Source organism: Mustela putorius, unplaced genomic scaffold (genome assembly GCF_011764305.1).
Source record: "Mustela putorius furo isolate JIRA1106 unplaced genomic scaffold, ASM1176430v1.1 tig00003974_pilon_pilon_pilon, whole genome shotgun sequence".
NCBI lineage: Eukaryota > Metazoa > Chordata > Mammalia > Carnivora > Mustelidae > Mustela > Mustela putorius.
In genome coordinates, this window is record NW_025422117.1 from 9,740,312 (window position 1) to 9,884,490 (window position 144,179).

At 34.1% G+C, this 144,179-nt stretch overlaps 1 long non-coding RNA gene across 1 annotated transcript; it reads left to right on the forward strand.

The window, feature by feature from the left end:
• Positions 1–21,092: 21,092 nt before the first annotated feature.
• Positions 21,093–112,131, forward strand: LOC101675510. The gene is made up of 3 exons (XR_199587.3): positions 21,093–21,420; positions 105,302–105,465; positions 112,027–112,131. It is a non-coding gene; the product is annotated as an uncharacterized LOC101675510 (long non-coding RNA).
• The last annotated feature ends 32,048 nt before the right edge of the window (positions 112,132–144,179 follow it).

Sequence of the window (144,179 nt, forward strand, 5' to 3'; positions counted from 1 at the left end):
AGGGAGATTGCTTCAGAGGCTAAGCTGAGGTGAAGCCCATGTGGGGACAACATGGTCTCAGGTCCTGCAGGGTCACAGAAGGATCAGGGGTGTCTGATTGTCGAAGAGCTCACAGGTATTAGAGAAGGGAAGCCAGCTACAGAGACGGAGCCAAGGAGTGAGCTTGCAACTCAGGGTTACCTTAAATTGTGATCCATGGCGCATGCCACTGCTCTATGTGCAGGGACTCCACAAGATCCAAGGAGAACCCCTGGAGAGCTCAGGGGTCTGCAGGGTTTAAAGACTCCAGGTGGGGCTGTGTGCCAGAGACAGAGATGCTTGCTCACAGGCTGGGTGAGCTTGAAGGTCAGCCAGAGGCCAGGGAGACTGGAGTGATTGAGTGCTTTCCTCCAAGGGCGCACTGAGGAGTGGGGCCGGAGTGGGGCCCTGAGCTCTTGGCTCCTCCGGGCTAGAGATTAGGAGGCCACCATTTTCATTCCCGCCTTCCAGAACTCTATGAAAAGCGTTCAGGGAACAAAAGCTCCCGAAAGTGAACCCGAGCAGATTACTTACCTTGCCCCTGTAAGGGCGGTACAATTCCACCTCAGGCAAAGACACTTGAGAATCATTACAACAGGCCTCTCCCAGAAGATTAGTAAGAAATCCAGCCAATATTTTCATTGAAAATAGAAGGAGAGATAAGCTTCCAGGACAAACAAAAACTAAAAACACCAAACCAGCTCTATAGGAAATATTGAAAGGAGTCCTCTAAGCAAAGAGAGAGCCTAAAAGTAGTGAATCAGAAAGGAACAGAGACAATATACAATAATAGTCACCTTACAGGCAATACAATTAAACTAAATTCATATCTCTTACTAGTTACCCTGAATTTAAATGTGCTAAATGCCCCAATCAAAAGATACAGTTATCAGAGTGGATTAAAAAATAAATAAATAAATAACCCATCAATATGCTGCATACAAGAAACTCATTTTAGACCCAAAGACACCTCCAGATTTAAAGTGAGGGGGTGGAAAACAATTTACCATGCTATTGGACATCAAAAGAAAGCTGGGGTGGCAATCCTTATATCAGATCAATTATATTTTAAGCCAAAGACTATAATAAGAGATGAGGAAGGACGTTATATCATACTCAAAGGGTCTGTCCAACAAGAAGATCTAACAATTTTAAGTATCTATGCCCCTAACATGGGGGCAGCCAACTATATAAACCATATAATAACAAAATAACTATATAAACTATATAAACCAATTAATAACTATATAAACCAATTAATAACAAAATCAAAGAAAAACATCACAATAATGCAATAATAGTAGGGGACTTTAACTATCCCCTCACTGAAATGGACAAATAATCTAAGCAAAAGAGCAATAAGGAAATAAAGACCTTAAATGACACACAGTACCAGATAGACATCACAGATATATTCAGAACATTTCATCCTAAAGCAACAGAATACACATTCTTCTCTAGTGTAAATGGAACATTCTCCAGGATAGATCATACCCTGTGTCATAAATCAGGTCTCAACCAGTATCAAAAGATTGGGATCATTCCCTGCATATTTTCAGAACACAATGCTCTGGAGCTAGAACTAAATTACAAGAGGAAATTTGGAAAGAACCCAAATACATGGAGACTAAACTATCCTTCTAAAGAATGAATGGGTCAACCAGGAAATTAAAGAAGAATTGAAAAATTTCATGGAAACAAATGATAATGAAAACACAACAGGTCAAAATCTGTGGGACACAGCAAAGGCAGTCCTGAGAGGAAAATACATAGTGATACAAGCCTTTCTCAAGAATTAAGAAAGGTCTCAAATACACAACCTTACCCTACACCTAAAAGAGCTAGAGAAAGAACAACAAAGAAAGCCTGAACCCAGCAGGAGAAGAGAAATCATAAAGATCAAAGCAGAAATCAATGAAAAAGAAACAAACAAACAAAAACACAATAGAACAAATCAATGAAACTAGAAGCTGGCTCTTTGAAAGAATTAATAAGATTGATAAATCCCTGGTCAGACTTATCAAAAGAAAAGAGAAAGGATCCAAGTAAATAAAATCATGAAAGAAAGAGGAGAGATCACAACCAACACCAAAGAAATACAAACAATTATAAGAACATATTATGAGCAACATATTATGAGAACATATTATGAGCAATATATGCCAGCAAATTTGACAATGTGAAAGAAACGGGTACATTCCTAAAGACCAAAACTGAACCAGGAAGAAATAGAAAACCTGAACAGACCCATAACCAGTAAGGAGATTGAAGCAGTCATCAAAAATCTCCAAACAAAACAGAGCCCAGGGTCAGACAGATTCCCAGGGGAATTCTAACAAACATTTAAAGAAGAACTAATTCCTATTCTCTTGAAATTGTTCCAAAAAATAGAAATGGAAGGAAAACTTCCAAACCCATTTTATGAGGCCAGCATTACCCTGATCCCAAAACCAGACAAGGATCCCATCAAAAAAGAGAATTACAGACCAATATCCTTGATGAACACAGATGTGAAAATTCTCACCAAAATACTGGCCAATAGGATCCAACAACATTAAAAGGATTATTCACCACAACCAAGTGGGATGTATTCCAGGGCTGCAAGGTTAGCTCAACATCCGCAAATCAATCAATGTGATACAATACATTAATAAAAGAAAGAACAAGAACCATATGATACTCTCAATAGATGCTGAAAAAGCATTTGACACAGCATCCTTTCCTGATCAAAACTCTGTGAAGTGTAGGGATAGAGGGTACATACCTCAATATCATCAAAGCCATCTATGAAAAACCCACCACGAATATCATTCTCAGTGGAGAAAAACTAAGAGCTTTTCCACTAAGGTCAGGAACATGGCAGGGATGTCCATTATCACCACTGCTATTCAACAAAGTACTAGCCTCAGCAATCAGACAACAAAAAGAAATTTAAGGCATCCAAATCAGCAAAGAAGAAGTCAAACTATCACTCTTTGCAGATGATTAGATACTATATGTGGAAAACTCAAAAGACTACACTCCAAATCTGCTAGAACTTACACAGGAATTCAGTAAACCGTCAGGATATAAAATCAATGCACAGAAATCAGTTGCATTTCTTTACACCTACAACAAGACAAAAGAAAGAGAAATTAAGGAGTTAATCCCATTTAAAATTGCACCCAAACCCGTAAGATACCTAAGAATAAACCTACCAAAAAGGCAAAGAATCTATACTCAGAAAATTATAAAGTACTCATGAAAGAAATTGAGGAAGACACAAAGAAATGGAAAAATGTTCCCTGCTCATGGATTGGAAAAACAAATATTGTGAAAATGCCTATGCTACCTAAAGCAATCTACACATTTAATGCAATCCCGATCAAAATTGATCCATTTTTTTTTCAAAAAAGTGGAAAAAATAACCTTAAAATGTATATGGAACCAAAAAAGACCTTGAATAGCCAGAGGAATATTGAAAAAAAAAAGCCAAAGTTGGTCGCATCACAATTCCAGACTTCAAGCTCTATTACAAAGCTGTCATCATCAAGACAGTACGGTACTGGCACAAAAACAGACACATAGATCAATGGAACAGAATAGAGAGCCCAGAAATGGACCCTCAACTCTATGGTCAACTAATGTTCAACAAAGCAAGAAAGAATGTCCAATGGGAAAAAGACAGTCTCTTCAACAAATGGTGTTGGGAAATTGTACAGCCACATGCAGAAAAATGAAACTGGACCATTTCCTTACACCACACACAAAAATAGACTCAAAATGGATGAAGGACCTCAATGTGAGAAAGGAATCCATCAGGGCGCCTGGGTGGCTCAGTGGGTTAAAGCCTCTGCCTTCAGCTCAGGTCATGATCTCAGGGTACTGGGATTGAGCCCTGCATCGGGCTCTCTGCTCAGAAGGGAGCCTGCTTCTTTCTCTCTCTCTGCCTGCCTCACTGCCTACTTGTGATCTCTGACTGTCAAATAAATAAATAAAATCTTAAAAAAAAATAAAAAAGGAATCCATCAAAATCCTTGAGGAGAACACAGGCAATAACCTCTTCGACCTCAGCCACAGCAACTTCTTCCTAGGACCATCGCCAAAGGCAATTGGGAAGCAAAAGCAAAAATCAACTATTAGGACTTTATCAAGATCAAAAGCTTTTGCACAGCAAAGGAAACAGTTAACAAAACCAAAAGACAAGTGACAGAATGGGAGAAGATATTTGCAAATGACATATCAGATAAAGGGATAGTATCCAAAATCTTTAAAGAGCTTAACAAACTCAACACCCAAAGAACAAATAATCCAATCAAGAAATGGGCAGAGGACATGAACAGACATTTCTGCAAAGAAGACATCCAGATGACCAACAGACAAATGAAAAAGTGCTCTACATCATTCAGCATCACCGAAATACAAATCAAAACCACAATGAGATACCACCTCACACCAGACAGAATGGCTAAAATTAACAAGTCAGGAAATGACATGCTGGCGAGGATGTGGAGAAAGGGGAACCCTTCTACACTGTTGATGGAAATGCAAGCTGGTGTAACCACTCTGAAAAACAGCATGAAGGTTCCTCAAAAAGTTAAAAATAGAAGCTACCCTATGACCCAGCAATTGCACTACTGGGTATTTACCCTAAAGATACAAATGTAGTGATCTGAAAGGGCACATGTACCCAAATGTTTATAGCAGCAATGTCCACAATAGCCAAATTATGGGAAGAACCTAGATGTCCATTAACAGATGAATGGATAAAGAAGATGTCATGATATATATATACAATGGAATACTATGCAGCCATCAAAAGAAATGAAATCTTGCCATCTGTGCTGATGTGGATGGAACTAGAGGGTATGATGCTTACAGAAATAAGTTAATCAGAGAAAGACAACTACCATATGATCTCCCTGATATCAGGAAGTGTAAATACAATGTGGGGGGTTTGGAGGGTAGGAAAAAAATAAATGAAACGATGGGATTGGGAGGGAGACAAACCATAATAGACTCTTAATCTCACAAAACAAACTGAGGATTGCCGGGGGAAAGTGGGTAGAGAGAGAGTGGTGGGGTTATGGACATTGGGGAAGGTATGTGCTATGGTGAGTGCTGTGAAATGTATAAACCTGGTGATTCACAGACCTGTACCCCTGGGGCTAATAATACATTATATGTTAATAAAAAATTTTTAAATTTAAAAAAAAGAAAAAGATAGAAGGAAATGTAACTATTGAGAATTAATTCTGCCAATTATTATGTATTCACAAATGTGAAAATAAATAACAATTTAATGAAGCAATGGGGAAAGAGAAGTGTGTATATGTATCCAGGTGTATGTGTATCTGTTTGTTTGCAATGCTAAAAAGTGTTAAAAGGACAGCAAAGGAAACAGTCAAAAAAACAAAGAGGCAACCCACGGAATGGGAGAAGATATTTGCAAATGACAGCACAGACAAAAGATTGATATCCAGGATCTATAATGAACTCCTCAAACTCAACACACACAAAACAGGCAATCATATTAAAAAAAATGGGCAGAAGATATGAACAGAGACTTCTCCAATGAAGACATACAAATGGCTATCAGACACATGAAAAAATGTTCATTATCACTAGCCCTCAGGGAGATTCAAATTAAAACCACATTGAGATATCACCTTACACCAGTTAGAATGGCCAAAATTAACAAGACAGGAAACAACATGTGTTGGAGGGGATGTGGAGAAAGGGGAACCCTCTTACACTGTTGGCAGGAATGCAGGTTGGTGCAGCCTCTTTGGAGAACAGTGTGGGGATTCCTCAAAAAATTAAAAATAGAACTTCCCTATGACCCTGCAATTGCACTCCTGGGTATTTACCCCAAAGATACAGATGGAGTGAAAAGAAGGGCCATCTGTACCCCAATGTTTATAGCAGCAATGGCCACGGTCACCAAACTGTGGAAAGAACCAAGATGCCCTTCAAGGGACGAATGGATAAGGAAGATGTGGTCCATACACTATGGAGTATTATGCCTCCATCAGAAAGGATGAATATCCAACTTTTGTAGCAACATGGACGGGACTGGAAGAGATTATGCTGAGTGAAATAAGTCAAGCAGAGAGTCAATTATCATATGGTTTCACTTATTTGTGGAGCATAACAAATAGCATGGAGGACATGGGGAGTTAGAGAGGAGAAGGGAGTTGGGGGAAATTGGAAGGGGAGGTAATCATGAGAGACTATGGACTCTGAAAAACAATCTGAGGGGTTTGAAGTGGCGGGAGGGTGGGAGGTTGGGGTACCAGGTGGTGGTAATTAGAGAGGGCACGGATTGCATGGAGCACTGGGTGTGGTGCCAAAATAATGAATACTGTTATGCTGAAAATAAATAAAAAATAAATTTTAAAAAAAGGATGAACTTATTTTCTATGGTATTAAAAAAATAATACATAATTTTTAAATTTAAAGAATGGAAAAAGTTTATTTACAATTATACAGTTAAATATCAAGACCTAAATGAGTGTAGTTGCTTCTGGTGTATTGTTCTCAGGAGTAGCAAGATTTGAGAAAGAGAAATGCTTTTTCTTTCTTCTCCTAATAGCCTTTTGGTGCCTTCTGATACTTAAAATATGTTTAAGTGTTAATTTGATAAAATTACACATTAACTTAAGTCTTTAATTACATCTTTCTTTTAGTCTCATACAGAAATTAGATAGTATAGTCACAAACTGACAATGCACTCAGCTTACAATTTCAATTATGTCTTCGTAGTACTATATTCTGTTGTACTTTTTTATTTCACAGCTTTTATATTTTAGAGCACTTTTAAGTTTACAGAAAAATTGAATGGAAAGTACAGTGAGTTCCCATAAACCCCTTTTTCTCCCACACAGAATTTTCCCTATTATCATATCCTCCCTTAATGTAGTACATTTGTTGATTAATAAAATAATTTTGATATGTCATTTTTTAAAATTTTAACACCTTTTAAGATAGTATTTATTCATTTGAGTGAGACAGTGAGTGCACAATCCAGGGAGAAGCAGAGGGAGAGGGAGAAGCAAACCCTCTGCTGAGCAGGGACCCCAATGGAGGGCTCCCTACATCCCAGCACCCTGAGTTCAGCACCCTGAGTAGTTCAGATACTTACCCATCTGAGCTACCCAGGTGCACCAATTTTAGCAATTTTAAAAAAATATTTTATTTATTTATTTGACAGAGAGAGATTACAAGTAGGCAGAGAGGCAGGCAGAGAGAGAGGAAGAAGCAGGCTCCCCGCTGAGCAGAGAGCCCGATGCAGGACTCGATCCCTGGACCCTGAGATCATGACCTGAGCCGAAGGCAGCAGCCCAACCCACTGAGCCACCCAGGCGCCCAGCAATTTTTAAATTGAGGTATAATTGACCTATAATGTTATATCAGTTTCAGGTATGCAACATAATGATTTGGTCTTTGTATACACAGCAAACCAATCACCAATGTAAGTATAGCTAACATCCATCACCTTAACAGAGCAACAACAGCAAAAAATTATTGTGATGAGAACTTCTAGGATCTACTCTCTTAGCGTTATTAACTATAGTCACTATGCTATACATTACATCCCTATGGCTTATTTTTTTATAAATGGAAGCTTGGGGGCGCCTGGGTGGCTCAGTGGGTTAAGCCGCTGCCTTCGGCTCAGGTCATGATCTCAGGGTCCTGGGATCGAGTCCCGCATCGGGCTCTCTGCTCAGCAGGGAGCCTGCTTCCTCCTCTCTCTCTCTCTGCCTGCTTGTGATCTCTCTCTTTCAAATAAATAAATAGAATCTTAAAAAAAAAAATAAATAAATGGAAGCTTGTACTTTTTTATCCCCTTCACCCGTTTCTCTTACCCAGTCATCCATCTCCCACCTCTGACAACTAACAAACTGCTCTCTGTGTCTATGAACTTGTGTTTTCATTTTGTTTTGTTTTCAGATTCCACATATAAGTGCCTTTCTCCATCTGACTTACTTCACTTAGCATAATGCCCTCAAAGTCCATCCTTATCTCAAATAACAAGATTTCTTTCCTTTTTTATGGCTGAATTGATACATTGGTGATTGATACATGTTATTAAATTTATTTACTCTTATTTTGTACATTTTCTGGGTTAACAAATGTCTAATAACATATATCCCCCATTAGGTATTATACACACACAAAAAAAAATCACTGTCCTAAAATTCCCCTTTGCTCTACCTATTCACACCTCCCTGATATACCCCCTTAACCACTGATCTTCTTACTGTCTCCATCGTGTTGCCTTTTCCAGAATCCCAAAGGGTTAGAATCTAACAATATATATACTTTTCAGACTTGCTCCTTATACTAAAAGATATGCACTTAAGGTTCCTACATGTGTTTTTGTGCTTTTGGACCCAATTTCTTTTATTCACTGAAGAATATTCCATTGTATAGATATACCATAGTTTATCCATTTACTTATTGAAGGACAACTTGGCTGGTTCCAAATTTTGGCAATTATTAATAAAAATTATATGAATATTTATGTGCACATTTTTTAGTACATACATTTTCAACTCATTTTGGTAAACACCATTGGGCACAATTGATGGATTGTATGTTAAGAATATATTTAGTTTTGTAAGAAACTGCCATTGTCTTCCAAAGTGTCTATATCATTTTGCATTCCACCAGCAATGGATGAGAGTTCCTGTTGCTTCACATCCTCACCAGCATTCAATGTTAGTATATACCAGTGACAAAATATTAGAAGCCTTTAATTATATAACAGCTTCCTTGCAATATGGCAAACCATTTAGTTATGAGGCAGCAAAAGGACCTGTTTCATATCATTTTTTACCTACCAGATTTAAAAAATAGAATGCTATATAATGATTTTGCAATCTAATAGTTATGAAATACCCATGAGTGGAATACAGATTATTTTACACTTACATTTTTATTCCAATGATTAGTTATTTGTTGATTAATTAAGCATATCTGTGGCAAGTTTTCCTTGAATTGGAATTGTTATTTCTTTTTCTTACTAATTCTGTTTCATTTTTTCTTCTCAGGTTTTGAGATTTAACACTACATTATTTCTAATTTTGTTTGGAATTTTACTTAGAAACTAATAATATGTGTGCATAACACACACACATTCCCAGGGTTTTATTATTTAGAGCTCAAATAGATTCACTAAACTTTTAATAATAACATGAAGTCTAACATCTAAACTTAGGTTTAATGCATTATGTTAGACTCAATGACAAAATGGTCAAGAAATGCAAATATGCAATGGAAGAATTAAATAATTAGGCTCTCACTCCTTTCATTATTCCTGTAACTTAAGACAAGTCACTTAGCTTCTTTTTAATTACCATGCATGGAATGAAATGAGGAATGTACCATACAAACATTAGGTAGTTTTCTGAAGGAACAGAATAACATAATATGATTTGTTTTGAAAATAAGCATCATTTCTAGCATATGCTTATATTTGTTTATGTTATATTTATGCTTTTTAAAAACAACTCTCTGGACACATCATCAATTAGTATACTTGATAATATTGAATCCTTTCATGTTAAATAGCTTGAAAGTAAATTTCACATGATACATTTTTAAGATGTGGATATGATTTTTAAAGATACATTTCTCATAAACTCTAATTCTTTCTGAAAACTGATATCAAACACAGCAAAATATAAATATAAATGATAATACAGAGATCCTTCTCTGCTGAGGAAAAATAAATACTCCGGTCATAGCCAAAATAATCTTTATATAATATGCAATATCAGTAAATGTGTTAGATCTATGGAACAGTGGCTTTACAAAAGTGATAATAGAAACCTCTTTATTCTTCCCATTATAAAGGAGATAAATACAGAAAGATATAAAAATGCCTTTAGATAAAAACTGCTTGAGTCTAAAGTGGTCCAGGATATCTGAATTGTGTAAAAATACTTATTCTCATGTTATCCTGAGCCCATTTTCACATACTTGCAAATCTGATAAAGTAGTGGAAACTCTCTCTAAGATTTTTGGGTGAAAATATTTTCAAATTCTATTACATAAGCAAATGTTAGATTCTCATTAGAAATCAGGATATAGGGCGCCTGGGTGGCACAGTGGTTTAAGCCGCTGCCTTTGGTTCAGGTCATGATCTCAGGGTCCTGGGATCGAGTCCCGCATCGGGCTCTCTGCTCAGCAGGGTGCCTGCTTCCCTCTCTCTCTCTCTGCCTGCCTCTATGTCTACTTGTAATCTCTCTCTGTCAAATAAATAAATAAAATATTTTAAAAAAAAATCAGGATACATTATTACATTTGATTTGGCCTCACAATTTGCATTAACCAAGTAACAGACTCAGTCCAGAATTCAAGTGAAATTCTTTAGTTGTAAAATGAACTTATTAAAGAGGTAAAGTATATTGATAAGTGAAATAATAACTATCAGTAATGAATGTGATATTAGTCCAGCTATAATAAAATGCTTTCAGCCTTAATCTTTTGGGAAAACTCTTGGAAAGAGAACAAATGCACATTCCCATTTTATGTACTCTCCTCTTGGGGTAAGAATCACTTGTTGAGTGCTTCTCCCTTGGCATGTCCAGACTGCTGCCAACATTGTGTAGGAAGTTAGCCTACCTAAAATCTAAGATAACAGGACCTTCAACATCAGGGATGTGGACACTACCTCTTGGAAACCACCTGGAGCACATAAAAGGTTGAAGGAGAGTGGGTTATGTGTTGCCACTGTATGCTACACTCAGGTGTTCTCTTGGGTTTAAATTACTTTCTTTCTCTTTTCTACTGAAACAGACAATATAGGTTGGATCACTGAATCCATAAACACAGGACACTGATGCTGTCATTTAAAGAGCTGTACCTGCAGTTACAGGAACTGAATACAGCTGTTGTGGCACCACTATAATCTTTGATTTATCACACCATTAGATAATAATTTCAGTCTGTGGTGGGTATGCTTAACCAGTGAAACCTAAATTACATACCTCACTACATATTGAAAGGAGGCTAAAATAGCAAATATCAGGAGTTTTCACATTTTCTATATGATAGAGAAAATCAAATAAGAGGTGTAAATACAAGAAAAGACATTACAACTGATACCACAGAAATACAAGGGCTCATAGGAGACTACTATGGAAAAATATATGCAAACAAATTAGTAACCCAGAAACAATGGACAAATTCCTAGAAATATACAACCTATTAGGACTGAATCATGAAGAAACAGAAAACCTGTTCAGACCAATAATGAATAAAGAGATTAAATCAGGCCTTAAGAACCACTATTCACTCACCTCCCTGTTTCTCTTGTATTCTCCTTTCTCTCTGCCACAAATCATTCTTCTCACAAAATTGGAGATTCTAAAGTACAAATGTGACCAAAGATTTCCTCATGCATCAGGGATTCCGTGACTATAAAATTCAAATACAGCCCAGAATCTCCTCAGTATGCCAATAATGCTGCGTGGGAGAATAGAGAGCCCCTAGACAGTACCACAGTCTCCAAACAGTCTACTTTCTTGTTCTTTCTTTTTTTCTTCCTTGATCTTATCAAAATACCTCAAAATAAATGTCATTTCTGGGGGAAAATTTCTGTGGCCATCTCTTATTTTATATTCCCATAATATCCTGAATTTTTCCAACACTATCAAACCATAATTTTAATGTTATATTTATTTTTTACTTACTTTCCCTGAAACATTTAAACTCCACATTTGGGGATAATTTCTCTTTTACCCAATACTTAATCTCAAGCACCAACAGGTTTCTCTTCATTTGTTTTGTTAAATATACCCCCAGAACAAGGAGAAATATTTAAATGGATATTAAAAAGAAATGGTATATTGCAATTTGTGTCTTAGAGATTTCTCTCACACTGTTACATAACAGTCAAATCTTGAGGCTGGTAGGTATTTTATGAGGCTGGTTAGGTTATCTAGGTGATATGGTGGCTCAGACCAGGGAAGTAACAGGGGAATTGAGAGGACCAGACAGACCCCATAAATATTTAAGTGGTAAAATGGTAAGACAGATCAAAAGTTGATACACAGAATAAGGTAAAAGGAGATGGCCAGTTTGAAAAAAATTGACATTATTGAATTGATAAAATTGTTGGACAGTGATAATATTAAGTTAGTAAACAGAGAAGAGCCCGTTTGGATAATGGGGAATTTTCTTTTTCTTTGGCCTATGCTACACAGAATTGGGCATTTTGGAAAGTGGTTTAATATCATGCTTTATTCTTTAAATTCTTTAGAGCTACCTTATGACCCTGCAATTGCACTACTGGGTATTTAGCCCAAAGATACAGATGACAGATGGAGTGAAAAGAAGTGCCATCCATTCCCCAATATTCATAGCAGCAATGGCCACAGTCACCAAACTGTGGAAAAAGCCAAGATGCCCTTTGACAGACAAATGGATAAAGAAGATACGGTCCATATATACAATGGAGTATATGCCTCCAGAAAGGACGAATACCCAACTTTTTTATCAACATGGACGGAACAGGAGATTATGCTGAGTGAAATAAGTCAAGCAGAGAGAGTCAATTATCATATGGTTTCACTTACTTGTGGAGCATAAGGAATAACACAGAGGACACTGGGAGATGGAGAGAAGTGAGTTGGGGGAAATCAGAGGGGGAGACAAACCATGAGAGACTGTGGACTCTGAGAAACAAACGGAGGGTTTTGGAGGAGAGGGGGATGGGGGGAGGGGATTGAGGGGAGGGAGATGGTGGTGGGTATTAAGGAGAGTATGTATTGCATGGAGTACTGGGTCTGCTTTATAAACAATGAATCTTGGAACACTGAAAAATTAAATAAAGTTTAAAAAAATTCTTCAAATGTCTACTTGTTAAAATTATATTCAATAAATATTTCTCATTAATTAAGGCAAACATAGAGCATATTTTACTTAACTTTTACGTTTTTAGGCAGTGATAATATTCTCTCAAAGAAAACTACTATCTATTGAAAACAATTCTAGGAAAAGTTATAATTTGGAGAGTAACTAACCACAATTTCGAATTTTACCTTTCCTATACTTAAATATAATTTATAGTCAGTAATAAATATGACGTCTTGTTATAATATTCTTTATGAAGAAAAATGTTTTGCACACCCTGCCCAAAAAAGTTTCTGCAATATTCTCTGTTCTTGTGGTTTTACCCTTCAGTTTTGCCCAGTTAAGTGTAAACGGAGATTCAAATAGTGACACTATGCTGCCACCTAGTGGAAGATGTGCAAAATTATTTTTGTATGTATTTATGTATTTTAAAGATAAATTGATTTGAGGGAGAGACCCTGCACTGGTTGGGAGGAGGGGCAGAGGCAGAGATTTTTCAAGCAGGCTCCCCGCTGAGAATGGAGTCATATTTGGGGCTCAATTTTAGGACCCATGAGATCATGACCTGTGCTGAAACAAAGATTTGGACACTTACCTTACTGAGCTAACTAGAAACCCCTGAAATTATCGGTTTTAAATAATGGTATGACAGTGATGTATACCACATCAGATGAGAATCACTCAGTGACAATCTTTATATTTTTCTATTCAAAAAGTATCAACAACGTACAAAGGTATGTGTCAATATATGTTAAAATTTTCTTTTGTTGTAATTAAAATTGTTTTATGTTTTCTTATTCTCCCCATGGTCCACCTGTAGTTGTATTTTACAGAAGCATATACAATCAGGAAATTAAAATCTGATGTTAGCTAAAAATCAACACATAAAGTTAATAAATATTTACATTCAGTAAAACAAAAAACAATCTTTAACCACACCCAGAGATATAAGTAGAGGCAAAAAGGAGTGAGTGTGCAGGAGGAAGTAAAAAAATAAAGTGATTGAACAGGGAAAATGAGGTTGGAGTTTACATCTAATATATTTATTCAGGATATTGGTATAGGATTTAGATTTGATTACAATTCTGAGGCTTAGCTAAGGTGAATTTTGAAATGTCAGTTCAGCACTTTATCTCAGATGCTTTGTATTTAAAATGGGAATAATTTTATGCCACAGGTTTTTTCAAAGATTAAATTAGCTAATATCTAAAAAGTACTTGCATACATTATCACAGAAAGCATCAAAAATATTATCTAGCATAAGAATATTGAATTATAAAAACATTCTTTTAAGTTTTATAATGCTTTCGTAATATAAACACCACAATCAAATGAAGGTTTCCTTGGTTGATACATATTTATATTTGAAGTCAAATAAGCTTTTAATATCCTGATTAGAATACATCACTAAGAAAATCACTTAAAATGAAGTTTAAGAGACACATTAAAACCTAGCTGTAATTAGGAAAATTAGCCAATAAGAGAAAGACAACTATCATATGATCTCCCTTATATGAGGAAGTGGAGATGCAATGTGGGAGGATTGGGGGGTAGGAAAAGAAAAAATGAGAGAAGATGGGATTGGGAGGGAGACAAACCATAAAAGACTCAATCTCAAAAAACAGATTGAGGGTTGCTGGGGGGAGGGGGAACAGGAGAGGGTGATGGGGATATGGACATTGGGGAGGGTGTGTGCTATGATGAGTGCTGTGAAATGTGTAAACCTGGCGATTCACAGACCTGTACCCCTGGGGATAAAAACACATTATATGTTTATTGAAAAAAAAAACCCTAGCTGTAAGTAAGGCTTAATTTTGCTTATACTGCAGTGATAATGATGGTAAATATAAGTATGCTGTTTTTATCACCCTTAGCGGATGAACTCAAGAGTTGTTTTTTTTTTTTAATTTTAATAACTGTCCAACATCTATTTCATTAGACCATTCTAAAATGACCATTTCTAATGCTTGTGATTACTGTTAAAATTTACAACCTTCCTCAGTGTTTCACAAAGTTTGGTCTATAGGTACTGGTGGTTCATGTTTATACTATTTACTCCTATTATATTAGTTCTCTATTGCTAGTGTAAAAAAATCACCACAAACTTTGTTGCTGAATACAACACACATTTATTATCTTGTAGCTTTGTAGGCCAGAAGTCTGAAGCAAGTCTCCTTCAGTTAAAATCAAGCTGTTTATAAGACTACTTTTATACCAGAAGGCTTTAGAATAAAACCCTTTTTTTTTCTTTGTTTCTTTCTTTTTTTTTTTTTTTTTGCCATTTCCAGCTTCCGTGGGCTCCTTGATTCCTCACTCATAGCCTTTCTATTTTCAAACTCAATAACATTGTATCTCTGATCATTCTTTTATAGTCACATTTCCCTGTCTCTCTCATCTTCTTGCCTCTTCCACTTTTACGAACCCTAGTGATTTCATAAGGCACATCCACGTAATATCCTTAAGTTGATCACATCTGCAAAGTCTCTTATACCATGTAAGGCAAGTTTTGGGGATTAGGACATGGACTTATTTGGGGATATTACTCTATCATATCTGTTAATAGTGTTAAGTGGTTTGGCAGTTTTGTTTTTTAAACAATGTTTTGTTTTGACATATTTCACAAATTTGCAATGTTGAGTCATTATCATTTTTATAGAAATCACATAGTCTCTCAATTATCACTTCCAAAATTAATTTTTAGTGAAAAATATGAATACAAATTTATTTATATTTCTTGATCCAAGATCAAGCTGCAAATACACCAAACAAAAGCACCATTTTGAATGACAACTTATACGAATTACTATTTAAGAATGAAACATATGTGTGTAATATCAAAGATGGAATGAAACAAAATCTGTGCTCTGTGAGGAGGGTATGTCAGTCAATAAAGTTTACATATGAAGAAAAATACATACGTCAAATCAGGTATGCCTTTTATCTTGAAAATTGTACTGTACTACTATAGCCTTTTATTTTATTTTATCATGCTATGTTAGTCACCATACAGTACATTATTAGCTTTTGATGTATTAAGGAAGGCACATATTGAATGGAGCATTGGGTGCTATACGCAAACAATGAATCATGGAATACCATAGCCTCTCGAAGATCAGATTACATTGGAAACTTCTCTATTCTTCTATAAAATTTAATGTTATTTTCAAGAACTATAAAAACAGTAAACTTCATGACAAATATGAAGACAAAAATTAAATTCAACTGGAGTTTGATGTTATGCCACAAAGCATATATCAAACATTTGACAATGTAAAGTATAGATTAAGAGACAGCTTTTACTTGGGACAGTAATAAAAAGAAAGTATGTATAGATCTACATAAACACTAGTGTTACATGGCCCTTTATCACAGTGTTCACTAAGTGTATTCAAAATCACTATAGCAGAATCACCTGAAATTACTGAGTAGGAGCTGAGTCAGAATCTATGCAGACCACAAAGTTCTTAAAAATCTGCAGTTTGAGAAACGTTATCTTATGTCACATATCCAAATATGTCATATTGTAAACATCACATATAACACATAGGATAGTAGGAGAATGTTAGGGATGAAGTGTGAGTTGTCATTAAAATCAAGATGGTTGCTAAAACTTGGGAGAATACTTTCTGCGGTGGAAAACTCTTAGAAATCAGAGTTGTTTTTTCTAATTTTTTCTTTATCATTTACCTAACTTTCTTTACATCATAGAATGAAATGTTCAGCATTACTGAATGAGTAAACAGATCATTAATATACCTTTAGAAATATAGAAAATAAGATAAAATTTTAAAAAATAGAAATCTTCATTGAATTATCTGAAGATAAATAACTCCTGTGCATCATATTAAAAGTAGCTTATTTTCACATAATGCACTGATTATGGATTTTTCTAATAGCAGAGTAACAGAAACATATTCAATGACATTACAATTCAGTTCATAGAAATTAAAGAGAACCCCTATAGACCCTAAGATGTTAAAATAATTATAAAGAAATACTATAAACAGCTTTATATTAATAAATAAGACAAATTTGATGAAATCAACTAATTCCTAGAAAGAGAGAAATTAGCAAAATTGAATTAAGAATTGGTCAACTTTGTAAATAGATCATGTAATAAAATTGAATTAATGAAAAATCTGCCCACAAAAGAAACTGGGGTAATCCTATCACACGCTTAAGCTAGAAAAGAAATACTAATCCTATGCTAACTTTCCAACTATTTTTATTATCTTAATATGGCTGTAAGACAAAAATATTAAAAAAAGTCAAAACCACAGAATAATATCCATCATGAATATATAAACAAAAATTAATTAAAATATTAACAAACTGAATCTGGCAACATATACAAATAAATCTTTATACACCATGACCAAGTAGGGCTTATGCAAGGACAGTTTGGTAGTTAAAATCCAGAACTCAGTGAACATAAATAATATTACCTACTACTACATATAATAGCATAGGAAAGACAAAACAAGTGAAAAAAACAAAAAACTTACACATGGTTATCTCAATAAATGGAGGGAAAGCATGCATCAAAATGTATCATCTGTTCCTGTTAAAAGCTTTCAGAAAATTCCAATACAAAAGAATTTCCTCGCAATTGTAATAGACAGTTACAAAACACCTACAGCTAACATCATAGTTAATGACAAGTGAGTGTTTCCCCATTCCACGTTGGGAATAAGACAACGATGACTCCTCTTAAAATTTCTATTCAATGTATCGGTGGAGGGGTCTAGCCAGTCAAATAAAATAAGAAAAACAAAATGCATAAAGATAGAAAAGAATGAATAAAACTGTCCTCACTTGTAAAAACAAACAAACAAAAAAACCAAAGAGATCTAGCAATATAAAACAAAACAAATAATAGACAATAACAAATTCTGAGCAGCTGAAATAGTTTTTCATGATTCCATTTTCTATTCTCTCAGCAAATCAATCATACTTCTCTTTTTTTTTTGTTAGTGGTTGCATGAGAGTTGGCATTATAATTTACAACTAATGCAAATCTACCTTCAAATAACACTGTATCACTTCATGTGTAATGCACGGTATCTTAGAAGATTCCCAAATTCTTCCACCTGTCTCTTAAAACTTTACTGTCATTTACTTTATTTATCTACATGCTATAATCACCTAATGTATTGTGACTATTATTCTGAACTAAGTCTTAGCTGTTAGATGAATTACAAAGGGAAAAATAAGATATTTTATTTTACTTGTAATTATTCCCTTTATAGTATTCCTCTGTTTTCTTTACATTTACCCATATTATGGAACTATGTATCATTTTCCTTTTCTATGAAGAACTTTGATTAACATTTCCTACAAGACAGGTCTACTGGCAAAAAGTTTCCTCAATTTTTATGTCTCTTAATATTTGGGTTTTTTTTTTTTAAGGACAATTTCACTAGACACAGAATTTTAGGTTAGCCTTTTTTTTTTCTTTTAACAACTAAAATATTTCATTATACTTTTATCATCTTTCAAGAGTGAGTGATTATTAAACCCTGTTACTTATTATAAGGTTGAGTTGCTAGCAAAGTAGAACAATAAATATTTTCTGTAGGGGTTTTAATCTCAAAGATTACTGAAGATGTGCTTATCTAAAATTAATCAGAAATTTGGAATTCATTTTTTAAATAAAAACTTAATGTTGAATAATTCATGCTAAACAACAGCAGTTTTAGGGAAGAGAACAAAACATTCGATGTTTAAAATAAATGAAAATTTTTTCTATTCAAAATTAAATAAAAACATTACAAGCCCTCTGGAGAGACACTTAGATTTGATTTTTCAAAGTGATCTACTTATAACTAGTTATAATTATTTCAATCATCTTTCTATTCAATTTATGAAATAAAGGCTTTGCTTTTTAATGGGTAATCTGCATTCTATTAAAGGCTGAAAGCAATGTTCATGGCTTAGTTATTCTTTGCTGAAATACACTCTTTTTTGAGACTCAATGCTTATCATATAGTTAAAACGCACATTTCAGAAAATTAGTTTCAGGCTTGAAAGACAAGAGGCACACATATATCCACTAAGGTTACAACCTAAAAAAATAATGCAACTTTGATTTCTAAAGTACTAAATGTCATGTTCTGTAACTCTTTGAGATAATGTAAGTTAGAGCCTAACTTTCAATAAAGTCTATATGGAAACAGTAAGTACAAAATAACAAATCCAGTATGCGTGTTTGATGTAATTAGGATGCTAATAGGAAATGCTTCAGTGAACAAAAGTCAAGAGTCCACATCAAATTTAAACTCAAGAACAATGCAGGTTTTTGAAATGCTTTATAAGAAAAAAGAACTATATTCTTACTCAAATTTCTTTACATCTGAAGTAGTTAAGTCACATACTTATGTCATACTTAAGTGAAGTTGATTTGACAGCATGTCATTTTTTTTTTTTTTTTCTTATCAGGTCTGCTGTGTGAAAAGGTGATGGTCTGTGAAGAGCTTATGTTCTCTTTTAGAGTTCAGTCCAATGTTCCTTGAGTTCTGTTTTGGTGATATTTTGAGTTTATAAAAAGCACGATATTAAGCTTGAACTCTCAGAGCCATAGTGTTCTCCTCTGCAAAATGAACATGATACTTAGCCAGGTATCGATACACAGGTAATTGTTTTGAACATGAATGATACATGTTATAATCCAATCCATTTACATACTAAATGGATGATGTTAAGTTCCAAAACTTGCAGTTAAATGAAATACTAGTGAACAACTTCACACACACAACCAAATTCTTAACATATGCTTTTCTTTAGTAGGCTTTAAAAATTAATAGGATTGGTCAAATAGCATTATTTATCTCAGTAAAGATTTCTTCAACAGCAGAGTTTTACAAAAGAATTATCCTAAAGGATGAAGATTGCTTCAATATTGAAATGTAAAAGAACAACAAAATTTAATATGAACTAAAACGATAATTAATTTGTTTTACTCAATTCACTACTTTGAATTGAGTACTCAATTCACTACTTTACTCCATTCACTACTAAAAAATAAAGTTTCAAAAAAATGAAGAGGAGTATATAGTTACTTAATACTGAAGTAGATATTCAGGTTTTCTTAATCCATATGCGTATATTTTGTTTTGATTTCCAGTACACAACCGTAGCCCTCACTATTTCTCCCAAGAACAAACTGAATACATAGCTCCATAGGGAGCAATTTCCTCAGAGAAATCCAGGAAATAGATCAATGACTCCTTACCATAAATCCCACCAAGACACTGTGTCATAAAATGGGTAGGGAAGTCCCAATTCCCAGCTGCCACCTGGGGAACAAGGGTTTGAACTGCACATCTAGTGCCCCAGCTCTCAGGACTCTCATGTGAAGGATGGACCCCCCAAAACACCACACTTTGAAAGCCAGTACAGCTGGCATTTCCTCACAGCACCCGCTGGACAGAGCAAAGAAACAGTCCTGGTTTTTTAGAACCTACTTATTTTCTATCAATCTTATTTCGATCTTCTGTTTAAAAATATGTGGATGAGAGTGCCAGGGGGTACTCAGTTGGTGAAGAGTTCGACTCTCGATTCTGGCTCAGGTCCTCATCTCAGGGTCCGAGGATTGAGCACCCCGGCCCTGCACCCACTGAGTGAGGGAATCTGCTGGAGATCCTCGCTCTCGCTCTGCCCTTCCCCCATTCACACATGCGCAGTCTCTAAATCAATCAATTCTATCATTAAAAGAAAATCTGTGGGACCTGTACCCCTGGGGATAAAAATATATGTTTATAAAAAATTTAAAAAATTAAAAAATATATATAAATAAAAAATAAATAAATAAATAAATAAAATCTGTGGAAGAAATAGCTTAACCACACTCAGTGGTGGTTCTTACCCATTCCCTGGCCAGAGCAGCGGGAGCTGCAGATCGGTCTTTCCGCAGTGGGAGGCTTGCTCCAGTCCCCGCAGGGAACCATGAAGAGGCACAGAGGGTACCTGTGCACCTTCAGAGCCGTCTGTGACTTAGGTTTCAGTCGCAGTAAAGTCAGGCATTGGGAAATTCCACTGATCCTGAAACTCCTCCTTCGACCCAGCCATTTTAGAAGAGGCGCAGCTTTTCCCTTTCAATCTCCTCAGGATTTCTGTGGAAAGAAATATGAGGCGTGACCTCCCCTGGGTGCTCATGGGAGACAGTGATGCGCATGTGCACAACTTTCCACGCGGCATCCACGTAAAGGACCCGCTGAGGGAGCTCCCTTGTTGCTCTGGGGGCGTCCTTTCAAATAGTGCAGAGGAGTGTCAGGGTTATACAGAGCTGTGATACGCAGGTTAATATCAAGTGCTCTTTGCGGAGACAGTGGTTAGCCCTTAAGTAACCACCAGAAGTCGCAGTCTGGATCCAGTTAGTGAAATTTCCACAAGTGAAGCAGCCAGTGGTAGTAGTAGCTCCAGTGGTAGCAACAGAGGCCAGCTCACCTCGCTGCCACGTAGCCCTGGGGCATACAACGCTGACGTCAGCAGGGTTTCCGACGCCAACGACGGCAGGAGTTACCGGCGGGAGCTTCTCTCAGGGTCTCTTCAGATTTTATGGTATGGATGCCGTTACTTTTACTTTGGTAGATTATTGTTCTGTTTGGAAGTCAAGGTTGGTGCTGCTGAAGTGGGTGTCCGCTGCAAGGAATTTGAGGACATCCTCCTCCATTTGCAGGATATGAAGGATTCCCGACATTGTGAAAGCTTCTGTTTCGGTTAGGGTGGGAAGCCGGGACAACTCCATAGAGACCCTGTGCGTATCTGTTACAGGTTTTTGCTTTATGCTTACCACGAGGCTTACATACACCTTAAAAGCTTAAAGTCCTGGCATTTCATAAAGCCTTTTAGAGGAATTCTGGCAATTCAGGAGGCGGTAAAACCCTATTTTTGGAACTTCTATTGCCTTTCATAATTATTAAAATATTCTCTTCTATTTTTTTAAAAAGATTTTATTTATTTATTTGACAGACAAGTAGGCAAAGAGGCAGGCAGAGACAGAGAGAGGAGGAAGCAGGCCCCCCACTGAGCAGAGAGCCTGATGCAGGGATCGATCCCAGGATTCTGGTATCATGACCTGAGCCGAAGGCAGAGTCTTCAACCCACTGAGCCACCAAGGCACCCCTTCACTTCTATTTTTATACTGTAGGTGATTCCCAAACTCTTTACGTCATCACAGTATGCATGTGATGAGGACATTGTTATTATCTGTGCTATAGAAAAGGTTATTCAGAGGGTAATGATCCGCTGAAGGTAATAGAATTAAACTTGCAAGAGCAAGAAACAGGACCCAAGTCTCCCAAGTTATAATTTGGTATGTTTTGTACTAATAAAACCTACCTAATAATAAATAAATACAATACAATAGTAATATGTGCTCCGCAATATAAAAACCTACCCAAGAAGTTTGTGTGTGTGTGCGCATATGTGTTTGTTAATGGTTTCTTGAGTTCCTGGAACTCCTCAGGACATGGATTTTTAAAACTATGAGGCCAGCCATTCAAATGATTTTTTGTTGTTGTTGTTCAAATGAGTTTTTAAAACAACTAGATTACTCCTATGTTTTACCACACTAATCCACGCAGTAACCAAACATTTTATTTTTCAGTTTCTGGAATGATTTTTTATTCTAATAAAGCAATATCATCATGCATAATTCTTATAAAGCAGTATTTTAAAAAGTTAAAAAGTTGCTGTTTGGAAATAAACTTATCTTCTTGACCAGTAAATTTCCTATATTCAAAATAGCTGAAGTGAAACTTCTAAGTTAGATTAAGAAAAAATGAGTATGCTTTGGTTCTTGTAGCCCAATATTGCAATGCTTATGAAAAGATATATAATCAAAAATATTTTGAGTGAGGAAAACATGGTTCTAGTCATTATTCTGACAATATATTATTTCACACTCACTTGACCCTTGTTGCACTGTCTTTTGCCGGCCATGTCAAAATCCTCCTGTTTTATAGTAAGTTATTTACAAAATTAGCAAATGCTTTGATGCTAATGTAATAAAGGATGTTTTTAAGGCTATTTCACTTATATTGGAACTTCATTTAGAATTACATCCTCAAAGTTCTATTTTGTATTATATTTCATATTCTACAAAATTTTCACGGTTCCCTACTCTTATATCCAAAAGGAACTGGGAATGGAAAAGCTATAGTATTTGAAAATAAATGAAACTGTCACATCCCTAGCATAGCCAAAGTAGTAACTGTTTTTATTCTACCAAGAACAGTTTGTTGTAGTATTTCCAACTCAATTATTTTTACAACAAGGCATTTGAGGACTTTCAGATAAAATGTAAATTTGGTCAAACTTCTACTGCTTTTCCATTTCCTATCCTTCTACATATATTTCTTTTACTAAATATTGAAACTTTTCAACCACCTTTTTAAAAGGTCTGAATTTTTACTTGATAAACAAAATACTTCTTTGATTTATTTACACTAAAGTAATAATAATCATAATAATTTTAGATCTCTGCAAAGAAATAAAATGAACATATTCTTGCTTTAAAAATTGTCCAGGTGATTGATGAAAGTAAAAAGTAAAACTTAGTGCCAAAAAAATACTAGACAAGAAAGATATTTGATAAGCTCAACTCTTCACTTATGAATGTTCAGTAATTATAAAATTTTTATTTTGGATTTTTAGTTATTTCATTCCCCTGAAAGAGGACACATCCATAACATCAGGATATCCCTGAAATAATATATCAGTGAATATTCAAGGTTATTATAATATTTAAAAATATTAATAAACATAACATGCTGGTCAACATCATGTCATATATAATATTAGCATAAGAAAGATTTGTCATTAAGCTTTGCTCTGTTAAATAATTGGTGGGGTAGCAGGAGTTGTCCCTGCTTTCATTTAGGTTCTAGCATTAGCTATAAGGCTCTTTATTTTTTGCCTTCCTTCACATAGTAAGATAGCACAGAGCTCCTAATGTTCCTGCAGAGACTTTTAACATGCATTACTTCCACTTAAATGTTCTTCTTAAGAGTCATTCCCATACAGGAGACTATAAAAAAGAATATTACCCACAAGAACATGACCACCATGACTAACTCCAATTTAACAAGAGAGTTGGACTCATCATGTCCTACATTCTAGGTTATCTAAGCTTCCACAAACAATTCAACCTTCCCAAATTCCTTAACATCTAGACACGGTGACCAGCACTTTGGTCTCTATGCCTTCTCATAATATAACTTGGTTGCTGTCTGTTTGCAGCCATCTACTCCCTTCTGTATTTCTCTTCATTCAGTGAAGATTAAGTACGTTTAGTTGTATTTTTTTAAGATTTTATTTATCTATTTGACAGAGATCACAAGTAGGCAGGCAGGCAGAAAGAGAGGGGAAAGCAGGCTTCCCACTGAGCAGAGAGCCCCATGTGGGGCTTGATCCTAGGACCCGGAGATCATGACCTGAGCCGAAGGCAGAGACTTAACCCACTGAGCCACCCAGGTGCCCCAATTTATTGTATTTCACCAATTGTATATTTCATCATTTATGATCATTCAATATAAATATATAATCTATTCTCCATACTTTCTTGACCTTCGTCCTTCTAACGAACTTTTCTTCCACCTTACCTCAGGCATTCTAATTGCTACAACTGAATTTTTTTTTAATTTATTTATTTTCAGCATAACAGTATCATTATTTTTTCACCACACCCAGTGCTCCATGCAATCCGTGCCCTCTATAATACTCACCACCTGGTACCCCAACCTCCCTCCCCGCCGCCACTTCAAACCCCTCAGATTGTTTTTCAGAGTCCATAGTCTCTCATGATTCACCTCCCCTTCCAATTTACCCCAACTCCCTTCTCTCTAACTCTCCATGTCCTCCATGCTTTTTGTTATGCTCCACAAATAAGTGAAACTGATAATTGACTCTCTCTGCTTGACTTATTTCACTCAGCATAATCTCTTCCAGTCCCATCCATGTTGCTACAAAAGTTGGGTATTCGTCCTTTCTGATGGAGGCATAATACTCCAAAGTGTATATGGACCACATCTTCCTTATCCATTCATCCGTTGAAGGGCATCTTGGTTCTTTCCACAGTTTGGCGACTAGCCATCAGGGAGATTCACATTAAAACTACATTGAGATATCACCTTACACCAGTTAGAATGGCCAAAATTAGCAAGACAGGAAACAACATGTGTTGGAGAGGATGTGGAGAAAGAGGAACCCTCTTCCACTGTTGGTGGGAATGCAAGTTGGTGCAGCCTCTTTGGAGAACAGTGTGGAGATTCCTCTAGAAATTAAAAATAGAACTTCCCTACGACCCTGCCATTGCACTCCTGGGTATTTACCCCAAAGATACAGATGTAGTGAAAAGAAGGGCCATCTGTACCCCAATGTTTATAACAACTGAATTTTTAAATAGCAATAATAGAGCCACCTCCTGAATCTCAATTTGTTATCCCCCTAACTAGCACCTTCTATCTTTATAGTTTAATCATTCAAATATCTTGATTCTAAAATTTTATTAGACTCTTCCATAACCTACAATCTACTGACCTTTTCATTTTTCATCAACCTCTCTGCTTGTAGGTCTTAGAACAAATTGCCAACATCTGTAATTATCCCCTTGCACATACAAGTTTGCTCTCCCTCCCTCAATTAAACTCTTGAAACCGGGGTTGTGGACTATAGCCACACTTGAATTAAACATCCTGTCTTGCAATGCAGCATGTATATATAGCTGGGGATACACGTGCACGTGCACACACACACACACACACACACACACACGCGCTGTGCATACACACACCTTTCATTAATCAACCTCTCAAGTGGGAGCTCCTATACTTAATCTATCAATTGCTTTTTCCTCCTTTTCTGTGAAACTAATTCCTTAAGTCTTCTCAGTCCTGAATCCGTTGACAATTCTGTTTCTTACACAAGTGAGCTAATTCAGGCAATCAAGAAATTTCCCACATCTACCCCTACCAAATTTGTCATACTTCCTTATTCTATCTTTTCCTCTGTTATACTGGATGACTTATAAATGTTTCCATCCAAGGCCAGAGTCTTCATGTGTGCATTTTAATCCTACTTGTGCACCTATATAAGAAATTACTATTTGCAAGTTTCTCTTTTTTCCTGAATAGCAATTCACATCAACATTAGGAAACACCGTAATATTTCACACAAAGCTAATGAACAAACAACACTCTCAACCCAACATCTCCCTCCAGTTGCCACTATACACTTTTCTGTGCTTTCGTGTTGTAGTAAATCATCAAAAAAGAGTATTCTACTCAAATTTTCTTCCTTTTTCTCCTATTGAAATCTCTTAAGTCCGGGCCAGTCAGATTCTTGACCCTACCAAATAGTAGAAAGAAGTCCAGTCATCTCCACTATGCCAGTCTAATGACCATTTTCACTCTACAGCTCATTCATTATATTAGCTGCATTTGATATAGTTTTGTTTTCTGTGATACCACTTTCTTTTTGATGTCATGTTACTACAGTGATCATTATAAATATTTATATGTATTCTTTTGTCTCCCCAAAAATCTGAATTCTATGATAACCCAAGATGATTTAGCATATTCTTTGTATATTTTCTCTTCCTAATTGTTTTAATAGAATTTATTTTTTAGAGTAGTTTTAGGTTCATAGCAAAATTAAGAGGAAGTTATATAGATTTCCTATATATCCACTGCCCTCACATGCATAGTATTCTTTGTTATCAACATTCCCTACCAGAGTGCTAAGTTTGTTATAACTGACAAGTCTATGTTAACACATCTTAATCACTTCAAATCAACTCTTAATTTTATACAGGCTATGGATATGGAGATGGAGATTTTTTTTCATGCATTCTTCATTAAAGATCATGCAGAGTATTTCATTGCCATAAAATTTTTCTGCACCCTAGCAATTCACCTCTTATCCCCACCCAATCCCTGGCAATCACTGATCTTGTTATTGTCTCTATAATGTCACATAGTTGGAATCATACAATATATAGCCTTTTCACATTGGCTTCTCTCACTTAGTGATGTGCATTTACGTTTTCTCCATATCATTTCATGGCTTGATAGCTCATTTCCTTTCAGTTCTGGGTAACATTCCGTTGTCTGGATGTACCACAGTTTATCTGCTCACCTACTGAAGGACATCTTGATGTTTTTGTGTGAGCGTAAGTTTTAACTCCTTTGGGTAAATATCAAGATATCCATAGATGGATCTTATAGTAAGAGTCTTTTTAGTCTTGTAAGAAACCTCCAAATTGTTTTCCAAAGTGGCTGTACCATTATGTATTCCTGCTAGCAATGAACAAGAGTTCTTGTTGCTCTACATCCTTGCCAGCGTATGATATGTCACTGTTTTGGATTCCGGCCATTCTAATAGGCATGTAGTAGTATTTCGTGGCTATTTTAATTTATATTTTTCTAACAGTATATCATGTGGAATATCTTTTCATATATTTATTTGTCATCTGTATATCTTCTTTGGTGAATGTCTGTTAAGGTCTTTGGCTTATTTTTTAAATCAGGTTGTTTTCTTTTTGTTGTGTTTTATGAGTTCACAGTATATTTTGAATAATAGTCCTTTAACATATTTGTCTCCTACAAATATTTTTCCCCTGTCTGTAGTTTTTCTTCTAATTCTCTTGACTTTTTTTTTTGCAGACCAGAGGTTTTAATTTTAATAGGGACATGGATCATGTCTTATCAAAGACGTGGATCATGTCTTTAATGTTGTATACCCAATGTCATCTAGGTTTTCTCCTTGTTATCTTTTAGGACTTTTATAGTTTTATGTTTTTCATTTAGGTCTGTGACACATTTCGAGTTAAATTTTGTGAAGGGTGTAAAGAGTGGGTCTAGTATCTATCTTTTTGTTTTTCTTTCTTTCATATAGATGTCTAATTGTTTCTGTGACATTTGGTGAAAAGGCTATCTTTACTTCACTGTATGTTCTTTTGTCAAAGATCAGTTGACCCTATTTATGTGGATCTATTTCTGGTCTCTCTGTTATTTTCTGTTGATCTATTTGTCTGTTTTCTTGCCAGTACCACACAGTCTTGATCACTGTGTCTTTATAGTATGTCCTGAGGTTGGGGATTGCCCAATCCTCCAGCTTTGTTCTTCAATCTTGTGCTGGATAGTCTGGGTCTTTTGCCTCTCCATGTAAACTTTAGAATCTTTTTTTTTTTTTTTAATATCCTCAAAAAAACTTGCTGAGTTTTGTTTTTTGTTTTTTGTTTTTTAAGATTTTATTTACTTACTGGACAAACGGAGATCACAAGTAGGCAGAGAAGCAGGCAAAGAGAAAAGAGGAAACAGGCTCTGCTGAGCAGATAGCCCAACATTGGGCTTGATCCCAGGACCCTTGGATCACGACCTGAGCCAAAGGCAGAGGCTTTAACCCACTAAGTCACCCAGGCACCCCACTTGCTGAGATTTTGATTGGAATTGTATTGAATTTATAGATCAAGTTGGTAAGGACTGACATATTGACAATATTAAATCCTTCCATACATGAATGTGGAATATCTCTCCATTTATATAGTTCTTTGATTTCTTTTATTGAAGTTCTATGGTTTTACTTATATTGATTCTGGCCAAATTTTGTTAAATTTATACCTACGTACTTTGGTTTTTTGGACTGCTAATGTAAATAGTATTGGGTTTTTAATTTCAAACTCCACCTGTTTACTGCTGATATGTAGGAAAGCAGTTAACTTTTTATATTAACCTTGTGTCCTGCAACCTTGTTATGATCAATTAGTTACTGGAGATTTTTTTTTTAATATATATATCCTTTTGGATTTTCCACCTAAAGTATCCTGCTATCTAGAAAAAAATGTCATTGTATTTCTTCCTTCCCAATTCTTTTTTTCATTTCTTAATACATTAGCTTGGACTTCTGGCATGATGAAAAACAGTGGTAAAAGAAGACATGCCTTGCTTTGTTCCTGCTTTTAGTGGGAAGGCTTCAAAGTTCTTACCATTACATTTGATGTTAACAGAAGGTTTTTTGCAGATACTATTTATCAAGTTGAGGAGAGAGTTTAGTGAGAGTTTTTGTCATGAATACATGTTGGATTTTGTCAAATACTTTTTTTTTTACACTATTGATTAGCACTGAGATTTCTAATACATAATAGATTCTATTCAGTCATAAAATTAATTCAAGAGATGTTTCTTTCAACAAAAAACTGTGATGGTCAACACTCAATCTTCAAACCACTAGCTATACCAAAAGACTTCCTTAGCTTCAGATGAATGACTGTATATATAAATTTGGGGTTAGTTGAGTTGGCAAATAGTTGTTACCTTCCTGAAATATTTTCTCTCTCAGAGATATTCAGCAATTGCCAGAGCTCTGAAGCATGTAACCACTGTCTCTTCAGCCTTAAAGGAAATGACAGACATCTGGAGAATTTCATCTGTAAGAGGATGAATGAGAAAACCCAAAGAGCATTAACCCAGAAGCCTCTGGCCTGTTTGACTGGAAGGACTTTAATAAAATTTTATAATATCGAATGAAGCTGCTCACTTTAAGGTGGGGTAGGGGGAAGAAAAGCTCACTTAAGTCGCTTATTTTCTAGGAGTAGATCTTAAGGTGGGGACTCTAGTTCAAATATTATTTGGGGAATGCTTTTCAGGAGAAGGAGAATTGAGAAAGCAGGGAAGGATAGAAGAAAGCTGAGCAAGAATGTATTCTCAGATATAGAAACCTACAGACAGGGGCATTCCTGTGGCTCAGTCATTACATGTCTGCCATTGGTTCAAGTCATGATCCCAGGTCCTGGATAGAGCCTGAGGCAGGCTCCCTGCTCAGCAGGAGGACGTCTCTCTCTACCACTCCCTCTCTTGCTGTCTCTCTCTCTCTCTCTCTGTCAAATAAACAAATGAAATCTTTTTTTTTTTTTAATAATTTTTTTAAATAATTTTTTATTTTTTATAAACATATATTTTTATCCCCAGGGGTACAGGTCTGTGAATTGCCAGGTTTACAACTTCACAGCACTCACCAAAGCACATACCCTCCCCAATGACCATAACCCCACCCCCCTTCTCCGAACCCCCCTGCCCCCAGCAACTCTCAGTTTGTTTTGTGAGATTAAGAGTCACTTATGGTTTGTCTCCCTCCCAATCCCATCTTATTTCATTTATTCTTCTCCTACCCACTTAAGCCCCCATGTTGCATCACCACTTCCTCATACAGGGAGACCATATGATAGTTGTCTTTCTCCGCTTGACTTATTTCGCTAAGCATGATATGCTCTAGTTCCATCCACGTTGTCGCAAATGGCAAGATTTCATTTCTTTTGATGGCTGCATGGTATTCCATTGTGTATATATACCACATCTTCTTGATCCATTCATCTGTTGATGGACATCTAGCTTCTTTCCATAGTTTGGCTATTGTGGACATTGCTGCCATAAACATTCAGGTGCATGTGCCCCTTTGGATCACTACGTTTGTATCTTTAGGGTAAATACCAGTAGTGCAATTTCAACATTTGAGGAACCTCCATGCTGTTTTCCAGAGTGGTTGCACCAGCTTGCATTCCCACCAACAAGGTAGGAGAGTTCCCCATTCTCCGCATCCTCTCCAGCATCTGTCATTTCCCGACTTGTTGATTTTAGCCATTCTGACTGGTGTGAGGAGATATCTCATTGTGGTTTTGATTTGTATTTCCCTGATGCTGAGTGATAGGGAGCACTTTTTCATGTGTCTGTTGGCCATCCAGATATCTTCTTTGCAGAAATGTCTGTTCATGTCCTCTGCCCATTTCTTGATTGGATTATTTGTTCTTTGGGTGTTGAGTTTGCTAAGTTCTTTATAGATTCTGGACACTAGCCCTTTATCTGATATGTCCTTTGCAAATATCTTCTCCCATTCTGTCAGTTGTCTTTTGGTTTTGTTAACTGTTTCCTTTGCTGTGCAAAAGCTTTTGATCTTGATAAAATCCCAATAGTTCATTTTTGCCCTTGCTTCCCTTGCCTTTGGCGATGTTCCTAGGAAGATGTTGCTGCAGCTGAGGTCGAAGAGGTTGCTGCCTGTGTTCTCCTCAAGAATTTTGATGGATTCCTTTCTCACATTAAGGTCCTTCATCGATTTTGAGTCTATTTTAGTGTGTGGTGTAAGGAAATGGTCCAATTTCATTTTTCTGCATATGGCTGTCCAATTTTCCCAGCACCATTTATTGAAGAGGCTGTCTTTTTTTCCATTGGACATTCTTTCCTGCTTTGTTGAAGATTAGTTGACCATAGAGTTGAAGGTCTATTTCTGGGCTCTCTATTCTGTTCCACTGATCTATGTGTCTGTTTTTGTGCCAGTACCATACTGTCTTGATGATGACAGCTTTGTAATAGAGCTTGAAGTCTGGAATTGTGATGCCACCAACTTTGGCTTTCTTTTTTAGTATCCCTTTGGCTATTCGAGGTCTTTTCTGGTTCCATATAAATTTCAGAATTATTTGTTCCATTTCTTTGAAAAAGATGGATGGTACTTTGATAGGAATTGCATTAAATGTGTAGATTGCTTTAGGTAGCATAGACATTTTCACAATATTTATTCTTCCAATCCAGGAGCATGGAACATTTTTCCATTTCTTTGTGTCTTGCTCAATTTCTTTCATGAGTACTTTATAGTTTTCTGAGTATAGATTCTGTGCCTCTCTGGTTAGGTTTATTCCTAGGTATCTTATGGTTTAGTGTGCAATTATAAATGGGATTGACTCCTTAATATCTCTTTCTTCTGTCTTGTTGTTGGTGTAGAGAAATGCAACTGATTTCTGTGCATTGATTTTATATCCTAGCACTTTACTGAGTTCCTGTACAAGTTCTAGCAGTTTTGGAGTGGAGTCTTTTGGGTTTTCCACATATAGTATCATGATATTTGTGGTGGGTTTTTCATAAATGGCTTTGATAATATTGAGGTATGTGCCCTCTATCGCTACGCTTTGAAGAGTTTTGATCAGGAAGGGATGCTGTACTTTGTCAAATGCTTTTTCAGCATCTATTGAGAGTATCATATGGTTCTTGTTCTTTCTTTTATTAATGTGTTGAATCACATTGATTGATTTGTGGATGTTGAACCAACCTTGCAGCCCTGGAATAAATCCCACTTGGTCGTGGTGAATAATCATTTTAATGTACTGTTGAACCCTATTGGCTAGTATTTTGGTGAGAATTTTCGCATCTGTGTTCATCAAGGATATTGGTCTATAGCTCTCTTTTTTGATGGGATCCTTGTATGGTTTTGGGATCAAGGTGATGCTGGCCTCATAAAATGAGTTTGGAAGTTTTCCTTCCATTTCTATTTTTTGGAACCGTTTCAAGAGAATAGGAATTAGTTCTTCTTTAAATGTTTGGTAGAATTCCCCCGGGAACAAACGAAATCTTAAAAAAGAATAAGAGGGACCCCTGGGTGGCTCAGTGGGTTAAGCCTCTGCCTTCAAGCTCTATTACAAAGCTGTCATCATCAAGACCCTTAACTCTATGGTCAACTAATCTTCGACAAAGCAGGAAAGAATGTCCAATGGAAAAAGGACAGCCTCTTCAATAAATGGTGCTGGGAAAATTGGACAGCCACATGCAGAAAAATGAAATTGGACCATTTCCTTACACCACACACAAAAATAGACTCAAAATGGATGAAGGACCTTAATGTGCAAAAGGAATCCATCAAAATCTTTGAGGAGAACACAGGCAGCAACCTCTTCGACCTCTGCCGCAGCAACATCTTCCTAGGAACAACGCAAAAAGGAAGGGAAGCAAGGGAAAAAATGAACTATTGGGATTTCATCAAGATCAAAAGCTTTTGCACAGCAAAGGAAACAGTTAACAAAACCAAAAGACAACTGACAGAATGGGAGAAGATATTTGCAAAGGACATATCAGATAAAGGGCTAGTGTCCAGAATCTATAAAGAACTTAGCAAACTCAACACCCAAAGAACAAATAATCCAATCAAGAAATGGGCAGAGGACATGAACAGACATTTCTGCAAAGAAGACATCCCGATGGCCAACAGACACATGAAAAAGTGCTCCATATCACTCGGCATCAGGGAAATACAAATCAAAACCACAATGAGATATCTCCTCACACCAGTCAGAATGGCTAAAATCAACAAGTCAGGAAATGACAGATGCTGGAGAGGATGCGGAGAAAGGGGAACCCTCCTACACTGTTGGTGGGAATGCAAGCTGGTGCAGCCACTCTGGAAAACAGCATGGAGGTTCCTCAAAATGTTGAAAATAGAACTGCCCTATGACCCAGCAATTGCACTATTGGGTATTTACCCTAAAGATACAAACGTAGTGATCCAAAGGGGCACGTGCACCCGAATGTTTATGGCAGCAATGTCCACAATAGCCAAACTATGGAAAGAAGCTAGATGTCCATCAACAGATGAATGGATCAAGAAGATGTGGTATATATACACAATGGAATACTATGCAGCCATCAAAAGAAATGAAATCTTGCCATTTGCGACAACATGGATGGAACTAGAGCGTATCATGCTTAGCGAAATAAGTCAAGCGGAGAAAGACAACTATCATATGATCTCCCTGATATGAGGAAGTGGTGATGCAACATGGGGGCTTAAGTGGGTAGGAGAAGAATCAATGAAACAAGATGGGATTGGGAGGGAGACAAACCATAAGTGACTCTTAATCTCACAAAACAAACTGAGGGTTGCTGGGGAGAGGGGGTTTGGGAGAAGGGGGTTGGGTTATGGTCATTGGGGAGGGTATGTGCTTTGGTGAGTGCTGTGAAGTGTGTAAACCTGGTGATTCACAGACCTGTACCCTTGGGGATAAAAATATATGTTTATAAAAAATAAAAAATTAATTTAAAAAAAAAAAAGCCTCTGCCTTCAGCTCAGATCATGACCTCAGGGTCCTGGGATTGAGACCCACATCAGGCTCTCTGCTCAGCAGGGAGCCTGCATCCCACCCCTCCGCCCCTCCCACCTGCCTCTCTGTCTACTTGTGATCTCTCTCTCTGTGTCAAATAAATAAATAATAATCTTAAGAAAAAAAAGAAAGAAAGAAAAAAAAAAAAAAGAAAAAAGAAGCCTACAGACAAATTCTGGAGCACAAATTGTAACATTTTCCCACCTTGAAGCAAGGGACTGCCCTTTGGTATCTCCTTGTCAATCAGGCATTAGAGGAGGTCTGTGTAAGGTGGCTTCCATTTGGCCATGCTGCATTCTTTTTTTTTTTTTTCTTCCTTCCTTTTTTAAAGATTTCATGTATTTATTTGAAAAGCGAGAGAGTGAAGAGCTGGGGGTATAGAGGGGAGGGCAGAGGGAGAGGGAGGATCATACTCCCCATTCCAAGACCCTGAAATCATGACCTGAGCCAAAGGCAGATGCTTAACCTATGGTGCCACTCAGGAAACCTCAGCCATGATGCATTCTTAAGCAGGAAACCTGAGTTATCAGGCAACATTAACAGAACTAGAGGAGGGAAACCACACTAGCCTCTCCTCTTAGAGCTGACACTTACATAGCCCATATGTGTCAGTTTCCCTACAAAGAGATGCTTTTCTCCCAGCTTTTTCATTTGGGATGTGACCCATACACACACAGAATATTTTTCCTTAGCAGTATAGCTCAGTAAGAGTGAGCTCAGTCAAGTTAAATCCAACAGGTCTAGACACCTCCATTACAAGATAAACACTTGAGTGTCCCTCAATGCATATAAAATAGAGATTGCATTTTAGAAAGATGAGGGACTTAATGAGTTTCATTTCTGCTGTCAATGCCTAGGACACAGAATTAGAACCTCTGAACTTTGCAAAGAAGTGTAACCAAGATGTATAACAGTCACCAAAAAAACATTAAGTTGTTTTCCCCTGGTGGATTATGTGTGATTGAATTATTTAAAATAATACTAAATAAAAATTTGTAAAGCTATTTTTGTCATAGGTCATCCATATAGAAGAAAATCGTTTTTTAAATTGTTTCCTTCAAGTATGAAATATTATTCTATCTTATGCCATAATTAAAATGTTAGACATAATTAAACATAATAAACATAGTTAAACATAATTAAAATGTTAAAATAAAAAATAAAAACATGAAAATGTCATTACTGTGTTTAGATTTTGCCGAGATTGTCTGCGTGTATGGCAGGAAAGGAAACAAGCTCTCAATGTTTTTCATAAGAACACAAACCTAATGAGGTGTCACTTCATTAAACTATTGTTATTCACTCTTGTTCTCATTGTACTTTTTGCATAAAACAATTAGCCTTTTATGCTATATGGTATATAAATTTTGTATTTATTATTTTTCCCTAAAAACAAAAGCACTATATCATTCTTTTTTATATACTCACCTTTAAAAATAGTAAAACATTTTCCCCAATCCTATTCAATCAACCCACATTTCTTTCTTTTGGGTTAATTCCTACCACAATAAATTTGATTAATATCCTCCCAGATACTCGGGTTGAATGAATGAATAAATAGTATTACAATTTTTCCTCTTTTTTTTTCTTTCTTTTTACAAATTGATTTTCACAAATATCTACTTTTCCAACTTCATAGAATTTTCATTCCCACTTTCATTATACTTGTTTAGGATTTTTTCAAAAGTTTTCTTTACCTATGTGTTTGCTTCCCCTTACAATCTGTCCATAAAATTGCTACAGTGTCTACCATAATATTGTATTTTGGTAACACAACCTGAATGTCAGTATTCTCTTTTTTAAGAGCTTTTCCTACCTCTCCATTGCCTGGTTAAAATGGTATAACTTCCTGGCAATAACGTGTAAGACATTGTAATATGGCTGTCATGTTGCTTTTGATACTGAATGTACATATATTCCCTAAGTCTGCCCTATAATCCCATTCTTCAACCTCAGGATAACCTTTCATATATCTGAAATATGATTCTTTTCATACCTATTCTACTCCTCATTTTCTTTCCACTTGGCTAACATGATCCTTTATTCATATACCTCTTAACTGTTACTTCTGAAGGAAGCATTTATTACTTAGTAGTTATATATGCTATCTTTCCTTGTTCCTTATGCACACTTTTTGCTAGCTTTTAAATTTGATTCTGCCAGTGCTAAATTTTCTATTTTGGTATTAATGTTGTTATATAGCAGTTCCTCTTAATTAGAGTTGATTTTTATCTAGAAGTGTGAAATAGCAGTGATTTTCTTCCAGGAATTTAAAAAGATTTTTCATCGTATTTTAGTTTCTTATCTTTCTTATTCAAGAAAGTTGTCAGCCATGCTGTCATTCTTTGAAAATAATATGTGTTATTATTATTATTTTATTTTTATTTGAATATCTTTTCAAACTTTCATTCCTTTTGTGCTTCTGTAATTTAATCACGATAATATCTGGGTAATGGTTTATTTTTATCATGGTTAAAACTTACTGTGCTTCCTGAATCTGAAAATACATGTTTTCATTTTATCTAGAATATCCTTAACATTTCAGTTTAAGGACTGTTTTGTTCATTCTCTTGATGGAACTTTTTTGATCCTACGTGTGTCATAACCTTTCTTTATACATTTCTTAATGTTTCTGTGATGTTTCTGCATTGTTTGACCAATTCTTTATTGGATTATACCTGATTTACTGTTTAGTCCACCATTGCATATTTAATTTCAACTTGGTTGTTTTTTTCAAATCTACATTATCTATTTTTTTTTTACAGAGGTCTTTTTTTGTTTATATTCTATTTTTTAAATTAATTTAAATATTTTAAAAATACATGTTTTATTTCTTGGATGCCTAAATCCTTTCATTTTATTTAATTTTACATGTGTGTGTATTTATTTTTTCCAAGTTTTTATTTAAATTCCCATTAGTTAACATACAGTGTGATACTAGTTTCAGGTGTAGAATATAGTGATTCATTGCTTAAATACAACAGCTGGTGCTCATCACAAGTGCCCCCTTTAATATCCATCACCTATGTATGTATTTATCATGCTAACAGATGGATTCTTATATCATGAGATGCTTAACATTTTACTTAAGAGGATTTGTGACAGCTTCTGCCAGATACATCAACTGTATCACTACCTTACAGTGTCTTTGTATGTTAATTTCTCAGTTACAGGATTCTGAATGGACATGTCGGCTCAAAGACATGATTTCTTGTTTTCTGCCATGGAATCAAGGCAGGCAGTCAAGTTTCCTTTCCGTAGACCATTCTTTAATTGAGGGGTATATTCCTTAAAATTATTTACTGTAATTCCCATCCTTGTTACAAAAATCCTTATCATAGACTGTCCCAAAGCTTTATCTTCTGTCTTGCATCCCCACCCCCACTCACATACACATCTAGGTATTCAACACAGCATTTTTGTTAATAAGACAGGCCCACTCCCCTAGGTGCCACGTCATAAAATTATGCATTCAAAGTTTGCACTTATTTTCTTCCAAACTAACCTATATACTTAAGACTATACTTAATTATTTTATCCTTAGATTTTTGTTGTTCTAGCAAGAGGAATTTCAGATTAGCTATTTTGTTATGTTTTTAGAAACAGAGCCCTTCCTACCCACAATAACACTGAATGCATTCATCATGATATATTTCTGTTACTTGTTAACTGTATTATGTACTCTTTTGTCCTGAACTGTAGTAAAAGTAAGAAAGAAAATCTATTGCAATTTGTTACATGAATTAATGAGTTGAACTAAATGGTCAACTTAATCTACCCAATATATTTTGTGCTTGTGTTTGGGTCATTAACACTTTTTACAATAGTGATTTGTATGGAACCCAAATCTTTAGTTTTGTCATTATTTTATTTTTACATAGAAAACTAAAGAATATTTGTTCTGTATCACAGGCTAAAGGTTAGTTTTATAAATTTGCTAGGATTAAATAAAGCAACTCCAAAATTGCAATAATGTAACATAACTAAGGCCATAATTTTATCCATCCTACTGTCATGCAGATTGGCAAGGCCCTCTGTTTATAGTAGTCTGTCCAAGATCTAGGCTGAAGACATTCCATTTTAATATGTGCTTCCAATGATACTGCAGTTAGAAGGATGCTCAAGAGTTCCTCTAAGACCTTCTGTGCAGACATGACACATATCACAAGTACTCACATTTCTTTGACTAAAAAAAGTCAAGAACAGACCTCTCTTAATTAAGAGCCTTAAAAAAATGTACATTCCTATCATGTATGCAAAAAATAGAGGACAAAACTATTGGCATAACTTGAATGACTAGCATAGCCTTCCCTTCTAGACTGCAGAATTTAGTTTAATCTGCTTTCTAGGTAAACTACTTACCCACAAAGTTCTCAAGTAAGACAATTTCCTATTCAGTTATGAGACTGAACTCAGAGTCCAGAATCTTTGATTGGTGTTCTTTGTCATGAGGGAAGAGGGATACTTGAGACCTTAGTTTTGCTTTCTGGAAGAATTTTATGTGTCAGTTATTCTCCAGAATCACTGTAATATCCCCCAATTACATTAGTTTTTGGCCTTAATATCTTGAGAGAGAACAAACATATTTATCTTATTTTCAGCCAGTAGATTATGAGGGGCCTTAGGTAGCTTCAAATCTCAAAATTATTAGCCTATTAATACAGACTAGTCAATATAACTCTCCTTAAAACTTAATTGGCTTTGTGTTTCTTTTTTATTATAGATAGCACTCCAAGATACTCCACACTCAAGATAATTTTCATAATCTATTTCTTATATTTATATACATTTTTACTTCCCCTATACCTTCCTTTTGGTTTAGCCTCAGGTAGCTTGAGCCGACAGTGCTAAAAAGATAAATGAATAATCTCTTTTCCCCGAAGTATTTTTGTCCAATTGAAAGAAAGTGTTTACTATATACCACACTATTAGCCACTTGATGTGAAACCTCTTAATCTGTACAGAAGTTTGAACAAGTGTGATGTGCATATAGTTGATTTCATAATTGGTGTAATAATGAGTTTTAAATGTTTTTGTTTAAAACAGAGCTTTCTTCATTTTATATTTTAGAATATAAACAGAGTCCTTCCTACTCACATGAAATTATCAAAGTGCATGAAATTATCAAAGTTTTGTACCTTCTATTCCTTTTCATTCCTTTTAGCAAACCTGAAATTAATATGTCTTCTTTTTTGTAGTCAATAGCAAATGACACACACTACTATTTATATTCCAAGAGAATTCCCATTTTCATCTTGACTATGTTTCCAGGATCACCAAGGCAGGAGGAGGGAACAACATAAGTAGAGTTGGCTTTTGATGCTTTCTGCCCAGAGTTATCTCCCATCACTTAAACTACTATACTATTGCCAAAACAAGTCACAAAAGCCATTCCTAAATTTAGGGGGAAAGAGAAACACATATGCTTCAATGAAGCATTGACCCAGAAATTTTGGGTCAGGCAGCATTAATGTCTAACCCATTGTCTGTGTACAAATAGCACAAAGGAAAGAATGAAGATCTGTATGTAAAAAATGAAGTCTAGATGGGGTGCCTGGGTGGCTCAGTGGGTTAAGCCTCTGCCTTTGGCTCAGGTCATGATCTCAGGGTCCTGGGATGGAGCCCCTCATCAGGCTCTCTGCTCGGCAGGGAGCCTGCTTCCTCCTCTCTCTTTCTGCCTGCCTCTCTGCCTACTTGTGATCTCTCTCTGTCGGATAAATAAATTAAATCTTTAAAAAGAAAAAAATGAAGTCTAGAACTTCATTTCAGCATCATTTTTTGAGAATACATATTCTCTTTCACAGCAAATGCTCTTAATAAAGATCTTCCAACATTTTAATTTTATAATACTGAGTAGTCATAAATTGAAGATACAAGATTTGCAAATTTATAGGAGTTTTATTTTGTTCACAGATCATAAAGTTTAAGACACATATCCTCGGAAATTTTAAAAACATGAATAATTAAATATTTTGATTTGGGATGTAGAGTTAAACCTGGTTAATTGCCTTTACAAAAAAAATGAACAGTATAGTATTTAACTGGAATATAGTAATCAAGTTTCCTTTGGAATACCTGATATATTTTCATTTGCATGGTTCTTGTATTTTGAAATCCATTTCACCTATATACTTTTTAACACTTAACTTTTTTAAAAGTCTGTAAGGTAAATTATTTGAATAAAGGAGAAGTAAAGATTTCTTTTATACTTTCAAAAATTTTTCAAGTCAGCATCACCACAGAGAACCCTGCAGGTAGATTTGATATGCCAGTTTTTCTTTGATGCTGCTGAATGAATCAATTTAGATTCTTATTTACAGACCCAAAACGCTATTGAATATGCCAAGGGGTTTTTTTTCCACACAGTGATTCTGCTTGTGTTTTGGTTTTTGTTGTCCTCCCCTGCCCCACCATCCTACCCCCTCTTCGGTATTAATTCAGATGCAGTGAGTGCCTGGCTTCCAGGCATTTGCATGGCAATAACACCAAGTGGCAAGCTAGTAGGCACTGGCCTGGAGCCAAAGAAGCTGAGCTGCCCTGGGCTTCCTTGTGCTTTCACTACTTCTTCAATGGATCTTTGGTATTAGCTTAAAAAGGTACAATAAATCAGGCTGTTTCTTCAGTTGAAATGCTATGATTGGATTAAAGAGCATTTTAATATTTTACAGGAATCTCAGAACATCTGTTAAAATCTAGCTGAATATGCTGTGGTCTAATGGACTGGAAAAGCATTTTGTGACTGTCCACTCTAGTAATTTTCTCAGCTGCCTTTCTTATCGTTAATGTTTCAGCAATTGCATTCTGTGTCACTGAGTGGTCAGAGCAATTTCCGCTCACAAGTCAAAGCTAGGCAGTTATCCTCTTTTTCTTTTCTGTTTTTTTTTTTTAAATTCTTTACCTTCCCTTCCCTCCTCCCCTCACCCCCTCCTCCTGTGATGGTTTTGACTTATGGTAAATATCTTCACCTAAAACCCCTAAAGTCTCAAAGGTGTTTGACTGTAACTAAAGAAAGTATGAATTCTAAACAAAAATTATTATCCTACTACTTTAATAATCCATTTCAGAATTTACGTAACACCTATTTAAAGAGTAGACTCGCTTTTTTCCAAGGAATGTAGTCTAGAGAAACTAAATAAAAAAGAGCTTAGATGTTTTCTCTTTTGCACATACACACAAGTAAAAATGAACAACTTTTCATTGTTTCATGATTTCAAAATGAAATGTGAGCCTATTTTTTTGAAATGTGAGCCTATTTTAAAACCTTAGTCTTGCATATCACTAATGTAAATTTGTTCCTCTATTTGCTATCAATTTAATAACTGCCTTTCATTGTTTGCTACATTTCAGAAATGATGCTAGATTCTGTGCCTAATCTCTATGACACTGTGTGTTTTATTGTCTGCATAGTATTTATTGACGTTTAGCAAACAGTGTTTTTATATGATTGCTGTATGCTTCCCTGTATACACATTTGAATGTAAGATCGACAAAGGCAAAGTATTTCTTCAATTTTTTAATTAATTTTAATTACTAATCTTGTTTAATAATTACAGGCACCATGCCCCACCTTTCCATTGTGCAGACATTAACAGCAGCCGTTCAGGGCCTGGAGCACATGCCACTCTTCAGTGTTTCGACTTATTTATTTTCTTCCCTTTTATGTCTAGAACAGTACTTGGAATGTAGACAGTACTGTGTAAATTAGCAATTACCACTGGGGAAAAGTATGTGATTAGGTAGGAGTGCGAGGTTTCTCCAAAATATTGAAGATACATATATATATATGTGTGTGTGTATATGTGTGTGCCTATACATATACATATATATGTAAACATACATATACAAACACACATAATCACCTAGGTATATATATAAACATTTTATATGTGTTATTTCTATATTACATGTTACTATTATTAAATATACAAAATACATTTCTTGTGTAAAAAATACTGTACATGCATGCATAAAATATGATTTACTCACACACATACACTTGTTCTTGTATGCTTGAATTTTCATTTTATTACTCTTTAAATTGTTCGCTTACATTATACATATTTTTATATATGGTGTAGTTCACTAAAAGCATTAAAAGAGTAAGTATAGTGAGAAAATAATTTAAGGAGCTTAGATGAGAAAGAATTAATATTCAGCCACATAGAATGTTGCAGTTTAAGATTTCAGAGATTGTATATTTCTGATTACAGTAATGTATTGGCATGGCAGTGGAATATGAAGTTAAAGTGTAATGCAATGAAAATTGCTTTAGTGAATTAGTTCAAGGATTTGTGAGGCCAGATTTAATAAGCTTCCTATAGCTCTTGACATCATGAAGGATGATGGCAGGTTAGTCAATTGGAATAAAAGTGTCACTCAGGAGCCCAAACTAATTTGGAAAAATAACCATGAGTGGTAGAGTTATCAGATTACTATAACTATAAAGATACTGAAATTCTGCAATGTATTTTTAGTAACAGTCTTAAAATCAACGCATGTTGTCAGATTCCTGTTATTTCCCTTACCTCTATTTTTCAAAGAAGTGAATTCACAGAAGTACCTACTGCAGTCTCTGTCCCCTCTAGATTCTTAACACAATGTAGGCATGAAGCAGAGTATTAATGAAATTCTAGTTCTCCTTTCTTCCTCCACCATTCAGGCATGAAGAATTCACAGATTCCTAAGACAATCCATAGTTTTCTGACTGCTTCCATGGAAGAAAATAAAACAAAATCACTTATATTGATCTTATGTCTATTTTCCTATGATATGATCCACATGTCATGATTTGTGATGATACAAATTGATCTAACTCTTTCAAATTTTGGCTTGCTGAAAACAATGCCATATGATTGACCATGAGATTCATACCTATTTTGTTTGTTATTCTCCCTACTCAGAAGTAGTACAACAGACCCATTAACCATTCCATGAGTAAGGTTTCTGTGCCTGATTTCTAAACATGTCATTTCTTGCTATCCTATTTTATATGATTGAACTTCTGATTGTTTACTTTTTTTCCAGGATCCTAATTTCCAAATTCATTGTTAATACATTGTGGCTAATTAGTTTCTCTGAGGAAATAAAAGTTATTGTTAACAAATAATGTTTAATGTATTTGGAAACAAGCATTATGTTTACATAGCTTTTTCCTTCCCTGTGCTAAATCTCTTTTCCTTGAGTTTTCTGCTTTTGGATAGATCTTTAGATCTTCACTATCTTTCACACTTTATCCTTGACAGACAACACTTCACAGAAAGAACCAAACTAAAATTGTACCTTAATCCTCCTTATTCTACACTTTGAGTGAAGAGTGAAAATTCCATACATTTTTGAAAATTGCAACACACTGATGGACATTCTGCCAACTAGAAGACCTTTTTTTTTACATGTTAATGTTAAGCCACATAGTAGCCATTGTAAATTTTAGTTGTTTCACTCACTGAAGTAGAAACATAATTTTTCATTATTCTAGTCAATTTATATTCAAAAAAAACTTTCTAGATGCTCATGTTCCTTTAGGACTATGACTCAAATATATAACTTATGTTCCATTGTCATTGCTCAATGAAATCCATGAACTTGGTCAATTCCCCATATATAACTTTAACCTAATAAACTAAATGAAAAAAAAATACTGAAAGGAATATAAATTTATTTAAAAATAATCAATCCTGGGCACCTGGGTGGCTCAGTCAGTTAAGCCACTGCCTTCAGCTCAGGTCATGATCCCATGGTCTTGGGATCAAGTCCCACATCAGGCTTTCTGCTCAGCAGGAAGCCTGCTTCTGTCCACCACCCCCTCTCCCTGCCTGCCTCTCTGCCTACTTGTAATCTCTGTCTATCAAATAAATAAATAAAATCTTTAAAAAAAAATAAGCAATTCTTAGAAGCCAAAGGGAACTCAAAATTAGACTAAAAATAAGACACAATGTTGAAGAAAATTAGACTTCTTACCCAAGTAAACTATATAATACATATGCGGCATTTTTTTTTTAAAGATATTATTTATTTATTTGACAGACAGAGATCCCAAGCAGGCAGAGAGAGAGAGGAAGAAGCAGGCTCTGCTCTCCCCGTTGAGCAAAGAGCCTGAGGTGGGGCTTCATCCCAGGACCCTGAGATCATGACCTGAGCCAAAAGCAGAGGCTTTAACCCACTAAGCCACCAGGTGGGTTAGGTGCCCCAGATATGGGGCATTTTTTTTTTTTTAACTTCTATAAAGTAAAGAAAGTAAATTTATTCCATAGAAATCATTCTAGTTGACTTGAAGTAAAAACATCATGCTGAGTAAAATATAATTATCAAGAAGGGGAAATAAAAGAGAACATAAAAATGAATACAAAAAGTTCAGACTTACACATTTAATCAAGAGTAAAGAAAAATGTGAGAAATTTATCACTGAGAAAATTTAAGCATGACCCAACAGTCTGTTATAACTCCAAGTTCTGAGTGGCAGAAAATAAAATTTATGACAAATGTGATGGTCCATAAGTCATAATTGATTTAGATTTTTAAGACTGTGATTTAGTTCTTAGCATTGACTGGTAAAGGTAGAAGTTTTGAGTTATTTTTAGGTTAAATCAATTGAAATGTTTACTGGAATAAGAGGAAAAACAAATAAGAACTAGCTGGTAGCTCTAATTGCTAAGCAAAACCTTAGGAATAAGAAAAAAAAAGAAAAAAGTATTTGAAGTTTAATGAAATTCAGATCCAAATAATGGGAAACAGAATAACGATTATTGGAAGAAACGGAAACTTATGACTGGAGAGGACTAGTTTTCTCTCTGGGGGAGAAAACTCCGGATTTTTCCCCTTCTGTCTTTAATGTTGTGATTCTGATAGCCTGGAACTAAAGGTATGACAAAGTCATTCATTATGAGGTCAAAGCTGAAAATCTATCCCAGATTGTACTCACAAACAGTTCATGCTTTCCAGTCATTGGGGATATTCATGCTAACCCAAACCCTCTAAAATAGTATAATGTATAAATAAAAATGACTTCATTATTATGCACCACTGGCCCAAATCCTGTAATCCTAGAATTTTGCCAGATTTGTTTATGTCAAAAAGGCAGCAAGCCAATAGAGCCAATAGTAGGGTAATAATAAGGAATGCTGGACTGTTCCTAGGTTGAAAGAACTAAGAGCTTGAGAGTGGCTATACCACAGGCATCCAAACTCTTACCCTAACCCTTTGACATAGGGAATTATTAAAAGGATAGCTGCACTTAAAAATAAGAACAAAGGAGCAGCTGGATGGTTCAGTCAGTTAAGTAACCAATTCTTGATTTTATCTCAGGTCATGATCTCAGGGTCTCCAGGTTGGGCTGGGCACTGTGCTTGGCACGGAGCCTGTTTAATATTGTCTGTCTCTCCCTCTCCCTCTGCCCCATCCCCACCCACCCCCACTCACAGGTTCATGTTCTCTCTCTCTCTAAAACAGACAAAACAAAAAACAAAAAAAAAAAAAAATAAGAACAAGATTTATGATGCAGTGATTCAAAGTAATCCAAGGCAGGATTCACATGGAACGGTGGGACTCATACTGAAATCCTAAATTGACATCCCACCTCCACTCATGTGAAAATTACATTTTAGGGTCTCACTAAGATTTTCATCTCAACCTATAGCTACAGGATGGTTATCACTAGCCTACATATGGAGAATATCAAGCAAATTAAGATGTGTTCACATGGAAAAACTCAAGAGACAATTAAGAAGGAAAGGAAAATGAAAGTGGTAAAATGAATAAAACAACATATACAAATGAAACAAAAATGGAGGAAACCGATTGAACAGAAATGCTTACTAATATTTTAAAATCCAGAAAGATGGTATAAAAATTTGAAACAAGAAGTAATAATAATAGTCAATAGGATTCAAGAAATACTAAAAAATTATTGACCATAGAAATGAAAATTGAGTGAATAAACTCAATAGAAATCCAAATGGACAAGTCAAGAAATACAATAGTATGCTCAACTCACAGAAGGTGAACTCTGAAATGCTGCAACAACTTAAAGAGATGGCCCAAATCCTTGTAATACAGGAGGCAAATTAAATCAGTGATGGCATATATAACACTTTCAATCAAAATATAGATAATTGTAAACATAGATCATCAAAGTGTTGCTTTGGATATGGACAGTTTGGAAATGTAAAATTTTTGGAAAGATAGCAAACTCTTAGGATGTTAGTCAATTTGTACAGTCCTTCTGGAAAACAATTTTGAAATATTTAAATTAATTACCTTTTTTAAAAGACTTCATTTATTCGAGAGAGAGAGAACCGTAGCAGAGGGGAGGGACAGATGGAGATGCAGACACCCCACTGAGCAGGGAGCCTAATGTGGGATTCAATCCCAGTACCTTGGGTATCATGATCTGTGTTGAAGGCAGAAGCTTAACCAGTGGAGCCACCCAGGTGTCCATGATTGTGCCCTTTAACCTGATGAGTCAGTCCTAATCCAAACAGGTATAAGTATGCAGTGTCCATGTTATTTGTGGGAGCAAGATAGTAGCATCATGACCTCAATAAGAAATGATCAGCATCTAACTAAACATTATATTATATACAGGAACACAGAAATATCTTAAAATTTTATAGCACAATTCCAAATGTACAAAAGTCAAACTATGAAACAAAAACACCATTATGTATTTTACACATCAAATGCATACTTAAGGAACTTTGTAGATGTTAGAATAAGTGTGTATGGCAGTCCTGGACGTGTAGAGGGAAAATAAAAGGAAATCAGAATTAAATAGGAAAAAATTAAAATAATAAAGCATTTTACATGAATCTGTGAATATAATATATTGTGAACTTAATAAGACATGTTAAACTCTGTTTCTGTAACCTAAAAATTTAAATTAAAAATATATTTTCATAGAAAAACAAAAAAATGAACTCTTTTGGGGAAAAGTATTACATTAGCATACAACATTGAGAATAGGGAATTATGCACTGTTTGTATTAATTCTGTCTTTGTTCTCAAGAAAATTATTGAAACAAGAAATACTATGAAATAAGTTACCTGCAAATGCAATAACAAGATTAAAAACAATGCATAAAGCCAAAAAAAAAAAAAAAAAAAAAAACAATGCATAACTACTACATATGAATGGAATTATTTCATTGTGGAAAATATCCTACTAGATAACGAATGGAATTATAAATAAAATTAGCACACTATTCTATTAATGTTTATTCATTTGCTGAAAATAATAGAGGCACAAAGAATAGTAAGCAACTGCAATTCCAATTTTTAAAAGAGAAAGTCATGTGTTTCTCAAAGTCGGAATTAGTAAACATAATGCTTATCATTCAGGAAAATTTAATAAAAGTTTAAAATAGTCTTATTTAAATCCTTTCCAGAGAACATAGTGATTTCTAGAAACCAGATGAGGTTCACTAATACTATCATAACACAAAATATCACATTTTATAATTCGATAGAATTTGAGACTCACAAAAATTATAAATAACTGTGTTTGAATTATTGAACTATGCAATTAGAAAATAGATTGCTAGTATTATTTTGACTTCTCCTTCTAACCATAATGGAATAAATGAGATAAGATTTAAATTCTTACCTTAACCTTTCACACACAAGACAATACACAACACATGGCAATAATCTACGAGAGAGAAAAAAACAAGTGGAGTGATTTATTTTATTACTTAGACTTAGCATCTAGATGCAGATTCCATGCAACAGTGCAGGGTAATAGCTGTCAGTGCCACTGAATAAAACAGGACAAAGATTAGCATCAGGGAGGCCAAAGTGGATGCGTGTATCTAGGCATGTGTAAGAGGAAACTACTTAAAGCAAGGAATATAACCAAAGGAAAGTAACAGGCCAAATAATTCCCAGAGATTCACAGGTCTTGTAAGAGATTGTGCTTTCACAATTCAAACAGAGAGAATTAGTAATACATAGGGTGTTAGGTATATACCCTCGAATGTGTCTAATCTAAGTAGTGGGACTAAAATAACTTTCAGCTAAAACTAAACAAGACTTCCAAGACTTCATTGTAATGAAGACTAAAAGCCAATTGTAAAAATTCCAAACGTTCAAATAACTTTGTATCTTATGTCTGGTATTATTTAAAAGAATGCAACAAAATTCAGCATCTGACAATATAAAATTGGCAATTCCTGACATCCAGTATAGAACTATTAGACACACAAAGCAACAGGATAATATGACCCATGATCAAGAAAAAACTCAATCATTATAAACATAAAAATGAAGTAATGATATAAATAGAAGACAAGGATATTAAAACAGATATTATAAATATTCTTTATATTTATATTTATATTATTATAAACTTTCTTTAAGTTAGAAAAATTGGCTTTGATAAAGAGAAATATGTAAAAAATTGAAACTGAAATTCTGGAGATGAAAAGTAAGGTAACTACAAAAAAAAACCACAATAAATGAGGACATCTGGGTGGCTTAGTTTGTTGTGTCTGACTCTTAATTTTGGCTCAGGTCATAATCTCAGGGTAACAAGATCAAACCCAGCGATGGAATCTGCACTGGACGTGATTAATATTCTCTCTCTCCCTCTCCTTCTGCCCCTTCCCACCTCTAACCCCACTCAATCTTGCTCTTTCTCTCTCTCAAAAAAAAAAAAATTCAATAGATGAAATCAATAAGAGATTAGATACTGCAGAATGAAAATAATCAATGAACTTGAAAATAGAACACAAGGAGAGCTTCAGTGACTTGTGTGACAGTATATCATACAGGTTCTCATCTGTATAAACAGGTATCAAAAAATTAAAAGAAATAATGGCTAAATGTTTTCAAAAAGTAATGAAAAATTCATAGATATAATAATTTCAGTGAACGAATTCAAGTTATGAAAAATGAGAGAAGTGAGACAAAAAGATTATGTATTATAGAATTTACATAATATAAGAACATCGTTAGAGTAAGCAGATCAACGGAAGCCCCAGGTTGGTGGATGGCAAAAGGAAATTGACTGTCAAGGTTTATGAGAGAACATTCTAGGATTATAGAAATCTTATGTAGTATGATTTTATGGTGGATATTACTGTGTATATTTGTCAAACATATAGGAGTTGGTTAATTTTAATAAATTTAAATGATACCCTAATAAAGATAATTTGAAAGAAATGATTTGGATTTATGAAGTGTAGGAAAACATAATTTAGGAGATTTCCAAGGGTATGTGTTCTGTCAGCACTGGTCATATCTTATAAAATGTTGACATGAACGGAGTATTCCAATTTTACCTAATGTAAAATTAAAATGATCTGACTATATTATTTCCCAATTTGAATATTTCTAAATTTTCTAGACTATCCTCAGTTTACCACTTAAGTAGATGTTCATATGCTTATATGAAAAGAAACAGGTAATTTCCATGCTTCACAAAAATTAGGTGTCCAGTGCTACATGGACTATAAATTGAGCTGTCATAGCTGGATTATATCTTTCTATCCCTAATTGATTTCCAAAGGATATACAAATGATAGAGTTGAAAGAGGGACAGTTTTTAAATTTTTAAATTTTATTTTTTATTTTACTTTATTTTATTTTTAAAATTTTATTTATTTGACACAGAAAGACACAGAGAAAAGGGAACACAAGCAGGGATAGTGGGAGAGATAAGCAGGCTCCCTGCTGAGTAGGGAGCCTCATGCGGGGCTCAATCCCAGGACCCTGGAATCCTGACCTGAGCAGAAGGCAGATGCTTAATGACTGAGCAACACAGGCACCCCAAAGAGGGACAATTTTTTTAACTCAAACTTGTTGCCATTTAACTTTAGACTCATCTCTTTGACCTAAGATGTACAGGGTTGTCACAATTTAGCTCAATACCTGGGCCCCCCAAAAAGATTCAAGTGAATTAGATTTTAATTTATTAATTTATTGCATAGTACAGTATCTAGCATGTGGATATTTGTTCATTCTTTTATCTTAATTTAATTTAACTATTCATCATCCTCCTAATCATAATTATATTGTATATGAATTATCGTTCTATACTAAACATACAATTACTAAAAATATAAATTCTGAAAGTTACATCAGTTTAAATGTCTATATAACTTGTCCTTAAATATCTGTGCCTGTGACTTAACCTACAATTATAAAATATTTTGTCATAATTTTATCTATTTCATTTCTAGTAGACAAATAGGTGAGCATTTTTTGGAACATAAAAATATATATGCTTAAAATTTTCTTCTAAGGTAAATTTCTTGAACAATAAATGCAAGCTACTTTTAAAAATGTGAAAGTAAGGAGTTTGGAAGGAAGATGGCAGCAGAGTAGGAAGACCCTAGGCTCACATTTTAATGCAAATACAACTGGATAACTATCAAATTATCCTAACCATCCCAGAAATTCACCTGAAAAATGGCAGAACAAATTCCAGAACTAAAGGCAGAGAAGAGGACATATTGAAGAAGGTAAGAAGGACAACAACACAGTTTGGAACAGAATAGATCATGGCCATTTTAGGGAGAGAGCTGCAGTTGGGGAGAAGGACAGAAGACAGACTAACACAGAAGAAAGCACACATAAGGAAGAGGAATCCCCACAGCAATAGGCATGAATTTCAAACACCCTGTCTCCTGACCCAAGAGTTTTGCAAGGCCTTTTTTCAAATAGTGGTGGCAACAGGTCTCATTTCACAAGCAGACCAGAACACACCTAGTTAAAATGCTCCACATACAGGCCAGATACCAAACACTGCCCACAACAGACAAAGACAGCTTCTGTAAACAAGTGGCCTGAAGGATAAAACAGCCAGGACACAACAGCAGAGCACACACAGAACACATTAGAAACACTCTTGGAAGATCTAGGTTCTGGGGAATAGGATATTACACTGCAGGGCACTACAAGACCTCTTCTTCATAAAGCCTTTACCCTCAAGAACAGGAGATGCATCTGACTTTCCTAACATAGAGAAACGGGGACAGAGATTTAGACAAAATAGAGGACAGAGGGATTTGTCCCAAATGAAAGAAGAGGACAAGGCTATGGACAGAGATCTAAGCAAAGCCTAAATAACATGCCTGGTAGAGAATATAAAGCAATAATTGTAGGGATACCTGGACTTCAGAAAAGAGTGGAGAATATCAGTGAGATCATTAACAGAAATAAGGAATAATAAGGAAGAAATAAATGACTCAATAAATGAAGTGAGAAACATACTTGATGGAATGATCAGCAGGCTAGAAAAACACAGGAATTAATTAATGACCCAAAAGACAGAGTATGGAAAGTAATCAAACTGAACAAAAGAAAAAAAAATATGCAAAACGAGAATAGACTTAGGGAACACAGTCACTCCATCAAATGTGAAAACATTTTATTACAAGAGTCCAAGAAGAAGAAAAGAAAGAAAAAGAGAAAAAAGGGAAGTGAATTTATTTGAAGAAATAATAGCTGAAAACTTCCCTAATATGGGGAAGGAAATAGAAATCCAGATCCAGAAGGCACAGAGAATCCTCCAACAAAATACACAAAAGAATATCCACACGAAAACATATTGTAATTAAAATGTCAAATTGTCATAATAAAAAAAAAAATATCAAAAAGCAACAAGACCAAAAAAAAAAAAAAAAAAAAAAAAAAAGTTGTGCATACAAGGGAAAACCCATAAGGCTATCAACAGAGAAATTAAGAAAACAATCCCTGGGGGTGCCTGGGTGGCTCAGTTGTTAAGCATCTGCCTTTGGTTCAGGTCATGATCCTAGAATCATGGGATCAAGCCCCACATCAGTCTCCCTCCTTGGTGGGAAGTCTGCTTCTCCCTTGCCTACTCCCTCTCCTTGTGTTAGCTCTCTCGCTTTGTCTCTCTCTGTCAAATAAGTATATAAAATCTTAAAAAAAAAAAAAAGAAAAAAAAAATAAAACAATCCCATTTAAAATTTATATCCAAAATAATAAGATACCTAGGAAGAGAAAAAAAAAGCCTAACCCAAGAGGTGAAATACCTGTAGTCTGGAAACCATAAAAAAAAACAAAACAAAAAAAAAAAAAACCTGAAGAAATTGAAGATGACACAAAGAAATGGAAAGATATTCCATGTTCATAGATTGGAGGAGCAAATATTGTTAAGACATCTATACTACCAAAAGCAACCTACACATTTAATGCAATCCCTATCCAGATACCAACATCATTTTTCATAGAGCTAGAACAAACAATACTAAAATTTGTATAGAAACACAGAAGACTCTGGATAGCCAAAGAAGTCTTGGGTTGAGGAAGGAGAAGCAAAGCTGGAGGCATCACAATTCCAGACTTCAAGTTATATTACGGTAGTGATTTTGGACTAGCACAAAAGTAGTCACATAGATCAACAGGACAGAATAGAAAATCCAGAAATAAACCCATAGTTGTATGGTCAATTTAATGTTTGACAAATCAGGAAAGAATATAATGAGAAGAAGACAGTCTCTTTAACAAATGGTGTTAGAAAACCCAGGCAGTGACATAAAAAAGAATGAAAAAAAATAAACTGCTTTCTTACACCATACACAAAATAAGCCCAAATGTTTAAAGACCAAAATCAAGACCTACAACCATAAAAAACCTAGCGGAAAGCACGGGCAATAATTTATCTGACATTGACTACAACATCTTTTTTCTAGATAGGTCCCATGAGGCAAGGGAAACAAAAGCATAAATAAACTATTTGGAACTAAATAAAAATGAAAAGTTCTGCACAACAAAGGAGAAAATCAGCAAACATAAAAAGAACTCAACCACAAAAGGAAGTTTGGAAAGAACCAAAATACATGGAGACTAAACAGTATCCTTCTAAAGAATGAATGGGTCAACCGGGAAATTAAAGAAGAATTGAAAAACATCATGGAAACAAATGATAATGAAAATACAACGGTTCAAAATCTGTGGGACACAACAAAGGCAGTCCTGAGAGGAAAATATATAGCGGTACAAGCGTTTCTCAAGAAACAAGAAAGGTCTCAGGTACACAATCTAACCCTACACCTAAAGGAGCTGGAGAAAGAACAAGAAAGAAACCCTAAGCCTAGCAGGAGAAGAGAAATCATAAAGATCAGAGCAGAAATCAATGAAATAGAAACCAAAAAAACAATAGAACAAATCAACGAAAGTAGGAGCTGGTTCTTTGAAAGAATTAATGAAATTGATAAACCCCTGGCCAGACTTATCAAAAAGAAAAGAGAAAGGACCCAAATAAATAAAATCATGAATGAAAGAGGAGAGATCACAACTAACACCAAAGAAATACAAACTATTATAAGAACATACTATGAGCAACTCTACGGCAATAAATTTGACAATCTGGAAGAAATGGATGCATTTCCTAGAAACATAAAACTACCACAACTGAACCAGGAAGAAATAGAAAGCCTGAAACAGACCCATAACCAGTAAGGAGATTGAAACAGTCATTTAAAAATCTCCAAACAAACAAAAGCCCAGGGCCAGACGGCTTCCCGGGGGAATTCTACCAAACATTTAAAGAAGAACTAATTCCTATTCTCTTGAAACTGTTCCAAAAAATAGAAATGGAAGGAAAACTTCCAAACTCATTTTATGAGGCCAGCATCACCTTGATCCCAAAACCATACAAGGATCCCATCAAAAAAGAGAGCTATAGACCAATATCCCTTGATGAACACAGATGCGAAAATACTCAACAAAATACTAGCCAATAGGATTCAACAGTACATTAAAAAGATTATTCACCACGACCAAGTGGGATTTATTCCAGGGCTGCAAGGTTGGTTCAACATCTGCAAATCAGTCAATGTGATAAAACACATCAATAAAAGTAAGAACAAGAACCATATGATACTCTCAATAGATGCTGAAAAAGCATTTGACAAAGTACAGCATCCCTTCCTGATCAAAACTCTTCAAAGTGTAGGGATAGAGGGCACATACCTCAATATCATCAAAGCCATCTATGAAAAACCCACCGCAAATATCATTCTCAATGGAGAAAAAAACTGAAAGCTTTTCCACTAAGGTCAGGAACACGGCAGGGATGTCCATTATCACCACTGCTATTCAACATAGTACTAGAGGTCCTAGCCTCAGCAATCAGACAACAAAAGGAAAATTAAAGGCATCCAAATCGGGCAAAGAAGAAGTCAAATTATCACTCTCGCAGATGATATGATACTATATGTGGAAAACCCAAAAGTCTCCACTCCAAAACTGCTAGAACTTACACAGGAATTCAGTAAAGTGTCAGGATATAAAATCAATGCACAGAAATCAGTTGCATTTCTCTACACCAACAGCAAGACAGAAGAAAGGGAAATTAAGGAGTCAATCCCATTTACAATTGCACCCAAAACCATAAGATACCTAGGAATAAACCTAACCAAAGAGACACAGAATCTATACTCAGAAAACTATAAAGTACTCATGAAAGAAATTGAGCAAGACACAAAGAAATGGAAAAATGTTCCATGCTCCTGGATTGGAAGAATAAATATTGTGAAAATGTCTATGCTACCTAAAGCAATCTACACATTTAATGCAATTCCTATCAAAGTACCATCCATCTTTTTCAAAGAAATGGAACAAATAATTCTAAAATTTATATGGAACCAGAAAAGACCTCGAATAGCTAAAGGGATATTGAAAAAGAAAGCCAACGTTGGTGGCATCACAATCCCGGACTTCAAGCTCTATTACAAAGCTGTCATCATTAAGACAGCATGGTACTGGCACAAAAACAGACCCATAGATCAATGGAACAGAATAGAGAGCCCAGAAATAGACTCTCAACTCTATGGTCCACTAATCTTCGACAAAGCAGGAAAGAATGTCCAATGGAAAAAAGACAGCCTCTTCAATAAATGGTGCTGGGAAAATTGGGCAGCCACATGCAGAAAAATGAAATTGGACCATTTCCTTACACACACACACTAAAATAGACTCAAAATCGATGAAGGACCTTAATGTGAGAAAGGAATCCATCAAAATTCTTGAGGAGAACACAGGCAGCAACCTCTTCGACCTCAGCTGCAGCAACATCCTTCCTAGGAACATCGCCAAAGGCAAGGGAAGCAAGGGCAAAAATGAACTATTGGGATTTTTATCAGATCAAAAGCTTTTGCACAGCAAAGGAAACAGTTAACAAAACCAAAAGACAACTGACAGAATGGGAGAAGATATTTGCAAAGGACATATCAGATAAAGGGCTAGTGGTCCAGAATCTATAAAGAACTTAGCAAACTCAACACCCAAAGAACAAATAATCCAATCAAGAAATGGGCAGAGGACATGAACAGACATTTCTGCAAAGAAGATATCTGGATGGCCAACAGACACATGAAAAAGTGCTCCCTATCACTCAGCATCAGGGAAATACAAATCAAAACCACAATGAGATATCTCCTCACACCAGTCAGAATGGCTAAAATCAACAAGTCGGGGAAATGACAGATGCTGGAGAGGATGCGGAGAATGGGGAACTCTCCTACCTTGTTGGTGGGAAATGCAAGCTGGTGGCAACCACTCTGGAAAAACAGCATGGAGGTTCCTCAAATGTTTGAAATTGCACTACTGGTATTTACCCTAAAGATACAAAACGTAGTGATCCAAAGGGGCACATGCACCTGAATGTTTATGGCAGCAATGTCCACAATAGCCAAACTATGGAAAGAAGCTAGATGTCCATCAACAGATGAATGGATCAAGAAGATGTGGTATATATACACAATGGAATACCATGCAGCCATCAAAAGAAATGAAATCTTGCCATTTGCGACAACGTGGATGGAACTAGAGCATATCATGCTTAGCGAAATAAGTCAAGCGGAGAAAGACAACTATCATATGGTCTCCCTGTATGAGGAAGTGGTGATGCAACATGGGGGCTTAAGTGGGTAGGAGAAGAATAAATGAAATAAGATGGGATTGGGAGGGAGACAAACCATAAGTGACTCTTAATCTCACAAAACAAACTGAGGGTTGTTGGGGGGAGGCGGTTTGGGAGAAGGGGGTGGTATTATGGACATTGGGGAGGGTATGTGTTTTGGTGAGTGCTGTGAAGTATGTAAACCTGATGATTCACAGACCTGTACCCCGGGGATAAAAATATATGTTTATAAAAAATAAAAAATTATATTAAAAAAAAAAGCAACCTACGGAATTGGAGCAGATATTTGCAAATGACATATTTGATAAAGAGTTAGTATGCAAAATACATAAAGGACTTATAAACTCTATGCCCAAAGAACAAACAATCCAACTAAAATTAGGGAGAAGATGGAAACAGAAATTTCACCAAAGAAGACATTCAGAAGGCCAATAGACACATGAAAAGATACTTGACATTACTTATCATCAAGGAAGTGCAAATCAAAATCTATGATGGAATATCACCTCACACCTGTCAGAATGGCTAAAATAAAAAACACAAGAAACAATACGTGTTGGCGAGGATGTAGAGAAAAAGGAATCCTCTTGCAGTGTTGGTGGGAATGCAAACTGGTACAGCCATTGTGGAAAAAGGTATGGAGTTTCCTCAAAAAAAAAAAAATAGAATTACCCTATGATCCAGAAATTGCACCACTAAGTACACAAAAAATACAAAAACACTAATTCAAAGAGATCTATACACCCCTATATTCATTGCAGCATTATCTATAGTAACCAAACTATGGAAGCATCCCAAGTGTCCATTGACAGATGAATAGATAAAGATTTGTTACATTTATATGTATGTGTGTGTACATATTGTGTGTGTATACACACATATACACAATGAATATTATTCAACCATAAAAAGAATGGAATCTTGCTATTTGCAACAACATGGATGAATCTAAAGTATAATATTAAAATAAGACAAAGACAGAAAATGCTATATACCATATGATTTCACTCATATGTGGAATTAAAAGAAAACAAATGAGCAAAAGGAAAATAGAAAAAGAGAGAGAAAAAAACAAGAAACATGTTATTGACTACAGAGAAAAAAACTGATGGTTACCAGAAGACAGAGGAGTAGGTAGATGGGTGAAATAGGTGATGGGAATAAGGACTGTATGTGTCATGATGAGCACTGTGTGGTGAAAAATAAAAGCTTAAAAAAACAAGCCAAACAAATGTGAAATATAAGCAGTTAAAAAAATCAAGTAGTATAATGTAATACAAAATTATCATAGCGTACTGAATATTTTTTACAGAGGCATTTCCAAAATTTTTATTAAAGTCCTCTTTAAACAATATTGACAATTGGGGTGCCTGGGTGGCTCAGTGGGTAAAAGCCTCTGCCTTCAGCTCAGGTCATGATCCCAGGGTCCTGGGATCAAGCCCCGCATCTGGCTCTCTGTCCCTTTCCCCTGAGCAGGGAACCTGCTTCCCTCTCTCTCTCTGCCTGCCTCTCTGCCTACTTGTGATCTCTGTCTGTCAAATAAATAAACTCTTAAAAAATTTACAAAAATTTATACAATATTGACGATTTTAATGGAATAGAAGAGAAAAGATTGTCTGGTTCCACATTGCCAATTGCCATTCAACAGTCTTTTTCTTCACTATGTCTTCTGCAGTATTATACTTATAGAACATTAAAATATCACAATATCTCTTGTCAACTGGTAAGGTGACAGTTCTGATGATAGTTGTACAGCCACTGAGAAACTAATTAGCATTATTACAGAGGATTGTATATGATAATTAACAATTAAACTTTCAGAATAGAAGCTGGGTCCTCCCTAGAGAAGGCTCTGCTTATATTATTGCTAAAGGAAATACTTAATAAAATTTTCTTTATACACCAGTTACATAATTATGAGCCTTTGCCACAGCCATTACTATTTAAATGTGCTCTGGGCACCTGTAACTTTGAATATAAGTTTCTATGTAATTCAGTACTAAATAATGTCGTGCATTTTATCAGCAGTATATTGTGACTATTTTTCAAATTTCCAAACTAGGTACTATTATAATATTTAGCCACACATTTTTAAATATGTTTGATAAACAAGGGAACATAGTATAAAAATATGAACAGTTTTTTCATCAACATATCCTCATGGATTTTGGATTTTTGAAACACCTGTAACAAAAACACCTGTCTTATGTTATGAAAAAATCATAACCTCTATTATGTTTAAAACTATGATATAAGTCATCATTTCCAAAGAATAATCTAAGCTTTACATAATAAATGTTCTTGGGTATTTAGCATTGCATATGTTATTGTTCTATTTTATTTGCATAGGAATATATGGTAATTTCAGGGAAATAATATCTGTTTACTCTGTAATCAGCAACATAAAATCTAGATGGGGTTAACAATGATATAGAGTGGGGATTCTATTTTGCATGTTACAATTTTGTATGCAGGTTCATAATTAATATTTATTTATGTGTTTATTTATTTGTCAGTGAGAGAGAAAGCACAAGCAGGGGGAGAGCAGCAGGCAGAGGGGGAGGGAGGCACCCTATTGAGCAAGGATCCTGATGTGGAACTTAATCCCAGGACCCTGGGACCATGACTAGAGCCAAAAACAGACACTTAACTACCCAGGCATCCCCATGATTAATAATTTTAACAAATACAACTTTGTTCTTGTTTCCTAGAAGTGATATAATTCAGAGTGTAAACATGTACACATTCAATGACATGTTTTGAAATGTGGAATTTATGCATCATTATTATTGTTAGTGAATTTCCTAAGTGTAAATTAAGAAACCTGGATGACTCTGTTGTCAGTCTAATGTTATTATGTGTAATAATTATTTTTTGTCACCAGAAGTATGATTTCACAAACTGCTTCCTACTGATGTATACTAGTTATTTTTGAAATTTAATTTTTAAAGGTAAAGACATTATTATAGTTAAGCTTTGAAACATATTTTAAGATAAATATAGAATTACTTGGTATTTTAGTGAAATTACCATGTTTTTCATTTAACTGGTATCCACATGTGGCCTGAATGGTCCTGGACTAATAATATTCATGCAATTATGCGGTCTTTTGCATAGTATAAAGCTGTCCCCATATAATGACCTCATTGCTGAAGAAGTAATGATAACTGACCTCTTAGACTACATCATAAAAGGCATTATCATTTTCAGCTTGGTCTTTTGGATCTCTTGTTCTGGAGAAAGTTAAACACAATCCAGTTAAACAAACTAACAAAGAAACAAACAAAATTAATACCCTGAGAAATGCAAATAGAGAGGAACTGAGACCACTAATTTGCCAGCTATGTGAGTGAATCCTCCTGTCTTTGTTTGAGTCTTCAAATAACTCTGATCCAGTCTTTATTTGAGTCTTCAAATAACTCTGATTCCACTGTCATCTATTTGCAAATACATGAGACCACAAGCAAGAATTACACAGCTGAGTCCTTCTCAAACTACCTACCCCAAAGAAATAGAGATATAATAAGTTATTATTTTGTACAAATTGTTAAATTTGGTATAATTTTTAATGCAGTTATATTAATTAGAATAAAGAGTAATCAGCTTCTTGAAAATATAGAACCTAATTTGGATATTATGGTTATGTAGAAATGTTTAGACAGCAGATTTTTATACCATTTATTTTTTTACTAAACTTTTTATTTTGAGATCATTGTAGATGCACATGTAGCTGTACGAAATAATACAGAAAGATCTTGGGAACTTGATCCATTTTCACCCTGTAGTCATATCTTAAAGATATATATTATAATATTATAATCAGGATATGGGCATTGATACAATCAAAGTAAAGAACATTCTAAACACCACAAGGATTCCTCATATGATGCTTGGAATAAGCCCATTTGAAAAACCAAATGTGAGTTTTGAAATTAAAATTTTAATAACTAAAATTAAAATCTCAATAATGGACTCACCAGCAGAATAGCAAAGGGCAGAAGAAAGAATTTGTGTACTTGAAGACAGAAAAATAGAAACAATAAAATGTGAACATAGAGAAAATATACTGAAAAAATATGAGCAGAGCCCTGGTACCTGGTTGGACTATGATCAAAGATCTATATCTGGGGCACCTGGGTGGTTTAGTTGGTTAAGCATCTGCCTTCAGCTCAGATCTATTATCTCTGGTCCTGGGATCAAGCCCCTCATCAGGCTCCGTACTTGGCAGAGAGTTTGCTTCTCCTTTCCCCTCTGCTCCTCCTCTCTCCTTGTGCTTTCTTTCTCTCTCTCAGATAAATAAATAAAATCTTTAAAAAAATTTAAAAAAGATATACATCTGTGTTAATTGGAATTCTGGAGACAGAGGAGAAAGAGGATGCCTCTGAAAAAGTATTGGAAGTAATAATGGCTGAAGCGTCTAGCTAATCTTAGTGAAAGCTGTAAATCTACAGATACAAATAGCTGAGCAACTCCATGTAGGAAAAACCTAAAGGAATTCACACCCAAACACATCCATAATCAAACTGCTGAAAAGTAAAGATAAACAAAAAACCTTGAAAATATAGAGAAATCAAAGTTTAGCTATGTGGAGAGAACAATTTTAAAAACAGTGGATTTCTAATCAGATACAATGGAGGCTGAAAGGAAGTGCCACATTTTTTCACTGACAGAAAAAAAAAGGGGGAGGGGGAGAGTGGCCCTCAACCAAGAATTGTATACACTTTATACCTTTCAATAATGAAAATATCCTTAGAGTGCCTGCGTGGCTCAGTAGGTTGGGCATTCAACTCTTGGTCTCAGATCAGGTCATAATCTCATGGCCCTGCAACAGTTTCCATGCTTGGTGCGGAGTTAGCTTGAGGTTCTCTGCCTCTCTCTCCCTCTGCCCTCTCTCACCCCACTCTAGATAGTTAGATAGATAGATGATAGATAGATAGATAGATAGATAGATAATAAATTCTTTTTAAAATGAATGAAAATATCCTTCTGGAATGAAGGGAAATGCAATACATTAATAGATGAAGGAAAACTAAGAATTTGTCAATGGAACTATTCAAATATAATGGCCAAATACTTCTATGAAACTAAAGCAAATGATAAAAGAAGCAGCTTAGAACATCAGGAAAGAAGAACCAATAAGGTAACAATTAAAAATGTGGCTAAATACAATCCATTTTCTTTCTCCTATTGGGTTTTCCCAATTATATTTGATGGTTGAATAAAAATTATAACATTGTCTGGTATGGGTTTGAAAATATGAAGGGTTATCTTTTTTAAGATAATCATACTACAGATGTGGGAAATTAAAGGGACATAAAATGAGTTAAGGTTTTTGCACTTACCTCAAACTGATAAAATGGGAAATATAGTAGACTGTGATAAGTTATGTATGTACAACAGGATACCTAGAATAACCACAAATAGCTATAAAGCAATACATACATAATCCCTTTAGGTTTACTGAAATGGAATTTTTAAAAATATTCAAGTAACTCTCATTAATGTAGAGTAAAGAAAACAAAGAAATGAAAACCAAAACGATAAAATGGCAGATTTAGACATAACCTATCAATAATTATCCTAAACACATATGGCTTAAACACAATATTGAAAAACAGAGATTGGTAGATAAAAAAAAAAGTGATTCAACTATACACTATCTGTAAGAAATTCACTTTAAATATAGGCATAATGTAGATTGAAAGTACCTTATGGGAAAAGATATGTCATGCAAATAATTAAAAAGACCACTATTATGTAAATGTATACATATCTGTCAGCTTAAAATAATGTAATTCTACTTTCTCAGGGACTTCAGTGAAATCACAGAAGTATGTTCATATAGAAATGCTGTCCAGAACTATAAGGCAGTTAATCAGTTAATCAGTGGATGGGAGAAAATATAGAACAAAAAGTTTGGATTAATGCATTAGCTGTCTTCTTTTAGGTGCACAGTTTGGAGTGGCAGAAGACTGGTACAAATGAGCTGCCATTAATGTAAAAGCAATTTCAATAACAACTTTTAAATTGGATTTTTCTTTACCTACTTTCTTCTTCCTGCATCCTCAGTCCTGCTTCCTAGGATTATGATCATTATATTATCATATAATGATCATGATCGTATCATATAAAGTACCTGCAGCCAATTCTGGCATCCTTCTCTTTTTTCAGGGAACCATAAACTATAAAAGGGTACTTTCTTCTTAGCTAACTATACTGTCTAACTAATCATAGTAACTCATTTATTATTTTACTTATTTAGCTCTTAGAAAGTTCTTAATATTTTAATCATAAAACTAATAATTATCTTGGTAAAGTAATTAGTATAGTAATTATTAATTAATCATTATAATTTTTCTTTCCAAAAATAGATATACATTTATATGTCAATTGAGTGATAACATTTCAAAACATTAAATATAAAGGACGTTTCTCTTTCATATTTCAGCAAAGCTGAATCAAAAGTAGAATTTGACCACTGTGATATAGGCCAGCTTCAATCGATTATTAGTTTTAGGGAATACTACAGTGATGTTCTGACTTAAAATTTAACAACATGATCAGAAAACATTAATTTAAAGTTACTATACAGACTAAATTTTCAAAATTTTATTTTATTTAAATTCAGTTGCTTAACATACATGTATTACTAGTTTCAGAGGCAGAGTTCAGTGATTCACCAGTTGCATGTAACATCCAGTGCTCATTACATCACGTGCCCTCCTTAATGCCAATCACCCAGTTACCCCAACCCCCTATTCCCCTCCTCTCCAGCAACCCTTGTTTCCTATAGTTAAGAGTCTCTTACGGTTTATCTCACTCTCTGATTCCATTAAATCTTATGCAACTATTATCTTCATGTATTATACCAACAAGATTAGTTGTTTTGAATTAGAGTGTATTTCCTCTTTAGATTGAAGAAAAAAAATAATTCATGCTTTATGTTTAGATTACAATAACTACCAATTGGGACACCTGGGTGACTCAGTCAGTTAAGCTGCTGCCTTCGGCTCAGGTCATGATCCCAGGGTCCTGGGATGGAGTCCCACATCGGGCTCCTTGTCCTTCAGGGAGCCTGCTTCTCTCTCTGCCTCTGCCTGCCACTCTGCCTGCTTGTGCTCTCTCTGACAAATAGATTACAATAAATAACAATCAACATGACTATATCATATATCTTTTGATTTGGTCTCACAACGGAAATTCTGAAAAACAATACTCAAACGATGAATAAGAGAGTTAAAATCCCATTTTTGTCTTCTTGCTGATTTGAAATATATCAATGGAAAATACAGAACCAACAACTTAGGCTGAAGAGTCTTGTGGTTTCAATTTATCTCCCCTTTACATCCCTATGGTTGTAAGATAAAGGATGAATTGGTTCGGGGTATATGTGCTTTTTATTGCTATTGCAGGATAGTAAGCATTTTTGTTTCAATGATTTCATGTCATTATGTGAGAGTGATGGAGTCTGTGACTCATAAAACAGTGTAGATAAAAGGTTTTCTTGATACATTAAGTACCTTAGCAAACCCGATATTCAATTTCTTCACGTGAGGAGAATAGGGTTTAGTGGTACCCACAGAACACAGATCATCAAATGTGATCTGATTTCATGAAGAATGTAATTTCATGAATAATGTAACACAGAAGTTATCTTTCTCTTGGCCAAACAGGTTTGTTTCAGTTCTAAAAAAATTAAATATATATATATTATATATAATAAAGAATGATTTATTTTTACACAGTAAAAACATTCTAGAAAAATAAAATCCAATTTACTTAATCCTTTTCAAAAGTGTAGTTTCACAATTTGGGTAACAGTTTCCCAGTGAGAACCATCATTAAGCTACTTCTAAGATTCTTCATTTTTTTTTTAAGAAAATGAAATATTTTAAGTTTGATTTCCAAATTGCCATGGTAACATCAATTTATTTTTTCTCAATGAACAATATTGGACTATACAAAATACTAAAGATATACCCTCCTTTTTAAAATCATCACTCTAGAACTTAGGTAATAAATTCTTAATTTAGCTAATTGCTTTTTTTTTTTAGATTTTATTTATTTATTTGACAGAGAGAGGCACAGCGAGAGAGGGAACACAAGCAGGGGGAGTGGGAGACGGAGAAGCAGGCTTCCACTGAGCAGGGAGCCCAATGTGGGGCTCATTCCCAGGACTCTGAGATCATGACCTGAGCCGAAGGCAGACATTTAATGACTGAGCCATCCAGGTGCCCCTTAATTTAACTAATTTTTAATTTAACTAATCTAATTAGTTATATGTTGTTAGAGATACTATATAGTGTACCATATATTTTTAGTAATCACCATATTGACATTATTGTTGATAAACATTATATCTGTTTCTAATTACCAGTTAAAAATATTTTGCAAGGGATATGCTTATGCTTGAGTGTACAGGTATTTTAACCCTAAGAGATTCATGAATATAATATGTATAAACTTTGTGCATATTAAAAACATGATAGATTAATTTTATTTTTTTAAATTTTAAATAATCTCACACCAAAATATCTTAATAAATGTGCTTATTATCCACATCTTTACCTGAATCAAATATCAAGAATATAAGCAGACATCTGAATTAATAGCTAATATATTACAATGAATTATATAATAATTTCATTTTTAAACATCTAAGACTTATACTCCGCATTTAAAAACTGCCAAATTTAGAAAATCCATGTAAGAATTTAACTTGTTGGTAATAAATACTGAGTTCCCTTAATCATAAGATTTCTGTTAAAAGTTCAAGTAATTGACCACTTCAGAAAACATTAAATTACACTTATAATATCTTTGTGTTATGAATATGATATATCCTTCAATATATTTCAATATATGCTACACCATATTCCATATGCTTTAATGATCAGTTATGTAACCAGAAACCCACAGACTTGAGGTGATTAGAAATCCCGCATTCCAGAGGTGATTTTTATTATGTTTCAATGAACTTAAAATTGACTAAACACCAGAGACTTTGATAATTAGCATGACATAAAGAAAGGAGTTTTTTTTTTTAAAGATTTTATTTATTAATTTGACAGAGAGAAATCACAAGTAGACAGAGAGGCAGCCAGAGAGAGAGAGAGGGAAGCAGGCTCTCTGCCGAGCAGAGAGCCCGATGCGGGACTCGATCCCAGGACTCTGAGATCATGACCTGAGCCGAAAGCAGCGGCTTAACCCACTGAGCCACCCAGGCGCCCCAAGAAAGGAGTTTTTAATAATAAATGTAACACCTTTATAATTATTATAAGTGTTATTAGAAATGGTATTTCAATTGTGAAACTGGTTTTATTTATGAGTATGGTTTATTTTGACAATGTATTTTGAGGTAGAACTTATCTAGTATATGCCAGGTAAATATAACCCTTAACTGTTTTTATCACAGATCATTAAAGTAACTATTCTTCTTTGTACCCAATTTTCAAATATTTGTATGTCAAAAAATAAGTATTTTATGTTTTTCAAATCATTGTTGCACTAAAATGGCTTGTCAAATTTTATTCTTGAATCAAGTCAGGAAAAACCAAAGCATGTGGTCTAATATGTCAAACAGAAAAAATTTAATACAGAGAATCTACTATCCATACAAAACGTTATGTGCATTGAAAGAGCACAGAAAAGGAAGGTGAGGTAGCTCAGGGATCTATGACTATAAGAAGTAGCTAGTAGATCTTTCTGGGAAAACAAGAGAGGAATTTGTGTTAATAGAGTTTAGGAACATTCCTGTGAATACCTCATGGGTTCTGTTACTGCCAAGAAGAGGTAGATCAGACTTGGCCAGCATCTCAAATAAAGGAGCAGTGATAGAAGCACCTAGAAAGTCATGCTGAAAGCACAGAGTAGCCTCATTGTTGGTGCTTGTTCACACCAGCTGCATTGTGGAGCCGGGATAAGGTTTTCTGGTTCTGAGCCCAAAAAAGGCTGCACAGTGCAAGTTCTGAAGTTTCTCTGGAGGCTGTAGGCTGTATCTATCCTATGCTGTTGGATGGGTAATTCCAACAAAGACAGAAACAGGAGTTGCCTGACTTCTCCCTTTCTCTGGTATTGAATCTCCTAGGCCTTCCCATTAACAGAATCTTACCAGAGTCCAGCTGGCAATAAAATCTGGATATTATTTTCAAGGTCACAACTCCCCTCCATCACATACAGTGCACAATGAAGGGATGGGTTGAAACGTGAATGATCTTAAACTTTTACAAAAGATTGGATTCTTGGGGCGCCTGGGCGGCTCAGTGGGTTAAAGCCTCTGCCTTCGGCTCAGGTCATGATCCCAGGGTCCTGGGATCGAGCCCCGCATCGGGCTCTCTGCTCCGCAGAGAGCCTGCTTCCTCCCCTCTCTCTCTGCCTGCCTCCCTGCCTGCTTGTGATCTCTGTCTGTCAAATAAATAAATAAAATCTTTAAAAAAAAAAAATATTGGATTCTTATAATATTCTTAAGTTTGGAAAAGTTTGAGTGTAAAAGAAGAAAAAAAAATCAAGAGAAGCATAAAATTCCTATAGGGAAGCAATGGAAAATATGGGGTAACCTCTTGAAAACAATTTTGTGAACAGAAATTTAAATCACAAAGTCAACATGAAAACCCCAGAAAGATAAGTGAGATTATCAGCAGACTCATTCCACTTAGGAAATTGAAAAAAGGGAGGGGGGCAAAATATATATATAAATAATGTGTTATATATATGTGTGTGTATAGCACATATCTATCTATGTATTAATCTATAGCTCACTCTTTCAATGTATAAATAAATTTGCCAGCACAAACTTAACTTGTTGAACAAACTTGTTCATTATCTATAATTATTATACTGTATTTTGAATTTGTCACAGATTATTGAGAATTGTGGTGAGTAATAACAAAACGAAATCAATTGGCCAACTTATTAGAGGAAACTATAAGAAATTGGGAATGGTATTTTTGCTCAGTAATATCATGGGAAAAGATTATCCTTGTAAAATATCACATAGCTCCACAATATGTTCTAAATTACAATAGTTAAGATGAATAACCGTTTCATTGTTTTGTTGTTGTTGTTAATTTATTTGATACAGAGAGTGAGAGCACAAGTAGGCAGAAGGGGCAGAGGGAGAAGCAGACTCCCTGCTGAGGAGGGAGCCTAATGTGGGGCTTGATCCCAGGACCTTGGAATCATGACCTAAGCCAAAGGCAGATCCTTAACAGACTGAGCCACTCAGTTGCCCCATAATTTAACCATTTTAATATACCTACTGGTTAAACTAGGCTTGATTGATTTGAGCTAATATTTATAACCTGACAGCATAAAACTTAGTTATTCCTTTATTGTTATTATTTGCATAGATAACAAAAAATAATATCCTTTAGTGATGTATATTTAGTTTGAAGTTCCAAATACTTTGAAATTTTTATTGTGTACTTATCTACAGAAAGTGTATTTGTTTACAATTATTGCATTAAGTAGAAAGAACTGTAAGCTGAATTTAATAGACAGCACACCCTTTTTATTTTGGACTCTCAGAATTGAGAGATATGTGACTGGTGCTCCAATTATGACACCACCAGGAAGCAGTAAGATTGATAGTATATATACTTTTTAATATGGATTTCTAAGTTCTACTTCAATGTACTCCATTTTTGTTCATTATTCTAAACATTACATTTTTTAGTTTATTAGAATTTAAATTTATATTGACTATTTGATATCTTTTTCTTTCCCTTGTTGGATTGGAATCCATTTATTCAATTTCAGATAAAATATAGCCATATCTAGTCTGAAAATAACACAACTTTCAGTAATAATGCCTTGGATGGATAGTTACACATATTGATATTTTTATATACAGCTCTGAAATATGATTCACCCATCAAAAGTGTACAAATTTAGCATAGTTACATTGCACAACTATTACCACAATAAATTTTAGAACATCATTGTTACCCTTCAAACAAAAACATATACCCAATAGCAGTCATTTCCCATTTCCTGATAGACCTTCTACCATGTGGTAAAATAATCAAATTTGTATCTATTTATTTTCCTACCATTTGCCTAATTTGAACATTTCGTATCTAGTGGAATCCTATAATTGCAACAATTTGAATCTTTTTTGCTTTTTTTTTTTTCTTGGTCTGGATAGCTAAACTTTTTTTTTCTTTTTTCACAGAATAAATTTTGGTTTCACTATTTTTTATTGTTTTATTTCTGTACAGATCAACATTATTTTGTTCCTTTGCTTACCTTGAGTTTATTTTGCTCTACTGTTTCTAGTTTCTTATGATGGCAGGCTGGTTATGAGTTTGAAATTTTGTCCCTTTTCCCAGCTTTATTGAAGTATAGTTGACAAGTAAAAATTTATATAATTAAAGTGTACAAAATTATGATATAATAAATATATACATAGTAAAATTACCACAAGCAGTTTAATTAAGACATACAACAACTCACGTAGTTGTCTTTTTTTTTTTTTTTTTAAATATGTGGTTGTTGTGAAAATGCATGAGATCTACTGTCTTAGCAACAAACTGGTGATTTGCAAAGGAAAGGATGACAGGAACGTGGGCAAAATGTTGAAAGGGAGTGGAGATACAAGCTTCCAGATAGAGAATAAAGAAGTCATGAGAATAATAGGCACCATAGGAGATATAGTTAATGATATTGTAATAGCATTGTATGGTGATGGATGGTAGCTACACCTGTGATGAGCATAGCATAACATAGAGATGCTTAATGACTATGTTGTACACCTGAATCTAATATGACATTGTCAGCCACACTAAAATTAAAAAGAAAAAAAAATCACTCTTAGCAAATTTCAAGTACACAATACAGTATTATTAACTATAGTCACTCTTTCTCTTTTTAATATGGGCATTTAAAAAATTTATATTGAATTTCTAAATTTCTTCCTGGACACTGATTTAGTTGTATCCCTTAAGTTTTGTTATGTTGTCTTTTCATTTTTGTTCACTTCAAAGTATTTTTGGTTTGTTTGTGATTTCTTTTTTGACCCATTGTTTTCAGCAGTTTGTGTTAATTTCTACTTATTTGTGAATTATCCAAATTTCCTTCTGTTGTGAAGGAAATAAAATTCTAATTTTATTTCATTATGATTAGAGAGAATTCCTGAAAAATTTAAATGCTTTTAAATTCACTGAAGCTTATTTTATGGTCTAGCATGTGATCTATTCTGGAGAAGAATAAATGTATACTGGAGAATTTTTATTCTATATTTGTTGTGGGATGTACTACAGATGTCTGTAAGGTCTCAGTTTTTTAAATGTTGTTCTGATCTTCAATTTCCTTTCTGATCTTTTCTCAATTTGTTTACTCATATCTTAATGTGAGATGTTGAAGTTTAAACTTTTACTTTTGAATTGCCAATTTCTCCCTTCAATTCCTTCATTTTTTGTTTCCTGTATTTGTGGAAACTCTTCCTAGGTTCATATATGTACATACTTGTTATATCTTTCTTATGGATTTACTCTTTTTCATCATTTATGTTTATCTCCAGTAATATTATTGTTTTAAAATCTGGGGGGGGGGGGTTGAGGTTTTTTTGTTTGTTTGTATTGTTTTGTTGTTTTTGTTTTTTTATTAGACAGACAGAGATCTCAAGTAGGCAAAGAAGCAGGCAGAGAGAGGGAGGAAGACAGGCTCTCTGCTCAGCAGGGAGCAGAGATGTGGGGCTGGTTCCCAGGACCCTGAGATCATGACCTGAGCCTGATGCAGAGGCTTTAACCCACTGAGCCACCCAGGTACCCCTAAAATCTGTTTTGTCTAATATTAAAATAGTTACTGCAGCCTTATGTTTACTGTTTGTATGACATATATTTTCCATCCTTTTACTTCTAAATTTGGTTTAAAGCATGTCTCCAGTAAAGAGCACGTAGCACTTAAAAACAAAACAAAATTCTGACTGACAATTCCTCTCCTTTATTTGTTTGAATTTTTTAATCCATTCACTTTGAATATTATCATTGGAATAATTTGATTTACGTGTGTCAATTCACTGTTTATTTTCTATATGTTTCATGTCTTTGGTTCTCTAGCCTGTTCTACTGGTTTCTTTTACATTGAGTGAGTATTTTCTAGTTTAACATTTTAATTCCCTTAAGAACTATCACTGTATTCCTGATTTATTTTCCTAAATGGTTGTTCTAGGTCTTACCATATGCTTAATTTCACCAGACTACTTCAGAGGAATAGTAACTGTATCCCAGTTTTTAAATATTGCTTATGTTATATTTTCCTTTTCCCTTTTTTAGCATGCTAAAAATAATGTCGGATCTAATTATATTAAAACCCACCAACACATTGTTTTAATTATTACTTTATATAATTTCATGTGTTTCAGCTAAAATGAGGAAACTAGATCATTTAATGTTTTATAGAATTCATTATAATAACATTCTTGTTTACTATTTCTACCACATTTGTTCCTGTGGATTTGAGTTACTATCTGTATTTTTTTTTTACTCCACATCAACTTTGTTCTTATTTCCCTGCTTGATGCCCCATTTGTTATTATCAAAATGCTACATTTTTATGTTACAGGACCCAAATCCAATTATATTAGTATTGTTATAAAATAGTGAGTTTTTTGTTTATTTTTTTAAGATTTTATTTACTTATTTGTCAGAGAGAGAGAGAGCACAAGCAGTCAGAGTGGCAGGCAGAGGGAGAGGCAGGCTCCCCGGTGAGCAAGGAGCCCAATGTGGGACTTGATCCTAGGACCCTGGGATCATGATCAGAGCTGAAGGCAGCGGCTTAACTAACTGAGCTACCCAGGCATCACTATAAAATGGTTTTTTAACTTGATTAATAAAAGAGCAGATATATGCATTTTATTGTCCTTTACAATTACAGATTTTTCTATATTGTTGCTGTTTGCATGTGTTCAGATTAGCATCTTGGGTCACTTATTTTCAGTTGGAAGAATTTATTTTCATATTTCTTGTAAAGTGGATTTGTCTGCTAGTAATAAATAATCTTTGTTTTTGATTATTTGTGAATGTCTTTATCTTTTCATCTTCTTTGTGAAAACTGCACTGCTAGATATAAGATTCTTGGTTGACGGGGGGTGGGGGGGGTTGTAAGTTTTTTTCTTCCTTCTGCTGTCACTTTAAATATATCATCCCACTGCCTCTGGGCCTTAGCTGTTTCTCACAAGTCAGCACTTTATCCTACCAGGGCTCCACTGTATGTGATGAGTCACTTTTTTTGTTGTTGTTGCTTCAGAATTTTCTATTTTGTCAATGCACTTAATAATTTTTAATATAATGTATCTGGGTGTTGGTCTGTTTGCACTTACCTGATTTTTAGATCACTGAGCTTCTTGGAAATTTAATGCTATTCATCCAATTTGAGAAGTTCTCAGTAACTCTTCAAATATTTTTCAATACCTTTCTCTCTCTCCTCTCCTCCTGGTACTACTCACTTTATTCATATGTTTGAGTGGTTAACAATGTCCTTCATTTTTTAAAAGTCTGTTCATTTTTTGCATTATTTTTTCTCTTTGTCATATACTTTACATAATTACTATCATCAAGTTCAAGGATTCTTCTGCTCCTTCAAGTCTACTGTTGATAGATTTCCAGTATTGTATTTTTTATTTGTTTTTCTACTATTAAACTCAAGAACTTTCATTTTTAAAAATAATTTCTCTTTATTGATATTCAGTATTTGGTGGTATGTTATCATCACACCTTCCTTTACTTCTTTATGCATGATTTCCTTTAGTTCTTTAAATATGCTTGCTTTCAAGTCATTGTCTCCTGAGTCCCACATACCGACTATCTCTGATATAGTTTTCTTTTTTTAATATTTCCTTTTCTTTTCTTTTTTCTTTTCTTTCTCTTTGTTTCTTTCATTCTTTCTTTCTTTACTTTATCTGTATTTTCTCTGATTTTTCCTGAATATTGTCATTTTCCTCTCTATGTATCCTAAAATCTTATTGTTGATGTTGAAAACTAGACTAGTTAGATAATTATCAAACTAGACATTGATCTTCCCCTTCATTAGGGCTTGTTGTTTTTTGTTTATTTGTAGCCTCTCATATTTATGGCTTGTCTTTTGGCATGGTACCTCCACCCAATGAGTGAAAAATGGAAATTGGAGTGAGCTCCAGTATTTTTTGGCCTGTTAAACATTAAATAAACCTCAGCCCTACAAGTGAGGACTAAGTAGAAGGGAACCCTGAGCCCTTTGACAGCACTTAGCCTCTGTAACACAGAATTGGGGGTTAAAAGAAATCATAGTGGTAATTCCGCTACCCCTTAGGTACCTTGAAAAGAAGCCGAGACAAGGAGAAGCCATGTTGTCCTAGCCCCATCTAGCCAGAGTGAAGTTTCAGTCATGATGACTCAGGAGTATGGGGTGGGCTGTGGACTAAAAGCCATAGACTTTCACTGTTCTTATGACTTTTATTATTTTATTATTGTTTTGAGTAAATATTTATTTGTTTGCTGTATGCTGTTAAGACAATTTGAAAAACCTTTAAAATGTACTTTAAAAAAATAATTTTCACTAGTCATGGCTGATTTTCTTGAGAGAGGGTCTGTGAAAGTTCTCACACTTCCATTCAGAAAGTAATCCCCTACTGCCTATTTTTAATCTGCTTTTTTGCTGAAATAATTCAGAAATGATTATGGAATTAAATGAGTTAAAACTACCAAATACTAAATTGTTAAGAGTTCTGTGCTGTTAAAAGATAATTTTCAATCATTTAAATTAAATGTATATAATGATGTTAAGTCTCTCACTTTATATTTCATTTTATAATACAACAAACAAATGTCCTACATTACTTAAAATTAACACACTGACAGGAATTCTTAATATATATACTCCATATAGGACAGAGAGTTTAAAATTTTTTTTTAACCAAGGTAATTAAATATGCATTATTAAAGATACGCTCTGTGACTTTCATTGTTACCAATTTGCAGACCCTCCCTTTAATGTGTTACTGCAGACAATCAATGCAGCTGCTTGAATTCACTGTTATTTTCATTAAGCACAATTGCTTTGAAGTTAAATCTCTGACCATTGCAAATAATTCGATGCTAATGCAGAATGTGACACCAGTTAGTTGGAAAAGGGAAAAAAAAAATGTGTCCTTTGCTGTAATTTATTTTGAATGTGACTTATACAGTCTTCAGGCAAACATATATCTGAGAGGCAAAAAAAAATGTAATTATAATGTACAAATGGCTAAAACTCTCCTTCAAATCTATTGTGAAGGAAGAAAAAATGTTCTGCTGTTCTATTTAGCAGGTGATTTATTCTTTTGCTATGTTAGAGCTCCCCTATGTGGCTATTTAGTTGAGACACACTACAGCCTTAATAATAAATTCCAACAATTAAAACATAAATTACCTTTAGATATTTTCTAATAAAATATATTGAGATAATTATCTATAAATAATTTTCAGATTAACAGGAAGTATAATTTTTCTCTTTGAATAACACTGACAAAAAATTTTAATAAAATGAGAATCAAAGAAAGAAAGAAAATTCCACAGTTATATGGTAGTGTTGAATGTAAGCGAATTTATACCTAGGTCGACACGAACCAATTCCTCATATTTGACAAGCCACTTAGGTTTGAAATAGTTCATTTCCAAATAATTATGAGTAAAGTTTATTTTCTGTTCATTTAATTAATCAAATTCATATATGTAATTTTAAAGATATGAGAACATGTAAAAAATAACGTTGCCCTCAATATCCTGAAAATTTATCTGCGAATACAATTCATGTAAGCAAATGCCAACTGTCCTAATGTTAAATGATACTGACATAATGCAATAGTCTTCACAATGCTTCAAATGGGTCAATTATTCTAATGCGGCAGCCAAAATGATTTAGTGAAGGTTTAACTCAAAGACAAACAAAACAAAATTAAATCTCCCTTCCTAAAACCTTCAGTGATTATAAAAAGTCAGTGTGTATAAATGAGAATTTTATCTTTTAAAACTAGGTATGCTTACTGTGAAAATTTAAGACGTTAGTGTAAAAACGGTTGTGTAGGTGAATAAAATTTGCAAAACTCTTTCAGTAGATAGTTGAGCAAATATTGTAGACCACTGTTACAGATTGATATTATTACAGTTAGATATAAACATATATACAGTTAGATATAAACATTTTTAACATTATTAGAGAATATAATTTTTTTGAGTTATTGTACTAATTTATACACCTGCAAGCTTGGTATGTTTTCTTTTTTGAAGAACTGACAAAGTGGTTTCCACAGTGGCTACATTTTAATTCCTACCAACAATGGATTAGGGTTCCAATTTTCCACATTCTTGCCAAAACTTATTATTTTTTGTAGTTTTGTTTATATTTCCAACTATTATCCACTACCTCAAGCAGCTACAATGTTAAATAATCATCTTTAATTTTGGTCAATGTCCCCAGGGGAATGATTCTTCACACTGAATGAGTTTACAGTCAGATCAAATAAAGACAGTCTTCCTAGATGAAAGTGGATTCTTTCAGAGAACCAACAACTGGTCAAATAATTACACTTCTCTGATAATGAGTAAAGATGGAGTCACAACCTAATTTTGCCATATCCAGTGTTTGCCAAAATGTTGATTTTTTGTTGTGGTTGTAGTCATTAGATTTAAGGCAACCATGAATTCTAGGGAAGGGGAGTATTACCAGTTCAAAAGAAATTTAGTGTACTTTAAAGCATTTTTGAATTAATTATATAGCTAATTAATTTTTATTTATTTATAAAGAGACTTTATTTGTCAGAGAGAGAAAGAGGTGAGAGAGGGAGCACCAACAGGAGGGGCAGCAGGCAGAGGGAAAAGCCAGCACCCTGCTGAGCAAGAAGCCCGATGTGGGACTCCATCCCAGAACCCTGGGACCATAACCACTTAACCAACAGACTCACCCAGGTATCCCTAAAGTATTTGAATTTTAATATCTAGAACACCCAGTACACTCCAGACTGGGTTTCTGGCAGGCTCCTGTACCTGGCAGGACTTGAACTGCACTGTGAGGAATTTGTAATTCACCAGGAAACCAGCCTCTATCTCCAGTTTGCTTTCTTCTCCTTCTCCTTTCCCTTCTCCCTCTCCTCTTCACCCTCTTCTCCCATTTCCCCTCCTTCTGTTTCTCTCCCTCCCTCTCCCCCTTCCTCTTTGACAGTAACTCCTCCTCTGCCATCTCCCCCTCTTCTTCTTACTCTGAGAACATGCTAAGGAATCTCCCGCTAGTGTCTGCACTTTCAGATGATTGCATATCATACTGCCTACAAGATAATTAGTTTCCTGAGAAAGATATATATGTGAAGACATACAGTTTCCCTAGTTTTACCTGTTTTATATATATATATATATATATATTTAACCTGTTTTATATATATATGTATATATATATATGTATATTGAAATGTTGAAAATAAATAAATATATATATATATATATATATATATAACAGGTTAAAAAAATATATATATATTAGCTTTAAGATATAAGTAAAGATCTATTTTCAACATTTTGAGGAACCTCCATGCTGTTTTCCAGAGTGGCTGCACCAGCTTGCATTCCCACCAACAGTGTAGGAGGGTTCCCCATTCTCCGCATCCTCTCCAGCATCTTTCATTTCCTGACTTGTTGATTTTAGCCATTCTGACTGGTGTGAGGTGATATCGCATTGTGGTTTTGATTTGTATTTCCCTGATGCCGAGTGATATGGAGCACTTTTTCATGTGTCTGTTGGCCATCTGAATGTCTTCTTTGCAGAAATGTCCTCTGCCCATTTCTTGATTGGATTATTTGTTCTTTGGGTGTTGAGTTTGCTAAGGTCTTTATAGATTTTGGACACTAGTCCTTTATCTGATATGTCGTTTGCAAATATCTTCTCCCATTCTGTCAGTTGTCTTTTGATTTTGTTAACTGTTTCCTTTGCTGTGCAAAAGCTTTTGATCTTGATAAAATCCCAATAGTTCATTTTTAGCCTTGCTTCCCTTGCCTTTGGCGACGTTCCTAGGAAGATGTTGCTGTGGCTGAGGTCTAAGAGGTTGCTGCTTGTGTTCTCCTCAAGGATTTTGATGGATTCCTTTCGCAAATAGAACTGCCCTATGACCTAGCAATTGCACTACTGGGTATTTACCCTAAAGATACAAACGTAGTGGTCCAAAGGGGCACGTGCACCCAAATGTTTATAGCAGCAATGTCCACAATAGCCAAACTATGGAAAGAACCTAGGTGTCCATCAACAGATGACTGGATCAAGAAGATGTGGTATATATACACAATGGAATACTATGCAGCCATCAAAAGAAATGAAATCTTGCGATTTGCCACAACATGGATGGAACTAGAGCGTATCATGCTTAGCGAAATAAGTCAAGCGGAGAAAGACAACTATCATATGATCTCCCTGATATGAGGAAGTGGTGATGCAACATGGGGGCTTACGTGGGCAGAAGAAGAATCAATGAAACAAGATGGAATTGGGAGGGAGACAAACCATAAGTGACTCTTAATCTCACAAAACAAACTGAGGGTTGCTGGGGAGGGAGGTTGGGAGAAGGGGGTGGGATTATGGACATTGGGGAGGCTATGGGCTTTGGTGAGTGCTGTGAAGTGTGTAAACCTGGTGATTCACAGACCTGTACCCCTGGGGATAAAAATATATGTTTATAAAAAATAAAAAATTAAGAAAAAAAAACAAGAATCAGGTAGGGTGTTTAATGGGAAAATAGACCAGGTATAAATATGTTGAAATGAGTATCATTAATAATTAGTACAGCACAACAGTTATCACTATGCCCTGGAAAAATAAAAATATTGGTCACTTTACCAATAAACATAATAAAGATGTTCAAGCTTTGCACATAATTAGAACTAGGTTAATTGAAGATACATATGTAAGAGTCTTACTTTATTTTTGGATTATTTTTAAATACACAATTTTTTAAAAGATTTTATTTATTTATTTGTCAGAGAGAAAAAGAGAGTGACAGGCAGAGGGATAAGCAGGCTTCCCACTGACCACCACACCCCCCAGCCATGGGGGACTCTATCACAGGACCCTGGGATCATGACCTGAGCCAAAAACAGACACTTAACCAACTTAGCCACCTAGGCACCCCCAAAATACACAATTTTTGAGTTAAATATATTTTGTACAACACTTCTGAGAGTCAAACTGGCTATATTGATTTGAGGTAAAGATGTGCGTTTCTAAACAACAATGCTATTCTTAGGAGGTATCCTAGAAAAATAAAAGTGTGCTTATATATGACATACAGAGTACTGACTGCAGTATCATCTGAAATAACAACAGAAGTAACAAAAATATTAATTTCTATATAGGGGGTTCATTTCTTAAACTGTTTTGAATTTATGTATGAAATAAATGATAGACTACAAAGGTGAGACTTTATTTGCAGTGAAAAAATCAAGTTGAAAACTAGTATATACTCGATCTTACCGAACAGGGAATTTGTGTGTGTAACACTGACTTGCGTTAACCTATTTCAACCTTCTACTATTCTTTCTCTATTGTCCTGGCTGAAAAGCAAAAACTATTTTCTCAAACTTCCTTGCAGTGAGGCTTCTGGGGATAATTTAGATTCTTTGAATCAAATGCGCTCTGACATGAATTTGGTTCAGGACTGGATTGTGGTGATGTGAGGAGCTGAAATGGTCCAAGGTGACCATTTTGCTGGCTCTGATTATGGAAGAGGCAGCACAATTCTGCAGCTATCTATCTGCTTACGATGTGGTTTGAGGATCAGGCTTCTTTTTTCCTGATCAGGTTATGTGCTGCTTGTCCTGGAATCAGCGGCTGTGGAAGCAAATTCCTGAGACAGCAGCTTCCAGAAGGCTATACTCAGAGAGGCAAAATTAGTGACCATGATCTGTACTGTGGATTTAGAAGTCCCTTTTACACATTCCGTTTTCATTTCTTAAGCTTTTTTTTTTAATTTTTTTTTCTTTATCCTGTTAAAATTGTTTCTCTTTTCTTCAGTTTCCAGCAACCTGGATAAGATTCATGATTTATTATAAACATGACTCTCTGGGATGAAATCCAATGAATAACTGCTTCATGTGGTTTCTTTTTTTATCTTACACTTGTATATTCTTCTGTTACAATTTATGTGTGGTACTTTTAGATTTAAGCTGTCTTATATTTATAGTTTAGAAAAAAATTAGAAAATGTTAAAAGTGTTTACTTGTCAGTTTTCACTTATCTTCAATAATTTTTTAAATAAGTTTGTATTTTTCAAGAAAATAATACAAGTATATGGTTGGGAGGCATAAATCTCAACTCAACTAAACTAACTCAAAATAAAAGATTAAGAACTTAAAATTTCAATTCCCTGCACTACAATCAACAATTTCTGACATTTTTCCTTTCATTTACCCTTTTATCTTACAATGTTTATATTCATCTCTTGTTTCACAATTCCAAATAGGACTCAAGATTTTCTAATAAATGTGATGAATATTTACCTGGCAGAGAGAATAGTCCTTACGCCACACATAAACTCTTTAGGCTTTCTTTCACCAAATGAAGCAAGAGTACTTTTTGTGTTAAATCATGTATTTTGTGTTAAATATATCAGCACACAATTAATGTAAATATTAATCACCAATGAACCTATAAACCAAATTATATTTTTCTTATTTATCCTTTTATTTTCTTTAAAAAAACAATAAATAATTTGTTTTTACATTAGCCTACATTACATTTATGCCTTTTTTTTTTTTTTTCAAAACAGTTCAACAGTCTCTAAATAATTTTTCTCTAGTTTCTTATTATTTGGAGTGGGTTCACCCCAGATTCACTTTACTCTTTCTAGGAACACTACTGTCTTTCAGTGGCCTTTTGCCAAAATTTTGGAAACTCCATTCAACTCTGTCGGTGTTCTCGTTTATGTTTCCTTGACTTTGTGATCTCAGTATTTTTGGCCACTCTCATATTTTGTTGGATCTTCTAATAACTTCCTGTAAAATGAAGGACAGAAGATATATTTTGGAGATTTTGCACATCAGAAAATAAATTTTCACACTTGAATAAGTGTTTCTCTACATGAAAACACAGGTTGAGAAATATTTTATCTAAGAATGAGGATTTTTTTGCATTGTTATCTTCTAATTTTTTCTAAAAAGAATTACAATCTCACTTTTAGTTTTGATCTTTTGTAAATGATCTATTATATTTTCTCCTTTATCCCTCTGCTGATAGAAAGTTTCAGAGGATTTCAATGAAAACTTGCACCCTGTTTGCAATATATTTCATTACTTTTCCACCCTTCTATTATATCTATATCTAAAATACCTTAGTCTTTATGGTCATGTTATGACAGAAAGTCAGCACTTCCTACTGTAAATACTTAAGACTCAGCTTATTACTATTATTTAAAACACTTCCATAAATATCTGTCTTTTGTAAATATATTAAAAACCCTCCAATGCTACTGTCTTTTGTTCCTTCCCATTTATACCAATAGTTATATATAGTCTTATCTTTTATTCAAATACAGAAATATACTAAGTGCTTATGTTTAAGATGCTAAGTTTGATCAGAAGTCATATAAAAGTATCATCACAATTAAAATATTACTGTGTCCCATATGATATTTTTGTCATCTCTATTGTGTTCTGAGTGTTTCACACTCTTTGAGAGAAGAAGCATTTTTTTTTCTTGATGATATTCCTAGGCTTATTGAAATATTTAGCATACATAATCATCTCCACTACCATTGTCATCAGGGCAGCATATTGAATACTTAACATATAAATAGATTAATAAATCTCCCAATAGACTTGTGAAATGTTTTAGATAAAATCTTGTTTTTAAACTATGTGAAATGTACATATTTCATAGTTAAAATTGTAAAATAAGATATATTAAAGTAGTTTAGAGTCTATCCCTGTTCTTCCTTCACTCTCATTTCTTCCAATTACAGGCAGGCACTATCCTAGTTTTTTGAAAACAAGAGTATTCACTCATGTTCTCCACATCTCTTTTTCTTTTCTTTCCTTTTTTTTTTTTTTTTTTAAAGTAGGCTCCATGATGGCCAGTGCTCTAACTCATAACCCTGAGATCAAGACCTGAGCTGAGATCAAGAGTCAGAGTCTTAACTGACTGAACCACCCAGGCGCCCCCACATTTCTAACACAATAGTTAGCAACTGTGCACACTATTCTGCACTGTACTTTTTGTACTTTAATCTCATCATATATGTTGTAATATATATTAAGATATACATCTGCATGTATGTATACTTATATTTATATATGTATGTATAGTTATCATAATATCATATAATCATATATTATGTTTTAAATTTATTTATTTAATTTTTATTGCAATCCAATGTAACAAGAACAATTTTCATTTCCATTTTACCTGGGAAAACAAGCATGGAGTTTTAGTAACTTGTACAGAATTACAAAGGTAATAAGTAGTGGAGCTGGGAGACATACCTAATCTAGTCAAAAGTCAGTATTTTTAAAAATTTCCAAAAAGTTTAATGAGAAAACAATAGATTAAAAAATGCTTTCCATGAGTCATATTGATATATACCCAAGTACAGATTCATATAAATCTCGATAATTTTGAATTATTCCATTTTTAGGATTTTAAAGTGTGAATTCTTGTTATTTAAAGACTTGGTGGTGGTTATAGATTTCTGAATCAGCTCCTAGCAAACATGGTTGGAATCAAAGCCACAAGGCAAGCAAACACCATGTGTGTTACAAGCCCAAAGATAGACAGATGATTGGTAAATAGATCTATATATGTATATGTACATATAATGAGAATATGACTTAATTTATAAATATGGCAAGGCAAGGAATCTCTTCATCGGAATGGTTGGACTTTTGATGCTGGGAAGTGCCCCCCAGCACAGCCACGTGCCAAAATTAATGGTATAAGCTCAGCACTAACCTCCAAAAATTGGATAAATTTTTTGTTTCCCATGAGTTGCATCGAAACATTAAATTTCTGATGCACCATTATGTGGGTCAAAGCAAGGAATTCAGATCTACTTCTGTCCTCCTATGTAAATTCTTATAGATATTAATTTTATTGTTTGTTTATAAAACCTTAGAGTCCTCATTCTAATCAAATTTTTATTCCAACCAGCTTTTGTGATCTGACCTATCTCACCTCTCTTCTCTCAGCAGACAATATAAAACAAAAATTTTCTTGCTGTGACCACAGTTCAGAATCAGGGTTTCTTCTCAGGGATACTAGTACTTCAAACTTACTTTACATGTCCGGAAATGTGCATTACCTGACTGCTATAACATTTGTCATTCTGCCTGTCAAGATTTATAGGGCTTGCTTGGCCTTTTCTGCTTTAGCTCACTGCTCTTGAACTAAATCATTGTAGAGCCTGACCCAAAACTTACAGTTGAGAAGACCTGTCATCTCTTCCTGGAAACAAACCTTTCCCTCCATAATCTATGGCACTTTCCTGGCAAGCTTTTTCTTATTCCCATTTATTCCTTGGCATGGTAACTCCTTGATTTGAAACTTTGTGAATTATTACTGGATTGGATACAACCATGTTTTTATAGGAACACTAAAGAAAAAAATGTGTTACACTCAAAGAATAAATCAAAGTTGTAAGTCAGGAATTAGAGAGGATATCAAAGGCATTTTCAGAAGGAATAATTTTCAGCAGCCACCTGGAGAAAATATAAATCTGATCTTTTTCTATCTCTACACCTTGCTGTGTTTATTAACCAGATTGTAGAATTGAATGCATTTTAATCCAGTTAGAGAGAAGTAGGAACTGATAAATTAATAATAATAAATATGCCAAAAAACATAAATTAGAATAATGTAACAATAGAGTTGAAACTCTAGGGCTTTTTCTAGCCCTCTCTTCTTGCACTTAGGCAAAAAATCCTAAACCTTTGGCATATGCATTTATCAAATTTGTATGTAAGTGTTTGGCATTTTAAAAATCATGTTACACTCACAAACCAACTCTCAGATTTTATTCTACTGATAAATGTACGTATCCATAGTAAGTTTTTCTATCTGGCTCAAAGATAACTTTAACCACACTGTCCTCATTCATGCATATAACAACAGGTTTGTAATAATTTGATTATACATCTATCATATAAAATTATATTCTTGGAAGTTTATCCATTCATCTATAGAATTATAGATTCTGTAATTATTTTTGTATAAATTTGAATTGTATTTCCCTATGCAGATTTTTCCCACTTTGTCTTCTTTTGTTTTCTATATCTCCTAAGGATAGAAATATAGAATTAATAGAGTTAGGGAATGTCATTTTATTAGTAATGTGACATACAATCAACAGAATGACTAATATAGCAAAAAAATGAAATTAGCATAGCATCTGTGACACTAGGTTAAATATTTTGAACACTAATAAAGAGGAAATAATGAAAGAAAACTTCTCAGCTCTTTTGTTTGATTACTTTTCCAAAGTATACATTTTATCAAATTATGTATACTTTTATATTAGTAAGTTTGCTTACACTTACTCTGAATTTCTAAAGAAGTCTTTAGAGTTTAGGGAAGTCAGGTTTAAAATACATCCAAATAAGGTTACACCTAATAAATAACTTGAGCAGCAGACTATCTTGGGAACACAACTTTGGTATTGGTCAGATGGATTAAAACCCTAGTATCAGGGGCAACTGGGTGGCTCAGTGGGTTAAGCCGCTGCCTTCGGCTTGGGTCATGATTTCAGGGTCCTGGGATCGAGCCCCGCATCGGGCTCTCTGCTCGGCGGGGAGCCTGCTTTCTTCTCTCTCTCTGCCTACCTCTCTGCCTGCTTGTGATCTCTCTCTGTCAAATAAATAGGTAAAATCTTAAAAAAAAAAAAAAAACACCCCAGTATCACTGCTATTAAGACTATGTATCCCATATATTAAAAGAGTATAAAAATTATTTTAAGGGACACCTGGGTGGCTCAGTTGGTTAAGCAGCTGCCTTCGGCTCAGGTCATGATCCCAGCGTCCTGGGATGAGTCCCACATCGGGCTCCTTGCTCAGCAGGGAGCCTGCTTCTCCCTCTGCCTCTGCCTGCCATTCTGTCTGCCTGTGCTCGTGCTCTCTCTCTCTCTCTGATAAATAAATAAAATCTTTAAAAAAAATTATTTTAAGAAGCACTTGGATAATATACATAAATCTAAATAATATGTAAGTTCAGACTGTCCCTTTCCCTCCCCCAAAATAAGAGACACCATAAAAATATCTTTGTCCCATATTATTCTAAATTTTCATTTCATTATTGAGTACACTTGATCTAATAGTAAGAGTATGTTTTATTAAGGAATTAAGTATACACTTAAGGAAGCATATGCTCACTTATCTTAAATGCTCTTATGCCAACTAAACAGAGTCTTTAACGTAGTTTGTTCCATCATAGTGGTAAAAATTCTGGATTCTCATTGGTAAGAATTCAGGTTGTATCTTGTATTTAATCAATCTTCTCTGCTCATCTTTTTTTCACAAACTTTGTGCTTATCTGGCATCTAAGTGATTGCAACAAAAATATAATGGAATCCTCAGCATTCTGTTAATGGAGGTAGGTTGTTTTAAAGAAAATAATTATTAGTATGTAACAATCTTAACATATATAGCATAGAAATGAGTTGTTATCCCCTTTTCAACATGATTATTTAATCTAATTTGAACTCTTAAAGTTGAAAAATAAAGTTTTTGCAATACAACACACCATTCTTTCTTCTTCTTCTTTTTTTATTTTTTAAACTGAAGATCTTAACTAAGAAATCATTCCCAATATATGTTGGAGATAATTTATTCTAGATATCAGTTCATTATTTTAGGAAGTAAACAAATTGAAAACCTGTCATTAAGCAAAACTGAAAAGAAAATAGAATAGTTTCAAATTCTGATTAAATATATCTTTTTTAATTTCTCATCTCTCAGCCTCTACAATAAGTTTCTAAGTTGAAGATTGAAATCTTTGAAAGTTTATATATATTTTTAAAGATTTACATATTTATTTTAGAGTGAGAGCAAGCAGGAAGGTGTGGGACAAAGGGAGAGGTAGTGAGAATCTAATCAGACTACACATTGAGCACAGAGCCCAACACATGGCTCAATCTTAGGACCCTAAGATCATGACCTGAGCCAAAACCAAGAGCCACAAGCTCAACCAACTACACCAACCCAAGAGCCGTTGAAGGTTATATTCTAAAAAACAAACACATAAAATTCTGTTAATATGGATTTCAATAGTTATATAAAAGCCTACATTGACACATATTGTTTTTGAGTATAGTACATTTTATAGTGAAAATCATCATCGCAGCAATTTCTAAAATGGAATCCACTATCACAAACAAATTTTCCAAAATTATACTCTTTTTTTTCTTTTTATTATTTTAATCAAATCACTGACATTACAAGAATATAAGGTATTTTCACATAGGTGATTAACATAATTTTCACTCTATTCTGGATATATTCATATCAACAAAAATATCTCAAAGAAACTCATTTTTCAGGAATTATATTTCTATTTCATTTTTCTTATTATACACAGTTGGAAAGTTGGAATCATGATTCAGTTTATTAAGAACTAAATGATATTTAAAATAGATATATGAATACTAAAGGTAACATTGGAATATCAAAATATTTGAAAATATACAAAGTATTTTATATTTGCTTCTTAATGAGAGCTATTTGTGTCATTCAAAAACATCTGTTAATAAACTAAAACAAAATAATTTTTATGTCAGAACTCTGACTATTGCAAACCTTTTTAATCAGCTATATTCATCAGATAATTATTTTAGAGTATTTTTATATTAAAAATAACTATCAAGAAGATAAAATTGCTTTGGTTAGAAAGAGTTCAAAAGTATATTCATAAGTTTCACACCAAAAGAAAATATTAAAGGCATAGAAAGTATGCAAAATCAAAATCTGAGCTTGGCAATTTAAACGTACTTTACTGAACTAAAGAAAAATTTACTATGAATAAATATCAGGCACTTGGTTTTTTAACCCAAGTTCTTTAAAACAGGATAAGCTACAAATATATGCATAAAATCAAATACCCACACATTTCTCATTGTTGCAGTACTACTCAGAAAAGTTATAGGTTAGGCAGCAGGTTCCCAATAGGATATTTAATAATTTATTAAGCCTGACCCTTGTTACTGCTGCTGAATACTCTGGTGATAATGGTAGTCCAAAGAAAAATTGTACCTTGATGCTGAATATACTGAGCTATTCTTAATTGTAAGTGAGTGAATCACATTTCACTGCTTTTTGTTTAAATTGGTTAATTTCCATGTAGAAATGCAGAACTCAGCAGTTCTTGCAGCATGATTTTTTTTTTTTTAATGTAATGAAAAGAAGCCAAGTTTTCATGCCCTAGAGGAAACTCCCTGATCCATAGCACAACACATTAGTGTTTTGAAGTTTTAACTGTGCTTTGTTGAAATATTCTCCTAGGAGCCAGTATGCACTGATATTGTAGCATAAGCTTAATATTGCTGTCACCAAATATCTATTTTTTTGTTTCTACTTTAGCATTAACAATTTAATTGTGAGTTTTCCTTGCTCTCACCATCACACATCAATCAGTATATCTGGTCTAGCTTCTGTCTTTGGTTCAGGTCCTGATCCCAGAGTCCTGGGATAGAGCTCCACATTCAGCTCCCAGTCTGCTTCTCTCTCTCCCTCTGCCTACTACATACCTGCTTGTGAGCTCGCGTTCTCTCACTCTGTCTCTTTCTGCCAAATAAATAAATAAAAATCTTTTAAAAAAATCTTTGGTCCTGAAATGCTTTCATTTTTTTCTCTTGAATCAACAATGCTTCCTTCCATGTAAAATCATTCTCATAAGCATCCAAATTTTCTACAGTCTCTGCCAAATGTAATAAGGAGAGAAAAGAGAAAAAAAAATTCCCTTGCCCTCAAATCTTCTTATCACCCCAATTCTTTCCCCCATACCAAAAGTTCTCAAGAGATCTTTTTTTCTGGGATGCCTGGGTGGCTTAATGGGTTAAGCCTCTGCCTTCAGCTCAGGTCGTGATCTCAGGGTCCTGGGATTGAGCCCCAGGATCTGGCTCTCTGCTTGGCAGGGAGCCAGCTCCTCCCACCCGCCTGCCTTTCTGCCTACTTGTGATCTCTGTCTGTCAAATTAATAAATAAAATCTTAAAAGAGAGAGAGAGAGATCAGTTTTCTGATGTAAAGATTCTTTTAATGGCATGACAGAGCGCAAAGACACAAATGACACTCAGGTGAAAGAAAAAAACTGTTTCTTGCAGCTCTAAAGGGGAGAAGGCTGTCACTCAGGACCACAGAGGAGTTTGCACCCAGATCAGAGACAAGGTATACAAATAAGCTGGAGCTGTAGGAACAGTTTATGTATGACTATCCAGAGATGAGATTAGCTGGCTTTGTGGGTTCCCTGTGGATTAGTTAATTTGAATAATTCAGTGGATTCTGGGAAATTGAGACTGCCTGTAGTTATAGGGGATTAAGGTAGATGCATAGTGGTGACCAAGTATGAGAGACAGAAAAAGGAAGTTGTTGGGGTATGGAGTTACTCAGCAGCTCAAGATGAACCTTTAATCAGTGCTTTGAAATTAGGTCACGATACCATGAAAGAGAAGGAAGGAAGGAAGGAAGGAAGGGAGGAAGGAAGGAAGGGAGGGAGGAAGGAAACAAACAACTATTTGAAATCATCAGTATTTCAGTATTTCTTCTATTTTTTTTTTCTTGTTACCACTCTCCGAATTTTGTCCAAAACTTACCACACAATGATTTGTAATGGAAGTCAGTGATGACACTCACATTGATAAATTGAAAAACTGATCCTTGGTATTGATCTATGAATAGTATTTGAAATGGTCAGTCCACCTCATTTATTTATTTATTTATTTGACAGACAGAGACCGCAAGTAGGCAGAGAGAGAGGAGGAAGCTGGCTTCCTGCTGAGCAGAAAGCCCAATGCAGGGCTCGATCCCAGGACCCCAGGATCATAACCTGAGCTAAAGGCAGAGGCTTTAACCCCCTGAACTACTCAGGGCCCCAGTCTACCTCCTTCTTTAAACATATTCTTCACTTGATTCCCAGCCAGACACTCCATCATTAGACATTATTTGTCTCTGTGGACTGTTCCATGGCTTACTAACTTTCACACATTGTTTACACCAGTCCTTAAACCTCTTTTTATATCTGTTTTCATACCCACAGTTCTCTCATCCATCCCAGCCTGCTCAATTCTGTGTTTAAACGGAGAATTCACAAATATGTCTCTCAAATCCAGAACTTCACCCTGAATTTAAAAACAAATATACTTAACTTTATATCCAACTTATATCTTTTCCCCAAATTTCTGATAATGAGGGGAGAAGATAGCTAATGATGGAGTCAGCCCAGAAACTGAAGCTCTGAAATAAGATCTGAAAACTTGCTGTTGTCAAAAACTACACCACATTTATTATCTCACTTTCAAACATTACACTCTCCAACGTCCTACCGCTTCAGTGTAATACTTTAGTTGTCCAACACCAAACTGCTTTGATCCTACAAAAATGTACCTGTGTTGCTACTACATATTTAAAGCTCCTTATTCCTCATCCTTCCAGTGATTTTTTTTCTTGTTTTTAGGTTTAGTTCCATGAGCCATTGTTACCATCACTGCCTTGATAAGCCCTTAACTTTTCTTGCCTTTACTCTATATCACTGCTTCATCATCATATAGAACAACGTCTGCCCATAGCAAACATTCAGAAAAGATTTCTTCAATCGGTGGACTGTCTATGTTTTAAATACTTCTAGAATGTGCAGTGTGTAACTGTGCTTCTAGATCCTTCTGCAGAAAGGGAAACTAAAAAATTGGGTGGAAAAATGTGTATCTTAAGTCACATACTTTTCCAGGAAAAGACTAGGCCTTAAATTCAAGTCTTTCAGCCCCCAATTCATCACTCTTCTCTTCCCAATTTCCGTCTCTGAACAACCTAATTCATTTTCTCATATACCACTCTGACCTGTATTTAGTAACATGTCTTGTACCACAGTAGTTGTAGAAAGACATGTGTATGAAGAAATGTTTTAATTTTTAATATAAAAAAACAAAATTTGACAGCTATAAGACACACAGATTTATTCTAATAATTCTATTTATAAATGTAAATTATTACAATAATGAAGTTTTTCTAAATTGAGAGCTGATTGAGGAAACTGTTTTTTATTATCTTTAAAGACTTTCGTACTTTTCCTAAAACCAAAAATGTGGTCCGTAAGACTCGGCCTTTGAGAAAACTAGGGACAAAACTAGGACTATATTGTACACATTGATTTTAGTTAAGGATTCGTTAAAAAAAAAAAAAGTGTATTAAAGTGTCATTTCTGCAACAAAATTGTTCAGTTCACTTATTTTGGATATATGTATGTATATATATTTGTTTTGTTTTCAAGAGACAGAGGGAAGGGCAGAGGAAGAGAGCGAGAATCTTAAGCAGGCTCTACACCCAGCATGGAGCCCAACTCAGAGCTTTATCTCACAACCCTAAGATCACAACGTGAGCCAAAATCACAAGTTAGATGCCTAACTGATCCACCCAGATGTTCCTGAAAAAATACTTAAAAAAAAAAAATAAACTATTTGAATAGGGATGTTTTGAAAAACGAGTTAGATGAGTTAGTAATTATCTTTTTTGTACTTCCTCTAATTAGTAGAATTAGAAATAAATTCCAGCAATTTAAGTATATAATTTGCCTAATTCCTTCAACAACCTGATTTTTTTAGTTTTTATTTAAATTCCAGTGATTTTTCAGGTGTACAATATAGTGATTCAACCTATACTCATCACAAGTGCACTCCTTAAGTCCCATCACCTATTTCACTGTTACCTACCCACCCACCCGCCCATTGGTAACCATCAATTTGTCTATAGTTAAAAGTCTGTTTCTTGGTTTGTCTCTTTTTTCCCCATAGGATAATTCATTTTGTTTCTAAAGTTCCACATATAAGTAAAAACATTTGTATTTGTCTTTTCTCTGACTTATTTCACTTAATGTAATGACTTAATTACCTTTTCACCTAATGATTTAAATATTTTAAATAAAACACAATAGAGAGATTTTGCTCTTTGCATTTCTTAAGTGTTTGCTTATTGTAAGCTTTGGATAAACTATTTGAAAACCGAGTCTCTAAACTTAATAAATACCAGAATTATCACATTCTGAAAACATCAGCAGTGTGAATATACTGCTGAACCCAACCTAATATGTGCAGCTACCTTCGTACTCTAAACTAAATAGGAAATGTGCCTATCATTAAAAATTGCATGCCACAGTTGCAGTTTTCTTAATCACTTATCACCTGGTTATACCTGCTTTCCTGATCTATTGGTTTTTATTTTCTTTTTGTTTTCTTTCTTCAACTTCTGTGTGGAGAATTGGGTTAGAAGTACAACTCAATTCAGCATACTCTTCATCCACTGTTCTTTCCTTTGTTTCATTTATTCCTCATTGTATCCATATATTCCATCCTTCTTAGCTTTTCTCATTCTCATTCCCATCAGCTCATAGGTACTTCAATATATTTAATATATGCATTGTCAAAAGCTCAGTTTTTAAGTTTACTTATATCTAGGTATTTATTTCAACACTGATTTACAGCTTTGGCAAGTGGTATGTGATTTTTAAATCTCAACTGTTTCTTCTTACTATCATTGAATACATGTTGATCACATCCTCACTGTATGGAATGTGGTAATTGACATGTAACCAGGACATGATCTCATATTGTTATTCTTCCCTTGATTGGAAAAATCTGTTTTATTTTTCTCTAAAAATAAATCACCTATTTGGTGATTTATATATCTTTGATTTGGGGAGGATGTAATTTCAAAATGAATAACTAATTCAGCAATATAAAACATGGTTCTTTTCACCTGTTTACCTTTAAAAGTTGCACATACACTAGTTTCTTTCTTCTGATTGCTGCGTTTTATTCCACGGGGTGTAACCACTCTTTATCTCTTTATTCAGAAATAAAAATTTAGGGGCACCTGGGTGGCTCAGTGGGTTCAGCCTCTGTCTTCAGCTCAGGTCATGGTCTCAGGGTCCCGAGATCAAGCCCTGCATCAGGCTCTCTGCTCAGCAGGGAGCCTGCTTCCCTCCTCTCCCTCTGCCTGCTTCTCTGCTTACTTGTGATCTCTCTCTGTGTCAAATAAATAAAATCTTTTTAAAAAAAGAAGAAGAAACAAAAATTTAAATACTTTCCAGACAGACACCGTTACCACATTACCATTACCACAAGAATGCTGAATGAGTTCTGGTACATTTCATCTTTCAGGATTGTGTGAAAATTTCTCTAGGCTATATATTCTGGCAAGGAATCACCAAATCATTGAATGTATGTTGACTGAATATAGTAAACTACTTGCTGTAGCTGCACAAGCCAAATTTCTACTAGCAGTGGAGAGTTTTCTTCAGTTCCACAAGTATAATCCCAGTATTTTACCTTTGAAAATGTTATGGATATAATGTAGTACACATTTTTTTTTTTTAAGAGAGAGTGTGCAAGTGTGAGTGGGGCAGGGGGAGTAGAGAAGGCCAGAGGAACAGGGAGAGAGAGAGAATCTTAAGCAAGTTCCATGATCAGCACAGAGCCCCCATGGAGCTCTATCCCACGACTCTGAGATTATGACTTGAGCCATAATCAAGAATCAGACACTTTGGGGCACCTGGGTGGCTCAGTTGTTAGGCATCTGCCATACACCTAACCAACTGAGCCACCTAGGTATGTGGTACTTTTTAATTTTCATTTTTTAATCCATTATGATTTCGTGTACCTTATAGGGAATTTATTTTGGTTTTATCCTCTGTGAAATGTTTGTTTATGTTGTTCTCCATTTTTCCATTGTGTTTCCTGCTTTATTTCTTAGTGATTTACAAAAGTTCTTTTTTATTTTAGCTTTTAGCCTCTTGTAGGTTTTTGCGTTTGAATATAACTTTTCCTAAGCTTTGCATATGGTGTTATAGTTAAACTCATCAGTTCTTCATACTTTCTTTAATGTTTTAGATATTCTATTTCAAAAGTCCTTTCCTGAGTGCAATATATAGGATTTATATTTCCCTGTAATTATTTCATCATTTATTTACTCACATTTAAGCCAGATGAATCTGAAGTCCAGCTCTGTAAATGCTGCTGAGATCTCCTTTTATTATGTTCAAGGGAGTGAGCCAGCTTGCTTGATATCTTAGATTAAATAGTTCATCACATATATTGATTTGTTCTCCCCATTTATCCTAGAATGAATTAGATGGATGATGATAGATAGATGATAGATAGATAGATAAGCAATAGATTGATAGAGATATATAAATAGATATCTGAACTTCCTATTTATTCCCTTTGGCAGGTCTGCCCTCTTAAAAAATGATTTAAAATGTCTGAATTTCTTTAAAAGTCTCTCTTTTGGTTTACTTTTAAAATTACTTAGCTATATATCAAATACATATTAAATAATTTTATTGATCCTTTTGAAATTAACTGATATCCTTACAATATTGCCTTCTCCATTCAACAGTGAATCCTCATAATATTGTCTTCAATCAACATTTATTCTGACAATCATTTATGCCTTTCAGAAAAATTTCTTCATCCCCTTGATGCTAATATGCATTAAATATATTACTGTGTAATTTATAGTTTTTGTTGACACTGTAAATTATCTTATGTATTAATAACTCTTAATTATTGGTCTTAAAAAATCCATTTTATTTCCATGAATCAATTCTCATACTCAGAATCTTGCTATTCTTCTTATTTCTAATCTTTTTAGATTAGAGTGGGATCATCATTTTGTCTATAAGACAGACCAATCTGGTTACCTTCATTTTCTGTCTTAACATTTCTCCCTTTTTTATTCTCTTACAGTTCAGGTTAGAATACATAGTGCCATGTAAAGAACGAGAGATAATGGGCATTACTGCCTTATTTCCATCTTAGAGAATAAAGGTAGCATTTCTCCATTAATTAAAACATTTGATGTAGGTGTGTTATGAATTTTCTTCTTGTTAAGGATGTTTTCTTTATCCTTAGTTCACTAAGGGATTTTTGTTTTATTTGTTTTAGAGGGAAAGAGAGTGGGAGAGAGACAGTGTGTGTGCACACAAACAGAAGTAGAGGAAAAGCAGAGAGAGAGGGTGAGAGAGACTCTTAAGCAGGTTCCACACCCAGTGTGGAGCCATATAGGGGCTTGATTCGGGATCCTGAGATCATGACCTGAGCTGAATCAAGAGCCAGACAATTAACTGACTGAGTCATCCAGGAACTGCAGTTTACATTCTCTCTGATGTTATATAATTTTGCACTTGTATTTTTTGCCAGTTCAATCAGTATCAAATCATGTATCATTGTGGTTTAATTGCTAATGATTATATAGATTGTGACTGGTTACTAAGATGCCAACATGATTCTTATTCTTTCTAATCGTGGTCTATGATTTTGTCTATCTACTTATATATTTGTTTGTATTTCTTTCCTTTATTCTTCAAGATACCACATAGAGCTTATTGCTATTATTTTGTGACCTACATGTTTTCCACATATCTTCTCCCAGTTTGTGGCTTTATTTATAAACATTTTATAGTATCTGCTGAACAACAAATGTTATTAAATTTAAGGTAGTTAAAATTTTATTTCAATATTTTATTATCATTTCAACTTTCTGGTTTTTTTTGTTTTTTTTTTTGTTTTTTTTTTTTTTGTTGTTGTTGTTGTTAATAGTAACCCACTCTACCAAGGACATGAAGATGTTCTGAATTTTCTTCAAAATGTTTTATACTATGTTTTGTATATTTTACTTTTAAACTGTCTGTAAATGATTTTGTGTATGGTATAATACTGAAATCAAGTTTTATTTGTGATCATTTGAAGAATATTAGACATGCTATTTTTTTTAATATCCCCACGTAACTCCAACCAAGAAGTCACTGCCCATATACATTTAATGTTTCTATTAGCTGGTCTATTATATAGCCATGCTAGAAATTAGATTCCTGCTCAATGATGTGATAGGTCATGTTGGTTAAAATAGAACCACTAGCTTTTGAGGCTGGATAGCCTCAAGCAATGAAACGGTTCTTGTCTGAATCGAATCAAACAGGAAATGAGAGGGTAATGGACAGATCATTTCTTCCCCCTCCTTTTCTCCTAACTACTTAATGCAATTTTTCCGTGGAGCCAGTCCATATGACCATATAGAAGTATCTGCTTGCAAACAACTGTCTTTCTTTAGGTTTTCATGTGAAACAATAACCAGGGAGGTTATGCTTCATTGTGCATTTCTTCCTGTTTTTCCTATCTCACATCCCTACTGTCTTACTCCTATTCCCTTAGGATTGTACCTTTCAAAAAAAAAGTCTTGACGTTTAGTCTGTGTGTAAGGTTTTTTGGGTTTTTTTGTTTGTTTGTTTTTGTTTTTGTTTTTAGGAATTCAGACTCAGAAAATTGCTATTAGGAGCTGTTTTAGAAAACAACCTTTGGGATAGATTTCTACCTCACTTAAGATGTTAATGAATCCACTGATGATGGTGTTTGGAAATTATCACATTATTACTTAACATTATGCTATTATTAATTGACATGAAGTATAGGAAGAGAGGGAAACACTGGGGGATTGATTCAGTGTTCAATCAGTGTGGGACAACAAAAATCATAATTATTGTGTGATAAAACTGATGCTTCTGATGGGTATCTGACACATAGCAAAAAGAATGTTTTAGGCTCAGAAACTCAGTGAAAAATTTTAAGCCAGAGGGCCACCAGGGCAACTTTAAGTTAGACTTACCTTTTGTGGTCATAGGATTGACAGAGCTGACAAATCTGCCCCTGGGTCTTGTAGGAGCTCCAAAAGGAATATTAGATGTGCAATACTAACTAGACTTCTATTACCTGATAAGGGACTGATAAGTAAGACAAACATGAACAAACAGATTTGTAACATTACAATGGTAAACTACCACCACAATTAATAATGAATATAACAGGAAATTCATACAATTATATATGAAAAACTAGCATTAATCTACCTTACTAAATACAGAGTTACCTTGGCAAATGACATTTATCTGCTAGGCAAAGAGAATTACAATTTGTAATTGTGTGTAGTGTCAAAATGTACTTTTTTACTTACAAATACTCCATGGATCCATAAAGGGTATGAATTGATTCATCTGAAAGATGAGTCATAGGTAGAGTTTTGTATTACAGTGACTCAAGTTAGGGCACATTTTACAAGACCTGTAGGTTTTTCTTTTTTAATTGAACTTGCACCCAGTTGTATTTGTCATGGGAACAAATAATTGGTTAGTTATCACAAATAGTTTTTCAGATCACTCTATTCTGATTAAAGATAACACCTAGTAACTGTGTGAGACAATTTAGAACTGGTACTAGAATTCTGTCATACCAGCATCTTGCTATCCACACTTGCCATCCAATTAGCATGTTTCATTAACAGCATTTACACCCACGTCTCTGGTCTTCAGAAAACAACCCAAAGAATAATTTTTGTAAGATGCTTGCTCTCTCCTCATTAAAGAATTTCTCAATGCCTGTTAAAATATATATATATATATATATATTTTTTTTTACCTCATCTGGGAATGTTTCTAAATGGTAGATTAGCATGGCAGGCAATGTAAAATCCCTTGCAACATTCTTGTCTTCAATGGACTTGGAATCTCATTACCTTTCCAATTCAGCAAGAAACTTTTGATATTTCAACTTCATTTTCTGTAGAACCACATTGAGTCAGGTTACAGTCAACTCTTACTGAGCTATCAATTAATACCACATTTGTGACAGAATATCAGACTCAAAATCTCGGGTATGTGCACTCATATTTATAAATTTAGCATAAAGAGAAGTATGTTCCTCATATCCTTGTCTAACACCACAGGGATACATTTTCATACATGTACCTAAGTTTTCTTTATACGTGTGGTTGTAAAACTTACATTATTCTTTCTTACAAGTTTCCACATCTCAAATTTGATTTTACAGTTGGCCCTGTGGAATATGATATGATTCTGCATTTGTGGATATTGTGAAGTCATAATTTATACATTCACATATAAAAATGCATACATATATTCATATAGCATGTGTATATATATACACAAATTGCATACATAGGCAGATAGTATATATTTGTATAGTCAACTAATAACACTGAGTGCCTAGAAAATGTATAGCATTATCTTATGATCAGGAATAAGAGATACCAAAAATTAAGAATCATCACCATCCTCATTATCATCACAAAAAATGAATAGCAACAACTGAAACAAAAGAAAATCTTACCCTGGAGAACTTTTGTAATGCTCTGGTGTGTAACATAATTTTTACCTTGCCATCTATAAGGAGATCAAATAAGGATAACCACAGAGAGAATGATATTATATATATATCATATAGTAGAGTGATATTAGGTGATATTTGAAGCAAATTATACATATTAGGTATAAATACTATATATATTAATAAAATGTGGCTGTAGGAGACAGGACATGTTAGACAAATGTGAAAACTGTTTTTAGAAGGAAGGATGAGTTTGGTGTTTGAAATACTTTACTTTGACAATAGTATAAAGAATATATTAAAGGAAAGTTATAGACTGAATTATGCATTCAGAATACACTTGATATAATATTTTAAGGTATATATTACATTACATTTGAAAGTGACTGCCACCTTTCAGTTCCAAAATCTAAATTGATTACATGATCTCTTATATATTAACCCAAAGCAAAAAAAGAAAATCCTCATTGTAAATCTTGATTTGAACTCAAAAACTGAACATATAATTAGGTGGATAGAACAAATTCTTTCTTCAATGAGCTCAACATTTGAATTTTTATTATTAGTTAGTACTGTCATTTTAATATCTCTTTTGCCTTGAGATGAACAGACCAACTTAGTCCTTCCTATGGTATAAGCCCCATTGGTTCTGATGGAAAACTTCAGCTTTCAAACCATGTACCCTGAAGCAAATATTATATTTTCTCTAGTCTTTAGAGAAAATAAGCAAACATAAATTAAAGGCATAGACTGTGTCTTTGCAGTGTCCTTTTTTTTTTCCTGTGGTGTCCAATGTATTATAGATTGTGGATGAATATTAAATCATGATGGTGACAAAATCCTAAACTGTCTCATTCTTTAAATCACCAAACTATGAAATTTTATCATTTACACATGATGTTAAAATGGCTGGAAAAAAAAGAGAAAAAGTTTTATATTTCCTTAGGTCATTTTGAAAAAGCAAAACAATTGGCATACATGACAGCATCCCATCTATCTGTGTGTTTAATAAAGCCAAATGTGATGAAGACTAATGTACCATACTGATGTTTGCAGAATTTCATTAACGTATTTCCAAGACCATCATAACTCACTCACCTCTGTTGAGTTTATGAGCCATGGGTTTTGCTCTAGCACATAAAATCAGCTTGCCTAATACAATGCAGGGACTAATAATATCAAAGATGACACTTCCTCACATTTTGAAACAAGGTGACTCATTTATTTTCCCCTCCCCAGTGTAACAGGACAATCGAGTCATTTAAATTAGAACTGAAATTAGGAACTTATACAAAGTCACTAAGTGATAGTAACTTATCTTTCATAATAAAAGTCTGGTATTTTTAAATCACAAAATTCAGAGTGCTACAGCAAAGAAATACAATTTATCAGATTAATATCCATAAAATCTCCCGTTATATGAATTGTTACTATCCATTCCTATTGCTGTCTAGAATAAATATTTTTAAAATCTTCAAGCAGCTTTAATAACATGCTGATAATAAATGGACACAGTTACTCATTTATTATGCTCCAAATAATAATATAAACAGAATTTAAGGAAAACATTTATCAAATATATTGCATTCATCTATTTTTATTATTATGTTGAGTCAAATATATAGCTAAAGGATACTTTCATAGACTGTTTATTTCACTCTAGTCCACCACCTTTGGTGATTCTATTAGATTCATATTACCGCTGTTCTCATAAAAAATTAAATTATCAAGTGTGTTTATAGCTGTAAACCAATTAAATAAAAAATAGCAAATGAATAAACTAAAAAATAATGACTATGAGATCTGGCTTCTATCTCCTCTGTTCTCTTGTAATGACCTTTCCCTCCAATGCCTCCATACATCCCATTTGCTCCTCTCCTGCCTCACTGGCCTTCTTCTTTCGCTTCATTATGTCAGATTCATTCTCTCTCAGATCTAATATCCTTTCTTCTTACTCTGTTTGGAAAGCTCAAATGCAGTTTTGGCATGGCTGCCTCCTTGTGATCTTACAGGTTTCAGTTTCAGTTTATTTTATTCTGATGAAGGTGGGAGAAAAGAAATCTCTCATTTACTGAAATACTAGAATTAGTTCAGTGTATTTTAATGGATTTTGGTCTAAATAACATGGAATACTGCAAGACTTTTTTTTTAATTATGAGATAGCTGTTCAAGTCTCATTTTGTTAAAAAACTGTGTGACATCATCATATTGGATGAATCATTGAATCAATTAAAACCTTTTATATCACCTATATAAATTTAATACTTATATTTATTACTACAAAACGTGAACTCCTGGACAAATCTCTGATATTAAATGTATGAATTTGCAGAGACGTTCACCCTAGGATTTTCCCCTTTCAGTATCCATGATCGTCTCCAAAGATGCTCACATTGCCAAAAGGTAGGGTAGAACAGAAGATTTCATTTATCCCTTCAGGCAAGCAGTCCAGAGACTTGCAAACACAAAAGCAAGGTAGGCATTTTCCTTAAATATCCATATTTTAAATTCCAGTGAGGTATTAAGCTGATTTAAACTTACTGATGTCATTTCTATCTAATCTATAATATTTGAAAAAATGCACATATAAATGATGAAACTTCTTTGAAATTATTTTACCCAAAATCACACAAGATAGGAAAATAATGGTTGGCTCAGTATGAGCAATGCAGCAAACTGTTAGAAAACAAACTAGGATCCAGGAAAATTTAAAAAGTTGATCTAAAGTGGGCAAAATAAATGAACAGATAGCTACCACCAAAAGGTAGACAAAATGGGTATATGCTCACCACATCTCATAATTTAATATATTACAATTTATAGTAATAATGATATAAATGTTTCCGCTTGCCAGTTTCCAAAAAAAGCAACAAAATTTATAACTCAAAACATAGGTAATTGTAATGTGAAAACAAGCACATTCATACAATGGATAGTTATGTATTGAGCAAATACAATTTCACGACATCAGGCAGTTTCAGCCAAGAAACATTTTTGTGCATCATTTGTTTCTAAGCCAAGAAATTATATATAAAAAAAAAAAAACCATAGACCTCCCAAACCTCATGTATATTATATTCCTGAGATAGCAGATAGTCAATAAACAAATTAATGGGTCAAACACATTATGTTGTCAGATGGTGAGGCATGCTATAGAGAAACATAAATCAAGAAAAGGGCAGTAATTGTAGGGTTTCAAGTTGGACTGTCACAGTGAAAGTGACATTTGATTAAAGGTTTTGAAATAAGTAAGTCATGTCGATATATGGAGGGAAAACCTCAGTGTTTGAAGGCAGAGCCTTGGTAAAGACCCTAAAGAAGCAGTTTGTCTACATTTTTTTTCAGGAAGAACAAGAATTCCACTGTGTTACAGAAGATAAAATAAAAGGTAGAATACTAGGTAAGGAGTAGAGAAAAAAATAGGAGATGAATATAGACTATGTATATTGTATATACCATTGAAAAGCTTTTGACATTTATTCAGAGATGGAAAGCCATTGTAAGGATTTGAGATGTATCGTGATCTGCTTTAGGTTTTGACTAATTTTGTCTCTTATTGAACTTCTGTGTTTGAATACATTACCAAACTTATCTCTAAGTTACTCTTTTCTATTTTGTAAAATGGAATAACCAGTGCCCTTTTCTACCCAAGTTGAGGAGTTACTATTCACATCACATTCATAATTGCATCCTGACAATAGTACTTACTCCATGCAGAAATATAAAGTTTTGAGGGATAATTTATATAATTATAAAGAAGAATAAATGAGATAATATGTAAAGAGATAATATGTAAACAAAAGACTAGCTCATTGTTGGGAATAAAACATAATAAATGCATTAAAAATATTTATTTTTAAGTTTGATCTGAAATGAATGCAGGTGTTTTTTTTATAGGGGAAGTAAGTAGGCAACATGTTAGGAACGTATCTCTTTTAAGATAACTGGAGTGATCTGTTTTAATAAAATGCTTTATGTGAGTGTGATTAAAATTATTTTTGTTTTTAAAAATTATTATGATTGTTAAACATGAGAAGTTCCTAGTTGCAATTTGGAAATAAAACAGAATGCTCTCAATTCTTTGTATCATTGGTATGCTATAAGAATTGTCACTGGAGCATTTGCCCCTCAATCAACAGAGGACAGGAAAACTTCATGTGACTTTTCAGTTTGAATTAGGAAATGAATCGAATTAATTTTTCTAGCCATTAACCTTCCACATGAACTTACTGAGCTTTAGTGGATCCTTGATTGGTAGCCATTAAAATACAATATAATTAGCAGCATCCTAATTATATCAAACTCATTTAAGGAAATAATTTTCTTGTTCTTTCCATCCCATACAGAGTAACCAAAAATACACATTTTTATTTGGCAACTAAGAAAACCCACAAAAATAAAGAAAAAGAACACTTCCTTGTGGATTAATTAAGTGGTGGATATAATTTATTGTTTTTTAAATAATGCATAAATTTTCATTTTGTGTAATGCATAATGTATACATTTTCATTTTCATATAGTTATTGTCTATTTTGTGATTTTAATTGTGGAAACCAGAACAGTGCAAATTACATATATATATATATATATATATATATACACATACAATACAATACCTATATGAACAAATTACATTTATGAACATATATGTACATTACATATATGAACATATACGTGAACAAATTACTCATGGAAAGTTATAACTTAGTTGATAAAATAATTGATAATCATTCAAAGTAATATTTTGTATTAGTTTTAATTATTAAAAATCAAGTAAGTGATACTAATAAGTGCTCCAGTAACTTTGTGTAGGGAGAAATCACTTTGACCTAAGGAGATGAGTCAAATTTTCTCATCTTAATTTGGATTTGAAGTAGACTTTACAGATTTAATGAATAGGCAAGATAGGTTTAGAATTCAGAGAAAACAGTTTCCTAAATACATACGTTGAGCAAAGTCAGATATGAGAGTGATTAATTAATTGAAAAGCAGTGATTTTGAACCAAGGTTTTTATTCATAGAAATAAATATTACCTGTATTCATGTCAACAAGTAATTACTGATGTGATAAGAAATTTTCTATGCACTTAAAATACACTCCTGTACAGACAAAGCTTTATACCCTCCAGGAGTTGGCATTCCAAAAAGAAATGTTGAACAATAATCAATAAACATAATAAATAGTAAATAAAATGGTGTTACAAAGAGAAAGTTGTTACAGAAAAAGGAAAACAAAATTGGGAATTTTATTTTTGATACTCTATTCTGTTCTCTATATTATTTATAAAATATCTTAGCTTTTATAGTAGCTTACAATGATGTCTTTTAGGAAATGAGAAGTTAGCCATGGGGACAATGAGGGAGGAGGGCATATAGGCCTGTAAAAATAAGTAGTATAACTGCCCTAAGCAAGATGCATGCCTGGTGTATTGGGGGAACAGAAAACAGATTGTATGGCTGAAAGAGTTGGAGAGATTAATAGGGAATGGTGTCAGAGAAGTGATGGGATCAGATCTTGGAAGAATTTGTAGGCTATTTTAAGAACTATACAAAGGCCTTAAAGATCAGTTCATTCAATCTTCTATAATTAACTGATTACCAAACTGAGGCCAGAAGAGAATAAATGAATTCATGATCTTAAAGAATTGTCTTTTCCAATATGGTTCACAATAATGCAGTTTATCTGCTAATTCAACAAACATTGATGGAGTATATACACTGCACCAGTGGATACAGTAATAGAGCGGGAAGGAAAACCATAAAACAAGGCAACTGTGTTCACTTTTTGTAAGTTCTTTAATGGTGTACATACCATAGTGGAGAAAGAATTGAAGGACACATTCCAGAGGCAGTAAGGGCAAGCTGACTGGACAGGGAGAAAGGCCTCCAAATAAACAAAATGCTTGAGAAATCCTGAAGTACATAGTTAGAAGCATTCTAGCCAGAGCAGAGGCACAGAAACATGCATGGGTAGAACACAGAGGGAAGAAGATTATAACCGTAAAATAACAATATACAGATAAACATGGGGGAAAAAAATGGAAGAAGAGGAATGTAAGAAATCTGGAGAAGTAAGAAAGGATGAGATTGTGAATGATGTTATGCATCTGTTAAAAGGTATGAAACTTATTTGAGGGTTAAAGGAGACCCATGAAATACAAGAAAAAGAGATGAGCATTGGCTTTCATTCAGACTTATGTTTAATGAATATAATCCCTATGATCAAGCAGGGAATCCTATGTAAGGAAGCCAACTTGAAACAAGACAAATTAGGATGTTATTGAAATAATGGAAGAAAAAACTAACCTAAGGATTGCAGAGGAGGCCATAGGATCCAGGAACATTTGATAAGTATTAGGAATACAATGTGGTGGATTACTAAAGGGTGTGGGTGAAAAAAGATGAGAGGAGCTAAATACAAGATCTAGAATGATAGTGCTTTCACTCAATGAAACAGTGCAACAATAGGGACTTGACTCTGCTTCCTGCAGTTACCGGAGGCCCATCAGCCCCCTATTTCTAATGACAAATATCTACTTCTAGTAACTATGAGGGCTTCATCTCTATCCCTGCTATCTGAATTTAAATTTATTTTTTATCTTCTGCCCTAGTTAGTGATTCCCCTGTTTTAGTTTCAAGTTTGGTTAAATAAATATCTAAGACATTTTTCTAACACTTGAGCTGTTATCGCCATGTAGGTATGTGTGTATGTGTATGTGTGTGCAATGGAAGTAGAATTTTAGTTCACTAAACTGACCAGAAATGCCATCCAACAAAGATATGCAAGCTGTCCTTATGAAATTTTGCTAAACAGATTTCTTACAGAGGACACTGCCATTGTTACAAACAGGAATAGGCACAGTGTGCAAAAACAGGAAATAAAGAGATCAGATAAAGTGTATAGATTTATCGATAGGGCTAGTACATCTCTGATATAATATCATCTGACCATTTTAACAGCTAGATGAAAGATGGAAAATATATGATCAACTAGAAGGGGAAAATTATTTCATTATTATATATTTTTTATGAAATAACACTAAATTTTAACGTAAAATGGCATCAGGCTAGTAGAACTTGAACTTCAATTCTAATATAAAATCCCTATGGAGAGAAAGAAAAAGAGTCACATCACTTATGAAGTTAAGGACAATTGTATAACTTGAATCGGTTCTTCGAGCACCCTCCACTAATGGTAATTTTAAAGAGTTTTGCTAGATTTACCAAGTTTTTCTTTAATTCATTTCATAACTGAGCTTTTAATCTTGAAACCAGCATCCTGATGTCTCTTCAAGGTAAATTAACTGCTTCCATTACTGTGCTTCTATATGTTTTATATTTCTCTTAACATTTGCTTAATTCTGCTCTGCAACAGAGTAGGTTTGGTTACTATTTCTCTCACTAATAAACACCTTGAAGTTGAGGAAGCATGTGTTTCTCATCTGCGTATTTCCTTCAGTATTCATAAGGCACTTGAAAATGACTGTTCAGCTATTGAATGAAATTTTGTTATCGGGATGACATTATAATAGAGAGCAATTAAATAATGCTTTGTTGTGTGTTGCCTTAGTGATTTGGAAACTACTTCATGTAACAGAATGAAATAAAATAGGCACGATTTGAAACTACATTTTAGTTAACTGGATAGCTCATTATCCTGGCATTTACAAGCCATATTTTTATAGCAATCTTAGCTCATAACTTGTCACATAGTATTTTCCCATAGTTTCAAAGAAGGAAGCATTTCTTTGAAAATTTAATGCACGAAGAGATGGTATGTAGTTTTGTATTTTTTTTAAGAGAGAGAGTGTGGGCATATGTTTGGGTTCTGGAGAGCAGGGGAGGGGCAGAGAGAGGGAATATTAAGCAGCTTCTACCTCCAGCATAGAGCTGAGGCAGGGCTCCTTCTCTTGACCCTTATCATGACCTCAGTTCATGATCTTAGAGGAAATCAAGTCAGACACTTAACTGACTGAGCTCCTGGGGTGCTCCAAGAGTTCTATTCTAAAATGAAATGTAAAACATGGGGTGCCCATTGGCTCAGTTGATTAAGCATCTTGACTAGTGATTTTGGCTCAGGTCATGAGTCCTTGGCTCAAACCCCTGTTGGACTCCACCCTCAGCATGGAAGTCTGCTTGTCCCCCTCTCTCTGCACCTCCTCCCCTTTGCTTATGCTTGCTCCGTCCAAAATAAATAAATAGATAAATTCTTAAAAAGAAATGTAAAACAACTATACTTTTACTCAAGGAATTTTCTAGTCAATGATAAACCTGAAAATGTCTAGTTTTTAAATTGTGACAAAAGTTTAGAAGAACAAATTATGTATGCTTTTCCTATGAGAGAGTATACCTATATTGATATCATTGTCAATAATGACATATATATTTATTAATAGATATAGATATATAATTATTATTAGAATCATTATTATCTTCTTTTAAATTCAATTATGATAGGATAAAGGTAATTAGCAAATAAACTCTTTAAAACTTTTAAAATTTAGTAAACAATTTCATATGATTATTTTATGACATTAAATAATTTATATAATTATATTGTGAGACAGGTGTTGCTTTCTGATTTTTCCAACTCTCCAATTGAGTATATTTTATTTTCTCAAGGTTCTATTATACGTAAGTGGTAGAGACAGTAGCTGCATTATTATGAGGTCAAAATGCCATAACCATTTAACTGAGCTACTATATAAATTTGTTAAAAAACAGTGTGTATTTAGAAATAAATGTAATACTTTCTATTACTATACTTAAATTTCTACATTGCTTCTTCCCTTAGAAATCAAAAGCTTTCACAACTATACATTTCCTCATAATTCCAGCCCTATCACTCTTGGAATAGAAAGAAAAAATGCATCTGAATGTTTACTCTCAGGAGATTTTTTCCAGGTATCAAACATTTCATAGTACTTTCAAACCCTTAGTCAGCTACTGTGTCATATGTTGGATTTCAAATTCTGCATTCCAAAAATATGACCATCTTATAACTTAACATCCTAGGCCTAAGTGTGTCTCAAAGATGCCAACAATATTTTGGTCCATTGGTTTCTTTTTGGAAAGAAATATAAAAGATAACCCTCATTAGCTGAAAGACTATATATGTCCACCACCTTTAATGATTATGAGTATCAAAGCATTCTACATAATCTAAATTCTGAAGCTTTGTTGACTTTTGGAATTTCAATTGGCTGATTAATTGAATTAAAATGAATTTATTTAAAAATAATTATTAGCCATGAGATAAACTGTAAGAATTTCAAATACAGGAAAATGATAAGGAACGGAGTACTAAAATAAACCTATATTTTTTCTTTCTACTTTTATCAGTTTTATGTTTTATTATCTATTATGTATGCACATTAAATACATAGACATTGGATATATGTTATATATAGTATTTAAAATTTTATATTGATATCATACATTTTAAAAACAACTGAGTATTATAAAAAACATGAATCTATATGATTTGAATTTAGCAAATAACAAGAGTATTCTATGATTGAATCTGTATTTTACTGTGTATGACTATAGTTTCCAAATATAATGAAGTTTTAAAAGTGAAAAGATATTATGATCAGGGATAGTCCTTTTCTTTTTTGAAATGTTAGCTGATTTTGAATAAAAGAGTCTAACTTAATTTAACAAAAGGCTAACATTTAATTCGCTCTCTATTTTGACATAAATGGTCCAATTTTAGTAATTTATATTGTATGACAGATACCATAAATTGCAAAGCAAAATCTCCTTAGAAATAATTAGTAACTTATGAAGCAATTTAGTGCCACTATCTGTTTTTTTATATTTAAAAAAATCCTTACCAAAGAGTTTTTATAATTTTTCAGAGTCAGAACAAAGGTAAAATGATACATTCCAAATTGAGAACAATTATACTTGAAAGTAGTATCTTGACCTATATGATATCCTTTCATTAATTGGAAGCAAATATCTGTTAGGAACTTATTACATAGTCCATGCTTATGTAGCTTATTTTGTTACTCCAAAAAAATGTATGTAACAGAATGTATTTCTGTTATGATTGATACCTATGCTTCTAATCTTTTCCAATACTTACAAAATACCTCAAATCTGTGATAAATAATTCTGCAACACAATTGTACTAAAATTTTTAAGTAAAGAAAGCATCATGCACACAGCATGTTATATCAAATGTCAAATGATTACATTTTTAAAAAGTCAATGAGTTATTTGAAAACCCCCATCACCTCAACACCTATACCTGGTACCCACAATTATTGAAAATTTATTTTCTTTCAGCAAAAACTTCCATTTTATTGCTCCTCTGTTGTCATGGTTTCTGCCATCTCAAGTGTCATCTGTGATCTCATTACTTCATACATTTTGAGAATCTCTGAACCAGAAGTTGAACTTAGCAAGGATTCTGAGGAGAGGCAAAGAGGTCAACATCTCCAGTGCTGACAGTAAGTAGTATCCAGCTTGTGCCTTCCTGTTCTGTGCTCCAGCTTTTGAATTCTCTTCTCCAAATCTTTTTTTTTTCTTTCTGCTCCTTGATTTCAATATCACTCTGTACTGTATCCTTATATTCACTCTACTATAGTTAAATATAACCACTTAGTCAATAATTATTAAAATGAATTACTGACAAATGTGATACACTGTTCTGAACTTGTGAGATACAGTAAACAGGGCAAATAAAATTCTTATTCCATGGAGTTTATACTCTTGTCACAGCTGAACTCAATTACCCATTAAATTGCAATGGATTGCAAAGCTTACTAAAATAGTAGTTACAGATTTTATTTTAAAACACTTAATAAAATTTACCAAGATGTAAGCAATAAGCTAGGTACCAAAAATATGCATATTAAAAACATATTTCTTGGGGCACCTGGGTGGCTTAGTGGGTTAAGCCTCTGCCTTCAGCTCAGGTCATGATCTCAGGGTCCTGGGATCAAGCACCATAACAGGCCTTCTGCTCAGCGGGGAGCCTGCTTCCCCTTCTCTCTCCTGCCTTTCCACCTACTTCTGATTTCTCTCTCTCTGTCAAATAAATAAATAAAATCTTTTGAAAAAATAAATTCAAAAAACATTTCTTTGCACTTAAATAGTTAATAATATACTGGCCAGACAATAAGATATGCTAAAATAGTGAAATATTTACAAATTTGGAAGTTCTAAAATCAAATGCTGTGAGTGAATCTAAGCTTTAATACTAATTGGCTTTTGAGACAATTTGTTGAATCCACATCAATAATCATAATACTGACAATAGTAATGAGAATGATAATAGTAATAGTCTAACTCATAGGATTGCTGCGAAGATTGAATGTCATAATGAGAGCATATGGTCTTTGTGCTCAGTGAATATATTTTTGTTGGAATAATATTGTTAGCATCCTATATAACAATATATATGGTAAATGGTCTAGAAGCGTCTATGATCTGTTAACCTATTTCTGTCTGGATGAGAAAGATAATATTTAATTATTTAACTTAGCATCAAAATGTTTCCTTTCTGAACCTCAGTTTTTAATACATAAAATGGCAATAACTTTTGTACCATAATTAAAGGAATAAATAAAATGAGCTACATGAAAGTGGGATGTAAATTCCAAACATAATGTAAATACACAATCTTCTTAATATACTACAGTAAATTTATAAGAAAACAAGGGTCATTTGAAGGTGAATTACCTGAAAATCTGATGTTTGGTGTACCGGTAGGTGCCCATAATTAAATTATAATATAGGCATACCTCATTTTATTGGACATTGCTTTATTGCACACGGCTGATAATTGCATTTTTTACAAATACAAGGTGTGTGACAACTCTGCATAAAGTAAGTCTATTGGTGTCATTTTTCTAACAGAATTTTCTCAGTTCATGTCTCAATATCACATTTTGATGATTCTCAAAATATTTCAAGCTTTTTTCATTATTATTATATTTGTTATGGTGATCTGCAATCAGTGATCGTTGATGTTACTATTGTGTTTGTTCTGGGGCTATACCAACCATGCCCATATAAGATAATAAACTTAATTACTAAATGTTTTGTGCCTCCTGACTGCTCCACCAACCTGACATTCCCGTCTCTTGTTCCTCTCCTTGGGCCTCCTTATTCACTGAAGCACAATAATATAAATATTAGACTAGTAAACCCTGAAATCTCTCCTAAGTGTTCAAGTGAAAGAAGAGTTGCATATCTTTCACTTTAAATCAAAAGTTAGAAATAATTAATCTTAGTGAGGAAAGCATGTTGAAAAATGAGATAGACCAAATGCTAGGCCAATTATACCAAACAGGGAACTTGTGAATCAAAGGAAAATTTCCTGAAGGAAATTTGAATTGCTACTCCAATAAACACACACAAAAATGATAAGAAAGCAAAAGATCCTTATTGCTGATATAGAGAAAGCTTTAGTGATCTGGATAGAAGATCAAATCAGCCACAACATTCCCTTAAGCCAAAGTCTAATCCAAAGCAAGGCCATAACTCTGCAATGCTATGAAGTTTGAGAGAGGTGAGGAATCTGTAAAAGGAAAATGTGAAGCTAGCAGAGGTTGGTTCATGAAGTTTAAAGAGAGAAGCCATCTTTCTACTATAAAAGTGCAATGTGAAGCAAATGCTGATGTGGAAGCTGCAGCAAGTTATCCAGAAGATCTAGCTAAGATAATTAATGAAGGTGGCTACATTAAACAACAGATTTTCAGTGTAGACCAAACACCCTTTTATTGGAAATTATGTTATCTAGGACTTTCATAGCTAGTGATGGGAAATCAGAGTCTGGCTTTGAAATTTCAAATGACTGATTGACTCTCTTATTAGGGGCCAATGCAATGGTGACTTTAAGTTGAGACGAATGCTCATTGAACATTCAAAAATCCTAGAACCCTTAAGGATTATGCTAAGGGGCGCTTGGCTGGCTCAGTGGGTTAAGCCTCTGCCTTCAGCTCAAGTCATGATCTCAAGGTCCTGGAATCGAGCCCCACATAAGGGCTCTCTGATCAGCAGGGAGCCTGCTTCCCTTCCTCTCTCTCTGCCTGCCTCTGCTTAGTTGGGATCTTTCTCTCTGTGTGTCAAATAAATAAATAAAATCTTTTTAAAAAAGAATTATGTAAAGTCTACTCTGCCTGTGCTCTATACAATGAACAAAAAAGCCTAGAGGGCAATACATCTGTTTACAGCATGGTTTACTGAATCCTAAAGCCCACTCTGGAGACCTATGTCTCAGCAAAAAAGATTCATTTTAAAAATATCACTGCTCATTGACAATGCACCTGATCACCTAAGAGATTTGTTAGAGATACACAATGAGATTGATGTTGTTTTTGTGCCTGCTAACACTGGGAAGCCAAAAAACTCATTTGACTCACTTTATTGCAATATTCACTTTATTGCAGTGATCTGGAAATGAGCCTGCAATATCTCTGAGGTAGATACCTATATTATAAATTTTATGAGACAGCTGTGAAAGAGTATAAATACGAAAGTATTAGTACCAGGAGATTGAAATAAGAAAAAAGAAGGAATTTTCATATTGCTAAATATTATATTTAATAAACTGTGCTATATGTTCATCATCATCATTCTTTATGTATCTCTGAACCTCAAACCCCACATGCAAAAGAGAAATAATATCAGCTCATTCAACAGATTTGATGAATGAGACTTACAATAAGATGAGCTACTCTGGGGGCGCCTGGCTGGCTCAGGGGGTTAAGCCTCTGCCTTCAGCTCAGGTCATGATCTCAGGGTCCTGAGACTGAGCCCCGCATTGGGCTCTCTGCTCAGCAGGGAGCTTGCTTTCCCCTTCTCTCTCTCTCTGCCTGCCTCTCTGCCTACTTATGATCTCTCTCGCTCTCTGCCAAATAAATAAATAAAATATTAAAAAAAAAAAAGATGAGCTACTCTGAATCCTAAGTAAAATGCCTGTCCCATAGTAGATACTCTATAAATGCCATACTCTCTCTCATTTATTCTTCCCTACTTCTTGTTGTGGGTAGGGGAAATAAAGAATGACTGGCATAAGAAACAAGCTTTATACAACCACTTGAATTGCTTTCTCCATACATTACCATGTTGCCAATATTAAAAAAGGTTTTTTCTATAAACACAGTATTGTTTAAATTTTGTTCATTCTTTTACAAAAAAAGTCAGAGAGAGAGAGAGAAAGAGAGAGATCAATTGTTAAGTGAGAAAATGTTATCAGCCAATATACCCCCAAGGTGAAGACCGGAGTAAAATCCTTCATTTGTCTGGAGACACCAGGTTACATTTGTTATTTTCTGACAAACAATGAAATTTCTCTGTAGCTGAGAAAGAATTATAAAAATTTTATTGTAATTTAAATTGTTATTTATATCACAATGTAGTCAGATCTTACAAATGTTTGTTGTCTTTGAATTTCTCTACCTTCAAATGATTGAATCATATGACATACTGTATATTTACTATGGATATGTTAGATTATGTTGCCATTTTAAAAATAATATATAAAAGATCTGTATACTTCTAAGTGTTTATATTTTGGGAAAGCTCTTTAGTCAAGATTTACTTGAATATATAAAATTTTTAAAAATCTTTTTAAGCTGATATAGTTTTCACCAACTAGAAAACTGGAAGACAATTTACTAAAAGGCTTACAATATTTTTGTGATTATGTTGGACAGTCTCCACAATCATTTCCAAAGCTTATACTATCATCATGTAATAGGTGAGGAAATAAACTAGGGGTAATGTAGAGATAAAAATGTATATAATTGTTTTAGTTATTTGCTTCTCACATTGAAAATATGTAATAGTAAAAAAAAAATTAAAGTCAGAAGAGGAGAGGGGAAGAATATTTTGCCTCTAAACAGAATTGTGGCAAAATAGAAAAGAAAATGATAGTTTAAACTTGCCTTGCTCAATCTTACAGCAAAGGAGAAAAATGAAGATAAAATAGATTAATTAAGTGTATCAGAATATTTTTACCTACAGTTAATAGAAATTCCAGCCCAAATTGCACATAACAAGAAAATGGGATGCAGATACCACTAATTAGTAATTTCATTCAAAATCTCTTGAGTTTCACACATTTCCCTTTGCCAGTCCCAGAGTCTCTTCTTTTATGCGAAGGTTTGTTATATCATGGTTAAAATTACAACTTCACCTGCAGTCCACCTTTGTGAACATGACTGCATCCAATGAAGGGAAGAGAAGTGTCTCTCTACATACTGCTTTAGTCATGGTGGAAATCCTTTTCCATAGGGCCATCCAGCCTCACACCCTTAATATATCATTGGCAAGAACTGACCCAAATTGCCCATCTCTTTTAAACAGTTACTGGCCAAGGTGAAAAAATTACCAACATTACTTAGTTCAAGCATCATTTACACGCTGGGCCTGGAAAGGGACCCATTTTTTTCTGAACATATCTTCACTACGTCTAGATTATTTTGGCAAGAAAGAAAGAGAAAATAGCTTCTGAATTAAGCTATTCAGAATGAAGTTGAAGAAAATAGCTTTTGTATCTCTCACTTTAAGTATGAGTAACCTGGAGACAAGGTATAATCCTGAGCTGGGGTTTTGGGCATTATTCTGTTAGGCATTATTTTTGTTTTGGGCATTATTCTGTTGCAAACTGACTAGGTTCAGGCACCAAAGCATTATACTACCTCAGGGAGTGCCATCCATATTAAATCCATGTAAGTGCTACTACCGACAGTTTTACATCATATACCTTGGGTGGCCATTTGCATAAGCTCTGGCAGATATAGTGCCTTATAATTATCACAAAGAGCTTTGTATAAATTACCATAGGTTTCAACAGACCTTTATTAATATACTAAGCCCTGACTGCCACAATACCATTTAATATTACTAAAATATACATCAAACATAACATGCCACAGATAATCCCTTAATATATGTTCTAATTTAATCCTTGCAAACAGCTTTATGAAATAAATTACTCTATTTTCCCCATTTACAGAGGAGGAAATTGACTCCTTTATAGTTTAAATATCCTTCCCAGTATCGCAGTTAGTAAATAATAGAGATAAAGCTAGAGCTTGTAAATATCAATTACAATATTAATTCATTGTTGTTAAACACCACTCTAGCATATTTCAGAAATGTAACTAGGAAAAAGATGCGTGATCAATGGGCAAGAAGAAAAAGAACTGGAATATAAAGTGTATCTTGGCCATAAAAATGAGAATTTTTTTTTTTCAAAATGAGAGAAATAAATAGAGTGCAGAGCTGAAAAATCCAAGGGATGCTCCTGGACACAATATTTGCACTAATTAAGAGAATGTTGGTTTCTCTAAATTTTATAATCTGGAATGAGTCCAGAATTAGATAATGAGGTATTCTCAAACCAAATGCAACCATATTCATGATTCATGAATCATAGTGTGAGCAAAAGTTTTATAAGTTCATTGCCTTCTGTATTCTAAATGATGGAAGTAGAAGTAGTAACAGCAAAGGTAGAAGAATTTACAATTTGTTGATAAATAGACACAATAGATTAATAAGGATGGAGAAACAGCAGAATATCTTATCATACCTATATGTTTTCAGATTCAGATTATCCTGAAATGCTTTGTAAATAGGAGACTGATGCAAACAAATGTATAAAGGATAGTGTCTTTAAGGACCATTCCTTTTGAGGCTTTGTAGTCTTGGAATCTTTTCATTTTCATTTCCTGGTCACATTACAGTGGGGAAAATTAGCCTCTTGAGATTTCAAATTCCTTAGCTGTTAAATATGAATTAATAATATCAGTTTTTCTTTGTCTTTTTGATTTGAAGGTAATATATGTCAATCACCTAGCTGAGTAGCTATATGGAACATACCAGGCATAGTTTCTCTCTCTTAATAGGAAGAAGAGCTATGAAAAAGATATGAAATTTCTATTTGTGTTTCTCTTGTCTTTTACCTTACCCCACATATAGATTACATTCAAAACTGATCTTTAGAATCTAATATCTTAAGTATTAATTCATGAACTTTAAGTACCTCCCTTCAACAGAATATGGTTCCTTATTATAGAGGAAAAAATTGTATACAACTTCTTTTCAAAAGGATCAAAGTCAACACGTACACATCACAGTTATGCCCAAGGGAATAAGAAATCTGAAAAGGTAAGTTCTCATTCTATACTGCTAGTCTGTGTCAAGATGGCAAGTAATAGCACCAAACTTTGCAAGCCGTAAATAAGAAAATCTTATCAATATATTATATTATCTGTCTTCTTCTATTTGGTGTGTCTTTATGTTACTGATTACCTTACTTGATAAGAATTAGTTTTTAATTTCAATCATATTTAAAAATTCAATATTAAAAGATAAATATAAAATGTATTCCAAGTGAGTTTTCCCCATAACATTCAATTACATATAATGGAAAAACAAAAACTGAAAAAAGTAACCCTAATACATGAACTCCAACATTTTTACATTTTATGAAGCAAAAGTATTAAATGAAGCAAAACAAAGAACTACATCTCAAATAAATCGACTATACAGTCTACTATATTAATTTATCACTACAGAGAAGGAAAGTCATATCTCAGAATAAGAGCCTTTTAAATTATAATACCTTAAGTACATAAAGAATTTATTATGTTGTCATAAGCTTTCTCATTTAGCTACATAAAAATGACAATTTAACACATTGGCAACAGCTCTTGAGTATTATTGTTCCAATAGACTAAGAGGTACACTATACAAGGAAAGACATTTTTAAAGCCATAATAAATGGAACATTTAGTCTTAATAGTATTTATATTTAAAAGACAATACATATATATTTTTGTTTTTTAAAATGTTCCCATTCCCTTTTTTTAAAGTTTTTATTTTAATTCCGGTTAGTTAACATACAGTGTTACATTAATTTCAGGTATGCAATATAGTGATTCAACACTTCCATACAACATTCAGTGCTCTTCAGAAACGTACTCCTTAATCCCCAGCACCTAATTAACCCATCTTTTTACCTGTCTCTTCTCTGATAACCATCAGTTTGTTCTCTATAATTGAGAGTTTGTTTCTTGCTTTGTCTCCCTCTTATTTTTCCCCCTTTATTTGTTTGTTCTTAAATTCCACATATGAGTGAAATCATATGGTATTTTTTCTCTGAAGTATTTCACTTAGCAATATACTCTCTAGCTCCATCAATGTTGTTGCAAATGACAAGATTTCATTCTTTTATGGCTGAATAATATTTTATTGCATAGATGAATCAATTTTAAAGCAACATGAACCTAGAATCCTATTAGACTTTCACCCTTTGCCAGTCTCCCAGTTGCATCACCTATCCACACCTACCAAGATGCTTTAGCAGTTCATATTTAGTGTGTTTTTCCAAAGATTTTTAGATGAGATAATTTGTCTTTAATGAGGATATCTAAGTAGGCAATGAGACAATTAACAAATTTACATGATTGTAAAAACAAGCATCAAACAAACAGGAGAACACAATCACCTCACCTTAAGTATTTTGATCAGCTGGGAGGAAAGGCAGAGCAGAGAGGTGTTCAACTTTCTAGGGGAAATGTTCACTACCAGTTTACCTTTGTATAAAAATCAGTCAACATGTTTTCAGAGGCAATGGAAAGTGGTCAAAGTTTGGTGAAGAGGTTTTCTATTGTGTCTTGATCATTAACTGTTTTGTCAATTTAGATATTTTGATATTGGGGAATCTTTTTTAAAATTTCTTTTCAGTGTTCCAGAATTCATTGTTTACACACCACACCCAGTGCTCCATGCAATACATGCCCTCCATAATACGTCCCCTTCCCCCTTCCCCTCCAAACCCTCAGTGATATTGGGGAATCTGAGTAAAGCAACTGAGTTGACATATTTCATTAATTCAGGAAACTCTTATGTTATTAGGCAATAAGGCTTTGTTTAATGTGGATAAATGAATGGGTCACTAATAATTTGATATTAATTTACTACTCATCCATTCAAATCTCCATCTCCTTTCCTGACCCACTCAGGCAGAGATGAGTGGACATGCCATTTGTTGTCATAACATTATGCATACTATCATTTATCAGAGATAAATCTTTGTTTAAATATTTACCCTCAAATCAGTGATGAGCAACACTTTTTAATCCTTTGTGATTTGTAACATAGAAGGTGTCCCATCATTGATGGTGCATATCACTATGTGGAAACGAAAATACTGTAATTTTTCTGTGTTGTTTTGCTGTGGTAGCTTTTGTATAATTACCTTTGTGATTCTTTATGATTCTGTTAACTCAGAATTTGAATATTTTTGCAATCAAATATGGCACAAGCTAATAGAAAATGTCCATATGCCTGAAATATATGGATATACTAGGTTCTAATTAAATCAGGTTAAATTATAAAAAATTTTAATATATAAAATATATTGTGGCACAAAAACATAGCTTTCTAGGGAATAACATTCTCCAGTAAAATGTTTGATTTCAAGTCAGTGTAGAAATTTAAAATATATTGGGATAGTTAATTTTTTTTCAAATTCTGGTGTAACAATAACAGCAACAACAACAATAATAATAAACTTCAAGATAAGCAAACAACTGATGTTTAGCACAGGAAACAATAGTTTTAAAGATGGTGAGAAATATTCTTCCTCAAACATTTTTAGAACTGGGTGCCTGGGTGGCTCAGTGGTTTAAAGCCTCTGCCTTCAGCTCAGGACATGATCCCAGGGTCCTGAGATTGAGCCTTGCATTGGGCTCTCTGCTTAGCAGAGAGCCTGCTTCCTCCCCTCTCTCTCTCTGCCTGCCTCTCTGCCTACTTGTGATCTCTGTCTGTCAAATAAAATATATAAAATATTTTTTTAAAAAATCGGTAACCTATATTAAAAAAAAAAACAAAAAACAAAACATTTGAAGAACTAATTCAGATGGGACGCCTGGGTGGCTCAGTTGGTTAAGAACTAATTCAGAAAAAATATTAGATGTGATGTTGGTACCGAAGTTATAGAAATTGGTTTAAGACTTAGTAATGTCAAGCACTGATAGTGTTGATGCTCAGATTCAAATGTGTCTGGGGAATTTAATTGTAGAACAGTGGGATTGCTTTTGCAGTCTAGGTAACTTTCAGAAATATTTGAAAACATTTTTGGTTGTCATAATGCCTAGAACGTTGCTACTATCTAGAAGGTAAAGGGAAGATATGTAAGTAAATATCCTACAGTGCCTAAGATAGCCAGACACTCTCCCCACTAGAAAGCATTATTTAGGCCAAAGCACAAAGAAAGCCAAAGCTGAGAAAGCTTACTGTAGAGGTGATGATGATGATGATGATGACAATGATGCTTATTATCATTATTAATTTCCCTGACAGATCATGGGATAAGTTTCCACCAATTATAATGTTTCTATGTTAAAAGGGTATTAGGTTGTGAAATTTATTTTTAAAACATTAATTAATTAATTAATTTTACATACAATATCTATTGTGACATGTTTAACACAATAAGCTTAGTTAATACATCCTTGAATTCATAGAATAAGCATTATATTGTTGTTGTTTTTATGTGAACATATTAAAAGCTCCACTTTCATAGCAACTTTCAAATACACAATAGAGTATTTTTAACAATAGTCACCATCTGGATCCTTGGAATTTTTTCATCTTATAACTGAAAATCTGTCCCCTTTCCCCCATATCTTCACATTTCCTTCATCCCCTAACCTCTGACAACTGCCATTCCACAGATCTGTTTCTAAGAGGTCAGTGTTTTGGGATTCCATATATTAGTCTCTGTCTGACATAGTTCACTTAGCATAATGGCCTCAAGGTCTATCCCTGTTTCACAAATGCCAGGATCTCCTTCTTTTATGTAATTTCTTTTTAAAAAAAATAAATTTATTCGACCAACCAATCAATATATCTAAAATTATGTCAGAAGCTTTGATACAACTCACCACAGCACTATTAACAGTGATCACTTGTAAAACCAAATGTATGCAATTCTATACATTCCCTGAAAGAGAAATAGGATAATTTTGCTCATTCACAAGCATTTACTGCCTTTATTTTGGATCCTATGAATAAAATTAAAATCTAAGGGACAGGTATATTTAATTATATAACTTCTCTTAATAGAAAGACATCATATCAAATTAAGAGTGCGTTCTACTATAAAAATTATGAAACCATGAACATCTAACAGTAGCTTAACAAATAAGACTTTATCTCATAAAAGAAGTATGAGGTTGGCAGATCAGGACATGTAGTGATCCTGGACCCAAGTTCATTCTGGTTTTCTGCTCCATTATATTTGGTAAATTGTTTTTTATCTTTTTATTTTTTATTTAAATTTTAGGTAGTTAACATAGGTGCAATATTGGTTTCTGGAGTAGAATTCAATGATACATCACTTACCCACAACACTCAGTGCTCATCATAGCAAGTGCCTTCCTTAATACCAATCACCCATCTAGCTCATTTCCCACCTACCTCTCTCCATCAATGCTCAATTTATTCTCTCTGGTTAAAAGTATTTTATGGTTTATTTCTCTCTCTACCTTTTTCTTTTCCCTCTTCCCATACATTCATGTTTTCTTTCTTAAAAATCCACCCATGAATGAGATTATATGGTATTTGTCTTTCTGTGACTGACTTATTTCACTTAGCAAGTAACCCTCTAGCTCCATCCATGTCATTGTAAATGGTAAGTTTTTATTCTTTTTGATGGCTGAGTGATATTCCATTGTATATATACACCACATCTTTTTTATCCATTCATCAGTTGCTGGACCTTTGGGCTCTCTCCACAGTTTGACTATTGTTGATAATGCTGTTATAAACATCGCTGTGCATGTATCCCTTCAAATCTGTATTTTTGTATCCTTTGTGTAAATACCTTTTAGTACAGTTGCTGGATCATAGGTAGTTCTATTTTTAACATTTTGAAGAACCTCCATACTGTTCTTCAGAGTGGCTGCACCAGTTAGCATTCCCACCAACAGTGCAAGAGGGTTCCAGTTGTCAGCATCCTGACATGCTTGTCACAATTGTATAAGAAAATATTTTTGCACTCACTATGTTTTAAGCCATTGCCTGAGTATGAAGGAAATGAATAAAATTATAACCAGTGCACTAAAAATTATACATATTCCTAGCTATACCCATCAGTCACATGAATACCACTTCAGCTGGAGATAACAGCTTATCTTATATCCTTCATTTGACGTTCTGAGTAAATTGTTTTAAAATACTTGTAAGAGTTTCTGTTCTTCTTCATTTAGACTTCAGTTGAATGGCTGGATATTTGAAGTCACCTGAATATATTTTTTTAGTGTTCTATTTCTTGATATGACTCAAAGGACTTCAGTATACAGCTGCTATGATATTTTTTTCTTTCCTTTAATCCTATTCATTTTTACCTCTGCAAAATTAATTTATTCCTAGGTATGTTTGGCCTACAGACACACACACACACACACACACACACACACACTGCTATTTGTATGTACAACTATATATCCTCTTTTGCATAAGATCTTTATATGTATGAAAGGGTACATCTCATAAGATATAAATTAATGCCTTAAAGTTCCAATTTAGTAGTGTTGTAACCAACTTTCATTTCATATTTCTTGAGCTTTACCATTTTTTATAAAATCGGTGTTATTTTAAATAATTGAAAGTAAAAGAAACAGAAGATTGATGATATTTAGACCTATGAAGGTGCAACATTAGATCTATTGTTTTAAATTCTTATGCTAATATATAATATTCAAATCATATATTCAAATACGTATATTAAGCAGTAAAGTATATAATTTTAATTACCTGCTACATAAAACTATAGTGTAGTATTGTGCTAATATTTTATATCATTTAATAAAAACATTGTTTTCTGATGTACATGAAATTTCATTAGAATAAGTCATTAAAATGTGTAACTCGGGGAACCTGAGTAGCTCAGTCAATTAAGCATTTGCCTTCAGCTCAGGTCATGATCCCAGAGTCCTAGAATTGAGCCCTGTGTCAGGCTCCCTCTCCCCTGCTTGTGCTTTCTCTCTCAAATAAATAAATACAATCTCTGAAAGAAAAAGGTGGGAAAACTTTTTAAAAAGTATTTTAATATGATAAATAATGGGAATGGTATTAATGTTTTCTCAATTATTAAGGTATTGATTTGCACATACATTTGGGTGGATAAATACAGAAATATGATTTAAAGATGCTAGTGAGCTGGTATCTGACTTGATAACTGCAGGGAATTCTTGAATAAATATACTGCTAAAATAAAACAGAAGATGTTAGAACATTTGAAAAAACAGTCAGGGAGTGAAGTAAAGATGATTATCTCTTGGATGAACCTAGATATGTGTTGATGAGGCAGATGCCTCTTTTATAATAGTAAAAAGAAACCATTTCCCTTATTATAAGAATTTTTTTCATTTTTAAACTAAATTCTTTAGTGAAAATTGTAGGTAAAGGCATAAATGTAGGAACACCATGTAGTAGAGAAATAATGTTTCTAGGATAGCTAAATCTAGAAGGATGGAGGGAAGGAAAAAGGGGTATATAAAATAATAAGATGTCTAGTCTCATCTAACCTCAATTTTATATCATACTACAAAAAAATGCACTAAAGGAAAACAAAAGACTTCTATGATAATATTTGAATGCATTTTGCATAATCTTTTTTTTTTAACCATTTATAACATGTTAGCCTTTTGGTAGGTGCTGTAGATATATTTTCAAGTGTAAGTCTCTCATAAAACATAAGTTTCGTATTATTATTACCCTAATTTACAATAGATGGTATTTGAAACACTGGAAGCTCAATCTGCAGTGTTAGAACTGGGAATCTGTAGGACTCATATTAACAAACCATTAACTGCTATGCAATTCAAGATTACACAGAGATCAATTCAAATAATATCCAAATTACTTACATGGCCTTTCTCATTTATCTTTGTATTCAACAGTTCATCCATGAACTATCCCTTGTTTCTTTCCATACAATTATTAAGCAATCTTTGAATGAGTGCCTGCCTGATATGTTACAGACACTGGGTTAAACTTGATAATTCAGAGATGCATGACAAAATTCTAGCCATTCAGCAATGTACAGAAGAGCTGAAACACAGACAACTGCTCAGACATATAACAAGGGACAAATAAGGGAGTGATAAGACAAAATCATACAGTAGCATCACTTACTTTTTGTGATTATCAGGAGATGTTTTCCAAGAACATTGTATCTGAGTTGATATTTGAAGAATAAGTAGCAGTGAACTAGGACAGTAAATTTGCAAAGGGCATTCTAGACAAGGGGTAGGCACATGCCAAGATTTAGAAGTGTGAGAAAGCATCTGTAAAAGTAAAGGCGATATAAAGAATTGAATTATTTGCATTGACTTTCAAGAGATACAAAGAAAAAAAAAACGTGATTTTAATTGGCTGTGTTATTAAAAAAGGAGAAAAGAAAAAGACTAAAAATTCCCCTACTCTTGGCAAATTAGGTAAATAATGTGATTATTCATTAGATGTGTTATTAGTTAGGAGTAGTTAGGATTCTCCAGAAAAACAGAACAAATAAGAGGTCTGCATGCAGGTAGGTGTGTGTGTGTGTGTGTGTGTGTGTGTGTGTGTTTAAGAAATTGGCTCACACAGTTGTGGAGGCTTGAGAAGTTCAAAATCTAATGTATAAAGCTAGCACCCTAGAGGCTTTGGAAGGAATTGTAGTGCAAGTCCAAAAGCAGTATGCTGGAGAAATGGGAGGTGCAAGTATTTCAGATTGAGTTTGAAGGCAGTCTGTTGGCAGAATTCCCTCTTGCTGAAAAGACATCCTGATGAGAAGAGAATTGATTGTTGATCAACATCATCTTGATCAACATTCTCATCATCCTGATGAGAAAGTTGTTCAACATTCTCATCATCTTGATGAGAAGAGAATTGATTGTTCTACTAACAACTTCATCTGATTGAATGAGGCATGGAAGGCAATCTGCTTTACTGGAATTCCACCAAGTTAAATGTAAATTTCACCCAAAAACATGTATACAGAAGTATCCAGAATAAGGTCTGACCAAAATCTGGACATCATGGTCCAGCTAAAAGGACACTTAACATTAGCTATTACAGAAGAATACTTCTGTACAGAAGAGGACTTCATATCACCAGTAACATTTTTCGTTTGGAAGGAGTGGAAATCATAAAAATTCTAAACATATTTACCAATTGGTAGGGAGGTCCATGTGACAGGTAAAAATAAAATCTCATTTTTTGTAAATTTCCTCCTCTTTGTTCTTTTTGAAAAAGGAGACTTGGACTCTATCCTTAAAAATGATGGCTTCCCTAGCAAGGAGTGCATTTTAATAATCTTAAATTTTCCATATTATCAGAATACTTCTTTTTTAATTATAAAAAAAAAAATCAGGGGCACCTGGGTAGCTAAGTATGTTAAGTGGCTGCCTTTGGCTCAGGTCATGATCCTGCGGTCCTGGGATCGAGCCCCACATTGGGCTCCCTGCTCAGCCAACAGCCTGCTTCTCCCTCTCCTTCTGCCTGCTCCTCTGCCTACTTGTGCTGTCTATCTCTCTGTCAAATAAATAAGTACAATCTTTAAAAAAAAAAACACACATCAAAAATATATTTAAAACTGAGACTACCTGGCGACAGTAAAATTCTAAGTTTGACAAATCAATCCCCTCTGTATCCTATGTGAATTAGTCTTTGAGAAATCAATCTCCAAGAAACTGTGGTCTTATGTATTCAAATGGACAATTATGTTCATAGGTCCAACAGGCTTGGTATGCTAATTTATTATGTTTTATCAGTAAGTCCTTAATTTGATATCTTGATCACTTAAACTTATGATCGCAGGTAGGGACATCTTTCTAGATCATTTTCTAAAAGGAATCAACTTCCTGTATAGTTTTATTGGATGTCATATATCCTACATTTAGACTAAATCTCATTCATGGTAAAAGATAAATACCTCCCAGACTGGGACACTTCTCCTTAACTTATCTTTCTATTTTTTAAGAACTTGGAAAATCACTACTACAATAGTGTTACAGCAATTTTTGAAGGCTTGGTGTAGTCTCAAACCACTAATCTACTCCTGTCATATCTACTGGATCAAGTTACACCAGGGAAGCTATTTTATCTACCTCATTTTTCTTTTCCTTTCCTTTTTTTTTTTTTTAAAGATTTTATGTATTTATTTGACAGAGAGAAATCACAAGTAGGCAGAGAGGCCGGCAGAGAGAGAGAGGGAAGCAGGCTCCCTGCCGAGCAGAGAGCCCGATGCAGGACTCAATCCCAGGACCCTGAGATCATGACCTGAGCCGAAGGCAGCGGTTTAACCCACTGAGCCACCCAGGCGCCCCCCCCCCTTTTTAAGTCTTTTAAAGTTACTCTCTCTAATATGCCCCTATATAAAGAGTGAATATATGTGTTAAATGCACTTATCCATTTTTACTTAGGTCTTACTTTAGGAGAAAAGTTTGGGCAAATGGCAGCACAGTTAATTTAAGAAAATTAAGATAAGTTAGTTAGGAGATGAGTTAGTTTCTGGCATGATCATTTTCAGTCTAGGAAAGCAATAGCTCTCTTTTATTTTGTGGCAATTCTAACCCTAGAAAATTATAGATATCAATAGTAAGAATAAAGATATATGTTTAAAGAAGATGAGGGACACCAGGGTAGCTCAGTCCCTTAAGTGTCTGCCTCCTCGTGTCAGGCTCCCTGCGTGGCGGGAAGCCCGCTTCTCCCTCTCCCACTCCCCCTGCTTGTGTTCCCTCTCTCGCTGTCTCTCTCTCTGTCAAATAAATAAATAAAATATTTAAAAAAATTAAATACCCTCTCAATATACTTCTTATCATTATATTGTTAAAATAGTTAATATTATATAAATATTTAGTGAATATTTAAAGAATTCAATGAGTTATTAAATCTGTCCCTCTTTGAATCAAAATTGACCCTTCTCTATTGTCTTATGATAGGACTATAAATCTGCAAACTACCTTTCTTCACGGCCACCTGATTTTCTATTAGGTTTGCTTGTGTCAATATAGCAGGTATTATAAGGAAACTGGCAAGCAAAATATGGAAGAAGGCACTTGATACTTTTTTCGTTTACTGCTGTTCCCGACAGCATTGTACCAATGTGAACTTACCCCACTAACAGCCATTTGTGCCTTTTTCAGCTTGTTCTCACCTTTCCAGAATTAGGTTCATGTTACTTTCACTTCAATACCAGCACCAGCTGGGCAAAACTCTTCTTCAGAGATGCAGGCCTCAGTTCTGTTGGCCCCTCTTTTCCAAGCCTCTGAGGTCTGACAGTAGCAGCTAATCCTATTTGTTTCTCCAGCACTAGGTTTAGGGCTGTTCCTTATAATTCATATCTGTTACTTTGGTTTTCCTTTGTATTTTTTAAAGTTCTCTGTTATCCATATAACCAAATTCTTCTAATGATTCTCCCTGTTTAAATAATTAGTGTTGTCTATTTCTTCTGATGGGACACAGAATAGAGACTCCTGCCAATAGTTGTAGAAAACTTCTAAGAATGAGTCACTTAAATTTTAGAAGCAAATGAGAACTTGAGTGAATATAATCATGTAAAAATGTTGCAACTGTGGATTTCTAAAAAAACATATACACATGAATATATATAAATTCTACATAACTGAATTTTCCAATATCTTGAACTTCTTCTTTTTTTTTTTACCAGTTAATATATAACATACCATTTTCTAGCTTACAGCTTCTTTAATAAGCAATGTGGTATGCCAGATTATTGCACTACTGGGTATTTACCCTAAAGATACAAACGTAGTGATCCAAAGGGGCATGTGCACCAGAATGTTTATAGCAGCAATGTCCACAATAGCCAAACTATGGAAAGATCCTAGATGTCCATCAACAGATGAATGGATCAAGAAGATGTGGTATATATACACAATGGAATACTATGCAGCCATCAAAAGAAATGAAACCTTGCCATTTGCGACAACGTGGATGGAACTAGAGCGTATCATGCTTAGCGAAATAAGTCAAGCGGAGAAAGACAACTATCATATGATCTTCCTGATATGAGGAAGTGGTGATGCAACATGGGGGCTTAAGTGGGTAGGAGAAGAATCAATGAAACAAGATGGGATTGGGAAGGAGACAAACCATAAGTGACTCTTAATCTTACAAAACAAACTGAGGGTTGCTGCGGGGAGGGGGGTTGGGAGAAGGGGGTGTGGGGTTATGGACATTGGTGAGGGTATGTGCTTTGGTGAGTGCTGATTCACAGACCTGTACCCCTGGGGATAAAAATACATGTTTATTAAAAATTAAAAAAAAAACTATTAAAAAAAAAACCTTATGTTCTAAAGTCAGACAGAGATAAGTCTTTTTATGTTTCTGAGGCACTTTTTAAAAGAATTTTATTATCTAAATTCTCACTTATAACATAATTATATTTTTAGGTTTCTGACTCACTGGAACATGAGTAACTTGATGATTGTGTTGATTTATCTTTATATCTTTATACCTAAAATAACACAAAACATAATGTCAGTGCTCAAAACATGTTAAGAAACATTAAATTAAATAGAATTGTGCACACTGTAAATTGTAAAATGGTATAAAAAACACAAACTAGTATTATTTCAACAGTCCCAGAAACTCATGCAATGATGTTTTTGAATCAATTTATACTATGAAGTGATACACATAAATTTTATATGGAGACTAAATTGTCTCTGATCTGCCAAAGAGACACCTTCCATGATTTTTCAAGAAAATTATTTTTAAAGAATATAGAGTAGTAGCATATTCTCCATTCCTACCATCCCTAAAATAATCTGACTGATGGGAAAAACACAATTATCACAGATATCAATTAAGATTTTTAATTGTCTTAATGTACTGTATTAGGGTAACATGACCTATCCAGTGTAATAGAGATTACTTCCATGATTTTTGTATTGAAAAAGTAAATGTAGGGGCACCTGGGTGGCTCAGTGGGTTAAGCCTCTGCCTTTGGCTCAGGTCATGGTCTTCGGGTCCTGGGATTAAGCCCTGCATCGGGGTCTCTGCTCAGTGGGGAGCCTGCTTCCCCCTCTGCCTCTGCCTACTTGTGATCTCTCTCTCTGTCAAATAAATAAATAAATTCTTAAAAAAGAAAAGAAAAAGTAAATATACATCATTAAAGTGGCATCCATTTTTTATTTGTACGAACAAATCTTCCAGTACATTTTCAATTATTTTTACCTGTTAATTTACCCTAAAAAATAATATCTATCAATAGCTGTTAAAACAGGTTAAAAAAAAAAAAAAACTTTGTCTTCTCTCAGTTAATTTCTTAGTTCCCTTCTGTGCTGCTGTTAATCTCATTAAATAAATAATTAATCTATGATGTTTTCAATTTGTCACTCAAAAATGCAATCATTGCACTGATACAATGAAGCATTATGTCATAAATGCTATAAAAATTATACATATTAATACACACCAGAGAATTAAACCTCACTGAACAGGTTCTTTGCACAGTGAAAGAAACTTATTTATTTTGCTAGAAACCTCCAATCCTCTTTTCTGCAATATTTTGTTCTTCTTGTCTTGTCTGGAAAACTATTTCTCAATTTGAGCATTATTAGTTTAAAAGTTCTGTCTCAAAACTAAGCCTTCTTTCCCAGTAAGAAATTCATTTTGCTCTTGTTACATAAAAATAAAAAGGATACGGGGAAGCGCTGCTTACTTTGCAAATGAAAAATCAGATGATACTTCAATTACATTCCAATACTTTGGGGACATTCCACAGTTCTCCTTTGTGGTAAACTTTAAATCAGCCATCTGGATTTCAACAGTATTTAGGCTCAGAACTTGGAATGGGGAATTAAGCATTTCCATAACAGTTCTCCCAGTACTCAAATCCTCATATCGATTCAGTTTTGCAGGATGTATTACACTACGTTGTGCTCCATGCTGAAATGATGTCTTTACTAAGCTGATGGTAAAATCATCATATGATGATGAGACAGTTTATCAGTTTCACACTAGGCCATTATGTCACCTACTGGAACAGATATTACTTGTTTCAAGCATTTCTGTCATAAGAAAGTAGATTGCATTCATTCCCTTGCTTCTGATTTTTGGCCAGAGGTCTGATCTAGACCCAGGAAACCTGAGTTTTGAGTTATATTAGTACTTAAATTTACTGTAATTCAGTTCCCTTATTGAATACATAGTAATCATATTTACTTTCCTATTTAGAATTAAAATGCATTTTAAAATGCTAGGTATCAAATTGGCCAAGCAGTGATTTCAACCTCAAATTCAATGGACCACTTTTCTGTGCTCAGGTGGAAAGCGCAGAACCAACAATTTTGGTAAAGGAAAAGCTTTATAAATGAATCAATAGGTATAATAATTCGGAAGGCTGAATTCTGAAGTTGTTTGTCCCTACCAAGCTTATCCCCAAGTTTTCAACAAACACTAAACTAGGTACTTCTGTGAAGGGACTTTGGTGATGGAATTAATGTTACTAATCAACTGACTTCAAGATGGCATTATCTTAGATTATCCAGGCGGACTCAATGTATTCCCATGAGCCACTGAAAATAGAAAATAAATGTGTAAGTGTCATTCAGAGGAGAAATGTGTAAGTGTCATAGCAGAGGAGAAATGAAGCAGAGGGGGAGGTCAGAGAGATTGGAGGAATGAAATTGCAAGGGATGGAAGATGAGTACCATGAGATACGTATACATGAGGTGTGTGGATGACTTGTAGAAAAGGAAAACGCTGGCCAAAGGTCAGCAAGAAAATGGAGATCCTAGTCCTACAACCAGATGGAACTGAATTCACACACACACACACACACACACACACACACACACACAGAGTCTGCACAGGCCTGGGATTAGATTTGACTCCAGAGCTTCTAGAAAAGATTGCAACTCCTGACATTTTCATTTCAGTCTCATTAGATATTACGCCAAGAAACCAGACAAACCCATCTGACTTCTGATTGGCAAAATTCTTAAACGATAAATTTGTATTTTAAGTGAATGTTTGAGCTTGCGACAATTTGTCATCACGGGTGGAAAACTAAAACGATAATAATTTTATCTACTACCTTCATTTTACTCCTTGATTCCAGGACCTATATTTTCTGGCAGTGGAAAAATATAGCCCATATTTTCATGTTTATCTTAAAGCATAGATCACATTCAGCAAGATAAAACAATGAACTTACATGGTATCCATCAACTGGTATTATAACTAGTCTGCTGTAGGTCATTCCTATTTCTGTAAAGGCAGGTTCTTGGGATAATAGAGGATGTGGAAAAACCTGTGAATTCTATGTTGTATACCAGTTCTGACACTTGTATGCTGAAAAAAAAAAAAAAATCTCTTGTTTAGAAGCAAGAAGTTCATAGTTAGAAATAAAGACATTATGTGGGGTGCCTGAGTGGCTCAGTGGGTTAAGCCTCTGCCTCTGGCTCAGGTCATGACCTCAGGGTCCTGGTATCAAGACCCCCCTCGCCCCATCATAGGGCTTTCTGCTCAGGGAGCCTTTTTCCACTCCCACCCCCTCACCTCGCCTCTCTGCCTGCCTCTCTGCCTACTTGTGGTCTCTCTCTGCGTCAAGAAAATAAATAAAATCTTTAAAAAAAAGACATCATGTGTAGGAAAGGAAAATCCATAAGTATCTTTTTATACCAATGAGAACAAATTACTGCTCTACCATGACATGGATCCAATGAAATCATTCTTGTGAATGATTCCCATATCAGAAAGTTAAGCACTCAGCATTGAAGATAGCAAAATGAGTCTTAGCAAAGAAATTACATTGTTTAGTCCATGCAGAGCCTTTATCCTTTCTACATGGCCAATCTATATACAAGTCCACTGAGCAATAATCAAGGTGGCTAGACAAAGAGGTTGACTAATAACCAAAAGGGAGATTGTTTTCCAGCTGATTACTGAAAGTCTCTGAATTAGATAAGTCTCTTTTTTTTTCCAGTAAGCATTCAGTGATAGACAGATATCTTCATTTTCTTCTCATTTCAATAAATCTACTGATATTTCCCTCTGAACCCATTGTCACCAATTTTCTCATTTGGTTTTTACTAAATTTTCCAATTGTGTGATCATACAACTGAATCATTCACTACTACCTGAAAATTAAAATAGATCTATATGTCTATTTCTCCATCCAAAGTAAATACAAAATATACTGCGTATTGATGTTCTGTTCACTGAGATGATTTCTGTTCATCATTGTGATTCAAAGACACACTTTGATCAAGGCTCTTTTACTGCAGTAGGCTTCTTATATCTGAATACAGTGTATGGAGGAAAGTCTTAAGATACTCTTCAGTCAATTTGTCATAAGGAACTCGAAAAGAGGCCATAAGTGGATGAGTGGTCATGTTTTGGAAGAGGGTAATAAAGGAATCTGAATCACCTGCTCATTCAACTTCCCTATGCCTTATTTACTGCTGGAACGTGATCTAATGAGCATCATTTACATGGGATGACTGATGGCTTCCGTGCATGCCCTGCCTTATGATTTGGTAGGTCAGGAGACAAGCAATCCAAATTATCAGTGTCTTGTGACAATTTTCAATTTATAGGGAACGTAGTAGCAAGCCTTAAAGTATTCCACATAATGAAACAAGATGTTATATGCAAGAGGGGTAAAGATATTACTTCAAAACACTCCTAGGAGTACTTACTATTCTATTGGGTCTTGCCAGATATTTCACAGAGCATACCTTTTTTGCCACAGACATTTTACATGCCAATGGAACTGCTGTGCAGAAAGTTCATTTTACACTGTAGCTTTTATTACAGATTGGACTTCCTAAGGAGCGTTTTCTTTCTCTTGGCCTCACTCAACATTGACAGTCTTAGTTGTTACACAAAATATGTATAACACATTGATTTTGAAATAAATGATTCAGGTGTCATTGGATGGGTTATTTTGGCATGTTCTGGACCAATGGATATCCAGAATATTTAGCAAGATGGAAAGACCTTTTATTCTTACGTGGTTTAACTCCAACTTCTGGTTCACACTTTCCTTACCAAGCACTTTATGACCATTGCTACTTTCTGCACATTATATTTAATAAACAAAGTCTCATCAATATAGCTAAACTGTAAACTGTTCTGTAGTTTTTCAGTACTATCAAGATATCTTCAGACTAGGTTATGGCTAAAGCAGGAAAAATGATATAATCTTTAAAAAGACTTTGAAGGTGTACTATTTAACCTGCCAGACATAACAATTAGTCTCTGGTAGACCTTATATACTGAGGAAAAATAATAAAGCATTTCCTTGATCAATACTTTTATATATTTCCTCTAGTAAACATACACATAAAAATAACTGAAAATCACTCTAGTTTTCTGAGATCCATCTGCCTCTGCACAGGCCAAACAAGTGAGTTAAATAGAGATGTTTTAGGAATCACTAATCCAGAATTTTCAAGTATTTGATAGTGATGATAATAATTTTAATCCCTTCATATATGTGGCATTACCTTTCACTATCATGGATGTTTATCAATTTGTCTTCACTGCTCATTAGGAAAATTATGTCCACCTTGTATCTTGCCCCTAAGTGCTGCCATTCAACCTCATCATTCTGAGGTATTATCTCTGGTGCTATTGCAATCTGGAATCCTATTTTAAGAACAGCATCTCCCACCACCATACCCAGGCCTCTGAGTACAGGCCTCAGAGTACAGCTACCAAAGAGATGTCCAGTGTGCTGGCAATCTCCTTACATATATAGTTCTCAGTGGCTTGATGAGAAGAATGCAGGGCCTCACTCCTTTAATTGGAGAATAGAGTGAGTGAAAGGGAAGACATGACATATGATAAATGCTATAAAATTTCTGACTACCTTAAGGCTTTGAATCAATTTTTCTGGTATGCTACCAGGAGAGTACTGGCCTCCCAACGTCATTAAATATAGGTCACCATAAGTCCAAGTCTCAGTCAAACAATCAAGTAAAATCTTACAGCCAATATTTCTGTGCAAACTAGCATCTTAAATTGATATCTGATAAGTCTACTTATATAAATTTGGCTTACTACACAGTCTTATTTCTTCCCTCATGTTCTACCACTATTAGAATGCCAAAACATATCCTCATGTGTTTTACGGTATAAAATAACTATTAGAATTATTTTGCAGGATGGCCCATTATCTAAGATAATGAACTTAGCTCCCTGATACATCACTGTATTCATTGTACTAGAAGATATAATGAGAATTTGAAATGTGTTTAGACAGGGAGAAGCAGCCCTTTGCAAGTCCTCTTCCCCAGATGAGATTAATAAAGGAAAGCAAGATTAATAAAGGAAGGCCTTCAAGCAAGTCAAAACTTGTGTTCTTAGTTATTAGAGAGCATAGGTCTTTTAAAGAGCAGACAACTTTCCACTAGCAAAAAGGTTCAGAGAGATTTAGTGATTTAATATTCTCAGTTTCATCTCATTCTATCTATATGTCGATAATCTTAGGATCCTACTCTTTCAAAATCAATGCTTCACCTAAGATACTGAATAAATCTATGAATTAATCACATGCTGCAGTTCTGGAAACTATATAATTACATTCCGGGTCTAATATTCAGTGATCTCTGTCCTATAGCTGTAAGAGATGATTAGGTAACTATGGGATGCTTAGGTGGCTCAGCTGGTTAAGCATTTGCCTTCAGCTTGGGTCATGATCCCAGGGTCCTGGGATTGAGTCCTAGTTTGGGCTCCTCAGTGGGGAGTCTGCTTCTCCCTCTGCCTGCTGCTCCTCCAGCTTGTGCTTTCCTTCTCTTTCTGACAAATAAAATCTTTAAAAAAGAGAGAATTATTATAAGAGTAATTATTTTAAGTCTGCCATAGAAGTTTTCTGAGCTGTAAGCTTGTAATCTTTTCTACATAAGCTCTTTTATATTTTCACAATCATTTAGCCTCACAGATCCTGCAGTTATCATCATAAGAATATTGGTTAGGTACAAGGCCTCTTGCACCTTCTCCCAAAGTACTTGTTTCAATGATCGTAACTTCATAGTCAATCAAGGTATCAATTTAAGAATTGCTGTCATCATGACAACCTATTAATATTTCATTTTTCATTATCAAGGAACTTATTACTACCTTCAAGAGAAAATGTAACTAAACAATCCCATAATCATATGCTTATGGTTCTGTTTTCTTGGGACTATTTCTAATATCCCATTCTAAATCTAATACAGGAGACCTTGCAGAACCAGACTCTGAATAGGAATGATGGTCTGGCTAGTAATGGTAGTTCTGAGAAGGCATAACAATATTAATCTTGAGTGCTAAAGGAAGCTGGAAAACAGAACCAAATATTGCTTTTCAGTGAAGAGCTAATGATGCAGGGCACCACAGTAATAGCAACAGAGAGGAAGGAAAAAAATACCTCTAACTCTTTCTCTTCCTACATTCTATAGTGCACTTATTTGGTAGAAAGTAAAAGAAGTCAGCTGACAAAGAAAAAACGTGGTTTGAGGAATCCTAGTCCAGGCATAGTAAAGTGGAATATAAAGGGATAGATTTGGAATTGAATTACAAGAGTTTAATTATTGAAAGTCATGACTCTGAACTAGAATATAGGCTGTATAATAACGAAAAAAGTTTTAAAAATGTTTAAAAAGTTTGGCAGTCAAGTTCATTATTTTCCTAAAACCTTGAGACTTCCAGTGGAAAGGCCTCAGTACTTCTTTGTTGAGTAACTTATTTGTTATGAAAAATATGCCTTGATACATATGTAAGGTGATAATATATACTAACATGTGCCACCTTTGGTCATTTTATTGAAAAATGACGGAATATCAAAAAATTAAAGTAATCACAACAAAACATGTATTAACATATAATTTAAAATATACCAACGTAATATTTTATCATTATGATTATGTGTTATATATTATATTAGTTTTACATTATTTTTTTTTTAGAGAAAGGGCAAGTATGTATAGTAACGGTGGGGGCATTGGGAGAAGGTGGGAAAGGGAGAGGGAGAGAGAGAATCTTAAACAGCCTGCATGCCCATTGCAAAACCTGATGTGGAGCTCAATTTCATGACTCTGAGATCATGACCCAAGCTGAAATGAAGGGTCAGATGCTCAACTAAGCCACCCAGGTGCCCCATCTTAGTTATACTTTAGTTCATATGAAAAAGTAAATGCAAATGCCTATTACTTAATTTGAAAATAAAATACCAAGACTGAAAAAAAAATAAAATACCAAGACTGAAGATGTCTTGGTACATATTCAGAGATGAAGTTTCACTAGATTATTTCTTTCCTTCAAATTTCTTGTTAATATTTATAAATTATTTACCTAAAATATTTTATACAATATGTTTCAGTTAGTGTTCATCTTCTAAATGAGTCATTCCCAAGATAATGATGTATAAAATATAAAAGCAAATCATATGAGTTCCAAAAAACATTTGTGTTCAATTTCTCTAATTATTAGTTAATAAATTAATTAATGTGTTATTTCAATAAATGATAGTTAAATAAATAAACAGTTAATAAATAAATAGTTAAAAGCCTAATGAATAAGGAAAAGAATAAACATGGATTTGTGATAAAATATGCTAACAGTTGTAATTGTCACTTGTACAGAGCATTAAGAGAGTATGGAGAAGTGAGTAACTTTCTCTTGCCATGTGAATTAAAGAATGCTTTGTGAGAAGCAGCCACACTAAGATCTTAGCAAAGCATTTTTCACATATCATTTCACTTTTCATTGGGATATTTTTATTTCTACTTGTTAAGCCACATTCCATATGCAATTTGCAACATTTAATCAGATGGCAAAATTACCTTGACTATCATGACAAGTACACGGTCTCCCATGAGTTATTCTTTCCTTGATACATAAGCATATCATTTTTTATTTTGTTCCTCTTTGTTTAACAAAACATATGTTTGACATGGTATATGATGAGTTTACATGTACATATTACCATTCATTTCAGTTCCTTATGTGGTTCATTTTAGTGCTTCATTTATAAAGCTTTTCAAGTTCTTAAATATTTCAAAATATACTATGGTAGTCCTTTCTGAACTACGTTGATGTTTCTTGTAGAGCTCATGTCTCATTACAGATTGTAGATATGAAATATTAGCAGGTGAAAGACCCAATTAGTAGTAAAACTTGATCCTATCTTCTATAAAAGCTCTATCCAACAAACACGTAGAGTATGGAATGTTTTGAGTGATATTTCATATGATTTAGAAAATAGTGCATGGTCTTTCTCTCCTCTAGAATACTTCATTTGTTCACTTCACCTAGAATGTTATATTTGTTTGTTGTTTTCATGTACTCTTTTCCTCCTACGTATCTTCCAGTACTCCTTCAGGATCTTTTTTTACAAAAATATTTCCCAAAACTTAGTAGACTTGGTTTGATTCTTCTTAATTCTTGGGCTTACTTTTACCAAATAATATATAAATTACAGAGAAGATTTTATTTTTCTGCATTCCACACAGTACCCTTACTCCATATTAGCAAGGATTGCATCTTGAATTCTATGTCCTATTCACTTAGAAATGGAATTTGGAACATACTATAAATTGTCTATATTTGGGTTGAGTATATAAATAAGTGATTAGGTAGTTATAAGTAATCTTGTAGGAGATACACAAGAAAAACTAACAGGTGAAAAATTCAAATGTTAAGCTTAGAAAAGAATCGGTAGCAAGACATTTTTTTGTGGCTATAATTTGGATTGAGACAGTTTATGAATAATTTCTTTGTTGTGTTTATGTTGGTGTAGTTAATTTTTTTTTCTTTTTCTCTTTTCTGTCTGTGGATTTCCTAAGCTAATTTGACATGCCTACTAATTCAATTAAGGTTTCACTATCCCCAGTTGAAAATATTTGACATTTTCCTGTGTTCCCTTACTATTTTATTTCTGTTTGTTTACAGTAGTCATCCCCTTACCTGTGATATTACTTTCTGTGTTTTCAGTTACCTATGTTGTCAGTTACCTATGGTCAACCATGGTCAGGGAGCAGATGATCCTTCTTCTGACTTGTGGTCAGAACAATATAGTAGTTTAATGCTATGTCACAGTAAATGCCCAGGTCATTTCCTTACTCAATCTCATTACATAGGCCTTTTATCATTTCATATCATCATAATAAGAAAGAAGAGTATATACAGTAAGTTATTTTGAGAGAGAAAAAACACATTCACGCAACTTTTATTATAATATTTTATTATAATCATTCTATTTTATTTTTTAAGTTTTTATTGTTAATATCTATGTGCTTAATTTGTGAATTAAACTTTATAATACATATGTATGTATAGGGAAAATAGAGTATATAGAAAGTTTGATACTATCTGTGGTTTCAGGCATCCATTGGGGGCCTTGGAACATATCCCCCATGGATAAAGGAGACGACTGTACAGTAGTTTCTATCATGTTGGTATTATCTCTTAACGGAGTTTAAAAGGCAATAGACAGTAATGTTTAGGCCATAATTCTCAGAAGTCAGATTGACCACTTTGAACCTTATCAAAGTCAGTAATTACCTATGACACTGGATAATTAATTTAGACTCTAATTGTCAGATTCCTCATGTGAAAATGAAGATAATAATAACAGCTTATTAGGCTATTATAAGGATTAAAAGTTACAATATTTACAAAACACTTAGGTCATTACCAAACATAAAATAATCTCTGACAATATGTTAAACATTTTCATGCATTTATTCTCTCCTCTGAAAATTAAATTCTTTGAGGATATAAATAATTTTTTATTTAGCTGTTTGTGCTGCAGCAAATAATGCAAAGTCCATCAAAATTCTTTATTTCTGTTGTTTCTACCATTTGATCTTTGAAATAGCCTCTTTTACTTACAAAGTTACATTCATTTTCTTTCCCATTTTTTTCTGAAATTGTTTCTTTTCTCCTTTCATAATACATAGAAATTTAAAAATAAAAACTCAATATTGCCACTTTTGCTATGTATTGCTTTTTAAACTGGTCACACTAAGCCCTTGGTTATAATTGTGTTGCTTTATTGTAACTATGTCTACATTAGGCTTTTGTGACTAAGCTCTTGACTATTGTATGCTGGCATTTCAATAATTTATAAGAGAACAAAACAACATGTCATTAACTTTCAGAGAATGTTCACCAGAACTGTTCTGAAAGCTTTGAACCCCTGGGTTTTTCACTGAAACTCTGACAATCAACCTGCATAGTACCATTCATTCTTCATCTTTGTATTTGCTCTCACTGAGAAGAATGGTCCAAATAAGGACATAGAGCACTCTAAAGAATAATGCACCAGATTAGATTCCAGAAGGCTGGGGACAGGTTCCTGGCTCTGCTTTTAATTACCTGTGTGAAAAAAAGCAAAGGGATTTAATGTCTCTTGACCTTAATGACTTCAGCTACTAAATGAGGAGACTTGGTTTTCACTTTTTAGAACACAGAAATAACAAAGAATGGCTGTCTTTTTGCTTGTTTGTTATATTTTATTTTGTTTCTTAGTTTTTGTAAGCATTATGCAATGCCTGTAGAAATGCAAACATATTTAACACAAAATGTAGATTGTGATTCCTGATCCCAGCTGGATTTTTATTGTTGTTCAAAAGATTAATGGGAGCAAACATAAATGTAAGAATTAGTACACCAATTATTTCTGAAGTCTTTCATATTCTATTAGAAAGATCAAAGAGACTTTAATTTTAATCATGCAGTCATTCAATGCATTTACTCACTGATACATTCAGGGAATAATTAATGAAAATTTGTTTGTTAATGTTAAAGATAGGTGAATAAAACATGCTCTGGAAATATCATGAGTTAAGGTGCATCATAGTGCAGAGATAGAGAACAGGACATCACTGAATTTCTTCTCTGGAGATACATGTTACAACATATACATGTTATATAACGTAATACTCTATGTTTCAACCCTCTTAGAAGTTCTCTAACACAAGGATCATGGCTACTTAACCCATAAAAATTTCTGAGACTCAAAAAAAGTGAATAACTTGTTCTAGATTGTATTGAAGGAGCTGCTGAGTTTGAAGTTTCTGCCTAAAATTTTGTTCTAAAAATTCACCAAATTTCTTGCATATATTAATGTGCCCCTATAGAAAAGAAAACTTAATTGGATGACTTTAACACTTTATTAGTACTGAGGAAGCTTAAAACAACTGATAAAATGAGCTTTCTGTTTTCCAAACTTCTGTTAATTGCACTTGTTATTTCTTCAGTTTTCTTAGTAATCAATTTAATTCCAATGTAATGTTTATGTTTTGGGAGGCAATAAAACTGGTGCTTTCAATCTTTATTCAAAAGAACCAAGTAGTTTCTTCAAAATTGAACAATTTTAAATATATTTCTCTATTGTATTATAGATAATCATTACAGCGATATGGGCCTTTTTCATATTTTAACTTTTGTTACCAAATTGGAAGCAAATTCATTGTCATAAAAATTGCATTTGACTTCCAGAGCTTTTATTTTTCATCCCAGCTGTCCATTCTAAATCCCCAAATCCCCAGGGACAAATAGATGTGTAATATTTATGTTCTGAGTCATTTCTCATTGTCTTATTAGGGAAATAAAACACTATACAATCGCTTTCTTTCCCTTTAAACACACTTCAAAATCTCCCTTATTTCATTCATTGGGGTAAATGGAAATTTACCAAACAATGTGGCAAAGACAAATCTTTTGCAGCAAAAGAATGTCTCTAGGGCTTCCTGTAAAGTGAGAACAAAGTGCTTCATAGCCCTATTTGAAGCTGGTTAATAAGACACAAATGTAATAGGCTTCACTGCACTTAACTTCAGAAAAAGCGCCAATATCTTCAAATGTGAGCCTCAGATTATTGCCTCTGCAATTTGTTTAGGCAGCCAATGCACCACAACTCATTCCCAGTCTACAAATTGCTTTTGTTAGTGGGAAACAGCATACAATAAAGCCAGATTTCCTGGTGCTTTATTGACTCATGATCAAGTAGTTGTTGAGAATTCTTTTGTCTTCTTTCAATGACTCTCTCAAGTATTCTAAATGTTTTCAAAATAATAACCTCTTTGAGTACAGCGGGGTTTTCTTTAAACCACTGTAATCCTTTGAAGTTTCTGCTTCCTTAAAATATTTTACTGTTTTTTTCAAATTGCCTATATTTGTATGAATTTTAGCATTACCATAACAATAACTAGTTATTCTTTTAAATGTTGAAGATAGCACTTATTGTCAATACATCTATGTTTCAAATATCATTAAATTCTGACAGCAGTAAAATATTATAAGTGATTTCTCATAAATATTAACATAAAATATACCTCTGTAGTACATTCTGTCAGTTGCATTTTACATTATTTTGCAAATATTATGTAGTCTGATGTGCATATCTGGAATGCAATATATTGCTCTATATGACAAACATAATTAATTTTCCTAACTTTCTTGGATTCTATAAAATCTGTTCATGAAGGGGCACCTGGGTGGCTTAGTCAGTCAATTGTGGGCCTTTGGCTCAGGCCAGGATCCCAGGTCTTCTCCATCTCCTTTCACCTTTTCCCTTGCTTGTGCTCTCTCCTCTCTTTCTCTCTCAAATAAATAAATAACTTTTTTTAAATGTATGTTCATTAAGTGTGACTTAACATAGAAACATGCACTTTAATAGTTTCTGTTAAGTGAAAAATAAAACATTTGAATGTCAACATTATGATAGAAGTACATGACAAATATTTTTCTGTCAAACTTCAAATTATGGAAATCTTTAAAATAATTTTCTTTAATAACATTGATTTAGAATTTCCTTCATAACCTACATAAATGATTATTTATAATTACTTTCATTTTACCCATGAAAATTAATGCTAGTGGTATTGAAAAATTTTGCATTAAACTAGTAATTGCACCTTAAAAAAAACATATAAAGTGCACAGATCTTAAAGAGATTATTATATTATATTACTTTGTAGCAATATTATCTTTGAGGACAATGTAATAAATGGAGCTTATTGGTGTTCTACTATCTGTGGTATCTGAATAATATCAGCATCCAGCTTTATTGAAAATTTGGAGGCAGGTACTGGTATGCCATCAGGCTTTATTATAGGGATTAAAATACCCAAATTCCGATAAAAATTTGAATTGGAATATAGAGCATATCCGGGAACCAAAGGCAAAAACAGATATGAAGTTCAATAGATAAAGGAATAGAAACCAAGCCAATACCAATGTTCTTTATGTTGGGTCCATGGTCAAAGGAACGAGACTGATACAAAGCGAAGATCAAGCAAAGCTTTATTTCGCGCCAAGCATCGAGAATCAAACTGACTAGCCAGGGCCGTCTCTTAAAAAGAGGCCATGACTCTCTGCTTTACAGACTAGCTTTTATAGAGCAAAGGCCATGTGGTTGGGCCTGGCCACACACAGGTGGCCAATGAGATTATAACACACAGAGAAAGCTGCACAGTCATGTTAGGTTACACATGGGTGGCCAATTGAATTACAATTTACCCTATAGTAGATATTTGAATTAGCCTATCACCTTGATCAGAACTGGTGCCCAAAAGGTGCCCAAAGGGCGGGGCCCATACTCCTTGGTAGCTAGGGAGACAGTATGCACCCCCACTGATTGGATACCTCCACCTGGCTTGACCCACCCTTGTATTTGGGCTTTGTTACCTGGGACTGGTTTCCTGGACTTGCTTTGAAGTTCCCTGAGGTGGGGCAAGGTCAGTTTAAGTTTTACTGCATAAACAACAAAATTACTCTTTAACCAGGTGGAATCGCTCTGGCTAAATGGGCCCTTACACTTTATATGACATCCTGTTGAAACTATTTTTGATAGGGGTGCCTATCATATAGTTGAAATTATTTTTTGATAGGGGTGCTCAGTCAGTTAAGGTTCAGAATCCTAATTTCAGAGGGCTCCTGGGTGGCTCAGTGGGTTAAACCACTGCCTTCAGCTCAGGTCATGATCTCGGGGTCCTGGGATCGAGTCCCGCATCCGCCTCTCTGCTCAGCAGGAAGCCTGTTTCCCTCTCTCTCTCTGCCTGCCTCTCTGTCTACCTATGATCTCTCTCTGTCAAATAAATAAATAAAATCTTTAAAAAAAAAAAGAATCCTAATTTCAGTTCAGGTCATGATCTCAGAGTGGTGAGATCAAGCCCCCCAGCGGACTCTGTGCTGGGCATGGAGCCTGCTTGGAATTTTCTCTCTCTCTTTCTGTACAACCTCACCTCCTTGCTTGTACACTGTCTGTCTTTCAAAAAACAAATAAAACTATTTTTTATAAATGCTGTAAAACTAGAAAAAACTTTAATATACCTTTGTTACTTCTTATTGTCCTATGTGTTATTATTTTCACCTGAGATAAACCCCAAAGGACCAATATATAATTGATCATAAAGTCAAAATATTTGTTGTCAAATAAATTACCTAAGAAGCGTCAGAATTCTGAAAAATAAGTTATAGACCATGCTCTCTAAAATATACTAACAAAGAAAATGAAACTGATCAGTAATGTAGACACCTAAACACAATCTGAAGACTTAGTTTAAGGACATGTAAAAGAAGTTAAAAAGAAATGCATTTCTAATTTTGCTAAGTGCAAAGCATAAATGCTACAATCTTTGAAGCCTGATGCTACTGGAAGTGCACCCTCAAAATGATATAATTACTTTACATTTATATATAACACAAAAGACTACAAAATCAATGTCAAGGCCTTAAATTTATATGTAACTTAAAAGTGAAGATGTAGGTGGATTTTAAATGATAAAGGGAATAAGGGGTTGATCTAGTTTTGCAAATGCAGTATCTATCTGCCCCAAAGATGGCTTTCTCTTGATAAAGGGTCTGCAATGGCAAACATTCCATTTTAGTCATTTTTATTCATATGTGTATATGTAAATGTATATGTGCACTCAAATGAAACAGTGAATAGTGAATGATCAATGTATAAATTAGCAAATAATAAATGTGCATTTAATATTAATTATATATTTCATTTAATATGTATTATTATTCATGATGTACTTATTAGCAGCTACAATCCAGCTAGAATGATGTAGATACACAATGGTGAGCAAAAGTCAGATAGAATGCCTCTATGGAACTTATAGTCTGGTGTAAGGCTAATTAAAAAGCTACTTGAAATGTTAAGAGATTATAGAAAGCTTTATTACTAATAAAAAGAACAAAGTATAAAGAATTCAAATAAAACAGAAAATATAAAATTGAAACAATCTTTTCTCTTTCATCTATCCTTCTTGAACTTTAAACAACAACAAGAAATCACCTAGAATTAATATAGACAGCATTTGGCCACTTGTTATGATGTTTAAAATAAAGGTTATATACATTTGATAAAAGATATCTCATGGGGCCCCTGGGTAGCTCAGTGGGATAAGCCTCTACCTTTGGCTGGGGTCATGAACTCAGGGTCCTGGGATCCAGCCCTGCACAGGGCTCTCTGCTCTGCAGGGAGCCTGCTTCCCCCTCTCCCTCTGCCTGTCTCTCTGCGTACTTGTGATCTTTCTGTCAAATAAATAAATAAAATTTAAAAAAAAAGATACCTCATAAAATAAAGATGTTGTCATGAGAAATCATCTAGCTAACATTCAAAGTGTTATCATGATGATTTCACAGATTTTTAAATCTGGCTTTTAGAGTTATACACTTAAAAACTTGAATTTCAAAACACACTGAGAATGACTATATCACCTATGCATGACCTCACACCAACAACCTCAAAAATAACTGATCTATAAACCAAAACCGATGTTTAATTGTCTGTAATGAGAAATGTTATAACTATGAGATACAAGATAACCTTATCTATGTGCTTCTTCCCTGAAATCAGATTATATTATAGGGCTTTATCCTTGTGGATTAGCTCTATGTAACCATCTCCTCAATAGATACATGCTTAATACCAGAAGTAGTAAAAATCTTCAGCCATCTTACCTCCCTGAATGGCGATGAACGCACAACATAAGACTCAGGGCTTCTTTTATATTTTTCAACTATCTAACCCTTCAACAATGACCTCTCCTCCCATTCTTCTTTGAATCATTTGTCAGGAAGCCATTGTTTTCATGGGAAGTTTGGCTAAGGTTGTGGTGGTTCTTAAAATTTCTAACTTTTCTCATAGGAAAATGTATTTTTAAATTCTATAAGAACAATCAAAATTTCTAAAAGAACAGTTATTTTCTAATTCTTTTAGAAAAATAGACATTTTTTATAATTTGTTTGAATTATGTTTTCCAAAAATGTATTTGTAAACTTTGAACATTTAGAGTGTGTATCAATTCCATCATTGATATTTATGTTTTTGCTTTTGTTTTTTTTTTTTTTGTTTTTTTTTGAGTCAATACATTGCTGTTATAGCTCTTGTTCCCCTCCTACTGTTGCAAGTAAGGGGCTTTGCACATAAATTAACAATAATGGGAAGGTTATCCCAGATAATTAGGTGAGCTCAATGTAATCATAGGGTCTTATTAAAATGCAAGCAAGAGGGTCAGAGTCAGAGAAGGGGATGGGGCAATGGGAGCAGAGGTCCAAATGATATAATTGCTAACTTGAAGATGGAGGAAAGGGCCATGAGCCAATGGAGGGAGTGAATCTCTAAAAGCCAGAAGAAGCAAGGAAACAGGGTCTTTTCTAGAGTTTATCAAAAGAACACAGTCCTAGAGTATAGTGCAAACAAATCCATTTAAGATTTTTGCTCTACAAGACTGTAAAGTAAATGTGAAAGAAAATAAAAATAAATTTGCATTATTTAAGCCACTAAGTTTGTGGTAGTATTTCACAACAGCAATTGGTAACTAATACATACACTTAATCAGAATAAGTTCTTGTAAGTGGAACAAAGAAATTTAGGAATGTAATTTCCACCTAGAACAAAGACATAAACATTTTCCTGAGCAAAAACTATATTATATAAAAATATTCCTTATCTGCTAAGTGCTCAACAACTATATATTGAATGTTTATTCATGTTAACACATTGTTTTTTAATCGCATCCTCACTACATCCAGTTATATGACCTCAGACAAGTTACTTACCAACTGTGTGCCTTAGATTCCTTTTCTGCAAAATGAGTGAAATACTTATAAAATGGTCTAGAACAATGCCTGGCACATTATGAACAATCAGCAAATGATACTCATCTACCAATTTATTAGTATTATCGCTGTGTATTACTATATTTTATTACATACCTTGCAATAACTGTATTATATACTTGTATTTTATAAAATGTAATTTATTTGAACTGTTGCAAATTTCAAATCGCTACTTAGTCTTCAAACAACAAATTTCAAAAATCTATGGGCATGATAAATCATAATATCTATTTCTTTTGTTGCATTTATTAATCACTTCATTAACATGAAAAACTACATAATTATATCATATTATTAGTAGAAAAAATATAATTCCTCCAAATTAAAAACAAGATACAACAAAGTACAATAAATATTCCCTTTCATAATATACATATTGCAATATGTTAAGCCTGAATTAACAACAAAATCTAGAGTCCTATTTAATGGTCTCTGAAAACATGCAATTCCCTACATCTCCAAGCTTAATAGAAATCAGATATAGCCATGGTGTTAGACTATAAAGTAAAAATTCAGAAACCTAAAATAGAGTAATAAATTTCTTTTTAACATCATGCTACCATCAGAGCAGTCAATAATAATTGTTTGTAGAAAATTGCTTAGCCTTTCCTCAACTAGGGCTTAAAAAGTAATTTTATCTGAAAGTATTGTATTTTAGCTGACACTAAGGACCTGCTTTAGTGAGTCCTATTAAATTCTTATGTAGTGTAGAATTGTACTTCTGGGTAATTTACAAACTAGATGTGTGATTGGTGATTAAAATTATCTTCAGAGACAGAGTTCTATATTGGTAACAATTCTTGGCCTATTCAAAGAGGAAATGAACAATCAGGAAGGCAATAAGCTATTCTTATGTGTTCCTACACAAAGATTCTAAGTAGATTTCTTCTCAAGATAAGCATGGTCAATTCAATTAACAACTATATAGAGAGCTTGTTTTATAATGATCATTATTATTGTCATTATCATAGTGACTATTTTTTTACATTGTCTCAACAGTAGACAGTAATTCTGTTCTTATTTTTCCCTTTATATCCAAACACATACAAAATCAAATATATTTTAAATAATGAAGTAATTTTACATGCAATTTTAAAGCAATCCTAGGAATAATTAGACACATTAAGATATAAATATATTATCTATACTGTAATATAAATATTATAAATAACATCAAAATAAATATAAAAATGTCACTTATAAATACATGAGCTTTCAAAAGTTATATAATAGTAGTTAAGAATATGACATCTATATTGAAATTTAAGTAGATGGCTCTTAACAATTTGATTATTAGGCAAGATATGTATCTTTTTATAACTGTTAGTGTTGTAGAATTGTCACGGCCAAGGAGAAAGAAAGAATTCTTGAGATATTTTGGGTTCCAAAAGGTTTGTTTCTGTTTTGGGTTTTGTTTTTAAGATTTTATTTATTTATTTGACAGTGAGAGAGAGAATACAAGCAGGGTAGTGGGAGAGGGAGAAGCAGGCTTCCTGCCAAGCATGGAGCCCTATGCAGGCTCGATCCCAGGCCTGGGATCATGACCTGAGCCGAAGACAGATGCTTAATGACTGAGCCACCCAGGTGCCACCCAAAAAGTGTTTTTATTATAGTATAGGGACAGGACCTGTGGAGAGAAAGAGCTACCCAATGATTGTGAAAAATGAATGATTATATGCTTTTAAATTTGGGGGGTAGGATTAGAGATAACTGAAATCTCTAAAGGGATTTCTGCATGTTAAAGAAGACTTAGAGGATCCTGGAGGTCTGTCTATTGTCATGATAAGGTAGTTTTTAGTCTATAGCAAAACATCAACATTAAGGAGGCCATGAGTTCCTTGAGTAATGTCCATGCTCTGCATGTCTCAGATATTCATCAGTGGACAGCAAGTTGTAGGGAAATATCTTTTGACTACATTTCTCTTGCCTTTGCTTCATCATTAGCACAGATGTGAGCAATTAGAAGTTGGTGTATATGTCTCTTACACACACACATACCTATCTATACATATCATATATATATATATATATATATATATACACACACATATATACATATACTATATTACATGCTCCTATATGAAATATATGCATATACATATGTATACAAAATATATACAGAAATATACACTTTAAGACATATGTATACTATGTAGCTATATATAATATTTTATTTATAAAATATATCTATTATATATACATATACATACATTACTTCAATAAGTAAATTAACATGTCCCATCTTTGCTAGCAGATTTTCTGATTGTCATCTATAAAAGCACCACATCACAACAAAATGAAGCAAACATTAAGGTCAATAATACAAAAATTAATAGCTACAAAAAATTAAAATAGAGTGAGCAAAAAGCCATTACAGTCCCTCCCATTCTGCAATATGTTTTAGAGATGGCCTTCTGGTTCAGAGCTGTGAGGTCATGGCCCAGTAATATTTAGAGCCCTGCAATTTTACTGATTATCAAGTAAATGACAGCCTGGTTGGCAGGGCTGAGTGAAGAAATAGCCCTGGCAAAAATTGAGAAATAGATAGGGATTGAGGAAAAAGTTAGATTTCGAACTAAAATGAAGTGACACTTTCCTCTGTAGGAGAAGGAAGGTATAAACAGGAAAAATGTCAAAGGCAAAATGTACCATATGGTGTTGGGATAAAATAGGAGTTCTTGGTGTGAATTAAGTTTTTAGTATATAAAGATAAATATGGAAAGAAACATGGGTGTAAATGTGTGTGTGTTTGTGAATATATATTTATTCATATACTTCCTTGATTTATCCACTGAGAAAGCTTAGAAGCAGTGACACTCCAGTAATAATGTATAAGCCTAGTGCTTAGATCTTACATTACATAGAAATGTTTCTATGTATCTTTCTCTACCATAATGAATACAATTTTTTTTTTTTTTTTTTTGAGAAATGACCAGTCAAGACCTGGGAAAAACAAAGAATAAGATGAGCTGGAATATTTTGTTATGATCAAAAAACAAGCAAATGCCAAAACATGCCAAAAGACCAAGAAATTTAATTTTAAATGGCTCCCACT